At 38.8% G+C, this 124,161-nt stretch overlaps 1 protein-coding gene across 3 annotated transcripts; it reads right to left on the bottom strand.

Moving 5' to 3' along the window:
• Positions 1 to 46,442: 46,442 nt before the first annotated feature.
• On the bottom strand, positions 46,443 to 105,108 carry GPRIN3 (GPRIN family member 3). 3 transcript variants are annotated; one of them, XM_045473019.1, is made up of 2 exons: positions 104,702 to 105,108; positions 46,443 to 48,986 (listed from the first exon to the last, which is right to left on the bottom strand). In XM_045473019.1, exon 2 carries the CDS (start codon positions 48,870 to 48,872, stop codon positions 46,548 to 46,550), a length of 2,325 nt encoding a protein of 774 aa, XP_045328975.1. In that variant the 5' UTR covers positions 48,873 to 48,986; positions 104,702 to 105,108; the 3' UTR covers positions 46,443 to 46,547. The 3 variants fall into 3 exon arrangements, with proteins under 3 accessions (XP_045328975.1, XP_045328984.1, XP_045328994.1); XM_045473028.1 differs by lacking the exon at positions 104,702 to 105,108 and adding an exon at positions 104,450 to 104,686; XM_045473038.1 differs by lacking the exon at positions 104,702 to 105,108 and adding an exon at positions 54,826 to 54,942.
• Between the last annotated feature and the right edge of the window lie 19,053 nt (positions 105,109 to 124,161).

The following is a 124,161-nucleotide window of genomic DNA, read 5'->3' as shown; positions in this document are numbered from 1 at the left end:
AAATACAGCAACGTTTCTTGATAAAAACCTCAAGAAAGTAGGGATAGAAGGAGCATAACTCGAGATCATAAAAGCCATATATGAACTACCCAACGCTAATATCATCCTCAATGGGGAACAACTGAGAGCTTTCCCCCTAAGGTCAGGAACAAGACAGGGATGTCCACTCTCACCACTCTTATTCAACATAGTATTGGAAGTCTTAGCCTCTGCAATCAGACAACACAAAGAAATAAAAAGCATCCAAATTGTCCAGGAATAGGTCAAACTTTTACTCTTCGCAGATGACATGATACTCTATATGGAAAACCAAAAAGATTCCATCAAAAAACTGCTAGAACTGATCCATGAATTCAGCAAAGTTGCAGGATATAAAATCAATGCACAGAAATCGGTTGCATTCCTATATACCAACAATGAAGCAACAGAAAGAGAAATCAAGGAATTGATCCCATTTACAGTTGCACCAAAAACCATAAAATACCTAGGAATAAGTCTAACCAAAGAGGTGAAAAATCTATACACTGAAAACTATAGAAAGCTTATGAAAGAAATTGAAGAAGACATAAAGAAATGAAAAAGATTCCATACTCCTGGATAGGAAGAACAAATATTGTTAAAATGTCGATACTACCCAAAGCAATCTACATACTCAATGCAATCCCTATCAAAGTAACACCAGCATTCTTCACAGAGCTAGAACAAATAATCCTAAAATTTGTATGGAATCAGAAATGACCCCGAATAGCCAAAGCAATCTTGAAAAAGAAAACCGAAGCAGGAGGCATCACAATCCCAGACTTCAAGCTATACTATAAAGCTGTAATCATCAAGAGTGTATGGTACTGGCACAAGAACAGGCACTCAGATCCATGGAACAGAATAGAGAACCCACAAATGAACCCACAAACGTGTGGCCAACGAGTCTTGACAAAGCAGGAAAGAATATCCAATGACATAAAGACAGTCTCTTCAGCAAGTGGTGCTGGGAAAACTGGACAGCAACATGCAGAAGAATGAACCTGGACGACTTTCTTACACCATACACAAAAATAAACTCAAAATGGACGAAAGACCTAAATGTAAGACAGGAAGCCATTAAAATCCTCGAGGAAAAAGCAGGCAAAAACCTCTTTGATCTTGCTTGCAGCAACTTCATACTCAACACATCTCCAGAGGCAAGGGACAGAAAACCAAAAATGAACTACTGGGAACTTATCAAAATAAAAAGCTTCTGCACAGCAAAGGAACAATCAGCAAAACTAAAAGGCAACCGACAGAATGGGAGAAGATATTTGCAAATGACATATCAGATAAAGGGTTAGTATCCAAAATCAATAAAGAACTTATCAAACTCAACACCCAAAAAACAAAGAATCCAGTGAAGAAATGGGGAAAAGACATGAATAGACACTTCTCCAAGGAAGACATCCAGATGGCCAACCAACACATGAAAAAATGCTCAACATCACTCATCATCAGGGAAATACAAATCAAAACCACAATGAGATACAACCTTATACCTGTCAGAATGGCTAACATTAATAACCCAGGCAACAACAGATGTATATACATACACAATGGAGTATTACTCAGCAATCAAAAAGAATGAAATCCTGCCATTTGCAACTACGTGGATGGAACTAGAGGGTATTATGCTAAGTGAAATTAGTCAGTGAGAGAAAGACAAAAATCATATGACCTCACTCATATGAGGACTTTAAGAGACAAAACAGATGAACATAAGGGAAGGGAAACAAAAATAATATAAAAACAGGGAGGAGGACAAAACAGAGGAGACTCCTAAATATGGGGAACAAACTGAGGGTTACTGGAGGGGTTGTGGGGGGGGGGGAAGGGCTAAATGGGTAAGGGGCATTAATGAATCTACTCCTAAAATCATTGTTTCATTATATGCTAATTAATTTGGATGTAAATTTTAAAAAATAAAAAAGAAAATAAAAAAAAGTATTTATCATGCAAATGGAAGTGAAAAGAAAGCTGAAGTAGCAATACTTACATCTGACAAAATGGACATTAAAACAAAGACTGACACAAGAGAACAAGAACACTACATTACCAGAGGGGAACAATCCAGAAATAAGATATAACAATTATAAATATTTATGTACCCAAAATGGAAGTACCCAAACACAAAAAACAGCTATTTAACACACATAAAGGAAATAATTGATAATAATACAATAATATTAGGGGACTTTGATACCCACTTAAATCAATGGACAGATAACCCAAACATAACTGCAAAAATGAAATAGGAATACCAACAGCATTTTTTTACAGAACTAGAACAAATAGTACTAAAATTTGTATGTAACCATAAAAAACCCTGAATAGCCAAAGCAATCTTGAAAAAGAACAAAACTGGAGGTATCATAATTTCAGATTTCAAGATATGCTATAAAGCTGTAGTAATCAAAACAGTATGGTACTGGCACAAAAAAGACACTTAGATCAACAGAATAGAGAGCCCAGAAATAAACCCACATTTATATGATCAATTAATTCATGACAAAGAGGAAAGATCATGCACAGGGAAAAAGACAATCTCTTCAACAAACAAATGGAGCCTGTTTCCCTGGTGTTGGGAAAACTGGACAGCAACATACAAAATAGTGAAACTGAATCACTTTCTTACACCATACACAAAAATAAACTCAAATGGATTAAAGACCTAAATGTGAGAACTGAAACCATAAAATCCTAAAAGAGAGCACAGGCAATAATTTTTCTGATATTGGTCATAGCAACATTTTTCTAGATATGTCTCTCAAGGCAAGGTAAACAAAAGCAAAAATAAACTATTGGGACTACATCAAAACATAAAGCTTCTGTACAGCAAAGGAAACAACAAATTATTCTAATAGACAACATACTGAGTGGGAGAAGGTATTTATAAATGACATATATGATAAAGGATTAGTATCCAAAATATATAAAGAACTTATACAACTGAACACACAAAAAACAAATAATCCAATTAAAAAATGGGCAGAAGACATGAATAGATATTTCTCCAAAGAAGACATCCAAATGGTCAACAGACACATGAAAAGATGTTCAATATCACTCATCAGGGAAATTCAAATCAAAGCCACAATGAGATATCACCTCACACCTGTCAGAATGGCTAATATCAATAACACAAGAAACAACAGGTATTGGCGAGGATGTGGAGATTGTGTACTGTTGATATGAATGCATACTGGTACAGCCACTTTGGAAAATAGTATGAAAGTACCTAAAAAATTTGAAAATAAAACAATATGATCCAGCAGTTCCACTTGTATCTGAAGAAAACAAAACCACTAACTACTTCAAAAAGATACAGGTACTCTTGTTTTTTTTATAGAATTATTTATAATACCCATAACAGAAGCTGTCCAAATGTCTGATTGTTACTAGAGGAGGTGGGTAGAGGATGGGTGAAATAGGTGAAGGGAATTAAAAGTACACTAATTTTGGTGAGCGCTGAGTAATGTAAAGAATTGTTGCATTGTAATATTATACACATGAAACTAAGATAATACTGTATATTAAATATACTGGAATTTAAAAATAATAAAAAAGAATGACTTGGCATTTGAGTTTTTTCCCTCCTGCCTTGCTTAGAATTCAATCGTCAGCTCAAGTAATAAATATAGAAATTGAAAAAAAAAAGGCAACCTACTGAATGAAAGAAAATATTTGTAAACCATATATCTGAGAAGGGGTTAATATGCAAAATATGTAAAGAATTCATACAACTGGGGGCACCTGGGTAGCTCAGTCAATGGAGCATACAACTCCTGACTTTGGCTCAGATCATGATGATGCCAGGGTCATGGGTTGAGCCCTGCATCGGGCTTCACATTGACTATGGAACCTGCTTTAGATTATTTCTCTCTTTCCCTCTTTCCTTTGTCCCTCTCCCCTCTTGTGCACTCTCTCTCTCTCTCTCTCAAAACAAAAAACAAAAAAACAAAAAAAAAAAACCCAAAACTCATACAATTCAATAGCAAAGGAATCAAATAATCCAAGTAACAAATGGGCAGAGTATACGAATAAACATTTTTCCAAAGAAGATATACAGATGGCTAATAGGCACATGAAAATGTGCTTAATGATACTAATCATCAGGACAATGTAAATCAAAACCACAATGACATAACTCCACACCTGTTAGAATAGCTATTGTTATAAATATAAGAAATAGTAGGTTTTGACAGGGATGTTGCATAGGGAACCATTGTGCACCATTGGGGAAGTGTTAATTGGTGAAGCCACTATTGAAAACAATATAGAGTTCCACAAAAAATTAAAAATAGAGCCACCATATGATCAGCAATTCCACTTCTGGATATTTATTTGAAGAAAAAAAATCACCACTTCAAAAAGATACAGGAACTCCCGTGTTCACTGCCACATTATTTACAGTAGCCCAGATATAGAAGCAACCAAAATATCCACTGGTGAATAAATGGGTAAAGAGAAAGTGCTACATATATATAATACAAAGCCATAAAAAAGAAAGAATCTTTCCATTTGCACAATATGGATAGACCTTGAGGGCATTATGTTAAGTGAAATAAACCAGAGAAAAAAAAATACCGTATGTTCTCACTTATATGTGGAATCAAACTGCCACCCAGTCCCATACATACATACATACATACATACATACATAGAACTCATAGATAGAACAGACTGGTGTTGCTGGAGACAGGAGTAGCGTGAGGCAGAATGGCCAAGAGAATCAAAAGGTACAAATTTTTAGTTATAAAATCACGGGGTGTAACATACAACATGGTGTAGTTAATAATACTGTTGACTGTATTTGAAAGTTGCTACAAGAGTAGATCTTAAAAGTTCCTTCACAAGAAAAAATTTGTAACTTTGTGTGGTGATGGATATAAACCAGACTTATTGTGGTGACCACTTAACAAGTACAAATACAAATATTGAATCATTTTGTTGTGTATCTGAAACTATTGTAATGTTATAGGTTAGTTTTATCTTAAAAAAAAATAAAAACCCAGAGAGAATTAACATGCTGTCTGGTTTGAGCTGCTTCACATTAGGGCTTCTTTATTATCACAATTTAGCCCATACTCTAATTCACGCTATTCATTTGTATGAATTATTTTTCAAATTATTGTAAAAGTTTTACTTATAAGTAATAGAAAAATACATTGTTCTCTACTCTTTGTTGCAAATTCATTTTGAGGCTATATATTTGTATTCCATTATGATTCTTTTATTTCAGGAACAGAATATATTATATTTAAAAAGGAAAAAAATATAAAAATGAGGCCACCTCTTTGGAAAGAAGAAAAATCTAGTAAGAACAAGGCACAAATTTATAACTTAGTTGTTTGTTTTGCCACTCTTATTTGCATCTACGTCCATCCTGCTTTCCTTTCTTCAGGGTTTAGGTAATTTATTAACCCTGACTTTTATCTTATTTCTTTTTCTCTCTCAGAAAAGCTTGATCAGGAATGATTCTTCTTTGGTCATCCTAGAAACATGCCTAAGTCTCAGCCTATCTAAAAATTGCCCTTCAGCTGCATGTCCCTTTTGGGCATTGTCCACTTCTCATATCAAAACATCCTCAAAGAGTCAGTCTTCACTTCCTTGCATTTGCATTCACTCCTTAATACCAGGTGTCTTCTGACCACAATTCACTGATGGTGCAGTTGCTGAGGTCACTTGTGACTTCCAGTTTCCAATGCCAGTGAAAATATTTTAATCCCGATTTGATTATACTACTTCACTGCAATGGAAATTGTGCATTAGCACTTTTTCTGGAAATTGCCTGTACTGTTTCTACTTATACCCATAATCTTTCTTTGGCCACTTTGCCAGCTTGTCTTCCTCTGGGGACCCTAACATGGTGGTGAGTCGCAGGAATTGGCCAAGAATCATGGCTTTTCTCATTGTACTCACTCTTCCTGGGTGATTTCATCCATCCTCATATATATTTTTTGAAATAGGCAAAAGATGGTTTAAAATTTATATCTAATGTCTTTTAAATTAAAATATCCAAACCTATATGTGGCACATTCCTAGTGCCTTATGATGATATTTGCATATTACTTTAAAATGCTATGTCATAGATACTCTGAAAGCCTAAACATACCAAATATTTTAGAGATCATCAGACTTTCATAAACAGAGCATATGAGTTTAATGAGCCCTATAAACTGTAAACTTTGGGATGGTGTTCTAAGTTTAATCTCTAAAGTATCTCAGGTAGTCCAGATTCTTTGACACCACATATTAAAAAAAATAATAATTAGCCAAAACCTATCTCTGGAATGGTACTTCTCTTGCCTCAGGTGAAGCTATTTATGAAAAGTATTTTTGGAGCAACAAAAAAGACATAGAGCTGACACTTCATTATTCTTAAAGAACAGGTTGCATGACTGTGCTGTGCTGGCTTGCTCATTAGTGGTAGATTGTGTTTTCCATGGAAGACTAAATGACCTCTAATGTGACCTTGTCACTCTCCCGTCTGGTTATAGGAGTTTGTTTCTTCACCCCCTTCAATATGGATAGGCCCAGTGGCAGCACTGGTGGCAGACTATGGCAGAAATGACTGTCAGTTATGACTACAGCCCTTAGTTGCTCTTCTTTTAGACTTCATGGTGTGGGAAGCCCACACCACATAAAGAGGATATGCACAGATGTTCTGGTCCTGGCTGAGCTCCCACCCAAAGCCAGCATTAAAACCAGCCCTGTGAAGAGCCATCTTGGATGTTCAATCTATCTGTCTCCAGAAACCCAGAAGACATGACTCCTGAGAGACTGGAAGAAAAAACCACCCAATTGAGATCATTCATACCTCAGAACAGTGAGAGATTAATAGTAAAATTGTTTTTCAGCCCACTAAGTTTTAGAGACATTATGAGAATTGAGAGACTAAGATTAACGTCTATGTTTACATCAGAATTTTGTCTGAGACTTGTTTTCTTTATAAACTTGTGTTGAAGTAGTGGGGAAACTTAGCCCTTATCCACCTACCTCCAACTATTGTTGGCTATTGAGATATAACAAAAAGAACCTAAGTGTTACATGTGACCAAATAGACTTGGGGAGATAAGGCATTTTCATCAGTGCTAACAGAGCAAGAATTTCAAGGCTCAGAACCTAATTAGGCCTGTGCAATATAATTTGTGGAATAGCAGAATTATAGCTTCAAATGTTACCTTGAGTTATGGGGTGCTGACATGGCTGGGAGTAAAAACGTCAGTAAGCCCAGAGATCTAGAATTCTTCTGTTCTTATGCACAAAGTGTCCACATAGACTAAGACACTGCATTTACATTGCATCTCCTTGAGTTAAAAAGGAGACATTGAGGAATTGTATCAGCCATTTCAATCTTTACTTTTGCATTGCTTATTGGCTCCTTCAAGAGCAAGCCAAAGCAAAAGCAGTCTTGAATGTGTCCAAGTCAATATTCTCATTCATCCTTAAACTTTGACCAGGTGGCCTAGTATAATATCTCCACCTGAACACACCACAGGCATCTCAGACACATTGTGCTCCAAACTGAGCATATCACATTTCCTCCTAAACCTACTGCCATTACTATCTTCTCTGTCTCAGTAGATATTAATCTCCATCCACCTGTTCACCAGATTTCTCCTTCTACCACTCTTGTGACATCCAAACAGTATCTGAGAATGGCTAGTATAACTTTCTTAAGTTTTTAGGAATCTCTTCCTAATGTTTCAAGGTTGTGGTCTTAATAATGTCTCATTTAGATCTCCTGATTTATCTCCCTGCCTCCAGTATTGTCTACTTCAAACACTCCCTCTACTCAGCTAGCAGAGAAAGCTATCCATGATGTAAATCTGACCGTGTCATTTCTTTGTCAAATCTGTTATCCTGATAGCAGCATGGCCTCCTTACTCTCCCCTCTTGCTTCATTTCCCACCACTGCACTCAGAACACTAAAATCATTCTTTCGACACTGCCCTCTCACAAAACAGCAACATGTATCTTACTTACACATCACATACCAAACTCTTTCTTGCCTCAGTGCCTTTGCTTGTGCTGTTCTCTGCTCAACATACCTTGTCTCCATGGCTTTCTCCACCATCTTTGTTTTCATCCTGGTTAATTTCTCCTTATTCTTTAGAACAGTAGCACCTGAAAAAGTCCTAATGCCTAGGCAATACCCCAGACCAATTATAATAGAATTTATGTGATGGCTCCCAGGAATGTATAGTTTTAAAAGTTCCCCAGGTAATTTCTGTGGCAGCTAAGGCTGAGAAAAATGCTTTAGAGTCAGGATGCTTCTGTTTTCCCCAGATTGAAATGCTCTTTTACGATCTCATAATGTTCTGTAACATCTCTATTATTGCACATTTCACAATGCATTATAATGAGCTGTTTACAAGTTTGTCTCCCTAAAGAATATGAGCTCCTTTAGGGTAGGGACTGAATTGTTTTTCAGATTTATATTTTCAGTATTTAGCTTAATGGCTGGTAGGTACTAAACAATCAATCACTCTTTATGAACGAATGAATGAGAAAGCAACTAATGTTAACAAACATTTTCAGAATAATATTCACATTAAAGGGAAAATCTCATCCTATTTTATTCCAGTACTCTCCATTTTTTTTTTTTTTTTTTTTTTTTTTGTTAAATCTCAAAGCACATAGGCATGACTAGGGTTAGAGTTCATAAAATTTGCTTTATAATTTGGAATGAAAGTATTCAGAAACCAATGCGAACACAGCAGATTTTGGGTCCCTTCAAAGAGGTCACTAACAAGCCCAAGAATACACAAGCTAGTTAGGTGGCAGTGAGGTAAAGTTTCTTCAAAGACAGAAATAGAAAAGGGAAACGTTTAAGGTTTACTCAAGAACTTTGTAAGAAAAAAATCCCTTTTCTCCTACTTACTGTAGTTTGATGAGAAACTTCAGTGAGTTGGCTAGATATAATAGACCATAAACGTGTACTTTTGAGAATTGAAAACAAAGAAGACAATAACAATTTAGAAAATAAAATTAATTAAAACCAGAATGACAAATATATCAATCTGAAAAAACACATTCTGAGGCCATTACAATTCACTAACCCATATCTGAGCATCTGCATTTCAAGTTTCTGTGAACTTGAACAAGAAAGTCCCTGATACCAAGAAACTTAGCCTAGTAATAATGGTAATGGGAACAATAGCATATATAGCTATTTTGAGCATTTACTATGTGATAGGTTTTGTCCAAAGATCTTTATTCATATATGGCATCTAATCTATGGTTAACTAATTATTTTCACTCTTTTAGATGAAGAAACTAAGGCTCAGGGAGATTAAGTCATTTGCCCAAGTTTGGTAGAACTAAATTTCTATTTTTGTTATTATTGTTGTTCTAACCCATTCTGCCTTCCTAATAGGGTATACTAAAATGTACATCAGTGATAAAATTTAGAAAGTGGTATGTGCTTTAAGGAAACAAAGGCTACAAGAATATATAGTGTCAAGTTTTACCTCTCACTGTGGGGCAGGGGTTGGGGGCCAAGGAGGGGATAAAAGTAGACACCAGGGGGAAGATATCTGCTTCACTTTCTACATGAGGAGTAGAATTTTGTTGTTGTTTAGTAACTGTACTCAAGTTTTTTTTTTTTTTTTTCTTTTGTGGTTTTATTATGAAATGTATTTGAATTTACAGAAGAGTTACAAAGATAGTACAGAAAGTTCCCCGGTACAATTTACTCAATTTTCTGCCATGTTAACATCTTACAAATCCTTGAAACAATGATCAAAACTAGTAAGTTAATTGTCGTAGACTCTGGGTCTGGAGTTCTCTCTTGTCCAGCAAGAGAGCAGGACATAGGATTAAAATGGGAGAGAGGCTAATGTCCAGGAAGAGACAAGAGCCACAAATAAGTGTCCCTGTTCTGTTTTTATTAAGATCAGAAGTCTTACAAACGTGATGGGCATGCACAAAGAGACAATGAAACCATGAATATTAACTCATGGGTGTGAGGAAAAGGAGTTTTGAAGATATGCTGTGTTAGGGGTTTGGGTTAATACAAAACAAAATCCTGACTGGAAGGAAGGTTGTTTACAACAGGCATGAGGCTCCACATCTGTTTACCTAAACTGGCCCTGGGGACAAGAAAGACAGAGCATGCTTCCTCAGGGTCAACAAGGCACCTTTCTTTTGCTAATTAGCTCCACTCTGGGCAACTTTGCCCTGCTGCTGTCTAAAGTCCTGTTTTCCTGTTTTTGTCCTTCCTTCTTGTGAAAGCAACTTTCTGCTATTGTACTAAGTTGGGGGGTGTTTCTGCCCTGAATATCTAATCTTGTTTACCTCATTTTGATGTTTTTATCCTGAAGCTTTTCTATTCCTGTACATTTGTCCTACACAGGGGGTCTTTGCTGTTTACCTAATCTTGTTTACCCAAACTTGTGTGTGTTCATCCTGTGGCTTTCTAATTCTTTATGCCTTGTTAACCCATGGGTGTAAGCTCAGGGAATTCCTAAGCTTATTCCCCACAGTTAATACTGATACAATACTAATTACAAAACTACATATTTTATTCAGATTTTTCCCACTAATGTCCTCTTTCTGTTCCAGGCTCCAAGGAATAGAATTGTATCCGGAGAAGATGGAAGAGGAAAATATTCCAGGAAAAGAGAAGTCCCAGGAATGATGAAAACTAAGGGTACTTCCTCTAAGATGATCAGTAACATTTATTAAATCTAAATGACTATACTAGGAAGTGGAGAATTCCCCATTGCTGTTTTTCTTCCTGTCCATCAGCTCTGCCTGGCTGAACCTAAAGTGATAAATAAAGAGGAAAATAATTTGTGTTATTCCCTTGCTGCTCTGTTGTATTTTCCTTTTGCATCACCAGTAATAGAAAATTAGGCTGTGCACATTTCAGTGCTAATGCACTCTCAATGGCTTTTCTGTCTCGGTCTGACAGTTCTGGCTTCATCACAACATACCACAGATCTGAGAAAAATATGCCAGTCTATGCTGTGTTTCCCCAAATAACTTTTTCATTTTGCAGAGTAGAAAGAACCTACTCTACAAAAAAGGATAAACAAAGCTATTAAGTTCATCGTAGGTCTTCTAAAAGGCTTTCAAAAACAGGCATATTAAAAAAACAACAACTACAAGCTCCATAGAACAGTAATATCCTGGACATAAATTTAAAGAGTATGTTTCCACTGAAAACAACTATGACAGAAACAGTCACCTAAGTTTCTGGGAATATATGCACGATAGGACCTTTTAACTTTGCCAAGTTCCAGGTGAAGAACCAAAAGAGTACTTTCTCAGAGAAATAGCAAATAGTCTCCACGTTGACTTCCATTTTTCTTAATGGATTTGATGTATTTCAGCCATGTTTACCTATTTTTCCATCTCGCCCTGTAGATGGATCATTGATTTATATAATGAATCAAGAAAATTTTATTTTTTAAATAAAAGGGTACTGTCAACTTCCCTTCTTTGACTTTAAAATGTGTGATATACCTGACATGATCCAATGCAGAGGCAGGGCTGTAAGCTAGATGTGTCCACGTTATCATGGATAATGATTCAAGGTCACCAGACATCCCTACTTTCCGTTCTTGCAAACTGGGACATTTTTAGTGACATTACTCATAACCACACTATGGTTGTTTAAATTGGAAGGAATGATAATGAGAGTAATTTGTGGGTAATTAAGCCTCTCTTTTCCACCTGTCAGTTATGCAAACTACAAGGACATGAACAGCATAGTCATGTATTGCTTCAATTAAAAATTTCATGAAGACTGAATAATGTGGGTAGTCCATTAGAATGTTAAAGAGGAAAGAGTTGAAATCTGTTATGCTTTCAAAAAGAGTTTTATTGAGATATAATTTACATATCATAGAATTCACCCTTTTTAAGTACATAATCCAATGAATATTAGTATGTTTATGGTATTATACAATCATATTCCAGAACTTAAATTTGGAACATTTCCATCACTCTAAAAAAAAACACTTTGTGCTCATTTAGTGACTCCATTTTGCCACCTTCAGCCCTTAGCAAACTACCAGTTTACTTTCTCTATATATTTGCCTTTCTAGGACATTTTATATATATAGAATCATACATATTGATATTCTTGTGTGTCTGGCTTCTATTGCTGAGTGTTTTTTGAGTTTCATGCCTGTTGTAGCACACATCAAAACTTTGTTTCTTTTTATTTCTGAATAGTTTTCCATTCTATGATTTACAGGATTTTGTTTATCTATTCACCAACTTGATGGATATCTGAGCTCTTTCCACTTTTTCTCTATTGTACATCATGCTGTTATGAATATTTATGTACACGTTTTTTTGTGTGGACATGTTTTTATTTCTTTTGGGTAGGCATCTAAGAGTGGATTTGCTAGGTTAGTTAAATGGCAAGTCTAACTTTTTGAGGAACCTATCAAGCTGTTTTCCAAAGTGGCTACCTCGTTTTACATTCTTAGTAGCAATGTGTGAGGATTTTAGTTTCTGTACATCTCTGGCAACACTTCTTGTTGTTTGGGTTTTTTGTTTTTTGTTTTTGTTTTTTAATTTTTTAATGTTTTTATTTATTTTTGAGACAGAGAGAGACAGAGCATGAGCAGGGGAGGAGCAGAGAGAGGGTGACACAGAATCCAAAGCAGGCTCCAGGCTCTGAGCTGTCAGCACAGAGCCCGACGTTGGGCTCGAACTCATGGACTGTGAGATCATGACCTGAGCTGAAGTCAGACGTTCAACCAGCTGAGCTACCCAGGCGCTCCTGTTTGGGTTTTTTGTATACTCATCCTATTGGGTGAGAAATGGTATCTCATTATAGTTTTGATATTCACTTCCCTAATGAGTAATCATGTTGAGCATCTTCTCATGTTCCTATTGGCTTATCAGGTATAGCTTCTTTGGCTCTGTCTATTCAAACCCTTTTTTTATTTTACAGTTGGGTTATTTGCTTATTCCACCTTCCTGTCTCCTTCTGGAGGAAAGCCCTATTTCAAATTTTAGGGCCATTATTTCTTTGCATCTAAAAAATTGTTTTCATAATGTATTGCACTTAAAAAATTGTTTTATTAGGTAATCCTAAACAAAACATTGTTTGGCTTCTTCTTAAGTCTTAAAAAATGGATTTATATTGTGTATAGTCTTCATGAATAGAATCTTGAATATTCTCATAATTCAATTTTCATGTTGGATAAAACCAATTGTTTTCCCAACAGTGGTACTAGAATAGTTAACACAGAAAATTATTCTTAAGTGAAAAAATAGTATGAATGAGAACATGCAGCAGCTGATTCTTGTTTCTAGAAGATTTAACAGAGTTATTATAAGTGAGGTATAAGAGTGACAAAAAGATGCCCCCAGAATTTATGAACATCAACTACTGCACTAATTCTAATTGTTATTAGAATGTAGAGCTAGTTGCTTCTAAATTGTCCTATCCTCCTGGGAACTTTTGAGCTTGTGAGACTAATTTTTTTCTAGTTTTCTTGTCTCTTTTTTTTTCTTGGAATCTGATCATTGCATCTTTCATTTCTCTCACTGCTTTCAACATGCTGTTTCTTATCTAACAGATTTAAAAAACAGATAATCTAGATTTAGATTCAATATTTAGGCTCTGATTAAGAGCCTGGGGGATTCCTTTGAAGATGAGTTAAGAAGCTTTAGTGCATGGATTATGTGAAATATTTTCATTGCTGAGGTCTCTTTTTGTTTCCTTCTTTGTTCTTAGCTTTTTTCTGACAGACTTCAGAGTATAGGTTTGAAGTTGAATTTGGTTTTGAATTCTTGCACTGCCATTATATTGGCCATGAACAAATAACTCTATTTTCTTTATCCTCTAAATGGGGATAAGAATGTGTTTATCATAGAATGACACAAAATAAGAGGGTATCACTGTATGACATAAAAAGATATTTCTCAACACCTAGTATAAGCATCAGTAAATTTGTGGATAGTATCATTTTATAATATTAAAGAAGCTTATCAACAATATCAAGCCCTCAGATTGTTCTTTGGTGACATTGGAGAGTAGGAAAAATAAATACAGTGCAGACTGTACTTCATAGATAGGATATGTAATGCTTGTTAGGACAAGAGAGGGAAGAATTGAGAACAACTATTAGATGGTGGGAGGTGGTGGTGGTAGGAATGGTGATAGGGAAGAAGTATTTCAGGAAAGCCAGATCAGGAAAACTCCCACTTCCTGGTGAGGACAAGTTGATCAGAAGGACTGTACCATCAAGAAGGTCCTGGAAGGGGGCTTAAGCATTATCTAGCTCAGAAATATCAAATTTTATCACCTTACCAAGATTATCTTTTATTGCTTTCCGTCCCCCGCCCCCAGACTCCACTGAGGAAATCTGTTCACCAAGAGATCTGATGTGCTAGTGAATTAACTAATTTGTGTGAGTGAACAGAGTCTAGAGAGAAGAAGGATTTTTTCCCCTTTCTCCTCTCCAGAGAATGAAGAAGGGGTGGGGTAGGGACTCAGACACTACTCAGAGACTACGGAAAGCATGTGGACTCTTCTCTAGATCTCATCTTGGCTAGGGTCCATGGCTCCACCTGAGATTTATTCAGAGAAGCCATTCTTCCTCCTTTTGTACTGAATCTGGCTTAGCCTAGGTACAGTAAAATCTACAGGGCATATGAGCTTGTCAGCAATTCAAGGATCTGTAGCACTGGAATGTCAAGGAGATAACCTCATGGGCTTGGCAGGCATCCCTAGAAGGTGTCTGCAACCAGGGTGGTGGTTTTTGCAATTACAGATGGATTTGCAGACCACAGACACCATACAGTTGACAGGAAGACAAGAATTTCACTCGCTTGTGGGCATTAGGGTAACTCTCCAGGTATTCTCAGAAGTAACTATGGGAGAGATGGTTAAGGAGGTAGCTGATAGCTATACAGATGAGGGTGATGAATCAGATAATTTTTGGCTTAAATGATAATGTAAAATCATTTAAATCCCCAGGGAGATGAAGTTCCAAGATTTTTGAGTCATTTAAATAATAATTCACAAATTAAAACAAAAATAACCAAATGTATTAATCTAGGACAAAATTATTTTAATTATATATTTTTTACTAAAAATTATATAATTATAATTAAAGTCTTTAGAATTATAATGTATTAGTTAGCATATGCATTGTCATTCAGGCATAGGCCCCTGTATTTCATAGATCTTTTAATCACATTCTAGAATCTCTAGGGGTCTAAGGACTTTAAATTGGGAATGGTGATATAGGTCATCTCTTTCTATTCAGATGGATAAATGAGGAAGTGATAAAACTCATATTAGAACTAAGGTTTCTTTTTCTAAGTTAGTGTTTTTTTTTTTTTTTTGTCTTGCACTTTGTTTTTTCTAATCCTTTTTTTAGAAGTTTATTTATTTTGGGAAAAAAAGAGAGCATACATGAGGGAGGGGCAATGAGAGAGAGAGAGACAGAGACAGGGAGAGTGAGGAATCCCAAGCAAGCTCTGCACTGTCAGCACAGATCCTGACTTAGGCCTCTATCTCATAAATTGTGAGACCATGACCTGAGCCAAAACCAAGAGTCCAACACAACTGACTGAGCCACCCAGGTACCCCCTCTTCTAATATTTTAATACCCATAACCCATAGCCATATGTTTCAAGTAAGTAACTCAGCAAATGTATAGAGCAATTAGTGAATTGTACAACAGTCAGATATGCAGGTAGCCCATTTCACTCATCTCAGATGAGTATTTTGTTGCTGTGGATGGATCTAGGGGAGGGAGAGATGTGTCGGCTTATGGCAGAATGTCACCAAGATTAGTAATTGGGTAAAGCAAAAATCCAAGATTTACTTACTTAGTACTACTTAAGAAGCCAAGTACAGATCTTGGGAGAACAAAGAACCAGCACGGTGTTGGAACAGAGAGAGTAGAACCTATAGTAACTAGGCTAGAGAGAATATTTACAGGTTCAGTTGGTTGAGGGAGAGTGGAGGGGAACTGGCATCTGGGTCTACCAGTCTCAGAGGCTGGTCATCCACGCCATTCCAGCAGAGGGCAGTCACAGCTTGGTTTTTCTCAGGCAGTTCCTGGTTTCATTCCTTGGCTTTTACTGCCAACTCTGAGCGAACTCTGGAGTCCTAGCTCACGATGGAGGATAGCTTCCCTTGTCTATAGAGAGGGAAAAAGATTTTTATTGAGGTCTCAAATTCCAGAGAGGACCTGGGTGGAAATGTAGCTACACTGTCTTGTGCAGGGCATAGAACTGAGAGTCAATCCATATAGATTTTCTTTTTGCTTGTCTGCTTCGAGTTTGATCAGCTCTCTATTGGGAATATATCCATTCAGAATACAGTATGTTTTAGACAAAGGCCTGACCAAAGGTATGATTGCTTAACTAAAAGTTTCTTGCAATGGAGAAAAACACAGAGATGTTTGAAGGTGGAAATTTTAAGGTATTTAACAGATTTAAGAAATGTATGGGGTGGGGGGGGGGGGAACCTACCTATTTACAAAAACACCCAGAAGGCATTTATTTAAATAACTATTTTGCTTATTATTCTTGATAATGAAGGGTAGCAGAAAATGCTGTTTCAAAACATGTCACTTTTAGTATATTGGTTATTTTGAGCTGTAGACACTTGAAAAATAACAAATGCAGGGAAAGGCAGTCTCTGCACTCCCCTTATTTGCCTGAAGACAGATCCTCTAAAAGGAACTCAATTATCATACATCACCTCCCCAGGAGTCTCATCACATGAGACAAGGTTAGAAGTCCAAACCATTCCCAAACAAACTTTCTAACAAACTATCAGATCTCCCATCTATTCTTCTAAGGGATCATTCATATTTCCTGTAAGTTATTTATATACTCTCCCCTAAAAAGTCTACTTCTCCCTTTTTCTTTTCTTATTAAGATGATATAAGCCTGAATTTTAGGTCACTTCAGAGAGTTACTCATTTTTTCCTGGGTTTCTCTCATGTACACATGAGGTAGATGTGTTAATAACTTTCTGTTTTTTTTTTCTTGTTGATCTACTGCTAAAGTAGACTAGATCTACTGCTAAAGACTCCTAAAGGAGTCTCAGCTAAGAATTCAGAAACATAGAGGGAATATTATGTTTCCTTCCCTACAATAATTTATTTAAGTCTACACTCTACAACTTTGTTAATTAACTTTGTATTTAAACATAAGAAAATGAAATGTTACACTATTCTTAGCACTAACTGGGTTTTAGGTCATTATGAAGCATAAAATGTTCCAATTACTTCCTTTTTTTTTTTTTTAAATTTGAATTTAGGATTCAGTGTGTATTTTAGCCAAATTATTCAATCTCCTTTTTCTGATTCTAAAGGGAAATTAATTCAGGAGACTCATCTCCCAATAAACTGCCAAGCAGTTTATCATCAAGTCTTAACTATTGCATCTTATTCTTGCCATACTTACATGATGTATATAAAGTTACTAGTTACTGATTTTGCAACATAGTAGAATAACTCTTTGGTTCCAAGTTGTAATATATCTCAAGGGTTGTACATCCAGTTACAATGTGTGTTCTCCAAACCACCAAGCAACAGTGATTCCAGCTGGGTGTTCTGTAACTCAACACAATTCTGATACTATCCACCTGCAGATAGCATCAGATCCCACAGGTTTAGGGGCTCAGCCCTACAAGACTGCTCCCTCACCTTTCAGGCACCAATTGCAAGTCCAGGTTGCCACCTGTGCTTCTGACCAAGTGACTGTACATCAGAGGTTCCAAATACCCTCTCCTTGGGTTTGATTAATTTAGTAGAGTGGCTCACAGAAACATTTTACTTACTATGCCAGTTTATTATAAAAAGATACAATTCAGGAACAACCAGAAGCTAGAGATATATGGGGAAAAGAAAGGGGAAAGGGTGGAGAGATTTCATTCCTTTTCCAAGTGTACATCTCTCCTTAGAACTTCATGTGTTCACCAACCAGAAAGCTCTCTGAAGGGTCCTTTTGGGTTTTTATGAAGGTTTCATTACTTAGGGATGATTGATTAAATCATTGGCCATTGATTGATCCAAATTCCAGACCCCCTTCCTTCTTGAGTGGTCAGGGGGTTGGTCTGAAAATTTCAACCCCCTAATTACATGATTGGTTCCCCTGGTAACCAGGCCCTACCCTAAACTGTTGAGTCCAAAAGTCCTCATTAACATAATAAAAGACACCTTACAGCTCTCATCACTTAGGAAATATTTGAGGGTTTTAGGAGCTCTGTGTCAGAAACAGGATGAGGGAAAAATACAGTTGACCCTGATATAACACTGGGGGTTAGGGGTGTCCATCCCCTGCACAGTTAAAAATCTACATACAACTTTTGACTCCCCAGAAAATTAACTACCAATGACCTACTATTGGCTAGAAGGTTTACTGATAATTTTTGCATGTTATATGTATCATATACTGTATTCTTACAATAAAGTAGGCTGGAGAAAAGAAAATGCTATTAAAATTCATAAAAGAAAATATATTTACAGTACTGTATTTATAGAAAAAAAAATCCATGTATAAGTGGATCCAAGCAGCTCAAACCCATGTTGTTTAAGGCTCAACTGTATATATTCCTTATTATAAATCATAATACCACAATAACCCAATTAGAAATTTGAGTCCACAATCTATGTCCTAACTCTGGCAATTCCTAACATTAACTTTGGTTTAAAGATTCCCATTGATGGATTTATTTGTCAGAAACAAGTTCATATACCTCCAGCTGGATATAAATATACAGTTTCTATTTTTTTTTTTTTTAGAGGAAACATTTTGTTCATTCTTGTAAGAGGATGAATATGATTAAATTTTCTACCCTTGAGTAGGGGAGAAAGGCCATTATACTTCTAGGGACTGGGTCCTCCTTACCTTGGAGGTAGGGTGTGGCAGATTACAGATTATATTCAATCTGAGGCTTTTCTTACAAGGTGATTAACACTCATCTCAATGGGGTTTATGCTCCCTCCCCTTGAATCCAGGCAGGGCTATGATTACCTTGACTAATGGAATATCTCAGAAGGGATGCTATGCGATTTCTAATGCTAAGTATAAAAAGGATGCAGTTTCTTTCTCTCTCTCTCCTGGAGGAATATAGGAGTTGTATGCTCAGGTATAGGTGGTTGAGAGAGGAGTGGTATTGATAGCTAAAAATTCCAACACTTTGAAGTACCAATTTATACTGTAGGTATCATATGGGCTCAAAGAAATTTGATATTAATCCTATTCATATTATGAGGGCAAAAACCCTCTGAAATCTACAGGTTAGTCAAATAGTGAAAGGAGGTTTGCTTCTCCCTGTCCCTTTTAAGTTAAACTGAGAGAGTTTTCACTTAGAAGACTTTCCAATATCCCAAGAGTGGAAGTAGAGACTGAGAAAGAAAACCCAGGCCACAATAACCTTATCTTTCTCAGGGACTAAAACATTTGATACACAGGAGATAAGCTTCATGAGAGAGAATTGCCCAACCATTGACCATTTAGTTCAAGGTCAGAAAACAACTGTGATGTCTCCTAAGAATTTGAAAGGACATGCTAGAGAGGTTTTGATTAACGGCATACTTTTTTATTTATTCCTGTTGCTTCTTGGAAATTCATTTTGAGGGTTATTGACAGGCAAGACACAGAAAATGAGGAGTCCTGTCATCTGAACAGGCTGCTAACATGCACTGGTGTCTTTTATTACATGAGTACAGTCATTAAATTGCTTATGCCTTAAGTCGTCACGTACCAAATTCCTGATGGCTATATGTGGATAGGAGGTATACTGAGGAGGTCCACAATATATTATAATTCCTAGGGGGAATACTGAGCACCTTGGCGTATATTATATTAGAGAATCCTAAAGCTGAGCACAATGAGAAGTAAACATTTCTGTTTCACGCTAATTTTGTGCTGACCCACATGTCTTCTCTGCTCAAGAACATCATGTGATTCATTGTTTTTGTATTAATAACACTGAACACTGGTAATTTTGTAGTTTTGTAATCCTGCACTGACATCTGGCATTCTTTGTTATGCTTATGTTCCAGTGATTACAAACATAATAGGTAAGAGTGAAAGAAAACAATAGGTCCCACATATTTTACACAGTATATATATTATATTATTTTTCTTCTCAGCATTCACACAATGATTTTTTGTGGTACTACCGCTTGAAACTATTATGGCTCACCAATTAATGTACATTAAAATTTACTTAAATGGTGATATTGTATATCTAGTGACAAATAATTTGTGACATGTTAAAACAAGATACTCTAAGTACACAGTAGTGCAAATATACACTCTCACATTCTATACACTGTGTTTTCCTAATTCCATTTTTTATCTTCTTGACTGAACTCTATAAGCAAGGGTCAGCAGTTCATCTTCTGAGCTCCTATAGTAACTGATAATTGCTTGTGTGTGTGTGTGTGTGTGTGTGTGTTTTGATACTGCTGTGTTTTATGGTTTACATATCTGGGAACCTCTGAAAGGTAAGGTCTATGGATCATTCATGTTTCTAACACCTACATGTCACATATGTGCTTGGTGCAGATGCTTAATTTAGGTCTACCAAATGAAAGCATGGTTCTTTAGGTGTCATTATGTTTAAATCTATTTTGGGTTCTTGGATTAAGATTCTGGTTGAGATTTAACCTAGTGTAGAAAACTTCTCCCAATTACAGGCAGAGTTGGTATGTCCTGTAAAGTTCTCAGAAATAGATATACACTGTTTCTACTTTTACAAAATTGAGAATTTATCTGCCAGGTCATCTGTGTCTGTGCTTATTTCTTTAGTATTTCTATTATTTTTCTCAGAGAGGAAGTATTAATACATTGTCTGTGGCTTCCTTTCCTTGTTTATCCACAAACATGTTGACAGTTCCTGTTTTATTACAATATAACTCCTTGGAAGATAAATCTAAAACCTTATTGAAATTAAATGATTATATCATGTGTAAATTCATAATTACTTTAAATATCTCAGTCCATACATTTGGCCATTAGTATGAGGATTAGTGTCTTTAGATGAGCATTTCACCTTAAGGGGGAAAAATGTTATACCAAGCTTTGGTTCTTTCATAAAGGAAGCTATAATTAAAAATGTATACCTTCCAATAATTTTATTAATTATCTTAAAACATGCTCAAGGCTTATTCATATATTTCATAGTTACATTTAGAAAGTTCAAAAAATGTAATAATTATTTATTAAAATACTTTTGAGGGTAGAAAACAATCTCATTTCTACAAATAACTTTTAGGAAGGTGGGTCCAATATGGTGGTATAGAAAGACGGAACTCACCTCCTCCCACAGACACTGAATCTACACCTGCATATACAGCAAATTTTCCTAAAAAAGAACTGAAGGCTGATTCAACAACTTCTGCACAACAAACAACAGAGGGCCCACATAGAAAGGAGGAGAAATGGAGTAATGACTGGAACCCCAACCCTAATGCTATGACCTGTGGCAGGGAGGAATATCACTGGGGGTCTACACACATACTTGTTTTCCCTCAGGAACACTGAAAACACAGCAGCCTAAAGGGCAACTAGATTATAAGTGAAGGAAATCCATTTATTAACTGTACAGTGTCTGCCAAATGGATGGAGAACTGTTGGAATTCTCTCTGGGTTTTGTTCAGTATCATTTTTATATTCTCCCTCCACCATAATAGCACACATGTCCTGGTCTACCCTGCCCATGCTCCCTTCAGCTCCAGTCCTCTTGCCAGGTCACCCCTGGAGTTGCCTTGGGACACTTCCAGTCCACACCTGTTCTGGACCCAGTTGTCTTACTAAGGCAGTGGTGATAGGTTCTAGGACCCCTCCAGACCACATCTTCTTTGACTCCAGCCACTTTGCCAGGGCAGCCCCAGTACAGCATGCCTGGGGGCCCCCTGACCTGTGCCCATTCCAGCTCCAGTTGGCTTGCCAAAGCTGCCAGACACATGCAGGCTACACAAGGCTGCTCCTTCAAGACTGGGAGAAGTAGCTGTTCTGCCTAATTCATGGAAACAAACACAGGAAGTCAACACAATGAGGAGACAAAGAATATGTGCCATGTGAAAGAATAAGATAAAATCCCAGAAAAAACACCATAATGAAATGGAGATAAGTGATTTACTTATCAGAGTAATAGTCATAAGGATGCTCACTGAACTTGGGAGAATAGGGGAGGAATATAGTGAGAACTTCAACAAAGGGATATAAAATATTAAAAAGAACCACTCAGAGCTGAAGAATACAATAAATGAAAAGAAAAATACACTAGAGGGAATCAACAGCACATTAGAGGAATAAAAGAATAAATCCATGATCTGGAGACAGAACAGTAAAAATCACCCAATTAGAACAGCAATGAGAAAATTAATTAATAAAGTGAAGATAGTTTAAAGGACCTCTAGAACAACATTAAGTGCACTAAAATTCTCATTTAGAGGTCCCCAAAAGAGACTAGAGAGAGAAAGAAGAAAAAAACTTATTTGAACAAGTAATAGGCTGAAAACTTCCCTAAGTTGGAGAAGGAAACAGACATCCAGGTCCAGGAAGTACTGAGAGTCCCAAACAAGATGAATCTAAAGAGATCTACATGGAGACATGTCACAATTAAAATAACAAAGTGAAAGAGAGAATCTTAAAGGCAGCAAGGGAAAAATAAATAATCATATATAAGGGAAACTCTATAAAACTATCAGCTATTTTTTTCAACAGAAACTTTGCAGGCCAGAAGAGAGGGACATGATATATTTAAAGTAATGAAAGGGAGAAACTTACAACAAAGAATACTGTACCCAACAAAATTATCATTCAGAATTGGAGAGATAAAGGATTTCCCAGACAAGCAAAAGCTAAAGGAGTTTATCACCACTAAATCAGCTCTATAGGAAATATTAAAGGGACTTCTTTAAGCAGAAAAAGAAAAGGCCTTAACTAGAAATAAGAAAATATATGGAAGAAAAAAATCTCACTGGTAAAGGCAAATACATAGTAAAGGCAATGGGTCGGCCACTTAAGAAGCTAGTATGTAGGTTAAAAGTCAAACAATAATAAAATCAGCTATAATTAACATAAGTACTTAAGGGATACACAAAGTAAAAAAGATGTAAAATATGATGTCCATAACATAAAACATTGGTGGGGGAGTAAAAAGGTACTGCTTTTGGAATTCATTTGACCTTAAGTAACTATAAATATAGTGTTACATATATTATTATATTTATTTATATATATTAAATATTTTATATGTATTTATATAATATATAAGTAAATATATTAAATATATTATATATTTATATATTATATATATTTATATAGTGCTACATATATTATTATCATATTTAAAATATAATACTACATGTATTATTATAATATATAATACCTTATTACATATTATATTGTTATATATTATTTTACTTTATTATACATTATTATATATTATATATTATATATGTTTAATTTCAATATATATATGGATACATATATGAACCTCATGATAGCCACAGCCCCAAACCTACAACAGACACACATAAAATAAAGCAAAAGGAATCCAAATATAACACTAAAGACAATCATCAAACCACAAGGGAAGTGATAGAGAAGAAATGAACAGAGAAGAACTATAAAAGCAACCGGAAACAATGAACAAAATGGCAATAAATACATACCTATAAATACCTACTTTAAGTGTAAATGAACTAAATGACCTATAAATAACTACTTTAAGTGTAAGTGAACTAAATGCTCCAATCAAAAGACATAGGATGACTAAATGGATAAAAAAAAAAAAAAAAACAAAAACAAAAAGCAACAACCCAAGCACACCACAAAACAAGACCAAGAGACTCACTTCAGATCTAAACACACACAGACTGAAAGTGAAGGGATGGGAAAAGACATTCCACGAAAATGGAAATGAAAAGAAAGCTGGAATAGCAATATTCTTATCTGACAAAACAGACTTTAGAACAGAGTCTGTAACAAAAGAGAATGGGCATTACATATTTATAAAGGAGTCAATACAATAAAAAGCTATAACATTTATAAATATTTATGCACCCAACATGAAAACACCTAAATATATACTAAAAAGTTAACAGATATAAAATGAGAAATTGACAGTAACACAATAATAGTAGGGGACTTTACAACCCTACTTATATCAATGGATTGGTCATCCAGACAGATAATCAACAAGAAAATATTGGCCTTAAATGACATATTAGACCAGATGAACTTAAGAGATACATACAGGACATGCTATCCAAAACTGCAGAATACAAATTCTTTTCAAATGCACATAAAACATTCTCCAGGACAGATCACACGTTAGGCCGCAAAACAAGTACCAATAAATTTAAGAAGATGGAGATTATATAAGGCATCTTTTCTGACCATAATGATATGAAACCAGAAATCAATTACCAAAAGAAAACTGGAAAAAAACCCCTCACAAATGTGGAGACTAAACAACATGCCACTAAACAACCAACAGTTCAAAAGTCAAAGAAATCAAAGAGGAAATAAAAAAAATACCATGAGACAAAAACAAAAACACAACTTTTCAAAATCTTTGGGATATAAGAAAAGCAGCTCTAAGAAGGAAGTTGATAGTGATATAGACCTACCTCAAAAATAACAAAAATCTAAAAAAATAATCCAACTTTACACCTAAAGGAACTCGAAGAAGAAGCACAAAGCCCAAAGTTAGTAGAAGGAAGGAAATAATAAAGATCAGGGTCAAAATGAAATGATATAGAGACTAAATGAAATAAGAACTAAAAAAACCCCTAAAAACAAAAAACAAAAACAAAAACAAATAACCCTCAAAACAAAAGATTACTGAATTAAAAGCTAGTTCCTTGAAAAGATAATTGATGATTTAGATAAGAAATTGGTAAACCTTCAGCTAGACACATCAAGAAAATAGAGAGAGGGCCCAAAGAAATAAGATTAGAATGAAAGAGAAGTTATAACTGACATCACAAAAATACAAAGGATGATAAGAGTCTACTACAAACAATTATATGTCAACAAATCAGAAAACCTAGGAGAAATGGAAAAATTGCTAGGAATATACAATCTTCTAAGACTGAATCATGAAGAAGTAGAAAATATGAATATTGATTATAAGTAGTGAAATTAAATCAGTAATTTAAAAACTCATCCCCAAAAAAGTCTAAGAGCAGACAGTTTCACAGTTGAATTATATCAAACATTAAGAGTTAGTATATACCCTTCTCAAATTATTCCCCCCCCCAAAAAAAAAATGATGAGGAAGGAATGCTTCCAAGGTCATTTTAGGACACCAGCACTACCTTGATACCAAAACCAGATGAAGGTACCACCAAAAAAGAAAATTACAGGCCAAAATCCCTAATGAACATACATGCAGAAATTCTCAATAAAATATTATCAAATTCTTTTGAAAAACAAATTAAAAGGATCATTCACCATGACCAAATAGGATTTATTCCAGCGATGCAGGTACAGTTCAACACCTGCAAATCAATCAGTGTGGTACATCACATTAACCAAAGGATAAAGACATGGATCCCACTCTTGCCACTTTTATGCAACATAGTATTGGAAGTCCTGGCCACAGAAATTAGGCAAGAAAAATAAAGTGCATCCAAATTGAAAAGAAACAAGTAAAACTGTTACTATTTGCAAAAACATGATACTATATACAGAAAACTCTAATGACTTCACCAGAAAAGTGTTAAAACTAATAAATGAATTCAGTAAAGTTACAGGATACAAAATTAACAAACAGAAATCTGTTGCATTTCTATACACTAATAAGGAGCATTAAGAGAAGAGAAATCAAGAAAAAAATCCCATTTACAACTGCATCAAAAAGCATAAAATACCTAGGAATAAATTTAACTAAGGAGGTAAAAGACTTGTACTCTGAAAACTATGTTATTGGTGAAAGAAACTGAAATGACACAAATAAATGGAAAGATATACCATGCCCATAGATTGGAAGAATTAATATTGTTAACATGTCCATACTACCCAACGCAACCTACAGGTTCAATGAAATCCCCATGATAATACCAACTCTAGAGAAAAGAATCCTAAAATTTCTATGGGACCACAAAAGACCCTGAATAGCCAAAGCAATCTTGAGAAAACAACAAAGCTAGAGGTATCATGTTCCTTGATTTCAAATTATACTACAAAGCTATAGTAATCAAACTAGTATGGTACTGGTAGCAAAGCAGACACTTGGATGTGGAATGGAATAGAGAGCCTAGAAATAAGCCCATGCATATAATGGTCAATTAATCTGTGACAAAGGAGGCAAGAATATACAGACGGGAGAAGACAGTCTCTTCAACAGATTGTAATGGGAAAACTGGATGCTACATGCAGAAGAATAAAACTGGACATTTAACACCATACACAAAAATAAATTCAAAATGGTTAAGGACTTGAATGTAAGACATGAAACCATAAAGCTTCTGGGAAAATAGGCAGTAAACTCTGACAATATAGCTTTAACAATATTTTTCTGGATCAATCTCCTCAGGCAAGGGCAGGAAAAACAAAGATAAACAAATGGAATTGTATGGGGTTTAAAAGTGAAAAGCTTTTGCCTAGTGATAGAAACATTGATAAAATTAAAAGGCAATCTATTGAATGGGAGAATATATTTGTAAATCATATGTCCAGTAAGGGGTTAATATCCAAAATATATAAAGAACTCATGCAAATTAATGTAAAAAAATCCAAACAACCCTATAAAAATTTAGAAAAAAACAATAAAAAAACAAAATAATAAACAAAGGCTTGAATAGACATTTTCCCAAAGGACACATACAGATGGCCAACAGGTATATGAAAAGGTGCTAAACTTCACTAATCATCTTGAAAATACAAATCAAAGCCACAATGAGATATCACCCCACATTGATCACATTGACTTTTACCCAAAAGACAAAAAATAACAGGTGTTTGCTAGAATGTTAAGAAACATTGTACACTGTTGGTGGAAATGTAAATTGGTGCAACCACGATGGAGGTTCCCCCTCAAATTAAAAATAGAAATACCACATGATCTAGCAATTCCACTTCTGGGTATTTATCTGAAGAAAATGAAAACACTAGTTCAAAGAGATATTTGCACCGTTACGTTCATTGCAGCATTATTTACAGTAGCCAACATGTGGAAGCCAACTAAGGGTCCAATGAGATAAAAGGATAAAGAAGATGTGGTGTACATATACAATAGACCATTATTCAGCCATAAAAAAGAGTGAAATCTTGTCACTTGTGACAACGTGACTGGGCCTACAGGGTATTATGCTAAGTGAAATAGTCAGACGGAGGCAAATGCCGTATGATTTCACTTATATGTGGAATCTAAAAAAACAAAACAAAAAAAGTATAAACAGACTCATAAACAAAAAGAACAAACTGGTATTTGCCAGAGGCCAGAGGGTGGGGGGATGGGCAAAATGGGTAAAGAGTAGTGGGGGGTACAGGCTTCCAGTTATGGAATATAAATTATGGGATAAAAGGTACAGCATAGGGGATATAGTCAATGGTATTGTAATAGTGTTATGAGGAGATGGTAGCTACACTTGTGAGCATAGCATAACATTCACTATGTTGTACACCTGAAACAAATTGTGTGTCGTTGTGTGTCAACTATACATCAAAAAGAAATTAAAGTGATAAAAAAGGACATTGTATTCTGAGAAACTGGAAAATTCATCAAGAAGGTACAGCAATTTGGGGTGCCTGGGTGGCTCATTTGGTTGAGTGCCTAACTTCGGCTCAGGTCATGATCTCACAGTTTGTGAGTTTGAGCCCCGCATTGGGCTCTGTGCTGACAGCACAGAGCCTGGAACCTGCTTCACATTCTGTGTCTCCCTCTCTCTGTCCCTCCCCTGCTCTCACTCTGTCAGTCTCTCTCTCAAAAATAAATAAAAAATATTAAAAAAAAACTCACAAAGATATAGCAATTGTAAATTTTAATTAAAAATTTTTTTAAAAACGTTTATTTTGAGAGATAAAGAGAGAGTGAGGCAGAGCACAAGGGGGGGGGGGCGGGGACGGGGGGCAGAGAAGGAGACACAGAATCTGAAGCAGGCTCCAGGCTCTGAGCTGTCAGCACAGAGCCCAATGTGGGACTTGAATCCACGAACTGTGAGATCACTACCTGAGCTGAAGGTGAACGCTTAACCAACTGAGCCACCCAGGCACCCCACAATTGTAAATTTATATGTGTGTAGTAAAGCAGTCCAAAATATATGAAGAAAAATTATACAATTGATAGACAGTTCCATAATAATATTTAGAAACTTCAATATCCCACTTTCAATAATGAATAGAAAAACTAGAGCAAAGATCAATAAGGAAACATAGGACTCTGTAATAAAGTGGTAATTCTCACTTCCAGATAGGAGTACAGAAGTTTTGAACTTGAGAATATCAATTTCAAGCAAATCACAGGCTCAAAACAAAGCAAGCAATATTCATTGCCTATGACATATAATTCTGTTTATGTGTAAATGTTTCCTCCATATGAATCTCATATTTTTCCTCTGTGAAGTGATTTAATAACTGGTTACAGATATTGACAGATGTAATGGCTAATTTGCAAGGTAGTATCTTTATAACAAACAATAAATTAAGTTAATAAGTATATTATTAATAAAATACTGGAGAAGGATGAAGCATTGCCAAGCATTTTGCAGAATAAAGAATACTGGCCAGCAAAACAAACAAACAAACAAACAAACAAACAAACAAAAAAACTCCCTCCAAACAAGAAATAGCTTTTACTCAATTTGTGCAACACTATTTCAGGTGACACATAAAACAATGTCTTAATACATCAAGATCTTTTTTTTTTCTTTTCCCCTGAAAAGGGCAAGTAATTTTATAGTTTCCATAAGTAGTCTTATTTTTTTGCATCCTTGGCATACAACTAATTGTGGTTATCATGAACATGAGATTTGCATAGAAAATGGATATTTTGATAGCATAACTTGTTTTTTTCTTCCTTCTTCCCATCATACATACTATTTAGAGGAAATATATTTGAGAAAACTTCATTTTCTTCTAGAAGTAATTGTTTCCTTTTTTTTTTTTTTTACTCCACCCTCGATTTGGGAAGATTTGTTACTTTATTTGTGATGCAGCAAAAAATACTCTAGTAGCTGGAGTTAATAAAACTTAGTAAGGGCTAATGGAAGAATGAGTCAGGTCATAATGAGAAAACCATTATGTTTTATTGAAGCAGTATCTGACATCCTGTCATTAGCATTTCATGTGCAGTAAAGCAGCCGGAGTGAACTAGTTAGGTAAGTAGACGATGACAGGCTTGAGTGGGCTTTGGCCATGGTGCCACCTCAACAAGCTATATGTAATTAGCCTTCTGCGTTTCAACTTTCATTTGTAAAATGGGAAGGTTAATAACAATAATGCTTACATCATAGGGTTATTGTAAACAGCAATAGATAATGTATGTAAGAAACTTAGAATAATGACTGGTATTAGTAAACATTCAATATACCTTAGCTATTATTGTTAATAGTAACAGTCTCGAATACTAAGGTATAATCATTTATATATAAGTTTGATTATGAACAAGGGGCAAATAATTTTACTGATCCCATTTTATGAATGGGGAGACTGAGGTATATAATTTCATTAAATGTTTATCCTAAGAGCCTTGAGATAAGAGCTTGTGCCTGGAGACATAACAACCTAGTGCCTATTTCATACGAGAAGGCTTCTCCTTTACCGAAGATGGCACCTGTATCATGTAGTAAAGAAAATCTTATATGCATATCATCTACATTATGTACTCCAGGAAATGTTTTTCAAATTATAGAGCACTGTCCCTAATGGTAGGTGAGAACAGGGGCGCCTGGGTGGCGCAGTCGGTTAAGCGCCCGACTTCAGCCAGGTCACGATCTCGCGGTCCGTGAGTTCGAGCCCCGCATCAGGCTCTGGGCTGATGGCTCGGAGCCTGGAGCCTGTTTCCGATTCTGTGTCTCCCTCTCTCTCTGCCCCTCCCCCGTTCATGCTCTGTCTCTCTCTGTCCCAAAAATAAATAAACGTTGAAAAAAATTAAAAAAAAAAATGGTAGGTGAGAACAATAAACTAATAATACTGGCAGCCAAAGGGGCATAGCTAGAAGAAGCCAGCCAAAAGAGAGAAATTTATCTGAAATCTCGTGTTTTATCATTTAAAAATGGTGAATGTGTCTTTTGATTTTTCTTTCAATTGGATTTTGGTAGGAAACAGCTGGCACTTTCAACCTGGGTAATTGAGAAGAATTTTATAAAGAGATTGTGCGTAAAGGTGCAGGTAGGTTTTAGGGTGACCACAAATTAGGAGTGCAGTACCATGGGATCTAGTGACAGGTTGGGGTCAAGCATATCACTCCTAGGCCTGAGGAGTCCAGGAAAGGAGGAGCAACCAGAACCCAGCCGAATGGAAACATCTGCCTGGTAGGGGCTCTGGCTTTGTTGAACATGACACAGACGACACAAAGCACCCTAAGGGGGGTATCCGGGAAATAAACGTCTTACCCTTCCCCCTCTCTGCCACCCATCTCCAGCCCTCTGCTAGGGCTGAAAGCAGAGGGTAGCAGCATGGCCAGGGGGTCTGTGGGACCTGTCTGTACAAGTCAGCCTGCAAGAGCACAGAGCAAGCTGTGCAACGGTACAGGGTGGATAGACAAGAGCACATGGAAGATTCCAGCACCTCTCTATACATTTATATTTGATATTTGCTTCACTATTAAAGCGACTTAAGTACTTACCCATTAAAACTGCCATCTCATGTTTCAGGAAAAGTGATTCTTCAGGATGAAAAGTTTCGGGTCCTGGTTTGGGGAGCGAGAGCACAGAAATAAGTTCCTGACTGAAAAGTTGATCTTTGGCAATTTCAAACCCCCAACTCAGTGCTGTATTGGTTTTCTTTTGCTGTGTAACTAATGCCCAGAAACTCAGCAAATTTAAGCAGCACATATTTGCTATCTCACAATTTCTGTGGTCAGAATTATGGGTGCAGCATTTCTGGAATCTCCAAAATCCAGGCGTTGGGTCTTGCCTGACAGAAATCAAGGTGTTTTTAAGGGCTGTGGTTCTCACCTGAGTTTGGGGCTCCTCTTTCCGAGCACACTGGTAGTTGGCAGCATTTATTTCCTTGTGTTTGTAGCACCAAGCTGCTGTTTCTCTTCAGGCTGTCAGCTGGAGACTTCTCTCAGCTCCTAGAACGTGTCCACACCTCCTTGCCACGTGCCTTCTCCATTTGCAGTTGACAACATAGATTGTTTTCTTACAGGCCTGCTGGGGTGTATCTCTCTGACATCTGGGACCAGCTGGAGAAAACTCTCCTTTTAATGGGCTCACGGGATTTGGTCTGGTACATGCAGATAATTTTTTTAAAAGTTTATTCATTCATTGTGAGGGAGAGAGAGGGTGCACGAGTGAGCAGGGAAGGGGCAGAGAGAGAGGGAGTGAGAGAATCCCAAGCAGGCTCTGCTCTGTGCTGTCAGTGGCTCGAACTCACAAACAGTGAGATCATGACCTGAGCCGAAAGAGTCTGACCCTTAGCCGACTGAGCCACCCAGGTGCCCCAATCTCTCTATTTTAAGGTCACCTGATTTGGGACCTGAATTACATTTACAAAATCACTTCACGGCAGTGATTGATTGAATGACTGGAGGAAGGTGTGTGTACATCAGAGGCAGAGAATCTTGAGGACAATCCTCGAGTATTGTCTACCACAGTGGGCCTGAATAAACCAAAGTGGAGTCACCTGGGACTCTCCTCCCACAACCTCTGCAAGGTCTAAAATGTATGGTAATCTGGGGTCTATAGACTAGCAAGAGCTGCAAATGTGGATGCATTCAGGGACCAAACAGGTAGCATGACTCAGTCACATGAATTTCCAGTATTTTCTATTCACACGAATCTTCTTGTCAGGTGGCAAGGTCATCATCAATGACATCGTTTATTTCAGTCTGGGGGACACCCCCTCGATTCAGCAGAAACATGCCACTCAAAATTGTAGATGCAATCCCAATTGTGATTTAAAATGTCCAGTCTCATGCAATAATCCTTATTTTGTTTATAATTGAAAGTTCTGTCTTATCAGCTCCACAGACTCACATGAAGAAGAGGGTTGTGATTTGGATTCTTGTTTCTTTCCACCCCTTAGAGATTCCTTGTTTTCCCCCCAAGTTTATTTATTTATTTTGAGAGACAGAGAGCATGAGTGGGGGCAGGGCAGAGAGGGAGGGAGGGAGTGAGAGAGAGAGAATAACAAGCAGACTCTGCACTGTCAGCATGGAGCCCAGTGTGGGTGGGGCTCAAACCCATGAACCACAAGATCACCACCTGAGCTGAAATCAAGGGTCAGGCACTTAACCAACTGAGACACTCAGGTGCCCCTCCACCCCTTTGGGATTCTAATTCTGCCAAATAGTCTGGTTGAAGGCCAGAGAGACAGAGGGAAACAAGATATCTGGAAAGGTTATAATCTTCTAAGTGTTGCATGCCCTGGGTGCTCTGGGCAGGTGTTTACGTCTAAACTGCTCTCATTGGCTTTCTGTAGATTCTTTTCTTTTAAAGTTTATTTATTTATTTTTGAAAGAGAGAGAGAGAGAGAGAGAGAGAGAGAGAGAGAGAGAGAGAGAGAGAGAAGAGAATCCCAAGCAGGCTCTGTGCTGTCAGAGCTGAGCCCAACGAGGGGCTGGGCTTGAACTCAGGAGCCGTGAGATCATGACCTGAGCTAAAACCAGGAGTTGGTTGCTTAACCCACTGATCCACCCAGGTGGTCCTATTTAGATTCTTTACAGAACCTTCCCCCTCCAGTCTTCCCTCCTCCTTTAAATGTGCACGGGTGCTGCTCACAGGTTTGTGTGCAGGTGTTCAAGTGTACACTCTCTCCCTTCCTCCCTCCCTTACACACATCACCAGGGATCTCCAACTTACAGATCTCTTAGTATTGTCCTCCAGCTCTTGGGCATAAAGCTCCTAATTCAGTCCCTGTGAATTTGGAAGGTTTCCTCCAACAGCATTCAGCTGTGGTGGAAAGAGATTAGTGAAGTTGAGCATAATTTTATACATTTATGATGCTTGCTGATAGAGTTTGACAAATTTCTCTGTTGTATTGTTCATCCTTTGTAACTGATTTGTAGATGTTCTTCTGATTTTTCCAAATTCTAATATTTTTTCAGTTACATGACTTCTTTTTTTTTAATAAAAAATTTTTTTAATATTTATTTTTAAGAGAGAGACACAGAGCACAAGCAGGGGAGGGGCAGAGAGAGAGAGAGAGAGAGAGAAAGAGAGAGAGAGTCACAGAATCTGAAGCAGCTCCAGGGTATGAATTGTCAGCATAGAGCCTGATGCAGAACTCAAACCCACAGCCAATGAGATCATGACTTGAGCCAAAGTCAGACGCTCAACCAACTGAGCCACCCAGGTGCCCCACATGACTTCTCTTTAAATCTTAGTTACTGGGGCGCCTGGGTGGCGCAGTCGGTTAAGCGTCCGACTTCAGCCAGGTCACGATCTCGTGGTCCGTGAGTTTGAGCCCCGCGTCGGGCTCTGGAGCCTGTTTCCGATTCTGTGTCTCCCTCTCTCTCTGCCCCTCCCCCGTTCATGCTCTGTCTCTCTCTGTCCCAAAAATAAATAAACGTTGAAAAAAAAAATTAAATCTTAGTTACTTAAGTTTTAAATTGTAGTGTAAAGTTACCGATTGTTTTCCTTTTTTCCTCATTTTTTGAATTGGTAATATTTTTATTAGCATTTAACTTTATATTTTAAAAATCATATCTGGGGCACCTGGGTGGCTCAGTCGGTTGAGCACCCGACTTCAGCTCAGCACATGATCTCGCGGTCTGTGAGTTCGAGCCCCACTGACAGCTCGGAGCCTGGAGTCTGCTTCGTATTCTGTGTCCCCCTCTCTCTCTGCCCCTCCCCACTCATGCTCAGTCTCTCTCTGTCTCAGAAATAAACAAACATTAAAAATTAAAAAAATAAAAGTCATATTTGATATGACAAAGTTAAACTGAATCAAAAATATTTTCCTAATTCTTAAAGGTCTGGCAACTCTGTTTGAACGTATTATCCTCATACTTTAAACAAAAAGGGAAATACGTTTAAAGTCACATAGGTATTTCATAATAATATTTAAAATTATTTTTAGTACTTATCTAGTTTTTAAAAAATGTTTATTAATTTTGGGAGGGGTGAGGGGCAGAGAGAGAGAGAAAGAGAGAGAGAATCTCAAGCAGACTCCATGCTGTCAGTACAGAGCCCTACACAGGGCTTGAACCCACGAATTGTGAAATCATGACCTGAGCTGAAATCAAGAGCTGGATACTCAACTGACAGAGCCACCCAGGCTCCCCACTATTTATCTGGCTTTGTGTGTGTGTGTGTGTGTGTATATATATACATATATATATATACACACACACACACACATATATATATATATACACACACACACATAAATACATATATATATACATAAATACATATATATACACATAAAAGATGTAGGGAAATATATATATATATATATATATACACACACACACACACACACACACACATACATATAAAGTTTGCTAAGTAGAAGAAAATGGCAAAATGCCAGCCTTTTTGTAATTGAGTGATAAAGTTCAAGCAAAGAAGAAAGCAAATCTCAAAGGAGTAGGGGAGATAAATGACATTTTGTTTTGCCTATGTTATTTGATCCACACAATTTTGTAAAGTATGCACTGTTATCCTCGACTCACAGATGAATGTGCTGAGTCTCAAAAAGACTAGATGACTTGGACCAAGGAATTTGGCTTTAAAGCTGAAATTTGAACCCAGTTTTCCTTGGTTCTAAGACTGGGTATTTACTACTATATCCCTTTGAACATCCAATTTATATGTCTCAAGTATCTACCATTGAAAAAAATTGACTGAAAACAGTGTGCATTTATATGCAAAACCTCCCAAGAGTGAAGACATACGTGCAAGTGCCCAGCAGAATGTTTGGCACATAGCTATTATCCTTTGTATTGACTTTGGGCAAAAAGAACATAGGTAACAGGAAAATATTTTCCAGGCCTTTAAGAAATCTTACCTTGCTTCTAAACACCTGTAATATCTTTGACAATGACATTCTGCTTAGTTTTTTTTTTTTTTAATTTTATTTAAAAAAATTTTTAATGCGTATTTATTTTTGAGACAGAGAGAGACAGAGTGTGAACTGGGGAGGGTCAGAGAGAGAGGGAGACACAAAATCTGAAGCAGGCTCCAGGCTCTGAGCTGTCAGCACAGAGCCCGACGTGGGCTTGAACTCACAGACTGTGAAATCATGACCTGAACTGAAGTCAGAAGCTCAACCGACAGATCCACCCAGGCGCCCCTGCTTAGTTTTTTTTTTTTTTTAATGGCAGGCCAAGGTTCCTGTGCTGTTTGATTAAGAGGTGTCAAGTGGGAATTAAAAAAAAAAAAAAAGATGTAGAGAAATAATCATCCTTGAGATGCCAGTACTCCCACCAGAAATCTTTCAAGCACTTTCAGCTTCTATCCTGACAATTTGAATTTCAACTATCTTAGTCCTCTATGCTATATTTAGAAAAACCGGCTGCAGAACATTAACATAGTTCTAAGGGTCTAAAGAGTTTAGAACTCTGTAAATTAGCTGACTGATAGTCTAGGGTGGTGTTGAGGAAAATTAAACAATGTTGGTATTCATGAGTTCATTAAGTATGGGTGGTAGGCTGAACGTGATCTTATGTGGTTTACAAAGAAAGACTTCACAGGAAACAAGAAATATTTTGAGTCCACAATCAGTCCAGTGAAGCCAGATTAAGCTATGAAGGTTGCTCTTGTGTTTACTACTCAGCATTACAGATGTGGATGGGTGAGAACAGTGGCTGGAAATGTCATCTAAGGAGACAAGCGTCTGGTTAGTGGAACAGAAACAGCTACAGGCATAAGACAAACTATCTCAGCCCCCTGAGGACCTTTGTGTGATCTAACTTTCCACAAATAGTATTTATATCTTTGGAAACACATGAAGTTTAACTTTTAATGGCAGCTCTATTTTAGGCCAAAATAGTGTGTACTTATATACACAGTAGTTGGAAGTTTTTTTTATTTAAAAAATTTTTAGTTTATTTATTTTTTGAGAGAGAGAGAGATAGAGAGCAGGGGAGGGGCAGAGAGGGAGAGAGAGAGAGAGTCCCAAGCAGGTTCTGCAGTGTCAGGGTAGAGCATGGTATGGGGCTTGAACTCATGAACTGTTGAGTTCACACCCCGAGCTGAAATCAAGAGTCGGATGCTTGACCAACTGAGCCACCCAGGCACCCTAGAGTAGTTGGAAGTTTTGAAAGAATCACTGTTTAAAGTATATAGAAATTTTACTAAGTTATTTTTGAGAGTTGGGGTTCATAAATCTTACACCTCTCCCACTCTACGTTTCATGATGAAGACAGATTCAAGGAGGCACAAAGAAATCCAATGATAGTGTTAGTTTTATAATGATTAAGCTAGATTGGAGGACATGGCAGGACTTTCCATCTTCTTCTAGGAACTTAGACCGCTGGATCCCAACTTATTTACCCAGGAGTAGGCAGAGAGGCTGAAACTACACAGCATACACCTGGATGGCCCTGGGCAGGAGGCTGCTAAGCCTAGATGTGACATAATATAAGCTTGAATACAGGTGCTCTATGCCACCACAAGAGCTGATGCGCCCTGTACCTCCATGCCCTCCTGTATTTCCCTGAATGTCAAGCTCTTATCACTTTCACCAAGCCAAGAGCAAAAGTATGCACACACGCACACACACACACACACACACACACGCTATATCATCAAGAGCAGGAAAAAAATCACTGCTTCTCATCTGCAGGTGTTGTTGCTTCTATGGGAATTCTATTTTAATCAAAGGAAAAAAAAAACCCCTTTCATTGTAAATACTTTCAGCTCCACTGTAGATTTCTAGCAGAAGTGTGTCACATTGAAAATCAATTGATTCTAATCGTCTAGGGCTAAAATAACACTTTTGACAGCAGTGCAAAAGCAACAACAACAACAACAACAAAAAGAACAAAGTAAATTTTAATCTCTATTATGTTTATTATGGAAAATGAAATGCAAAAATTCATACTTAAAATTTTTTGAGGGTAAAACAAAGTCATCCGTCGAATTTCCTTCCTTCCTTCATTCAAAAGTCAAATTCAAAATGAGAGCAGAAGTGTATATAATTCCAAAATCTTGATCTATCCTTATTTAAATCCTAATATTCCATCTTTTTTTCTAGGAAATAAAATTTTATTGGTAGGTCAATTTCTGGAGGATGGGGACTTTCTTGAATAAACCATTTTATGACTTTCATACATAGACATCATGAAAAGATATAAATTTAGATTCTAATATTGATACATTCATAAATGGAATTTCACTTTGAGTACTACCGTTTTTTTCAGAGATTTAACATTACACTACACTTTTGGTCTTTCTCATCTGAGTATTAACACACACAAATGATTTTCACATTGACAGCTATAATTTTTCTGGGTGGCATTTAAATTAATATACATCGTCCAAAATAATTACATGAATTTATCTTTTAAGCAACAGTAAATATTGACAAACATCAAGATTTCACATATTCTGCTCTTATAAACAAGTATGGTTTTAGTAGTTTAAAAACACAGCCAGCTATAGTTACAGTGTTCTTATAATTGGTTAGCCTTTTATTTTTATCTAAGATACAAAGATGGCACATTAATTCTCCAAAACATAAATACATATTAAATATTATTAACTTTCTACTGAGAAATGGTTATATTTGCACTTTGCCACATGGAGTTCTCTATTAATGGAAACTCTTATATGTCCATTTATATCTTCAACCTAATACCCAGGCAACATAATTTTTAGTGTCAAGGAATCAGGGTCAAATTACATTAGATTTCAGGAACCAGATCAGACTTTTTGATCTCTAATAGAGTATTTCCTTTTAGGAAAAATGAGAGAAACTCAAACATCAGTTCACTGATTAGAATTGTGATAAGTTGAGGGGCGCCTGGGTGGCGCAGTCGGTTAAGCGTCCGACTTCAGCCAGGTCACGATCTCGCGGTCCGTGAGTTCGAGCCCCGCGTCAGGCTCTGGGCTGATGGCTCAGAGCCTGGAGCCTGTTTCCGATTCTGTGTCTCCCTCTCTCTCTGCCCCTCCCCCATTCATGCTCTGTCTCTCTCTGTCCCAAAAATAAATAAACATTGAAAAAAAAAAAATTTTAAGAATTGTGATAAGTTGACAAGTGTTGTCCAGTGTTGACATTTGCTGGCTAATGTCTCTCATCTTGTTATCTAGTCCACACAGTATTACCTGTTATCAATAATAGGAATTTACTTGAGTCCACTTGACGGAACTCCCAAATGCTCATATTCTATTATCCTGCCAACATCATCTGTAATTTAAAAAAAAAAAAAAAACTTTTACTCTTTGACTTCTCTTTGGTGTTGCTAAACATCATTTTGCTCATCTCAAGAGAATGCGTACAATCATTTTCCTCTTCAAAGGATCATATACTGTTTTGAAACCTATGGATAGATCTCTAAAAAAAAGGTAGGGCTTTTATCAGCCTGTGCAAATAAACACACGAATAAATGTACAAATGGAGCCTACAAAACATAATTGATTTTCCCCAGTGTTTGTCATTTCCAGATGTAAAATTAGGTGCTTAAAGAACAGCATTAAACCTTTGAAGGTGCTCAGGTACCAGTCTATGACAATAACTAGATTTTCATAGTGAGGCAGGGCTTTCCTAAGCACCAAATCTGCTACCTGGGAGTATAACACCATTTAACGGGGAGCATTTGATCCCATGTTAATGTGTAGAAAACAGAACAGTCATGGAAAGATGCAGTTTTCAATTGTTTTAATTTGTGATTTATTTAAATATTAACAGTATGAATGAAATGCATTTATGTGTGTATATATATGTGGGTAAGCTATTTACAGTTATGCCATGTATACATTTTTATGTGTAGAAAATGAAAATACTCATTGATTAGCCCTTTTGAGGCTTTTGAACAACTGTTTCGTTTTCCTGCTTTCGTACAACTCTTTGAGGATTTAGGTTAATTCATACAAGGTATGTACACAATCACACCCATAGCATGTACATCCTAGTCACACACTTACCACGGAGAGGATGTGTGAGGAATGTAAATCATGCCGGTGGTCAAAGAACTGACCTTACCTGTGACTAATGGCATGGTTAATTAACCTGGCAGATTTAGTAACATGCCAGTGTATTGCCAATGTATTCAGCCTTTGTGATAATTATGTTACCTACTCTCAGAAATGATAAAACACACACACACACACACACACACACACACACACACACAACAGCCCTTTCTGACCTTCAGAAATGAAAGGACAAATTCTGTTACTGAATACACATGTACACTTCTGTTGGCTTTATTCATTTTCATACATGTGCCTACCCGATGACAGAACTTGGTTTTGAAATGGGACACGGCATGTTTTTTTTCCTACACATAGAAAGAGAAAACCAACCACTCACAGACTATACACACTTACAAAATGTATTGACATACCACAACCGGCTACAGTATTATGCACAACATATTGTTCACATGTTAGTACAGCAGAGATAAATACATTGAGGAATTTAGGAATTATTAGTATATTTCTTTCTTGAGTTTTCAGGTCAGGCCCTGTTGACCTTTCTCAGCCTCAGGAAAGCTATGTCCAGATGTCCTTAAAATAAAAATTAGTCTCTCCTCTCCTCTAGGGATTGAGGAGCATGACTGTAATACTGCAATCTTCTGATTTGCCAACATCAGTTTAAGATGTGATGGAAAACATGAAAAATAATTTACTCAAAGATGTGGCCTAAAAGAAGCGTTAAGGAATCTCAGCTAAAATCATTAAGAGATCCTGATAAACGTGAGTAAGCTCCTTCTACCCATTCAACATAGTTTGCTTTGTACAGTCTTCATGTGATATTAAAGCAATGATATAAAACAGAAAAATCATTTATCCACTTAGAAGTTTTGCTAAAAAATAGGCAATCTAATTTTTTAAAGTAACAAAGAGTAATGCTAGTAGTAACGTTAAAAAGCAAGCCATAATTTTCACCCTGCAAATCAGTGGATGACATCCCCGCATCATAAGAGATCAAGAAAGAAGTTAGCATTTCTCTCCCACTTATTTCTCCTTAACACATGTAAATCACTAGGTTATTTCTCATCATAATTCTCACCATGCAGGTTGATAATTTGTATCATTTTATGAAATGTAAAATAGTGACTTATTTTTTTGCAGCCAATTGATTTTGAGCTTGAACTGAAAAAAGGGCTAGTATTTAGAAACGCCCATCTGGAATATCATTTTCTGTAAGGCATTATTTGAGGCCCTTTTTGATATGAGTACTCATGTTTTAGTTATTTTACATTTGGGAACACATTTTTTTCATAGCTAAGGCTGGTAATCCTCTAGGCAGAATTAACTGAATTGCTTTGCTACATGCAAGTGTCCAGGAAGAGTAATTATTATATATTTAACCCCTCTGTTTCAACAAAGTGTGGTTGGATCTATCTTGAATTTTAAGCTAGCAAGACTTTTTGACTCCTTTTTCGTCTTGGCTAGCATTAAGACAGAGATGTTACCTTATCTCTACTAATGTCCACCGGCGCTGTATCTCTTTATGGAGCTCCTAAACACGTTTTTCTAGCAAGAAAGCAGAAATTATGCCTTTGCTTGTTTTATCCTGTGGGCTATAGTCAGTCTTCACGGAGCAAACCATATTACATAATGGTGTGCTCGTATAGATGCGCTTGCTGGTATAACTGCCTCTTTTTGGCACATTATTGCTTGGCTTTAATTTCATTTTCAACAGTCTTTATTCTCATGATGAGTATCTGAGATTTCTGGGTCTTAAAAAAAATAACAAACTTGTGAATAACATCTTGTTGCACCATTCTGGCCTCCATAGTCATTTCACCAAGGCCCATGGTTATTTAAATGTTCTTTATAATTATCTTCACCTTGACTTAACTAATAGTCAACAGTAATTTTTCAGGATTTTTTGTTGTTTCTATCTACACATATATACAGATGTATCGGATTTACTTTGAGAGGTTATTTGGTTGTGGCAAGTGAGTAGTTTAGCTGGTGAGTGTTCACAGTTAAGAGTAGCTGTAATGACCTCTGGCAGATGTCACTGATTACTTGTGAGACAGAATTTTTCCACCTCAATCCATCTTCATTTATGTCCTTGGTCATCGCAAATAAAGTTTATCTTATTTCTGCAGCCAAGGAGAATTTTTTTTTCCCAAGAGCAGGATAAATTTCATGGAAATGTTTCAGTATTTACAAGACTATTTTTTCCCCCTTTGCAAAAATGTCTAAAATTTTGTAGACATCCTTAAGCCTGTGTGTCTGCAAAGATGACATTTATAATTACTCATCCAGTTGCAGAATTCCATTAAGAAGGCTATAGTTACAAGAATGGACAGGAGATTTAGCGTATCACCTGTTATCTGCCAGGTGGCAGCAGCTGACCCACATTTGGAGAGATTCAACCAAAAGGGCCACACACAGCATCAAAGAACGTTGCTCACAGAAAACAAAATGCTCGAATATCAATATAAAATAGCAAACACTGAAGCAGACCTGGACAAGACTTCTGATTCACTGTGTAGACAAAACAGGGGTGGGGACAAGATGGTCAGCTCAATTATCCAAGATACTGCTGAGTTCACTGTATTATCATCACAAAGGGAAATTCACAGGCTTCATTTCTCAAATACCGTTTAGGACAAAGCAGGAGAGAGTAAACAGTATCATCTCCATGGCAGCATCGTAGCCGATTAGTAAATCAGACAGGAGGAGGCCCACACAAGGCTACAAGTGCCCAAGTGTCAGTAAAAACACATATACATATATGCAAACCTTATCCTAATGTATTGTTTTTCTTTATACTGGTTCTTAAAAAGTAGACAAGAGATGTGGTGAATTATCTGGTACTAGAAATGGACCACTTTTTTAACACTTGCACAATATGTAGGAGGAATAGAAGATAATTTCTCACATTTTGGCAGCAAAACAGTAACAGTGGATACAGCAAAGGCCAAACAATTTACATTAACAGCATACTCATATATATCCTCTGTAAACAAAGTGTAAAGTCACAGGATATTTTATTCTTCATGTGGTATATACAGGTATTCTCAGAATGATGGGAACTCCTAGAAATGAGAGAAATAACATTAGAATAAGCTAGGAACAATAAAACCTCAGTACTCTCAGGATGCAACCAAAAGTCATTTCCTTCTTCTGTTTTCTACTTGAAAATGACAAGCTCCTATTAGAGATTTGGTCCCCAAATTCAGCCTCTAGGGTATATGTTACACATGCATATTCACTACAGTTTGTTTAAATTTTGAGATGTAAGCTATAACGTGAAGAATACTGGTATCCAAAGTACCAATTATCAGACAATTCTGAAGATTAAGAAGTCATCAAAAATCAAATTATATCGACATAGCTGAACTTGTCAAGGTAGGAAAACACACTAATATATTTTATAAATATTTCATTTTGGACGCAAACAAAAAGGATTCTCCGACCTAACAAAATGTTCAACTTATGCCATTGGTCCAAAACATAAACATAGAGCAGTTGGTTTGTGGCACCAAAGCCAGTAATCCAGAAGGACATAATTAGAAAAGCACTGAAGATAAACATATGACAGCTCAAGCGGTGACATTTTTCTTGTGGTCATTAAAATAGAAAAATCGACATTTAAATTAAAAATTCTAGTATTCACTGGGTAAGCCATAAAGCCTCTTAACATTGTAAATATTTCATTATCTTCCAGACACTGTGTTCTAATTCATCTCTCTTATACTACTTGCTTAAGAAATATTTTATATTTCCTCCATATATCTCAATGATTAAAAAACATTTTTTTAATTTTCTTTTTAACGTTGTATTTATTTTTGAGACAGAGAGAGACAGAGCATGAACGGGGGAGGGTCAGAGAGACAGGGAGACACAGAATCTGAAGCAGGCTCCAGGCTCTGAGCTGTCAGCACAGAGCCTGACGCGGGGCTCGAACTCACGGACCTCGAGATCATGACCTGAGCCGAAGTCGGACGCTTAACCGACTGAGCCACCCAGGCGCCCCTGATTAAAAAACATTTAAAAGGAACAGAACATCTAAAAGAAATTAAGGCCAAAAACAATTTTCAACCTGCTTTGTCATGCAGCCAGGCTAAGAAATAGCCCAACAAATTCAAAGAATCTGCTATGAAAGCTGTTTTCCACTTCCATTTTGTTGAACCAACCTAAGGAGTCACGAATGATGTGCTGCATGTCAATGTTGTGTCACAGATCGAAGTGAGGGAAAATTTTCAGGTTAAGGTTTTATGGTGTGAGTACTCGGAGTGTCATAAAGCAAAAGCATGGCTTGTCTTCAGGAGGCTTCATTATTTACCCACTCGGTGGTCTTTTCATTACTGTTTTGAAAAGCTGTTCCTGGGGCGCCTGGGTGGCGCAGTCGGTTAAGCGTCCGACTTCAGCCAGGTCACGATCTCGCGGTCCGTGAGTTCGAGCCCGCGTCAGGCTCTGGGCTGATGGCTCAGAGCCTGGAGCCTGTTTCCGATTCTGTGTCTCCCTCTCTCTCTGACCCTCCCCCGTTCATGCTCTGTCTCTCTCTGTCCCAAAAATAAATAAACGTTGAAAAAAAAATTAAAAAAAAAAAAAAAAAAAAAAAGAAAAGCTGTTCCTTCTTTAAGATTCAATACACAACTAAACGAGAAAAGTTTTATACTGTTTTGTGACAAGCTCTAGAGTGTGACAGAAGTAAAGGTGAAAAGTAAAAAAAAAAAAATAAAGATTAAGAAGGAAAGGCTAGTTCCAGTACCAAAGAAAACTAAAGTTACTAACTCAGATCTTAAGTTTTACTATGAGAGGCACACCGCGACGCTACATTTAGTTTTAAGTAACTTAATGTGATTTTCTTTTAATTTAATGTGCGACAAAGGTCTACAACTCTCTTAGGCCTCTGCCTCATTTTTAACTTGAGCTATTTACAATTTATAAGCTTACATTTATAATTTATAAATGTATAATTATACATTTCTAATTTCAGTATTTCTAATTCACGTGGTTACTCTAACCTCATAAGAATAAATATTACTACCAGATGCGAAATTCTTCCTTTCCCCCTATTTTAATGCAGGAACAGCCTGTTCTGGCCCCTACACAGCCAAGGATTACCTGGGGCCCACCCATCTGGAGCGGGCGCTGCTGACAGCTGCTGCTGTGTACACAGGGTGTTCTCTGTGTGTACACAGCACGTATGCCAATGTGTGAGGGAGACAGGCAGTGAGGAAGGGGTAGGAGGGACACGACACCCTGGCAAAAGCATTTCCAACAGAAGCCACAAGAACACTGCTACAAACAGGTATTCGAGGCCAAAGAGAGAGTTTTAGACTACATCTCTGATCCTTAACAGTAATTTGATTGATAATCTGATGGCAATTTCTACTGTAGGTAGTATTCTTAATAGGGGCCAGTTGGTAAGAAATGGGAAAATGTGCCTAATTAAAAAATTCAAAGGGTGGCTCCAAATGTAACCACTGTGATTTTACCATTCTTAGGCTCTAAGAGTACTGGGGCTGCAGTCCATTTATGCAGTTGTCATCTACAGCCCTATTGCTTTCAAAGAAACCAGGGGCTATTTACTAATTTGGGTTGTGCTCCGTTTAGCATGTGGTGTTAAAGCTCAGGCACAAAAGATTTTTCCCTATATGCTCAGAATCTGCAAAAGAGAATTAACAAAAATAGAAGCCAAAACAGAGGTTTTGAGTTTACTGCACAAACGCCATTTATGCGTCACCAGAGACAGAGAATACATGGATAGACGCTCTTTTCTGGCTCATCGAGGGGAATGAGCTCAGAGAAGGCAACCAGGGAGCACCCCTTCCACGTTTAACAATCTGACTTTCTAAATGCAAGGTGGAGATGAGCAATCTCTCTACATGAATCTAGGAGGGGAAACTTTTCCAGGGCCCTGCCTCATCTCCCTTTTCCACACCCCTCCAACTCTCAAGCCACTACTGGTCATCCCAGCCCAGTGCCCTGCAAGACACTCATGGGTACAAATGAAAACCTCCTCTTCTGGAGGCAGGTGAGCGCCGAGCTCAGACAGGTGCCTATGGTTTCAAAATCTATAGCCCACTAGAAGCTCAAACCAGGTTTTAGTAAGGGCCTCTTTTTTTTTTTTTTTTTTTTTTACTGGATTTGAAGGATGAGACACAATGGTATTTCTGTTAAAATCAGTAAGTTGACAGAGGCTACCTTTTTACTACAGATGAGAAATCTAAGCAATTAGATGATAATAGTCTACCTACACAAACATGAGGAAGTTTGTGTTCTATTTGGTGTTCACTACATTTTCTATTAGAAGCTACTGCACAAGCAAGTCAAAAGGAAAACACAAACTGCATCCTGTTTATAGGAGCTGAAATTAGACCCATTGCTTTTGTTACTTCCTTTTTTTTTTTTTGACACAGAAAAGGTTTCAACACAGAAACCTTAACACTCGCAGCAGAATGTTTTTGGAGAACACCTGTACTACACAAACTTTAGTATACGTAATAATTTGATGACTCTTTCCAAGAATTCAGTTGCATGTACTTCCTCTAAAGAAATAGGAATTTCATCTCGTCAGAATCATAGAGATGCCCCTTGCCTTCAGTGCAGGAAAATCTGTAGATATAAATTCAAGTTTTATGTGGGCAGTATTCATATTCAAAAGCTCAGCTAATTTTCCTAACATAACTTTCTTACATTTATTGACGATATAACAAGGTTTACCAAAACAGTTATCTGCAGATGTTGACAAATATTAATTCATTTGGTATTGTATGCATTTAAATGCTTTTCCTTAATGTCATCTGGCTGAAGAGCAAGTCGAATTTATTTCACAGTTTTACATTATAGTTCTTATCGTCTACTTAAATTCTGTGTGGTAATAGCATTCTTATTGCAATATGACTAGAAAGTATAACAGTATTTTTGCTAGTTTTAATATTAAGCAGGGATTTTAGTGGAAACACCACAGTGTGATATGTCGAGGCAGTAATACAAAGTGACACGTATTTAATGATAGTGCTAGTTCTATAAGTAACATCATATTAAAAAATCCAGTGAATGTTATTTCCTCTTAATTAGGGTCATTAACCTTCAGTGGAGCTTTCTTCTTTTCTTTTGTTCTTTCTTTCAAGTTGAAATGATATTTTTATTTATGGAGCCCCAATCAAAGGACCCAACAATTCTTAATAGCAACTTCCAATAGTTGATTCTTGCTTGTCTTCCTGGTCTCTCCAAAAAAAAAAACAAAAAACAAAAAACAAAAAACAAAAAACAAAAAACAAAAAACAAAAACTAAGTAAGCTTTGACAAATAGAGACACTTAGGAATACCGTAAGTATACACAAGGGTTCCCATACACATTCTCTTTCAGTCTAGCACAGAAGAAGGGGCAGGACGAACACAGCAGTTGGGGCGTCGAAAGTTCTGCAGCATGGACTGTAAAACACTGTGCTGCCTTCCTTTGAGCTTTTTATTTGAAGAAGTATCTGAGGAAATGGATCTCCGGGTCTGGCTGTTTTGAGCTTTGATTAATTTCTCATGTTCCCTGATTTGTCTTTGTAGATGGTTCTGGATTGCGATACCCAGGGACTCTGGGTCCAGGGAGGCACCATACACTTCCCAGGTCATGCCCTGCTCATCCCACACGACATCCCTGACACGCTTGGACTGTTTCAACTGCAGCTTGGAGTCGGCGCCCAGCTGCTTTTTCTTCTCTCCTGGGGTGAGTCCCACCTGGGCGGCAGCCGCGGTCACATTTAACTTTTGCTCCTTGAGGAACTCGCTGACTCGGCTGGCCCGCCGTGGGCTGGCTTTGACCAGGCGAGAAGGGGTCCTCTTGCCAGAACCTGGACTGGAGTCACCCATGGAATCAGATGGGAGGCTCAGGCTGGTGGCTGTCTTGGTCTGTCTATTTTCCTCCAGGGTACCCTCCTGGTTCTTCCTCACTGGGGAGGGCGTAGGACTAGCAGCTGACCCAGTGCCTCCACTTTCTTGAGATTTAGGATTGAGCAGCAGGGTTTTGGCCTCTGCCCTGGCCCTGGCATCAAGGATATCGGTGCCTCTACATTCTTGTTTTACTATCTGAGGAGATGCCGGCTGCTTCTCTCTTGCATCTCCTTTGTCAGTGGGATCCAGGCTCCCGGGCTGGTCGGCTTTGTTGGCAGGACCACAAGAGTCAGAGAGTTGGCAGTCTGGGTTTGTTTCGTGACCATCTGTGGTTTTCACTGCAAACTCAGATGGCTTGGTTTCAACTTTCCTCAATTCATGATTTGTTTCGGTTTGACTTCCCGCACTGAAAGAAATCTGGTCAGTGGGGCTGGCTTTCAGGGACCTGGAATTCACACCTGAAAGCTGTTTAGAGGTGGGCTCTTCCCTTGCTGGGGTCATTCCCGCAGACCCTGTATCTTCCTTACACAGATCCTGAGTATTACTGGATGCCACGGTGATGGATGAGATCTTAAGGACCTCACTCGGTAAGCTCCCCAATTTGCATTCCCCTAGGAGAGCTGTGGAAACAGCGGCAGCTGCCTGGATGTGCACTTCTGGCATGATGCCGGGGCACGGACCTGACCCTTGGGGGGAGTGGATGTTGTCAGATAGCTCCAGCCTGTGGCTCCCACTGCCGCTGCCATTGCAAATGACACGCAGCTGCTCTTGTTCCAAACGCTCAGGAATTGGGGTTTCCTTTAAGAATGCAGCGAGGATGCTGGGGCTGGTGGAGACCGATCTGCTCTCCACACTTGCCACTGCCTGCACCCCAGCATCTTGCCGAGCCCTGTCGGGAGCTTCCGTGACCTCACTTGCAGCTTCGTTGGTCATTGTACTTGCTTCTTTGAACCTTGACACCTGATCTGGAGGACGTGTGGAGACTTTGCTAGTGAGGTGGGGTGGTTGAGGTGTCACAGAAGTCATGGACTGGCTGTCTGAGGTGGTGGCTGAGGGCTGTTTGTTCCCTGAACATCCTTCTTTCACGGGAGAGTCACAGGACCTTGTCTGGGAGTCGCATATGGCTCCTGGCCTTGCCCCTTTGGGTTGGCCTACAGGAGACGAGGGGTGACTGAACACCTTGGCTGCTGTATTTGCAGTCTGCAGCATTCCCTGGATTGTTTTTTGAGAAGAAAAATCACAGGGCACTTGGTCTTTGCTGTTGCTCTGGGTGCTTCCCACAGGGCAATGTGACTTTTCAGGTTTTTCAAGAATCTTCCCATCCGAGGTTCTCTGTGTTTTCAGCAGAGTATCTTCAGGTCCTGATAAGGGGCTGGCATTGAGCTGGTCACTTGGGGTCGCCTGGTGGGTGTGTTGGTTGGCTGGCATTGTAAATGCTTCGTCTATGAGATCCTTTCCTGCTGCAGAACATGGGGCTGGTGCTGTGGGCTCACTGCTTCCTGGCAGCTGGGTATTGTCAGAACTGCATGGAGGAGACACTTTTTCCACCTCATTGAAGACACCAGGAGAAGACATGTCTGGCTGGGTGGTCTCATGCTCAAAGGCCTGCATCAGGACCTCAGCAGCTGCACTGGGGCTGAGGTCTGGCTCTGCAGGAGTGCTGGAAAGGCCATTGGTGTTCTCACACAAGACGGCTGGTAGAGACCGAGGGGAGGCAGCCTGCACTTCTCCTAGATCCTCTTCTTTTCCAGAAGCTGTGATCAAGGAAGTTTTAGCTGATCTCAAAGGGTCAGGTACAGTCCCCATGGAATTCTTCTTCAGGAAATCCTCAGAGCTCTCCCCGGAACAGTGTTCCACCTGGGAAGCAGTTTTAGCTCAGTGTAGGGACGGAGTCAGGGACGATTCCTCTGAAGGATCAATCTGTGAATCAAGGAAATAGTATGATTAACCCGGTACACATTTAGGGGTTGAAAATACAGCAAACTAATTCGTACAAGATCTTATAAGCACACTAAGCCTTTTCCTCGCGTATTCGTTGCTATAAAACATAGATCTTGGGAAGAAAGACTTTGAAAAAAATATTTTAATTATACAAGTATTATTTGGTACATTAGTTTCTGCTTGCATCCCATTTCTGTCTGCAAATAGGTTTTTAATGTATTTACCTAAGCATTTGATAACTACCCAAAAGTCATTTGTGTAGTCTGATTTACCAGATATCCGAAAATCCTATAAAGCTACTGTAATCAAATCAGTAAGTATTGAAATAGGCCTAAACAGATACGTGAAATAGAATATCTAGAAATAGATCCACATATAAATGAAGATTTAATATATGACAAGAGAGGCATTTCAATTTAGTGGCAAAATGATGGATTATTTAATATAAGGAGCTGGAAAACTGTTTATGCATCTGGAAGAAAATAAAGCTAGATCTTTATCTTATACCAACTCCAAAAATAAATCCTAGATGGATTTAGATAGATTAAAGGTTAAAAATGTAAAATAAGTAATTAAATAAATAAAATCCTGTAAGAAAATCTAGGAACCATAAATATAATCTAGGGGCAGAGAGGGTAGGCTTCTCTTGGCAAGGGAGAAAACACACAAACTAAGAAAAACATAAGGGATTGAATAAAACCCAAAAGTTTTGTATGGCAAAAGATACCATAAACAAATACAATAGATTTGAAAAACAAATGTTTAAAATCCTAGAGGACAGGCAAAAATATCTATCATACAGCAGAAGCTCTTAAAAATTTTCAGGGAAAGAAAATAGGTCTTTGGAAAAATGGACGCAGAACATGAAAATGCAGCCTGCAACGTAGGAAACATGACAGTCAACAAGCTTTTGGAAAAATGATCAAATTCATCTGTAGTCAAAGAAAATGCAAATAAAGTAACAACGAGATTTTGGTTTACAATACTTCCACCTGCAAAAACTTTTTTTAAAAAGAGCTGTAACATTATGGCCTGGGGAGACCTAGCGAAAGGAAGTATTTTTATTAATTGTAGGTGCATATTGTGTATTGTTACAGCTTTCTTAGGGAAGCAGTTTAGTTTTTAAAGCTAAAAATACACATGTCCTCGACTCTGTGATCCTAACTCTATCGACAGATGTAAAATACCAGCATATATAGATAGGGATACAAGTATGTTTACTGAAGTACTATTTGTAGGGGCAGAAAAACTGGATGTAAACTGATTTCCATCAAAAGGGGGAGTAGTAGAATAGATCAAGACATATCTCTACTGTAGAGCATAATGCAACCATCAAAATAAACAGTTAATTGGGCTGTAACTTTTCAATTGGGAGGGATTTCTCCAAGGTATGGCTGAGTGAGAAAAGCAAGGTAGAGAAAAGAATATATACATTTTCCTTTTTGTGAAACAGTGACCTAAAACACACAGTGACCTAAACACACAATGACCTAAAACAGACTGTGTATGTGTACAGATATGTTTGTATATCATTATATAAATTCTAAAAATATTTAGACTGAGACATATTAGGTCTTAAATGGAGGGAATGTGAGGAGTAGAAGACAGTAAAAGAGAGATGGAGGTACTGAAAGGTGGGAAAAAACTTACTTTTTTAAATCTGAATTTTATTTACTTATATTTTTATTTGAGAGAGAGAGAGAGAGAGAGAGAGAGCGAGCAAGCATGGGAGGGAGGGGCAAAGGGAGAACAAGAGAATCTTAAGCAGGCTCATGCTCAGTGTGGAGTCTGACACAGGGCTCTACCCCATGACCCCTAGGATCATGACCTGAGCCGAAATCAAGAGATGGATGTTCAACAGACTGAGCCACCCAGGCGCCCCTTCCCATCCTTGGTCTTGACTGTTTTCTGCTAAAACCCTTTGTTCAGGTGTATATTCCATTTCTTCCTTATTGGAGTTTTCTGTCGCAGTCACTTACTGGGCACCAAGCCTGTCTTCCCCTCTGCCCCTTTCTCATCTGCCTTTATTATGCCTTTCCTCCCACTCTCTGCCCTCCTCATCCTCAAAAAGCCTACCCATTCTTCAAGGCTACACTTAAATCTCATTTCCTTTCTGAAGGCCTCTAAAGCTTTCAAGTCATAAAGTCTTTCTCTCTTTTAAAAATCGTACAGCTGTGGTCATCTGGGTCCTTCTCATGTGCTGTTTTTGTACCTTTGTTACTCGTGTAAATGTCTTATTTCTCCAAAAGTACTTCAAGTTCCAGGAGGGAAGGGGACAAGCTTATTGATTCTTTTCTGTTCACTCCACAGGAGACAGTGCAAAGTCTTGTGCATAAAAAGGTGTTAATTGATCCCAACTTCCCTCCCAAATGGCTATTATTAAAGCCTTGCCAAACTTCAAAATAATAGGAAATGTTAACCCATGACATGGAATATTAATCAAAACACACAATTTAAAAGAGTGCTATTTTTAAAAGTAAAAAACAGGTTGTATCTTCTTTATGAAACTTTATCTGTAATTCAGTGATAGGCAATTAAAAACAAGTACATTGGACACCTGCTACAAAAGCGGGAAGGTTTCATAAAGCCAGGAGTATAGAACATCTCCTGTGTTATATAGCTGGAGCCAAGAAACCTGGTTTGCAAAGAGGACTGTGAAATATAAGCAGCTCAAAGTTCAGCAACTGAAGCTGAAAGACTTAGAAAAAGACATTTCATAAAGCTCTCAGCATTTGCTGTGTTTACTTCCATTTTCCACAGATACCTAGTTGATTATACTAGTTTAACTTTAAAAGGTGTTTCCTTTTGTTTACTTTGTTAATAGAGGCAAAATCCATCAATTCAAGAATCAAGAAGAAAGGGGCCCCTGGGAGGCTCAGCAGGTTGAAGTCCGATTCTTGATTTTGCCTCAGGTCATGGTCTCCAGGTTCCTCAGACTGAGCCCCAGTAGGACTCTGTGCTGACAGTGTGGAGTCTGCTTGGGATTCTCTCTCCCTCTTATTTGTGTTTTTTTCCCCTCTCTCTCAAAATAAATACACTTTAAAAAAAAAAAGAATCAAGAAGAAAAAACAGATTCTTGGCTCATACTTGTGATCTGAAACTCTTGATTCATGGATAGATAGGAAATCAAGACCTTTCTCAATCATATCTGCTAAAGTAATCGTTACAGCATCTCCATGTGTCCAGGAATATTTTCCCCTCCTCTCTCCAACTAGAAGCAGAAATCTATAGTCTCCAATAGGTTAGACAGATAGGGTATTTTAAAAGTGTAATTACTTGGTGGTTTAGAGTGGGGAGTGTATGTCTTTAAAATCAAGCTGAGTCCATTATGATAAGATTTAATAACCTCTACAAATGAAATTGCTAACAGGTAGTCCACAGACTGAATGAATCCCTGCAGGTGTGTGTATGTGTGTGTGTGTGTGCGTGTGCGTGTGTGTGTGAGAGAGAGAACTGCATGGTTTCCCCTTCTCTTCTCTCCCTTTCTTCCCCCTCCTCTCTTTCCTCCTTCCCCCTTCCTTTTCCTTTCTTTTTTTCTTTTATGAATTGAAGAGATCTTTCATAAAAAGCCAGATTTCCCTCTTTTTGTTAATTTTTAAAAACTCAGAAGGTATGCATTTCTAGGCAGCAACCACCAGGTAGTGATGATGAGGGCTGGCTACCTTGTTGAGCATGGACTTTCCACATGGCCCATTCCCCACTACCTTGCTTTCTTGGTTTGTTATTACTTACCTGGGCTGTGTGGGCAGTCAAATTTGAGAACTTTGGTCTAAGAATACTGACAGAGTAGGCTTCCCAACCCAATTTTTAGTCCTCTGAGAGCAGTTCAGCATTGTCTTTAAGAACATGGACCCTGGGCCAGAATTCCTGGATTATAGTATCAGTTCCACTAGCTAACTCTAACTCTGTGTGCTTGGGCAAGTTAACTTAACCGCTCAAGGAACCCATTTCATCTATAAATTGAGGATAATAATCATGGTACTGCCTCAGTGGGATGTTGTGAGGAATAGATTTAACATTTGGAACAAACAACATCTTGGCATATATTAAACATCTTATGAGTACTAGCTTCTTTTGAAAACCTTGATATTTAGGCTTTGATCTGTGTTAAAGAAAAAAACTATTCTGACACTTGTGAAAATGGTAAGGAAGACTTTACTTAGGACTATTGGGATACGTGTCAAGACTACTGCATAAAGAGAGAACGATCAAGTTCAACTCCAAATACAATTGCAGTAATAAGTGGGGATTTTTAACTAAAGAGCAGTTAAGGGGGGGCGTCAGTGGATAAAACATTACTAAGAGGAGAAATCAAAGGTACAGGGACTCTAGATGAATGCAGGCCAAGTGATCAGACACCAACTAGGGGATGGTGGGAGAGTGGGAAATTTAATCTGTTATTGAGGATATCAGATATTAAGCGTGGGAGGATTCTCTCTAAACTGGCTTAGCAGGATTCTTGCTAAAACTGGACTCTGCAAGAACAGGCATGGAAGCCCAAGACCGAGTCCTAGTCAGTAAGAGGGCTCAGAGGAGCCTGACTAAGGTTGGTCGAAGAGAGAGTCTTTGTCATATGCACTGGTGAATATGGATTTTCTTATAATACTCTCTGCAGCAATATGAATTCTTTCTGAATTGGCCATAAATTGCACAGGAGCTAATGGTATCTCTGATTTTGTCTTTTAGTTTGATAGGAACTAGATTCTTAGTAGCAGGTGTCTTTGGTCCTTCTGCCCTTAAAATCATGAGCAAGGATTTAAGGCCTTATTGCAGCAATGCAGCAAGCCTGCAAGGTAAATATTATCCACCTTTTACAGGGAAGGAAACTGAGGTCCAGAGGTTAAGTAACCTACTCACGGCTGAATACCTATAATTCCTATTGAACTGAATTTTTATGGGTGCAAATGCCTGGGCTCTTTCTGTGAGCTTCCTTATTATCTGTAACTCTGGAAAGAACATGCAAAGCAAGAGAAATCTGTCTATCTATCTATCTATCTATCTATCTATCTATCCATCTATCTATCTAGAGGAGAGAGAGAGAGACTTCTTTTTGCAAGTGATCTGCAACCCAGGGGCAGCCTGCATGGCATTAACACAGACTACCATGACATTCATAACTGGTCACTTTATGAAAAGCCTGCCTTGCCGAAGGCTGACACTGCCACCATTCATCCTGAAAATTGTGGGTTCCACTACTATGCCACGCTGCCTATTTTCATAACAGACACCCACGCTTAATAAGACAAGCAGCAGGGAACCTCAGCCCTTTGTGATTTGCTCCAGAGCTGCTCTGGTGGGAAGAGCATTAGACAGAAAGAACAGAGAGAGGCTTGGCAGTCCTGGACCGGCAGGATGCTAGTACATTGCAGGTCATGGCGATAATCTTGTGCACAGCAATTACCTTTGCCTACTTCAGAACTGCTGCATTGCTAGAACAAGGACTTCAGGATGTCATCGCATCTCTTTTAGTGACATTCTAGGTAAGTGTTACATGGACCTCAGTGATACCTCTGTCTGCAGATATCTGACAGCAGTTTTTAGCCTTCAGATGGATGATGCAAAGACCCTTGAAGAACAGTGAGGCAAGAGGTAAGAGACGATTAATCCTTAAGAAAAGGATAAAGAAAAAAAATGTCATCTGGCATCCTATTCAACCTGATTTTTTTTTGCTCCCTTTAATCGAGAAACTTTGCCTAGATATTTGCATTCTGAGCCCAGCAGATTGTGCCAGTGCACAGTTTTAAGGAGAGGTGATTCAATCCCAAGAAACACCCACAAGCTAGGAAAAGCAGTTCGTTCTTTCTTTAAAAATTCATACCTTCGCAGTAACAGCTGCCTCAAATGCACTTCAAAGATACTCGCTGAAAAATTGGTTCTTCCCTGCGAACTGCATCTAAAGCAAATCAGAATGGCTGAAGAGACAAGAAGCCTGTTTTGCTCAGTGCCACTGACAGTGCCCGGTAGACTTTTAACCCTAATGGTTACTTTAATAAAGGCACAGGAGAAACAAGCCACATCCTTCTCCCCATTCAAGTCATTTGTTCCACGCTATTCTAGAAAAACAAATGCATGGTTTATTATCTCACTGAATTCCACTGTAAGTAGGGCCAGATAAAAATCTCTTAAGAAGTAAAAAAGGGCTTTAAGAAGCATGAAACCCCAAGCAGATCCCCATCTTTTGTCAAACACAAAATGTGAACAGGCGGCTTCTAAATTCACCACAGATAGAATCACACGGCTCAGCGAGCGCTTACATTTTTACTTTCTGTATTCCAGACACAGTTCTGCAGGTGAACTTAGTTAATCCTCACAATAACTCCATAAGGACGAACCTACTACGAGTTCCACTTTGCAGATCTGGAAGCTGCGGCAAGACCACACAAGCAATCAAGGTTAAAGACCCAATTTGAATCCAGACCCTCTGAGTACAGAGTCCATGTTGTTAATCAGTTTTACACAGGGGAGAAATAGGGCACTTTTCATGGAGGCAAGCTCAATGACCAGTGGAGGAAGCCTCATCAGACAATATAGGAAACAATGGAAAACTCAAAAAAAACCCAAAAAACAAAAAAACCACATAGCCTTAAACCCCTCTCACTGATTCGGATGAACAGAGGTAAACTAGACTACACAAAAATTCCTGTTCTTCATAATGATTAATCCAATTTGGACATTTTAAGGGCCACAGACTTTTCTGGGAAGCTGATGAAAACTAGGGACCTTCTCTCTAGAAACACAAACTTGCACACACATGTGTTTGCAGATAACTTTAGGGGGTTCCTGGCTGGAAACCATTCCCAGACCATCCATTAATATCCTTTTATCTAAGAAAAAAATTTTATGATAGGAAAAGATAGGATTCAGTAGGCAAAGAGGGAAAGGTTAAGACCCGAGGTCCCGGGGTGGGGCAAAACAGGTATTTGGGAACAATGCCGGGAGCTTCTGACCACAGCAAACCCCCTTGGAGTAAGGTTCCTCTTAAGACCATAGCAGACACCACCTACTCCCCCTCAGGTTCCCCTCAGTAATTTGACAAAAGACCTAACTAAAAATTAGTAGACCATAAAAACAAATTCAGTATGGCCATAGACCACCCCTCATACAATGGCATCGAGCCAATGGGGAACGGACAACCCAGCTCCCAGAGTGATCCAGCCAATAAGGGTAGGACCTGAGAAGGAGCAAGGGGGAAAGGAAGGTGGGGGTGATCAGAATTTTGCAGAACAAAGTCCTTTGCCTATTGTCGTGGGCATTCACTTTCTATGTCCCCTCTCTATAAAGAGAGCTTTCATACTATTCTTACTTCTTACATTTTGATCTTATACTCTGATAAACTTTTGCCTGCTGCTCATTTTATTTTGTGTCCACCTCTTTGTTCTTTGAAGTACTAGACAACGAATCCGGGTATTGAGATAAAAACAACAAACAAACCAACCCCTGCAACATCGCCACAAAATTAAATTTACCTGCCTCACATTGTTGTTATAGCATTTAAAGGAAATAAGCTAAATACTTAGCATAGTTTTGGGAAGATAACAGATAATCATGAATTATTATTATTTTAAAAAATTATTTTGGCATCATTTACCCGAGGAGGCATGCATTATGCGATATATTTCAAAATGACTCTGTCTTAAGTGGTCCAGCAGAAATGTTTACTTTTTAAATTCTCCCCAACCCATCTAAAGACTATTATTTGAAGAGGAAACTTTTAGCTAATTCAAAAATTAGCACAAAATGAGGTCTATTCTTTTTAGGTCATGGGTGACACATGAACTTTTGGGTTCTTTCTCAACAAAATCAAGACTCAGGTTTTAATGACCTTGAAAAATTAACCCCTCAAAAGCACCATTTTCCTACCTGTGGAGATAACTCATAGCTAAATATCAACGTTTCTATTTAAAAATGCTTAAAATAAGTTTTTTTTTTTTTTTTAATTTGAATTCTTCTGGGGAAACATGAATAAAATAATTGTTTTGTTACTTCCTCCCTTGTCTAATCAAGCTGGCTCTTCTCATTTACTCTGTTTGCCTGATGGATATTCTGATCTGAATGTTTTCCTCTTCTTTCGCAACTCGGCTCTGAAGGATTTCAATTGCGAGCGTATTTTAGTTGCAAACAGAATGCAACAGGATCTCTGGGCTAACTAATGGTTAAACAACACCCTATTAGCAATAAAATAAGAGCTCTGCATTTGCATTTTAAAATCCTGGGTGAGATATGATCTAAGCTGCCCGCATCCCAATTTTCTCAAGATATATTTAGCGCCACTCAGCCTTACAAACAAGTATTCTTGTCCTTGCTCGGTTCCTCCCTGACCTTGCTGATAGCCGGCCGCCTTTTCCCCTGGCTGCCGCACTTCCCCTCACACGCCAAGTCGAGCTCATTAAAACCAGGCCTCCGCTCCACCTGCTTTCCCTCCGGCAAAGGCGAGTGGGGGCCTAAACGGAGACCCTGGCTGCCCAGCTGCAGGCGGAAAGCTTTTAGTGATTTCTGCTTTTAGCTCACGTCAGACACGGGCCAGGAACCTCTCCTTGCACACTTGCTTCTTTAATCATTTTGAACGATGGGAACGTGCCTGGTGGCAGTACCTGTGGTGAAGGAAACAGGAAAAAAGCCGTACGTGGAGCCGGTCAGTTGGGGCTGTTCTGCTCCTAGAGAGCAGGGAAACCCCGGAGAAGGCAAATTAGGAAGTAGATAGATTCCTCAGGGCCTGGCATCTGGACCTTGTGCACAGTGCTGCCTTTCTGCTGAAGGAATCATACACATTCTTTGGGGGCGCCTGGGTGGCTCAGTCGCTTAAACGACCCCGGGACATCTGCTCAGGTCATGATCTCTAGCTTCCTAGGTTCAGCCCTGCCTGGGCCTCTGTGCTGACAGCTCAGAGCCTGGAGCCTGCTTGGGATTCTGGGTTTCCCTCTCTCTCTGCCCCGCCCCCTGCTGGTAAGCGCAGGCGCAGGCACACACTTTCTCAAAAAAAAAAAAAAAAAAAAAAAAAAAAAAAAAAAAAAAAACCACACACACACACACACAAAAACCACATAAAAAACAAAAAAGAAATAAACAATGGGTCACTCTCCTGCTTTACAGTCTGTAAAACACTGTTTCAGGTATCATGAGGTACTTAAAATTTTAATTTTGGCCTAAGGAGATTTTAATACATTTGAGGAGATAAGGACAATTCTGTCAGAAGTTAAAAATGAGCAAGATACTATATAATTAAGTGACTAATGCTGTGGTAATAAACCATACAGTGCTTCAAATCAGGGGAAAGGCCAATATTTTTTATTCAATTGACATTTCCTGGTAGTTTTTTTTTTTTGTAGGCTAGAAAATATCGCCTGTTAAGTCTAAAGAAAAAAAATGGACATTTAGAAATTAAGAGAAAGGTGAAGCAAGTAAGAATAAAAAAGAATGGTCTTTGATTGAAAAGATAATAATCTCTTAAGTCAGACTGAGATAATTAGGAAGTACTGTTAAATTCATTCACTCATTTAATAAGCTGAGTGCCTTCTTTGTGACAGATATTCAGGATACAAATATAAATAAGATATAGTCATGGTTTTGAGGAGCTTAAGGTTCCTGAAAATCATTAATTTCAATACAATAGATGTAACAGAAACCAAAAATAAAAAACAAATGCATGATGGAAGCACATCATTTTATTTGGCATAGACCTTAGGTTAGAGAGAGTGAAGAATCCTAAGGTTTATAAGACGTATTTAATGTGATCGACAAGAAGTAGATCAGAGTTTCTTACCTTGGCACCACTGACTTTTTTAGATCAGGTAACTTTGTTGGGGAGGGAAAGGGGGGTGGACTGTCTTGTGCACTGTAAGATATTTCACAGCATCTCTGGCCTCTACCCACAAGATGTCAGCAACATCATCACCCTCCATTTGTGACAAACATGTCTCCAGACATTGCCAATGGCTCCTGGGAGGCAAAACTGTTGCCAGGTGAGAACCACTGTTCTAGGAGATGAGCATATTCACCTTTGATAGTAGGGAACATCTTTAGAATGAATACCTGTGAATTGATGGAAGAGACTTTGGACTTACTCCAGCTAGGTAGGAATTAATGATATAGTTTTCTATTCTCCTGTTAGAGATAGTGCTGTTCATATTCTGCCTGTGAAAATGCAAATTGGTACAACGTCTATAGAGAACACTTTGCCAATACTTGTCAAAAATATAAGGTCACATACACCTTGACTCAGCAATTCCATGTTAGGCACTAACCTTATGAGTAAAATAAATAAATGTACTCATTCATATATGTGCAAGGTTATTCACAGCATGAAATAAAAGATTAGAAACAATCTAAATGTCCACTAGAAGGGAGAGGGTCAGTTATAAAACTTATGGTACTTTCATATAATGGTGTACTAAGCACCCATATTTAATAAGGAGAAAACCTTTATGTATTGATATGAAACAATCTCCAAAATATATTAAGTAAAACAACAATTAAACAACAAAAAGTCAGCAATAATTTATAAAGTCTTAAGATACAAAGCAGTATGTTTAATATGCATTTGTATTAAGAGGGGAAAAGCCTTTTGCTTGTATATACATACACTATCTCTGTGACAATAAATAAGAAATTACTATCAGAGGAGGGGAACTGGGTGTTTGGGGGATTGGATGGATGGAAGACTTTTCACTCTATAGCCTTTTTGTACTTTTTGAATTTTAAACTCTGTAAATGTATTATCTATTCACAAGTAATCAAGAAATTAAAAGCTGGTGCTCCTCAACTAGGCAAAACTGAACATTCACATGTGCTGAAGCTTTTCTATCAGTGATGATGGATTTATGCTGATTTATCCTTCTACACTCTTTCCATCTGCTCTTTGCTATGCAAGAGGTTAGCCTGGCCATGAAATTAGATAAAGGAAACCATAATTTCCTTATCCATGTTGGTTATCTACAAGCTCCAAGCTAGGCAATGTAATCATTTTTCAAAGTCAGCAGCTGAAAAATGCTTTCTAAAGTGATGTCTGTTGGGCCACTAAAAAAAAAGTTTACTTAAGTTTCTTTTCCCAGACTCTCTGACTCCTGTTTATCAGCTGATTTCTTTCCCCCTCCCCTTTCCTATTCCTGGTAGCTCTACCAGCTGGTCCTCATATTATATACATCCCTCCAACAATAAATCCAAGGATGGCCAAAGCCAAATCTATGAAACTGGGTCAAACATCGACGAAAATGATTAATTAATTAATTTTGTCTATATGATGAGAATTAGCTAAATGTAAAGATATAAAATTTAGAATACATATTTTAATTGCCAATTATCCAAGCCGCCTCTTCAGGCTTTCCTGAATTAATCGTATTTCACAGCAGTGCATTATCACACTACTGTACCTGCTCTTGATTCATCGATTCCAAAAACTTACCCTCCACTTGCCGCTAATGTTATCTTCCTAAAACAAACATATAGGTATGACACTTCTCTGTGCCAAACAATTTAATGGTTCTCCATTACCTGTAAAATAAGATACACTCTCCTTAGCACAGTTTAAAAAATGTGCTTCATTATCTCATTCGTTTCCCTGTCAAGACTGGTGTCCTGTCTTCATTATCATTTGCTACACCTGTATGTCACTTTTCTTACAAGCCTCAAAGAAGGTTTATCTTCATTTTTACAGATGAGAAAACTGACACTCAGAAAAATGCAGGATGCCCAAGGTTCATATTCAATAAGTGGAAGAGCTAGAATTCAAAACCAAGTGAGTCTGATTCCCAAATTCTACTGCCTCTCAGAGCACGAGAATGGGAGGTACAGATGAACTCATTATGTATGCAGATAAAAGACAGCTAGTGAGTACATCTGAAAAGCATTTTTGAAAGGTAATTCCTCCCTAAGACCGTCCCTGATAACATTAACCAAAAGCCACTGTGCAGTCTCTCATCTCCTGCCCCAGCTTGTTTTTTGTTTTACCGACCTCAGGGCACTTGGAACATTTTGCCTCATTCTTGATTCTCCAGGCAGAGGGCACAGCCCGGGCAAAGGCAGGAGCTTGTGGGGAAGAGTGAAGAGTTCAGCTTCACAGCTGGAGCTGAGTAGGAGGGGAGGTTAGAGAAGTAAGGTGATCACACAGGGCTTCTTGAGGTCTTTGTGCAGGAGTGAGGTCCCTCTAGGTGAGGCTACTGTTAAATTGCAAGTCTTCTGATTTCTACTCTCTGTCACTTCAAATGTTCTATTATGCTTACTTGTTTTTCCATAGCACTAATCACCTTTTAGTGATTAAAAGGTGTTCACCTTTTAGTGATTAAAATACTGCAACATTTACCCACTTATTATGAGTATTAGATATTGATTATCTTCCCCTGCTGGAATGCAGGCTCTAAGAGGGCAGCTTTTATCTACTTTTACTCATTTATATACCCCAAGTGCCTAGTGAAATGAATGGCCTATAAAAAGCTCACAGCAAACATGTGTTGAATGAATGAATGTTGCCTTTTGCATTTTAGCCTACTTTCATCATATGCCATAGTTTCTATGATTTTCATTTAGTTTTTACTGGCATTTGAAGATCGATTTTTCCTTGAGGACATACATATATAGCCAAGGTAACCATATATTCTGGATGTTTTGGGGAGGAGTATATTTTAAAGACACTGAGTTATATTTCCACCATAAATATTCCATACATGCCTCAATTTTCATTTAAGATGTGGTCCTAACAGAAAGGGACACACACACACACACACACACACACACACACACACACGTATATGTCTTTTGTTCTTATTTCCTAATTTAGACAACAAATTCTATTCCTCCAAAGACATCTGCTATGTATGGAGATGGGCAACTTCTAATTCCATCCCTAGAAGGGGTTCATCTTATCCGGCGGCTTGTAAATAACTGATTACAATGTCTCTTTTTGCTTAAAATACTTAGGAGAACTTGTAATATATAAATAAATTTATAGAAAAATACCAAGAATTAAACAAAATTGTTTCAGATATGTCTTTCCAACCTAGGAAATTCTTCTCTCTGCTCTATCTTTTTTGGAACATTTAAAACATTTTAAAACTTTGTGATGAATTCATCAAGGTAATAGTGGCTAGGAACATACACTAACACTAAAATCCCAGATTACTATGATTTGGTACGAGTCTAAACATTAAAATGTTGTTTGATTTCCAGTAACATTTCAGCTGATGTTTATTTACTATACTTTCGTTGAACCAACCTTCCTTCCTTCCTTCCCTTTTTCTCTCCTCTTCTTCCCCCTCCCACCTTTTTTTAGTTGGTATAAGCCTAATATGATTTATTTGCCAATACTTTATAATAAATTGTAAAGCATGAACATAAATTGATACGCTGCTTTTCATTACTTATATTGTAACCATTTTATATACTTTGCAGCTAAAATTATAAGATATGAAAAGTTTTCAGAAGTTTTCCTAGGTGAAGCTGACAAGTCCACAGAGTTGAGAACCACCATATTATATAAAACCATCTTCAGATAAATTAATAAAACACCATATTTGCTTATTTCTGTGGCAGAGATTAAAAATAATGGTCAACATTTGCAAGGGTGGGGTGAGAACGGCATTCTTGGTCATGTTATAGGTGCACAAATTGATGAAGAAAACTACAAATATCTATACCTTTTGAACCAATAATTCTACTTCTGGGAACTGAGCCTAAGAAAGCAAACAAAATAACTGGTAAGGGTTTATGACCAGTGGGTTTCATCATAGGGTTGTAAGCTCTCTACATAACCTCCACCTAGCTGATGAGCTTTCCACTCCCAGTGTAAGATTTACTGATGGAACCCATGACTCATGGAACCTTGGCAGCTGGTAAGTCTGCCTGGTTTGCTCCTGTTACTCACACAGTATGAAAACCAAGAGTCAGTGGCTCCTTCTGAACTTGTTCACGCCAGTTGTCTTTGTTCTTGTCACTGCATAATTTAACTATATTACATAAAAAAAGATGAAACTTGAGTGCAAACGTGTTTTTGTTTCTTTGAAACTAAGTTGAATGCTTTGATAAGCCCTGACGAAGGTGGGTCCCTAAAAAAATGTAGTTATTGAATGAGAAGTGTGTGACACAGCTGTCAAAGAGGAAAATAATTATAAACACTTAATATTCTTATTCTTAATTAGGGATGCTTTGCTTCAGTGTAACAAAAGTGAAGTAGGAAAATATTGAGGGTCCATGATGAATTTATGTAAGAAAGAGGATGCAAAACTTCAACCAGGGGTTCCATTCTCAAAGAAAACAGCTGCCCTGTATCACAAGGCTAGTGAACAATGCAAATTCAAATGTTTTCAGTTGGAAGAAAAATCTTAAGAATATATGTATCATTTTATAATTCCTTGTTTTCTCTAACTTTTTATCAATTGATTCAACAAATTATGATGCTATAGGCTGCAAGAAACATACATCTAACATAGTATGTAGGAAATATATATGTAGAAAAAATATTAGAAGGAAATGTACTAAAATATACAGGGTCGATATATGGTGGGATTATGGGTGATTTTAAAAATTTTATTCTTTATTCTTTTTTGAGTTCTCTTTTGAGTGGTTTTTAGTTTATATGAAGTTTATTGTCAAGTTGGTTTCCATACAACACCCAGTGCTCTTCCCAAAAGGTGCCCTCCTATTCTTTTTTTATTTTTAAAACCTTGTAAACGTAGGCTTATTTTAACAATGTAAAATGTTGCAAAAAAATGTGAGGAAGATTAAGAATGGGGAAACAAGATTCCTACCAAATTGAACCCCAAAGCTCCAAGGTTTCCCATTTTATAATTCACGTTAAATCTCTGCGTTTCCCCATGCTAAGCATATTTGTAGTGCAGAAAGTGGGAAGGGTGTTTCTCTATGAAGCTGCACTTCTAGATTTTGTTTTATCTCAATGCTCTGTCTCAGTTTTCAGATATTACACCAGTTCTTTGCCTAAATCAGCTCTGCACATGAGTCCCAAGTACATGACTAGACTCCACCAGGTATGTGGGAAGAAATCTGGGGTCAAGCTTGCTCAGCTGAGGTAGTCCTATATGGTGCTGCTTTAGAGTACTTAACCAGCTTTAGAAGGTCAACAATCACCCTGACCTAGAAGCACATGATGGCTCTGATTCAAGAGCATTAACATGCCTTTTCTGGGAGTTGCTTATCATTGCTTCTCATTGGTCCTTGACATTCTTTTCTATCTGGGCCCCAGTGAGTCTCTGGCATCTGGTTTAAGCCATTTAAATGCCACAGTTATTTCTTTTCTACTTCTGGCTTTAAGAAGTATTATCTTCTCTTTCTGCTTTTTTAATGTCTATAAGTGCTACAAGCTTTGACCTTGAATGACTGGGAATATTTCAGCTGTACAGGGGGAAGGAATTCAGAGAAACTCACAAAGAGAAAGGTGAAGATATAGGGAGAATATACTATTCACTCAGGGAAGGGTGGGTTGTCCTGGAAGTTTACACATAATGTACTCATAAGCAGGGGTATCACTGAAAATGTTTATCAGCTAGTACACACCTGGATGTGCTTGACTTTATCAGTTTGGATGCTACTTGTAAAACAACTGATTCTGGTATGTAGTTACATAAAAGTGGCTACTGGGAACCAAAAGCTGAGATGGTACACTGGCTGAGAAAGGAAAGTCTTAATGGTGTTAACAAATTTGGGCTTTCTGGTAGGCAGTAGGAAGCTACTACCTGATTTCCAACAAGCCAGTGAAACAATTAGGAAGTTTATAAAGGAAGCAGGTTTTAATCTGTACTGACTAGCAGGGAAGAATCCATAGGTAGGTAGATCAGTTATGAGGCTACTGCTACATAGCAGGTAAGGAGGAATCCATCGATGTTGTCAGTATAAAGAATATAAAGAAAAAAGGGACATGAAAACTATGGCTGAGGTGGTACTGGAGTGTCTAATGTGCTCCAATGTAGGGAGCAAGGCTGGGGGAAACAATCAAGAACGATTCCAAGATTTCAAATCAGAGTGATTTGTTGCGGGGAGGCTGTCAAGATGACTCAAGAACAAGAATGGGAAACAAAGCTGGACTAGATTCCTAGTGGGTGTCTGTGCTGAGGGTGGGGCAATGGCATGGATGAGGAGCTGTAGCTACTCCTGCCACTGCCATCTCTCTCTCTCTGCGTCCAACTCACTCCCAATAAACATATAATCCAATAAAAATAGTGCACTTAATATCCAGCCTCCATTTCTAATTACGTTGGTCCTGCAACTCTCTTTTATATAAAAATTCTGGAACCATTACTAAGGTGTATGAGTAGTGAACGATGGAAATTGTAGGCTTACAGCCAGAGTGTGTGGGAGCTGGCTCACATGGCTGGTTGTGTTCATCTCTTCCCTACTCTGTGATCAGGAACATCATGCAGGTAGCCTGAAATTGGCCATGGTGGTGGGAATATTTACACCACAGAAATAGGCAAACTCTGCAAATATGGATGTTTTTCTCCCAGAGAACCTGTTGTTGAATATTTATACCTCTCTTGAGAAACTGGCTATGAAAATTTTAAAGAAGTGAAATTTTATAAAAGCTCTTGAATGATTATGAAGCAACATTTAACAATACCAGTTGGAAGGAGAAGGAAGAGCAGCACGTACGATTTTAAGGTACACTTGTTACACATGGCTATCAAGATTCACGACAGGTGGGATGGCAAGATTTTTTTCCACCCAGGGGGATCTCTAAACATTTCTAAGTTAGTCGTTGGTTCCTTGAGGGAAAAACTTCTGATTTTTCAAACAGTATGAAATACTGCTTAAAGTACTCTGGCACAAATTGTTTTTCAAAATGACCACTGTGGGTGGTTCCTGCTTTCATGCTCCCTGGTGCAACGGTCCTGCTGGATTTCCTCTACAAATGTGGTTAACAATTCAACTGAGTGATAATAAATTTTTTCATCAGGCTAGCATGCTGAATGTGTGAAACAGTTATTAAAGAGCAAATCCCCTCAATACTGTAGGCCACTAAACTTTTTCAGGGCACCTTTCTGGAACTATGTCTGTGTTCAAATGTCAACTCCACCCCAATACAACCTCATTTGCCGGATCTTCTCCTCCCTTCTCCAAAATGCCACTGTAGTTTGTATTCACTCTTTTTATAATGAATCATTTCTAAGGCTTAATCCCTCAACTGTGAAATTTATTACAGAAATTGTTAACTAGAGCAGGCAGGATACAAGAAATGATTATGCCTGAATGACATTTTGGTTGGATTAAGGTTAAGATACCCATTATTGAGAGATATATTCTCCTATACAGAGCAAAATACATCTCTTCAAGCCTACTCATGTATTGGAAAAAACTATAGATTGTGCAACAGAGATTCCCATGTTATTCTCATGGCAATTATTAGGCTCTACAAAAGAATCCAGTCTCTTGCTATGTGGTTTGAAACATAATTGGTGCTCAAAAATGCTTCTGGAAAGAAAGGAATATTGTTTCGGTAGCAGTAGGGCTCCACTGCAGTAAACTTTAAATAAATATTTGAGGCACTAAAGGAATAAAGGTCCCTTTTGCTTGAAATATTATTTTAGAATTGTCAGATAAATTTAATCAATAGCATGTGAATCTTGAGCATTTATTCATTCTCTTAGTCATCTTGAGTATCTTTATTTCTCACTTGGGGAAAAGTATTTAGCAAGATTTGTTGACTGATTATCATTTTAAAATTACCAAAACAGAACAGACAGTGACATTAAAGAGTATTAAAAAAGTGAAGAAAGGGAGGTGGTCAATTTATTTGGGGCGCCTGGGTGGCGCAGTCAGTTGGGCGTCCGACTTCAGCCAGGTCACGATCTCGCGGTCCGTGAGTTCGAGCCCCGCGTCAGGCTCTGGGCTGATGGCTCAGGGCCTGGAGCCTGTTTCCGATTCTGTGTCTCCCTCTCTCTCTGCCCCTCCCCCGTTCATGCTCTGTCTCTCTCTGTCCCCAAAATAAATAAACGTTGAAAAAAAAAAAAAATTTAAAAAAAAAAAAAAAAGTATTAAAAAAGTGAAGAAAGGGAGGTGGTCAATTTATTCACCATAAAAAAGGGTAAGGGAGTGGGACTGTAACCGGTTAGGGAGGATGATGGAGAAAAAAACGACCTGGAGCCTGGGCCTGAATGTTGGTGGGAAGGCTACAAAAGTGGTTTTTAATGGAAGTTTGCAGGAAGTGGGTGGAAAAGAGAAGGCAGTAAAGTCACAAAATGGCAATTGCTGGTGTTGGGTACTGAGATGGGTCATACTGTACCATACCACAGACATCTTATGTATATGGTGTTCATGATATGAGCTGTTATGGTGGTCATGGTAATGATAGCACTTACTATTTTAAGATTTGTAAGAATGAAATTCTCTTTTCACATTCGCAATTATTTTTGGGGTATTCAACTCAAACTTCCATTTTCTCTGATTTTGTTTGGTACTTTTCTGATGGCATGTTTGTAATTATTTTAAAATAAGTGTGGTTAGTGGGAATTTTGCTTCAATGGAATATTTAGAGTATCACTTTTTTTTTTTTCCTGTAAATATATCAGCTATACCAGTGGATTTCAAGCTTTTCGGACACATTCCGGTGTATAAAAATTACATCACAACTCAGAACATATCCATTCATATCACAACCCATTCATATCCAACTGTTTAGTCTACTAAAATAAAATGTTACTAAAAACAATACTTATCTTTTGATATTTTCTGTTCAATTCCATTACATTTAAAAATGCTAACTAAAACCTACCAAATTGGTACCCATAGTGAGGAACAGACTGAAAAAAAGGGAGATTAACTCAGAGATCCACAGAAAAGATAACCAGGTGGTTAACTTGGGCCTCTGGTACCTAGCACAGAATCTAACATGTAGAGCTTTAGAAATGCTGAAAACAAGAAAGAGGGAGGGAATCACATCTTTTTGGTAGGTCATTTATTTTTCTCAATTTAAAAAAGATTTGGTAAATCCATTACATGGCAATTTTACTCAGTTTATTTCATCTACAAATTTAGTAAATTTGTTCCCGAGTTTTAAATTCAAGTTAATGGATAATCTCAATTTTAACATTAATCCAACAATCACTACACGTTGAGCTTTAAATCTCCAGAAGGTTATGGACAGCATGGGAGTTATAGATGTGGCTATAGGAGCTGTAGCTCTCTGGCAAGCACCATGTCCTGGTGACTGCCACATTTCAGTAAGAGACCAGGCAAACTGTGCGTATGTGTGTTTGTGTGTGCATGGGTGCTCGTACATGCATGTGCACTGTGTGGTGAGCACTCATACTTGGGGCTGTAGGGGCAACTCATCTAAGACTGAAACAGTGCCTTTGTCTAAGAAGAGAGCTTGAATACAAGATAGGGTTGGCCCTCTGATTTGAAATTAGAACAGAAGCTGGATATCTAATTTAAAATTTTTACCAGTGATGTCTACGTTGTACTATTAAAGGTAGTATAATCAATAATAAAATAACATCCTGCTTACAGCCAGCAGCCACTTAATGCTAGATGGAATTAGCACATTCTTTGACCTTTGGTTGTATTTGAGTATCTTGGAATCAGTAGAAAAAAGGAAGCAAAAGAGAGATAAGAGACTAAGGGACAACTTTCCTCTTCCTTCTTCAGAACAGATTCTGTGACAGTTGGAGCAGATTTGCTCTGGCAGTTTTCTGCCCCAGCTAACATGATAATAATTGCCTCCACTTTTGGAGGAGGAGCAAAATGTAGCCCTCCTTCCTCTCCACTCATTTCCTACCAGCTCTGCAAAGAGCTGCAGAAAACATGTGCAAACCCTTCCTTGGTTGTTATTTATTCCTTCCTTAATGAAATAGACCTTTGTTTGCCTCCTTGTCGACGTCACCAGTAATGACGAACTGTAACATCGTCACTCTAATGCAATATGGGATCCTAATCAGACTGGTTAATATTTGCCGATACATTTCATAAAGAAGAAAGAAAAACAAAACCCCGATCTGCCTAACTGATCTTAACAGTGGGCCAGTTTTATGTAGAGCTCTCAGTTCTATAATGAATAATGTCTACAATTAACCTAGGCCAGGCAGACGATTTCAAGGGAAAGTTCTGGCAGCCATACCTGCCTCAACAGAATTGATTCCAGGAAATTCTTGCTTAAATTAGTAGAACAGGATATAAAGTGTGCCCTGTTTTGACGCTTAAAACTATCTTTTCCCTTGGCCACATAGAAAATAATAGAGGATATTTTTTGATACTGTCAATGAATTTTGAAAACACCAACCATTGTTTCACAAACATTTACTGGTCACCTACTATGCACCAGGTATGATCATGTATAATTGTATTTTATACAACTTTTACTCTTATTTATTCTATGAATTGTCTATACTCTGATCTTTAGAACCTTTGGAGTATTTATTTTATTTCTATTATTGTAGCTTTTGCTAATTGTATTCTAATTCATATTTTAATGCAATCTTTCTTAATTATAGGTCCCCTTCATTAATTAGTATTGCACTAGCCACGGTGGCCCATCGGAAGAGGGATAGAAGTGAGTAGACGGATAAGGAGAAATTAATTATTATTTAATTAACTAAACATATAGGGTCCTTTATAGAGCAGTACTCATAAACTTAGTTGAGAAATATGACTAATTCAACCCTCAGCAAAATGAGGGGAAGGTTCGGAGATTTCCCATATACCCCTGCCCCACACATGCACAGCCTCCCCTACTATTTAAAAAAAAAATTTTAAGGCTTATTTGTTTTTCAAAGACAGAGAGAGACAGAGCGTGAGCAGGGAAAGGGCAGAGAGAGAGGGAAACACAGAATCTAAAGCAGGCTCCAGGCTCTGATCTGTCAGCACAGAGCCTGACGTGGGGCCTGAACTCACAGACAGGGAGATCATGACCTGAGCTGAAGTTGGATGCCTAACTGACTGAGCCACCCAGGTGCCCCACAGCCTCCCCCGCTATTAATATTACCCACCAGAGTGGTACATTTGTTACAGCTGATGAACCTAAATTGATGCATCGAAATTACTCAATGACAATAGTTTACATAAGGGTTCATTCTTGGTGTTGTACATTCTATGGGTTTGGACAAATGTATAAAGACATATATCCATCATTATGGCATCATAATACAAATATCAAAATACAGGGTATTTTCACTGCCCTAAAGATCCGTGCTCCATCTCTTCATCTCCCTCTTTACCTCTCCTCTGCCCCACCAACTCCTAGAAAACAACTGATCTTTTTACTTTTTCCATTATTTTGTTTTTCGCAAAATGTCAGATGGTCAAAATCACACAGTAGGTGTCCTCTTGAAATTGGCTTCTTTCACTTAGTAGTATGCATTTAAAATTCATCTGACTTTCATGCGATTTCATTTCTTCTTAGCACTGAATAACACTCTATTGTCTAGATATACCAGGGTTTATTTATCCATCTACCTGTTGAAAAGTGTTTTGGTTTCTTCCAAGTTTTGGTAATCATGAATAAAATTTCTATAAACATCCATGTGCAGGTTTTCGTGTGGATACAAATTTTCAACTCCTTTGGGGAAATACCAAGCAGTGCAACTGCTAGATTGTATGGTAAAAATATGGCAAATTGTCTTTCAAAGTGGCTGTACCATTTTGCGTTACCAACAATGAATAAGGCCTCATTGCTCCATATCCTTGTCAGCATATAGTGTTGTCATTGTTTTGGATTTTAGCCATTCTAATTAGTATACGGTGGTATCTCATTTTTGTTTTAATTTGCATTTTCCTGATGACATACAATGGGGGGCATCTTCTCATAGCTTTTTTGCTCTCTGTATATCTTTGGTGAAGTGTCTGTTCAGCTATTTGGCCAATTTTTTTTTTTTTTTAATCTGGTTGTTTGTTTCCTTATTGTTGAGTTTTTAAGAATTCTTTGTATATTTTGAACAACAGTATTTTATCAAATGCATCTTTCTAAATATATTTTGCCAGTCTGTAGCTTGTCTTCTAGTTCCTTTGACATTGTGTTTTGCATAGCAGAAGTTTTTAATTTTAATGAGGTTCAGCTTATCAATTTTTTCATAGATGATGCCTTTGATGTTGTATCTAAAATGTCATTGTTATACCCAACGTCGCCTAGGTTTTCTTCTAGGAATTTTGTAGCTTTGCATTTAACATTTAGGTCTATGCCCTATTTTAAGTTAATTTTTGTAAAGGGTGAAAGGTCTGTGTATAATTTATTTTCTTTTCTCCTTCTCCTTCCTTTGCACATGGATGTCCAGCTGTTCCAGCATCATTTGTTGAAAAGACTATCTTTGCTCTACTGTATTTCCTTTGTTCTTTTGTCAAAGATCAGCTGACTATAATTATGTGGGCCTATTTCTAGACTCTGACAACATAACAATTTTTCATTGATCTGTCTATTCAGTCACCAATATCAGACTATCTTGATTACTGTAGTAAGTCTTAAATTTGGGTAGAGTTAGTCCTCCAAATTTGTTCTCCCTCAATATTGTGTTGGTTATTCTAGGTCTTTTACCTCTGCATATAAACTTTAGAATCAGTTTGTCAATATCCACACATAACTTGCTGAGATTTTGATTGGGATTACATTGTATCTATAGATCAGATTGAGAACTGACATCTTGACGATGTTAAGTCTTCCTATCCATGAATACGGACTATCTCTCCTTTTATTTAGTTCTTGGATTTTGCTCATCAATTTTTTAGTTTTCTACATATAGATATTCTACATATTTTGTTAGATTTTACTTAAGTATTTCACTAAGTTATTTCACTTATTTGGGGTGCTAATGTAAATGGCAGTTAATTTCTTTTAAAAAGATAGACATCTATAGCCAAATTATAGAAAGAACCCAAATGTCCATAGACTGATGAATGGATAAAGAAGATATATATATATATATATATATATATATATATATATATATATATATACATATATATATACACACATATATATATATACACAATAGAATATTACTTGAAGACCAAAAAGAATGAAATCTTGCCATTTTCAACAACATGGATGGAATTAGAATGTATTATGCTAAGCGAGAGGCCAGTCAGAGAAAGACAAATATTATAGGGCTTTATTCATATGTGGAATTTAAGAAACACAACAGATGAACATAGGGGAAGGGAAGGAAAAATAAGATAAAAACAAAGAGGGAGGCAAACCATAAGAGACTCTGAAATACAAAGAGCAAACTGAGGGTTCCTGGAGGGGAGGTGGGTGGGGTGCTGGGCATTAAGGAGGGCACTTGCTGGGATGAGCACTGGGTGTGATATGTAGTGATGAATCACTAAATTCTATTCCTGAAACCGTTACTACACTATATGTTAACTAACTTGGATTTAAATTAAAAAAAAAAAAAGGCTAGACATCTGTCTTATGTTCCTTTACAGAAATCACACTAATCTGCTATACATGTAGTATATCCTCCCTTCACCCACCCCAAAGCCTCTAAAAATAAAAGCAAAGAAATATAAATGTATTAAAAGACAATGTGAGTGCACTGCAAAGTGTAAAGAAATGAGGAAAAAGTTACAGATTATTATTGTCAGGCATATTGACATCGTGCAGTGTTCCCAGCTTCTTCTCTATTATTTCCATGATGGGAGTTCAAAGGCAGAAGTGTCATTTCTCCTACCCTCATTTGTAAATTGGGCATGTTGGCTGGGCAGCGCTCTGCCTACTGAAAATCCAGAAGATGGGCTCCTGAAGCTCTAAATGGAACTCATAATTAATATTCCCATGGCAGGGAGAATATGGTTATGAAATGACAGCTCATAAGGTTATGTGTCCAATAAGCTTGTTTAGATGGACCTAAATATAAAAATTTTCCATTATAACAATTTTTAATGTCTTTTTTTTTCTGTTCAACAATTCATTCTAATACATGAGTTTCTCACACATCTTGGGATGGACCCTCAGCTCAAACAAAGAATATTTCTCCTAGAGCCATTAAATTTAATGGGAGTATTGGGGCCTCGGGGGCCCCCGGAGGAATTGGTACTGGACTTTCTTGCTTCAGAACCACTGTGCTTTGCTTGTGCTGAGCCAGATGTCACTCCATATGGCTGCCTGCCCATTCTTACTCCTCTCATCAGATCTACAGTTTAGCTTTGCTCCCTTTATCATGAAACCTTGTAGAGTTAGTCAACAATACTGACCTTCAGATTACTTGTCTGCAAGAAGGAGATTGTCATGTCTGTCCTGTCCACCGACTCTGGGGCCACCTGACATGGACATCTGAGTCATTCCAAATGCCTTCTTCCATCATCTGCCCTTGGGTGTCTGAGGCCCTAAGATATATTATCTTGTCACCTGATGCCCATTATTTGACTCATAAGGCCCAGCCTTCATCACTGGATTCCACCCAGTGTCATGCTGTGATCATTGGTAACCTTGATGTGGATAAATCCAAAAGACTTTCTTTCTGCTTTTATCTTAGTTGACTTCTTAGCCATATTCAACACATGCCTGGTTTCTTTTTTGAAATACATGCCTTTCTTGGCTTCCATGACCCACAATCTATTTGTTTTCTTCTGTCTTTCTGCCTTGCCCATCTTGGGTAGTTTTTTGTCCTCAGCTCAGAATGCCAGAGTTGAACAGATTTATTCCCCTGCCTTTTTCAGTACCTCCTTCCCCCCTGGGTGATCATAACTAATCCTACAGCTTTATAGCCCACCTTATCAGTTACCTATTGCTGCAATATTGCTATGTAATTCAGTGTCAGGTAGCAGTGAGTAATTTCAGAGTGAGAAAATTGAGCCTCCATGAAAAAAATTAACTTCTAGATGACATAAGTGACATGAGCCTCTAAACCTGATTCCTAGGTTATTGCATTTTCCACTGTATTAAGAACTTAGAAAGACAGGAACCATTATAGCCACCTCATTTCTATCAGGAGCCATTGCAGAACAATCACGTTTCAAAATAATTTTGAAAAACTCTCCCATATTTTAGTTCTCCAAAATTCTGTACAAATACGTCTTTAATGTCTCTTGTTAATGTTCCTTATTTAATTCTTAAATGAGAACTTTCGTCCATTTGCCACAACTATAATATATTCAAATTCTCCTTCTCTCTTCAAATTATTGTAAATGGCCAATCCCTATGAAATGATTCATTATATCTACATTTTCAAGTTCGGTATAATAAAATGGTACTCATTTGGAATAAAGGAGGTATCCACTAGGATTCCTGGGTGGCACATAGCAACAAATGATCTAGGATAATTTATAGAGAAGAGGACTTTGTTGGAGTAATAATAACAAACACCTATAGCATTTACTCTGATTAGGCACTGTTCTAAGCATTGGGCTAATTAATTCCTGGGAAACCCTATATGTAGGCACTTTACAGACGTAGAAACTGAGGCACAGAGAAATTAAGTAAGTTGTCCCAGATCACACAGTTAGGATGTTGCCAAACCTGGATTTGAATCCAAGCTCTGTGGCTCCAGAGTCTTAGACACTACAGCATAGCTAAGATTATGGGGAAGTCATAAAATGAAAGGGAAGGAAGGCTACAAGGGTAGGTTCAGAAGAGGTTAGAAACCAGGGTATCCCTAATCAGGGATAAATGAACTCTAATCACCCCTCAAACACCTGTCTCAGTTAAAGGCTCCAGATTCAAAGTCCTGGGAGACAGGCCCAATTAGTCCTTACATAGGAGAGGGCAGGGCACCTTAACTGAAGTTCTACTAAGGCTGCATGCAAAGGGAAAAAATCAATTCCCTAAGAGGAAATGGAAGTGTTGTTATAAAAGGAAGGGAATTTGGAAGGAGTGGGCAGCAAAACAATGCCCACTATATGGAGCATGAAGGAAATATTTTTATTCATATTCACAAAATGTTCACAGTGACATTTGTGTGAGAGATCTCTCAACTGCTTTAAGAACATGCACTCAGTAGACAACTTTAGTTGGAAGAGAGATCTGTACCCCTTCCTGCTACTAACTCCACTCCAAGCCCTCTCTGTAGAGTCCATGTTTTCCCACTTGAGTTGGATCACAGCATGCTCAAATATCTATCATCATTGAAACACTCTTCCCTGACCCCATATAGCTATTGATTCCTATCTAATTCTTACACAGCTGTGCTTCCCTCATAGTCTAACTTCTTAAAAAGACAGTCTACAGTCCCTACATCTCCCTTTTTGCACAGTTACTCCCCAATCTCCTATCATCTACTTTCCTCTGTCATTCCTGCATTCTACTAACACTGCCCTTGCTAAAGTCACCAATGACTGGATTTTGCCAAAACAAATAACCGCCCTCCCTTCTTATCTTGACTTCTCTGCATGCAGCATTTTGCATTCTGAGCACTCTGTCCTTCTAGAAGCTCTCTTATCTGTGATATGCTCACTTGGTTTTCCTCTTTTCTCTACAAAAGTCCTTCTTAATACCACTCTTTGGCTCTTTTTTCCTCAGTTCCATTCCTAAATGTTGGCATTTCTAGAAGTTCTGCTCTTCTCACTTTATACATTCAACCTGGGGAACCAATTACTTATATATTCATCAATCTCAAATGCATCCCCAGCCAGAACTGTACCAGTCTCCAAAAGAGCAGCTCTCCTCTTAGAAGTGTTACTGATGCGTCTAATTAGATATGGACCAAAACTCATCCACTCTTACCTCTAAATACATTCCTCCCTCTTAATTATCTCAGCCAGTGTTACCTCCATTTCTCACTTGAGCCAGATACTTCAAAACCACTCTTGCTTCTCTCTTCTCCTTTCTCACATCTCACTAACCAGTGAGATTTGTCTTGTAGACAATTCTTTTTTAATATCTTCTCTGTCTACCACCTCTTCTCTAGTTTCCCTACCGCTGGTATAATGTAGGCACTTACCATTTCTTGCCAGAATTATTTCAAGGACTTCCTATATAATCTCTCTGCTTCCAATCTGTACCTTCTTCAGTTTTCCACACTGCTGCCACAGAGATTTTTCTAAAATGCAAATATGATCATGTAGCTTCCAGAATTAAAATCCTTCAATGACAGCCACACGCTTCATGAGAAAATTCAAATTCCTGAGCTTAGCACACAGGTTCCTTGTGATGAGACTCCTGTTACCTCTTCAGACACATAGCTTGGTAGGATCCCCAGAGTGTTTCAGTCCAGCCATTTAGAAGGATCTGTGGTTACCCAAACATGTCAAGTCTCTTCACCTTCATCCATAGTGCTTTGTGTTTCTTGAATGCCCTTTACACTGGGGTGAATACTTGTCTCCTAAAATTTAGGTCCACCTGGAACCTGTGAATGTGATCTAACCTATAAATAGGGTCATTGTAGATATAATCATGTGAAAGGGAGGTCATACTGGGTTAGGGTGGGCCCTAAATCCAATATACTGGTGTCGTAAAGGAAATCTGGACATAGACATACACACACAGGGGAGAAGGTCCTATGAAGACACAAGCAGAGATTAGAGTGGCACATCTAAAAAAAGGAATACGGAGGATTGCTGAAAACCATCAGAAGCAAGGAGAAGGATGTGGAAGTTTCTTCCCCAAAGCCACTGGAAAAAACCAACCCTGCTGACATGTTGGTTTCGGACTTCCTGTTTTGTGACCCACACAGTTTATGGTATTTTATAATGGTGGCTCTCGGAAACTAATATACCCTTCCTACTCTTTTCCCTTGCTAACGTGAATTCAGCTTAGCATCTCTCTGGCAAGCCTTTCTGGTGCTTCCCCACCCTCCAGCCTTGGATGCCCTTCTTCTGTTTTCCCATTGTATCTGTATGTATCTCTTATTAAAATGCAGTGCTATGCTGTCATCAGTAGATTTCTGTTCTTTGTGTTTTCTTTGTCGGGTGATAAGCTCTAAGACTGTTGAGAGGGTGCCTACCTGACAGTGTCAGGATCCTGCATGTACAGTTAACATTCAGTGAGTGTTAGCATGCCTCAAAAGATGTGTGATTTTATTTCTTTCAAATGGAATATCACAAACCATCAGGTAGAGAGGAGATAAGTAAATGGGAAAAATAAGATCTCACATTAGGCCAACAATGTGTGATGCGCTGACAATGAAACTACTTTAAAATAAAAGAAGAGCTGTTTGGATGACTGAGGTTAATTTTATTCACTAGTGCTGATGAGAATTGTGTGCACGCTGTCCCAAATTATGAATTGTTTGCTTTGCATTTTTTTACTAGAAGTTCTGACTACCAGCTCATAATGAAAAATATATCATATGAGTATCTAAGTAATAGAAATATCCTTCACAAACAATAAAATAAATGGAAGTCAGGGAAGTTTACATTATGCCTGACCATTGGGCAGCTGTGATCTCTCACTCGCTATGGTGGCGTTCATGCTTTATTGGGTAAACTTCCACAGGTTTGTAGGAGCTCATTAGGGAAGGATCAATCCAAAGTGTGTAGGATGTTAGCCTGAAACTCACTTGTCAGAAGTGTTGGCACTTTATTCACTAAAAATAACCTCTTCATGGCCTGAAGTGGCTTAGTGGGCTGTACCCTCTTCATTATTATAGGAATTATAAAACAGTCTCAGTGTTTATGTTAAAGATCTCACCAACATGTGGAAATCTGCCTAATTAAGCTATAAAAAAATGAACTTGTTTCCTTTTAAGAATTCATTAATTGTTTGCCATACATACAATTATATTCCCTTCAGATGGTAACACAGGCCATTGTTTCTAAAAGTGGTAACAATAGTAGCCACATCCACTCAGGCCTCAGAAGACCACCTGTTATTAAAATTAACAAAAGTTGCCAAGGGCTTTAGTATTTTGACTGCAGAAGATCTTGCCTAATTGAAGGCTATGAGAGGAGATTAAAACAGGGCCTTTACAGTGATTATTTTTCTTATTCACTCAACTGTTATGCAGCTAAGCAAAAGGCCTGAAGCACCATGAAACAAACATGTTACACTTTGTGGCTGTGTCAAATTGTTTAACAGGGACAGGTGCTGGGCCTGTGCTAGGTACAAGAGAGCCACAAAGATGAGCAAGACTCAATCCCTGCCTTCAGAGGCTGGCGTCTGCTGAAGACAAAGGCAATTTCAGTGCCAGAAATTTCAACAGTAACGTAAGAGGAGGCTGACTCATTCCATCTTGTGTAGTCAGGGAAGGCTTCCTGGGGAAGCTGTGATCTGCTGCAGTGCTGAGAAGGAAAATTCATCAGAAACAAGGTAAATAATCACACAGATCGTGGGACACACAAGATGGGCTTTGGGAACAGCTCCGAGTTTAATGAAGAGTGAGGAGGGAGGAGAAATAGTAAGGCGTCAGGCCCCAAACGTGGAGATAATATTATCTATATAACTAACTCCTTAATTCACTCATTAAACATTGAGTAGTTGGTATGTTCCAGGCACTGAGGCTATAATGGTCAATATACCAGTCTTCCCCTTCAGGAAGTTCTTTTTTTAGGTTTAATTTTAATTTTGAGAGAGAAACAGAGAGAGAGAGAGAGAGAGAGGGAGAGAGAGAATCCCAAGCAGGCTCTATATTGGCAGCACAGAGCCTCATGCTGGGCTCAAACTCACACACCAGGAGATCATGACCTGAGCCCAAAGCAAGAGTTGGATGCTTAACTGACTGAGTCAACCAGGCGCGCTGCCCTTCCGCACCAGGAAGTTCTTATCCAGTCAGGGAGGCAGAAACCTAAAGGACTGATTGGAAACAAGTTAGTGAGCCTCTTCAAAGAGGGAGGTACAGGTGTCATGAAAGCTCAGTATTAGTGCATCTGACAGAGGAGCCACCCAAGGCCTCTGAGTGTAAGCGACAGCAAAGCGGCCTTGAAAATCCAGCAGGAGTTTGCCAGTGAGGACAGAGCATTTCAGGTGCACATGAACAACAACGTGTGAGCAGCTGTGCAGAAGCAAGAGACAGCCTGTTGGGAGGAGTGGTTGAGGGTGGGGTGGGGTTGGAACAATAAGTGAGCACCGCTAAAGCTCCAGATGCAAGGCTGACAGCATAAAGCGGCCATCTGTCAAGCGATGGGGCTAAGGGCAGCAACTGAGTGGGGCTGTGCCGGGCCGAGTATGTCTTTTCCCCAGGTCATGGGCAGTCACTGAAGGCTTGATGGGGCAGGTGTGTGGAAGCCTGAGAAAGAAGGACCTATGGGAAGGCTACTGCAGGAGGTACTGTGAGAACCAGGGCAGTGATCATAGGAATAGACAGGAAGGGATGAATCTAGAAATACTGAAGAGATCCAATCACCTGTGCACTGTGATTGACTGAACGTAAAGGATGAGACAGAGGGAATATCCAAGGCTTCAAGATGAGGCAGGAAGGTAACAGGATGCTGTGATCAGTGTAACAATAGAGGTATTTACACAGTACCCAACATAAGTCAGTGAGGGAAGGGACCCAGACCACCTTGAGGAGAGTTCTGGAAAGCTGTGCTGAGCAAAATGACCCCTGAGCTGAGATCTGAAGGCTGTAGAGTAATACATCAGAAGGAAAGGGTGGAGGAAAGGAGGCCACCCAAGGCAAGGGAAACAGCACAAACAGAGGCAGGAGACTGAAAACAATACATCAGAGAATGATCAGCAGTGCAGAATTCCTATGTCCCTTACCTTCTGGAAACATTTCTCTGTGTGACAGGCTATATATTGACAGGTGGTTAAAGTGTGCTTCTAGGATCAGATGGTTTGGATTCACACCTGGCTTGCCACTTACCAGCTGCGTGGCCTTGGGGAAATTACTTAACTCCTCAGTGCCCACCGCATGTAACACTTGCAACACAGAGAAGAAAACAGCATCTACTCCATAGGGTTGCTGTAGGCACTCAGAAGAGAGCTTGGCACCCAGTGTTGGCTAGCAGGCAGCGGTAGCATTGGTGATAGTGGTAGGAGAAAACTTGGCTTTTCTTACTAATACAAACTTACTACCAGCTCCACCTTGCAAGTCTACTGCCCCTGCTATACCCCTCTTCTCATCCCATCCATGTCATAGCTATGGAATAATCAAAGGTCCATAACTTGAAATTTTAATTCTGAAAGAAAAAATGTGTTGGAAACCTCGGGCTGCACTGTGAAAATCTCAATTCTCTACTCTGTCATACAATTCACTTCTTTCTATCTTTCTTAAATATAACTATCTCCTTTCTCTATAGACATTCCTAAAACAAGCTATCAAGATTCACCTGTATGCAAACCAAAATTGATGCTGATGGGGAAGAGACAGATGAAGGAAATCAGTGTATCCAAGAAGAACAACAGAGGACTGGGTGTTTGGGCGGAGACCATTATGGACAAGAAGCTTGTTAGAATTTTCACTCTTTACCTAAATCCGTAACTATGCTGTCCCAACCACTTAATTTATTTCCAATGGAAAAAGAAGTAATACACTAGTTTTTCAGGTAAATTCATCATTTTCTGCTTGACTTCATCAGTTGCTCATATTCTCCCTCTCTCCCTTTTTCTTTTTCAGACCATAATTCTCCCCTTAACTTTTAGACTTTTTCCTTTTTCTAGAGGTTGCTCGACTACACTTATTTCTTCTTAGAAGGAATGTTTTCCTTATCCATATAGACATAAAAATTAAGGGAACACAATGCTTGAGAAGTTGTCATATTCTCTGAATGTTTTAGGAGGAAGTAGAAGTTAGGTGAAGCACTAATTTGCAAAATATAGAAGTGTTCACTTCAGAAGCCAACTTGCCTCAACAAAAGTATGGTTTTTGCTGATATTGTTAAAGTTGTACAGATGATAATGTCAGGTGGGTGATGCTCAGTATAACCACTGAATAATAATAATAATCCCCCAAATCTTGTACTCAACTTTTTTATTTCTTATCCTCTGTCTGGGGCCTGCTTCAGAACAGCTGTGATATTTCCCTTTCAGCCAAATTTACCTTTCAGTGTTGCTTTATTATATTCTGTTTTAATCACATCGGATATACCTTGTTTTCATCTGAGAATCCACATTCATATTCAGAAAGCTTACTTTAAAAATGTTATAGTTTTCTCGTCTTTCATCTTTGTGTTTTTAAAATGTGACTCCAATTCAGGAGTGCCTGGCTGGCTCCATTGGGTTAGCATCCAACTTTTGCTTTTGCCTTAGGTCATGATCTCACGGTTTGTGGCATTGAGCCCTGTGTCGGGCTATGTGCTGACAACGCAGAGCCTGCTTGGGATTCTCTTTCTCCCTCTCTCTCTGCCCCTCCCCCAGTGGTGTTTTTTCTCCCACAAAATAAATAACTTAAAAAAATTTTTTTTTAACATTTATTTGTTTTTGAGAGGCAGAGAGAGACAGAGCGTAAGTGGGGGAGGGGCAAAGAGAGAGGGAGACAGAATCCGAAGCGGGCTTCAGGCTCTGAGCTCGAACTCATGAACTATGAGATCACGACCTGAGCCAAAGTCGGACGCTTAACCAATGAGCTACCCAGGCGCCCAAAATAAATAACTTTTAAAAAATGTGATTCCAATTTCAATTTGTCTCTACCCTCTATGTACATCGCTTCTTATACATTAATTTCTTATTTTTCATGTATTTTTTTTGTCATTACTTTTAGAAGCTTCTTGACTTTCAGGATGATTAGAAAACAAAAATCTCAAAGAAGAAAAGTCACTAAGCACTCACAGGAAAACTATGTGCTTTCTCTCATGATATGACATAACATAAATATCTTAAATACAATAAAGACACTTAAACAATTTTTAACTTTACAAGGATTTGGAAGGCAGTAGCACACGAATACTTACAAAGCAAATTATTTTTTTTTAAGTTTATCTTGAGAGAGAGACTGCACATGCAAGTGAGTGGGGAAGGGGAAGGGAGAGAGACAGAGAGACAGAGAGAGAGACAGAGAGAGAGAGAGGAGGGAGAGAGAGTGTCCCAAGCAGGCTCTGTGCTATCATCATAGAGTCTGATGCCGGGCTCAAACCCACAGAACTGTGAGATCATAACCTGAGCCGAAATCAAGGGCTGGACGGTTACCTGACTGAGCCACCCAGGGGTCCCAAAGCAAATTATTTCTAAAATCTACTACTCCAGCCTCAAATTCTTAAAGAATTCAATACTGAATTCAATGGAAAATTGAACTGAATTCAATAAACATGTACTGAGGATTGCCATGTATTGGGCATTGCGCTAAGCTTTGTGGGGCTATGCAAAGATATGTAAAAATTTACAAAAGCTGGCTGATGTGTTTCAAAATTGAACATTTTAGAGAAGATATACCCCTAAAAACAACTTGTACGAATCATGTAGAGGAAAAGTGCTGTGGGAATGCAGGAGAGCAAACATTCAATTACCACTAGGGTGAACTTAAAATAATTTTTGGAGGTGGTAAAGATTTTTTAAAACTATACACATACACTTTTATTTCCTTAAGCCATGGACGTTTGGAGTTTATTATATCATTAGAAGTTAGGCTTCCACTGTGGTTAGTACTGTGCTGTACTGTGGTTACTACATCCAAACTGATCAAATTGGATCACGTACTGTTTCCCAGTTTGGAGTAAAATTTGAGTTGGGTTTTATTTTTTTTTTTTTTAATTTTTTTTTTCAACGTTTATTTATTTTTGGGACAGAGAGAGACAGAGCATGAACGGGGGAGGGGCAGAGAGAGAGGGAGACACAGAATCGGAAACAGGCTCCAGGCTCTGAGCCATCAGCCCAGAGCCTGACGCGGGGCTCGAACTCACGGACCGCGAGATCGTGACCTGGCTGAAGTCGGACGCTTAACCGACTGTGCCACCCAGGCGCCCCTGAGTTGGGTTTTAAAAGCTGAGCATTTGGGGCAGAGGAGGAGAGCCCAGGCAAAGATTCACAGACAGCAACTCATAGACTTACTATTGTCCATCATGGTCCATTGTACCTGGAGCTTAAGAATGTATGAAGGAGGAGAGCTGGGAAGGGGTGTAGATGGGGTTCGGATTGAGATACTTGCTGGAAGATATGGCTCTAGGCCCAAGTCTATTATGAATAGACTTCAATGCCAGGTTAAGAAATTGAATTTTATTTCAGAAATTATTTCCAAGTTCTATGCCTTGAAATGAGTGAAAAATGAATGATTCCATCAGCTAAAATGTGAAATGAAAGAGAAAAAAGAAATGTTTGTGTTTTGAACTGTTTTTGAATTATAGGAAAATCATAATGAAGCCTGAAGGTAAGAAAGATGTGGTAGGCATATTTCATGATAATTTTGGTAATTGCTGCAAACATGGAAGAAAGTTTGCTCTGGTTTCAGTGTTGGGCCAGCAAATATATCAATTGATGACAAGAAAACAGTTTTATCAATTTCCTTGGGAGACCCCACACTTTTGATTAATGATTTGAGCATGCAGAATAAAGGGCCATCGAATTTCAGAGCCACACGGGTCTTTAATGGTCACAGAACCCTGCTCCGTGCCTTGGATGGGTTTCCCCAGAGTAACTGCGGTGGTCCCAGAGCCTTTTCTGCTTTTTCACTGTGTGTCCTTAACTGAATACATTTTCTTTTTTTTTTTTTAATTTTTTTTTTTAACGTTTATTTATTTTTGAGACAGAGAGAGACAGAGCATGAATGGGGAAGGGTCAGAGAGAGGGAGACACAGAATCTGAAACAGGCTCCAGGCTCTGAGCTGTCAGCACAGAGCCCGACGCGGGGCTGGAACTCACGGACCGCGAGATCACGACCTGAGCCGAAGTCGGCCACTTAACCGACTGAGCCACCCAGGCGCCCCAACTGAAGACATTTTCAAGGTGGCTGATTTGAGGTGAGACACAAGGTATGATCCTGGAAGGGAGGTGGGTTTTTTTTTTTCCCCCTTTAAAAAGCCAACTGGTTCTGGGGCACCTGGGTGGCTCAGTCAGTTAAGCATCCGACTCTTGGTTTCAGCTCAGGTCATGATCTCACAATTCCTGAGTTCAAGCCCTGCACTGGGCTCTGCGCTGACAGTGCAGAGCCTGCCTGGGGTTCTCTCTCTCCCTATGTCTCTGTCCCTCCCTGTTGCTCTCTCTGTCTCTGCCAAAATAAATAAATAAACTTAAAAAAAAAAAAAAGCAAACTGGTTCTTATGTGAATCAAAGCATAAATTCTCTCAGCCTCTTAGATAAAAAATTAAAAAATAATCACAATACAAATACGTTTGATAATTGTATAATGTTGTCTTGGGCACCACTTATTCCTAAGATGATGTAAAAGTGTGTATATCAGAGCAGTGCTCTTTCCCCCCTTCCTTAATGATTTTCTGGGTCAATTAAGTTTTCAGTGCCACCCTTAAGACTGAAAGTTAGCATTAATTTCATAAAAATGATATATTCCACATTAGGGCAGAAGGAAGCAGATGAGCAAGTTCTTCTTACTCTGTGTAACCTGGTATTATTCAACATTGGCCTGGAGAGGAGAATTTTGTGTTTCCATGCAGGGCTCCCTAATGAGAGTTACTGAAAAACAATGTGCTCTTGTCAGAACAGTGTGGAGCTCTTCTAAAACTGGGATGGAGCTACATTTTACCCTTTAAAGGTCAGGAGATATTATTATGCAGCAAATTGAGCCTATGATTTATCTTTTAGAAAGGCAGCATCACACACATACAAAACCCACAAGGTTTGGGTTACATTTTAAAAAAATTCTAGAAGATATTGAAAATGAGAATTAATTTCCAATAACAATGCTAATAATAGCTCCAATTTTTAAGCCTAAGATATTAGATTAAGTATTATCTCTTATTTACTCTCCACAACACAACAGCAAGGAAGGTATCATTTTCTCAATTTTAAAATGAGGAAACTCAATTTTATTCCTCATCCCCTTTGAACTCCAGCTTTGTTTTCACCACTGATCCCCTCTGCCTGACACTCTGAGACTTTCCTTTCTACTTTTGGACAGTGTTTTTGTAGTCTTTGATCAAACTTATTCCTTTTCTGACCCCTAAATTTGAGTTTATCAGGAATTTTCCTCCTCTGTCCTCTTCCTTCCTGTCCTTGGAAATCTCTTTCACACTTGGGATATCTAATGGTGCTGATCTAGTAGCTGTAAGTCCTGGCATCAGCCTCTCCCCATGTTCCCATCCTCCTCCACTTTAATACCTGCAGCCAGATATCTGATGTGCATGTCATGGCCGGTACCCCAAACAACGCCCAACCCGGGATTCGACATCATTGTGTCAAAATGAACTTCTCCTTCCGACATCTCTATTTCTTTTAATGGCACCAGTGTTCTCCCAGTCAGGTCTGGCTTAAAATCCTGGAGTCATTTGGACAGCTCCGACTCCCTCACCCCCTATGTTTATGCAGTCCCAATTCTTGTCACATCTCTGGCCAGAAATATTTGCAACTTTCCTTCCAATAACGGGGACTCAAATAACATACCTCTCACCTTCTACAGCTTTTAAAAATACACAGAGACTTATGTGATTTGTCCCACAGTTTCGAAGCGGAGTTAGGACTTGATCCCAGGGTTTCTGACTCCTGTTTTTTCCAAAGGGGGAATATTGCAACAACTGTGTCTCCAGGCCCTGCTTGAGCTGGTCCAGGTGCCTCAGGCATGGTCTCTTTATTTGGTTCCAACACAGTTTATATAAGCACTAATAGTCACTGTCTCATAATCACTGACAAATGACCTCATTTTAAAACACAGGTCTGATCACCTCATGCTCAGCTCAAAATCCTTCAGTGCCTTCCTCTACTGAAAAATGTTCTCATTACTTAACCTGGCACTGTAGACATCCTCCGGTTTGATTTCCACACAATTTTGGAATACTGCTTCCCACAACCCCCTCTATTCTCCAGCCAAATGGAACTACTCTCAGTGTCTCAAACATGCTTGAAGCATTTGCCTGCATTCCTCTGCTCAGGCTATGGCCTCTTGGAATGGGCTCCCTGCCTTTGAAAATGCTGTCTTTTCTTTCTTTCATTCATTAATTCCAAAACATTGATGTATCAACAACAGTGTATCAGGGTCTGTGCTAGACATGGGAGGAAGCTGGTGAATAAGATAGAAAGGATCCATTTCTCAGGGACATTAGGATCTACTGGGTTCTTAAATTTCGGGACAGATGCCACACTCTTTGCAAAATGTCTTTCCTGATACCCGTGGCAGAAAGTGATGACTTCTCCTCCCAACAGTCATAGCACAGGGAGAAAACCTATTGCAGGATTTATCATAATCTGATTGAATTACAGTTATTGAGTCTTATCTCTCACCCTAGGTTGTAAGCTTTATTTTTGATGGAGACTCTAAGTAGCTCAATATTTAGCCCTCATGGCACATAGTACAGAGCTCCACATAGAAGAACTCAATAAATGATATTGGAATAAACAATGTCTCTCAGAGTCTGTGACTACGAGATTGGGCAGGGAGAGCAGCACACTCCATTCACACACAGTCAGGAGAGGACAGTAAGCTAACACTCCTCTCACACACCCCCACCAGATGGTTAACATAACATTATTTTGGTCAACAGAATTGTCAGCTGATATCCAGGGCCCCATGATACTTGCCTTTATCCATTTAAAGAGAGTTTTGAGACCAAAACTAACCCAAGATTTCTGGTCATCAGAGCGCAGATCTGTTCAGTCTGCACATTTTTCTGTGTCAATAAGCAGGAAATAGGATTAGCATCTTCCCCATATGGTCTGTTTTTCCGACTCCAGAACCAGAAGGCTGCTAAACTCTGGACCATGATTCTAGGCTGAATTTGTTTCATGAAAATTAAAAATAATCATGTACAGTTATATTTACTCTTCTGGGGGTACAGTTCTAGGAATTTTACAAATGCATGGTTGTATGACCGCCGCCACAATCAAGATATAGAACAGTCTCATCATCCCCCTAGAGACATACCCCTTGACTATTCCTTTGTAGTCAAACCCTCCTCCGCTCTTAACCACTCATCTGTTCTCCACTCCTGTAGTTTTGCCTTTTCCAGGATGTCCTATAAATATAAAAGTACATAGTTGTTTCGGTCTGGTTTCTTTAATTAGTGTCACATACTTGCAATTCATCTGTGTTGTTGTGTGTTATTAATAGTTTGTTCCTTTTTATGGAAGAGTGGTATTCCATTGCAAAAGTGTGCCACTGTTTATTTATTCACTCCCTGAGGGACATTTCGATTATGTTCTGGTTTTGGCGATTGTGAATAAAGCCACTACAAAATACGTTCTTGGGTTACCATAGGTTTTCGTATCGCTTAGGTAAATGGGAGTGAAATTGCCAGGTCACATGGTAAGTGAATGTTCAATTTTATAAGAAACTGCCAAAATGCTTTCCACAGAATGACTCAGAGGTCTAGGTGCTTCACATCCTTACCAATGCTTGGTTTTCTCAAGACTTGTTTTTTCTTTTTTTTTTTTTTTCTTTGCCCTTCTAGATCTATATAGCGTGAGATAGGATTTTAAGATTTCATCTTTTAGAACCATAATATTTCCACTTCCACACTAAGGCCACACTCAATATGTCCTCCTCCCCCTTCGCTTGGATCTTTGTATTATCCCTCCCACTAGATTAAGGATTCCTTTGTGGGTAAGGAACAAGTCTTAGCCATTTTCGTATATATGATGTGCTGCCAACCCACCCCAAATGTGGGGATTTGCAACAACAGGAAATAACACATGCTACTTAAATAAATGCTCCTATATGATCAGATTTGATCAACACATAATGACACAACTAATGTATCCAAAACATAATATCGTTTGCCCAATTTTATCAATTGTTTTATGCCATAGGAATTTTAATAAAATTGTGCACTTTCCTCCCTTCTCACAGATACTGTATATACCCCCAAACTTTCATTTGTTTTGGAGGATATTTGTCTAAATTATGGATTTCAGTTTTCCTGCTTTATCAAAGGGCAAATTAGAAAATATGGTTAGGATGGTGAGGGGCGCCTGGGTGGCGCAGTCGGTTGAGCGTCCGACTTCAGCCAGGTCACGATCTCGCGGTCCGTGAGTTCGAGCCCCGCGTCGGGCTCTGGGCTGATGGCTCAGAGCCTGGAGCCTGTTTCCGATTCTGTGTCTCCCTCTCTCTCTGCCCCTCCCCTGTTCATGCTCTGTCTCTCTCTGTCCCAAAAATAAATAAATGTTGAAAAAAAATTAAAAAAAAAAAAGAAAATATGGTTAGGATAGTGAAATATTTGAGTAACAGATTTCTTGTGCTAACATGAAAAATGAGATTTTTCTTACTAGTACTTTAGTAAGAGATTATGACCTATTTATTTTACAATTATATCACTTACTTGCATTTTTTTTAAAAAAATGAGCTATAATTGACATATATCATTATAATCATTTCAGATGTACAACATAATGATTCGATATTTTGTATATAATGTGAAAATAATCACAACAGTGTCTAGTTAACGTCCATCGCCATACTGTTACAATTTCTTTCTTGTGATGAGAACTTTTAAGATACTCTTTCACCAACTTTCAAATATTCAACACAGTATTATTCACTATAGTCACCATGCTGTACACTATACCCCTGGAGCCAATTTATTTCATAACTACAAGTGTGTGTGTGTGTGTGTGTGTGTGTGTGTAATCACATTTGCTTTATCCATTCATCCATTAATGACACTTAAGTTTCTTACCTTGACTTTTGCGAATAACGCTGTAGTGACCATGGCAGTGCAAATATCTTTTCAAGTGTTTTCATTTCCTTCAGATAAATACTCAGAAGTGGAATTGCTGGGTCATATGGTACTTCTATTTTTAATTTAAAGTTTTGAGGAAGCTCCATAGTGTTTATCACAGGGACTGCACCAGTTTACATTCTCACCAATGCGGCACAAGGGTTTCCTTTTCTCTACATCCTTACCAGTGTTTGTTATTGCTGGCCTTTTTTGATAATAGCCATTCTAACAGGTGTGAGGTCATCTCATTGTGGTTTGTATTTCCCTAATGATTAGTCATGACTAGCACCTGTCAGGCATCTGTATCTCTTCTTTGGAAAAATGTCTTTTCAGACCCTCTGCCCATTTTTTTTAAAAATGGGTTTTTGTTTTGTCTTTGTTTTTGTCACTTACTTGCACTTCAATGTGCTTTTTAGGTGAGAGGAAAAATTGGAATTACAGGGGGAAACTGTAATCATCATTTATCAAGTGAGTTGGGGGCAAAAAAAAGAGGTTGACAGTCACTGATAAAGACTCAGTTTCAAAAGTGAATGTGTCTTTGAAGTGCCAACCTCCCAGTCATTGACAGAATCCTGACTATAACATCTAGTTGAATAGTTGCACCATTAGAAAGCTCACCGCTTCATATGGCACCAGTGCATACATCCTTGTGTGCAAGAGTCTCAAAACAAAATAAATACAAAACATTGGGAAAGCAGCTTCTTTCTAACCAGCTTCTGTTTTTCTGTAACTTTGTATCATATTAACTTTCCGTAGCACCTACAGAAATCTAAACATGGAGTTTGGAATCTATTGTGGCAGAAAGATGTTCACCTTGCATCATCCAGCCATGAGCAGAGTTAATCTCATTAACTTTTATAATGCAAGATGATTTATATTTTGAAGAGATGAACTCAGTGGCGTAAACGACATGAATCTTGGAACCTGTTTTTATATATCACTCTTTCTGCAACTTTAGTTTTTGAATGGAAGTAAACCAACAACTTACAGTTGTACATAGAGAAGAAAATTTGTATAAGTCTATAGAAGAAAATGTCTTAAGTATAATCTATGCGTAGACTGGACTCTGAGCCCTTTAATGGAAAGCATTCTTGCAGAACTCAAAAACAAGGGGCTTTCTAACCTTAGACATTTCTCTTTCTATTGGCTAGTTTCCGGGGTGGTTTTGTACGAAGCTTAGCTCAGATGGAAATCCATTCCCGGAATTCCCTTCCCTAAATACTTCTTCAGTATAGTTGGCTACAAGGGAAACCTCTGTGGTATTTGGTGGCAGAAGTGGGGCATTAGCATTATTCGGCTTGGAAGAGCCCTGTGGTGCAACAGCGGCTGGGCGGCTGGGCGCTGATCTCCTGGCTCACCTCAGTGACCTCAGGCAGCAGCCAGGCCTCAGGTCCGCACCTCCCACCAGACCCTCTCTCTCAGCCTCTGCCCAAGGTCTGTCAACAGCTCAGCAGTGAGAAGGGTGAGCCCCTTTCACGGTTCTCCCAGGTGGCTGTGGTTGGAGGAGACAGGAGTCCAGCGGGGATTCTGTTTTGTCTTTCTGTGTTCCAGTTTGTCTTGCGGGTTCCAGATTGTCCCTGCTCCACTTCACATCCAGCTTTTCTTTCCCACTGCTGGCTCTGTTAGCCTACGATCACCGCAGGCCCAATATCAGATGCAGATAGACCTTTTTATAAGCTCCCATGATTATGTAAGGTCTAACACTTATGATAAATCCATTATTCTACATCCACCGTACTGTTACTGCTTTCCTAACTGATATCGCTTCCATAAATTGTTTCTATTCAGAATATGCACTTGGTTACAAATGGTCTTTTTGTGCCTGACTTAAAAAAAAAAAAAATTATGATAGAGGCACCTGAGTGGTTCAGTCGGTTAAGCGGTTAAGCGTCTGACTTCGGCTTGGGTCATGATCTCATGATCTCACGGTTCGTGAGTTTGAGCCCCGCGTCGGGCTCTGGGCTGACAGCTCAGAGCCTGGAGCCTGCTTCAGATTCTGTGTCTCCCTCTGTCTGCCCCTCCACTGGTTGCACTCTGTCTCTTGCATTGTCTCAAAAATAAATAAACATTAAAAAAAAATTATGATGGGGCGCCTGGGTGGTTTAGTTGGTTGAGGGTATGACTTGATTTCAGCTCAGATCATGATCCCAGGTTCGTGGGATGGAGCCCCACGTTGGCTCTGCACTGAGCCTGGAGCCTGTTTAAGACTCTCTCTCTCTCTCTCTCTCTCTTTCCCCTTCCGCCCCTCCTCCCGGTTCTCATGCATGGTCTCTCAAAACAACACCACCACCACCAACAAAAAAACCCCCACCTGAGCCAACTAGTTGTTTCTTCAAAATACGTTTTAATGTGACACTTGGAAAGTTGGATCTACTCATAGTAAAACATAAACTACAAATCTGGAAACGATTTCAAGTAATCCATTTTTATCACACTGTATGTGTATTGAGAGCAGATAAATACTGTTCCAAGTGTTTCAAACTCTTTAATATTTCTTAATAGTAAGATTTACGGTCTTTAAAGGTGGAGAAGCCTCTTTTCATCTTTACATCCTTACATATTAGCACATAGATAAGACCTTATTAAACACTGGCTGAACTACGTAAAGAGCAAATTTCAGCTTCCTGTTTTTTTACAAAAAAGAAAAGAGCAGCAGTGTGTGAGCAAGCGACCACAACCAACTGCATCCTCTGATGCTTGTCTCACTATTACATAGAAACTCCAGCAGGAAACCACAGCTATATCCTTTTCATCAGTATAGAAAAATCTTATGAATTGTTGGCAATCATAAAACAGCTCTATTGACATTACATAGATAGTGGTGACAATTTATACTCACCACATCCAGGTGCTTTACAACATTTTCACCATGTTTCTCAAGGACAAATTCCAGAGAAAAGTAGGCATAATAATAGTTATACCTTAACCACTTGCCAGGGGGTAAACTATATAGAAAAACAATAAATGCCGCTGAAACTCAACTCCTCCCTTGAAGTAACTGGTTTTAAAAAAAACTGATAAGTGCTAAAATTTTGCATTTCACTCAAATTTGTAAAAATTTCTAACTGACCAAAGATGCATTAGCCTGTACTCAAAAATCAGTACTGGGGCTCCTGGGTGGCTTAGTTAGTTAAGTGTCATGATCAGCTCAGGTCATGATCTCACGGTTTGGGAGTTCAAGCCCTGTGTTGGTCTCTGGGCTGACAGCTCAGAGCTTGTAGCCTGCATTGGATTCTGTGTCTCCCTCTATCTCTGCCTCTCCCCTGTTCACACTCTCTCTGTCTCTCTCTCTCTTTCTCAAAGATAAACTTTTAAAAAAATTGTGACCGTACTAATTTTTCCCTTTGTATTCAAAATAGCCCAAGAATTGGACCTTTCTAACTATGAAATGTACAAACCCCTTTTGTCCACTCTCATGTATAATCCTATTTAGGATTTGGATAACACATGTTTTAAATTTGTAATACGAGCCTTGACAATGTGTTTTATCAATGAAGGGACTTTCTAACGAAGATCTCTTAATCATTTAGGAAATACAAAGAAAAAAATATGGCATAAGTCCAGGGCTTTCAATGACTTTCATTTTAATGGGAACCACAGACATGTAGACTCGTTTACACAGAAGTCAGAGAGTATAGACCTGTAGCTTTCTTGCGTGTCTACAACAAAACCTACTATGGAAATTCTCCACAGTATGTTTGTTCCATGAATACATGTGTGAACAACTGAATGCATAAATTATTGGTGGCAATGGAGAGGGGGGAGATAAGAAGGGCATCTCCAAGTTCCAGAAAAGGCTGAAGAGACCCCAAATCCAGAAAAAAAAGAGGCCCAAGAGAGAAGAAAAAAATGAAAGACCGTTTTAAAAACCTGGACATTAAAACTAGAATTGTTCTTAGGAATTTCTGGACCAAACTGTTCATTTCTAGAAAGAACCTGAGGTGCCTTGGGCAATGACATGACTTCAAGTACCATTTTCACAGATTGTGACATGTGTGTGTCACTTTCATGATTTTTGCCTTATGGTGCTTCTTATCTAAACTATTTTTTACTTAATGCTTTTTATTCAATTGACTTTAATTGGTGCACTAGCTGAAAATATTAACCTAGTCTTAAGAAATGCTCTCTCTGCAAAGTAACAGTTTTGATGTTCTAGTAATGTATTTTACATATAGCAGCATATGGTGTATTTAGTATATGGTATATTTAAAAAATATTAAATATAAATTTATTTTAAAATAAATTTAAAAATATACCATATGCTAAATACATTATAGGCTATATTTTTAAAATATACTTTAAATTTATTCTTAGTATATTTCAAATTTTTTTTAATGTCTATTTATTTTTGAGAGAGAGAGAGACAGACTGTGAATGAGGAGGGGTAGAGAGAGAGAGGGAAACACAGAATCTGAAGCAGGCTCCAGGCTCCATGCTGTCAGCACAGAGCCCGATGCGGGGCTCAAACCCACAAGCCGCAAGATCATGACCTGAGCCAAAGTCAGATGCTTAACTCACTGAGCCACCCAGGCGCCCCAATACATTTCTGAAATAAAACAAATTCATAACTATTAAAATAAAAAGTAAATCTGTATACCATCTAAGATCATCTTACAGGTCAGTGATCAAAATCTTCTGCATTTTGAAAACTAGTGCACTTTGCCATGCCATCCCCTGGAACAAAGCATTTGGATTCTGAAACAACATGAAGTGTTGTTTGTGGTAAACACATTCCAGATTGATGACAAGAGTCCAGTAATAAGATCAATGCCTGCAGGTGACTTCTGCCTATTTTTTTTTTTAACTAGAAAAAAATCAATTGCTTATTAAGGAACAAAAAAATAAATTAAGGCAGAAGTCATGGCTTTAAAAACAATTAGTGGATTTTCATCTTTAAAATGGATAGAGATAATATATATTCATCTACCTGTCAACTATCATTAATTTATTAGGAATATGGTTTTAAGAAGGAGCTTGTCTCAAATGAACCTTCTGTACATAGACTGTCTTTTTTTCAGCCTTTAATTTGAACTAGAACACTTAGCTGCCAGCTAAAATGAGGAATTGCTCAACTTTCATAAGTAAATGAGTATCTATGATTAAAACATCAATCATGGAAACACTAGTTCTATAAATAGTGTCTAAGTCCAAAGTCCACAGGTAGGGCTAAACACAGACACATGCTTTGTTTTTCTCCTTCTATGTGTGTGTGTGCGCACGTGTGTATGCACGTGACTATCTGATAGGTATTTAGTTTTTCTCTTGAGAAACAAAGAAATGTTGTTTGCTGAACATATGTGTCACCTGGATATTTTGATAAACATTTTTATTTTTCAATTTAACCGCCTATACAATGATTTATAAAGTTTTAACCTAAAATGTTTGTCCTTGAACTCACTCTGTTTGCTTAAAAAAAAAAGTCTTATCTCTGATTTATAAGCTTTCAGTTTGGTTTTTCAGCAACACAAAATGAAATTTGAGATAGGAGAAATCAGGCTATAAAATCCAACCTATTCCTCTGCTTTTGACCCAGTGGTAATAATAATAATGTTAATACATTACAGTGTGGTATAGTAGTGAAGTGAAGCTTGTGACCTTTGAAGTTAGACAACTCTGAATCTACACACCATTGAGTCAGATACTATCTGAGGGACCTTTGGCAAGTTTTTAATCTGTTTCCTCATCTCTAAAATGGGGGAAGTAAAAGTACAAATCTCATAGATTTGTTTAAATGAGAAATGGGTTTAGCAGGATGTCACTAGCAGAAAAGGCTAAAGAATGAAGTTTTGAAAGAATCTGAGTTCATTAACTGGACAGATTTGTAGTCTACTCATCACCCATTTCCTTACAGTGGAAAGCAAATGGATGAAGAGAAATGTACTAGGGTTCTCTTATGCCCTAGAACCAAGATAGCAAAAGTGCCCTGAGTGGTTCCCTTAGGCTCTTGATCCTCATTTGCCTCAACTAAATTCCTCTTCCCCACGTGTTTGGTTGGTTTTTCATTCTTTTTCACTTACCATCCTTAGTTCTGAAATCTAGGTACTGCCTCTTCTCTTATTTCCCCTGTGCTGCTACCTTCTGGGCAGCAAAGCAAGAAAGTTCTCTTCTCGGCAGGAGTGAATACACAAAAATGGAATCACTCACCAGGCAATCCAGAGATGTGATTTACCACTTAAACTCTAGGGTCTTAACCCTGAAGAGGCAGACCAGGGAAGAGTGATAAGCACCATGAAGCACCATGTTAGGAAAAAAGGATAGCATGAAGGCAGGGGGTATTTCACCCAACAACTATGAAAACCCCAAGTGTTTTCAGTACTCCGAAATGGGTATATTACCCAATAATGCTCTGATTCAAGATCATCTTCCAAGGGTGAAGGTGATCCTCGCGAGTCTACTAATCCCAAATGGCAGCCTTTCACTTGTCTTAAAATACACTAGCATATTACAAACCATTTATAAGCAATGGTAAAGTACCAGTGACAGCAAATGATTTATTAAAAGACTAATTTAGAGCAGTTTTCTGTAATGTCAGTTATGTTGATCTCGATGATAAAGTAATTTTTATAATAATGTTACTCTCATTTATCTCACTTGCATTTGTAGATGTTTTCTTGAATAGAAAAAAATGAGGGGCGATGAAGTTACATTGAGGTTCTGGTATTTTCATGGGGAGGAAATTTCCTACAGTATGTAAACTAGCTGCCCACAGAAACCTGGAAGATTTCTTAATCTTACACCTTTCCTATCTTGGTCACATTTGCTCCCCTCTGTTTCTTAGTTGTTTTTAACAAGATGAAGTTGAAAATACATATGTCTACCATTTCATTTTTGACGACATTAAGGAAGCATAGTGTGGGAAAGGCTTCCTCCAGTTTTCAAGCTGGCCTGGCTGGAAGAAAGGAACCCAGGTGTGGTGAGCAGGTGGCGAAGCTCTGAAGGGGAACGGAAATTAAGTGAATTGCTAGGGCCTAGAGGAAGGAAGAGAGAGGTCTGTTTGGGACAGAGAAAGAAGCCTGGTTGTTAGGCTGTAGGGGAATTCCCAAGGAACCTCACCAGGAAAAGAACCCACTCTAATGCTGCTGAGCATATTTATTAATATGTTTATGTAGGCCAGGAGTCTGGGAATTATTTGAGAGTTCAGATTATGTTTTATTCATTTTTGAATCCCTAGCACATAGCACAGGGCCTAACATATATATCAAGTACTCGATACAAATTTATTAAATGATCCAAGCATCTATCTTCCTCAAATCAGAGCTTCAGCCGGTCCCCTTTCACATTCTATACTTCATCTCCTAAATAAAATCCTATTTCCAGTTTGAGGAATGCTTTTATTTCATTTGCAAAGCAGAAGTAGCTGACATATCCCCAATCCATCAAGCTCACATTATTAACTTTTATCATCCCTCTCTGAGAGTTAGACTCACTACTCAAAAGTAGTGAGGGATGATCTTTAAAAACTCATCATTACAATTTTAGACATCCAAATAACCGCCAGGGAAATAGAACAGTTCTTCATAAGAGCATGAAAGTTTTAGTGTAACTAAGTTTATGTTATTTCAAATCACTAAGAAAAAAAATTACCTTGACCCCTAAAGAATTTTAACACCTATGGTCTCTTACATGTTATCAATACATTTTAGGTGTTATGAAGACGCGGACATCATTCTACATGGAAATGCACTCTGTCCAAAGAAAGCCCAGAGTCAATGTAGCCCCGTGTCCTCTGTTGGCTTCCACCGATACTATTCTCAGCCCCGTCTTCTTAGAGTGAAGATGGTGAAACACCGACACTTTGGGATTAATAATTTGATGTGAGGATGTTTTTAGAAGCGAGGTGGGAGGCACAGTGTGGGGGTGGTACGCAGCAAAGTGTGCACGAGGAAGGAAAGTGGCAGCGGTAGTTGAGAAAGAAAGTGATTTCAGAGAACTATTAATTAAGAGCTTTCTCTATTTTCGAGATCTGCCTGAGGTTTTCATCCTATTGTCTCAGAAGGGCATACGTCTTTACTTCTAATGTGAATGATCAACTGTGACACAGTCAGCTTATTGTCAGCCCTAGTAACAGACGAGTTCCACACAATCCAGTGGCCACACTGTGTAGTGATCTCAGGGATGAGTTAAAAGCACAGCCAACTGCCATTGTTAGATGCACATTTCTCAGCTGTACAGACACAGACACAAACTGGGATAAGAGTTGATACTACTTCTGACAGTTGGTTCTCAATTGCCAAGCCTACGAAATAGACCTCACCATTACCTGAAAGACTGAGATATGCTTTGGGCGTTCAGGAGGCTAGGCAAGTTTGGCATATAGCTAAAGAGTCGTATGTAACATAAAGATATGGTGTATTTAAACACACATAAAGCAATCTGATGTAAAATTGTAGTTATTGGTTAAAGAAGAAATGAACTGTTCTACGGACGGTTGATTTTGTTTGCTTGCTGCCAAAAGTGGTACGGTAAAAAATAAGCAAACTGAAAAATTCACTCTTCTCTTACTAACAGACCACGTCAACCCAGTTTGTATTCATTAACCTTTTGCAGCATCTGCATGTTTTGATGATGGAAACTTTTTAGACTCTCGTGATAGTTTACGGGAGTCAACGACATTGACCACAATGATCTCTCTACTTTGTAGAGTCACATCAGTTTCATGAGTACAGTCACAGCACCGGAGGGCCCAGGGATACTTAGAAAACATCACAAACTCAATCCCTATTAACTGAAGTTGTTGAGCACAAGTGGCTTCTATGAAGCCTCAGTGTCAGAGAGACAGTAGGGAGGAGTGGAGACTATAATGAAATAAAGATGTAGCACATACCGTTACTTAGCTTCTACCCAGAGAGTATGTATCAGTGTCTCATTTTTTATAATATATCTCTTAAGTTTTAAATATTGCCTTAATGAAAAATAAATACCTGCGAGTCAAATAAAACATGATCTTCCTGCTGGGCCCACAAACTGTGCCAGTTTTTAATTTCTGACCTGGTATATACATCTTCAAACCTGAGGTCTGGCCACATTAAGTGAAATGTATCGGGTCTCTCAGATGCTCACAGCAAAGGATTCTTCTGCTCTGAGTATCTATACGTGTAGACACAAAATCATCCCCATGTGAAAGGAGATTGCATAGGCATTTTCACTTAATGAGAGCTCAGCCCCTAACCTTGACATTGACAGATTTCTGTTCGGTGACTGCTTTCGGCACATGTTCAACATGAAAACAAGACCAAACCTCCACACTCATTTGTCAGAAGCAATTTCTACTCATTCAAGGATGCAAGGGAAAATGCCTATCCATTTATTAACCTTCGCACTGATTAAAATCCTCATTAGCATTAAAATTCTAGTTGCTTCATTTTTACCTGCATTTTTCAAGGAGAAATAATTTATAGTATTCAAAGAAAGCCGTGCTTAGAAAAAAAATATTACCAAGTGTAAATTAAAAATTCATGCTCTGTATAAGAAAGTAGTTAGAGACAGGGCATAAGAATCATGGAGGGTTTACTGAAATAATTGATCTCTAAACCATGTTTTGAGGGGATTGAGAAGCTAATTTAGGATGAAGGATTGAGCATTCCAAAATGATGTAATGGCAAAGGCAATGACCAAAGTCCAACAAAGTGGACTCCGTGATGAATCAATTATATCTTGCATTTTGAACAATTAAAAAAAATTAATGTTTATTTTTGAGAGAGAGAGTGGGGTAGGGGCAGAGAGAGAGGGGAACAGAGGATCTGAAGCAGGTTCTGTGCTGACAGCAGAGAACCTGATTGTGGGGCTTGAACTCATGAACTGTGAGATCATGACCTGAGCCGAAGTTGGACGCTTAATTGACTGAGCCACCCAGGTGCCCCTTGAACGACAATTTTTGAGAAGTGTATCAGGAGAAAGCAAATTCATATCAGACTAAAAAAGAAGAAAGATGATTAAAAATGTCTATATTATATTCAGCAGCCCTGTCCTACACAGACATAATTTGGAATAAAAATCTGGAGCTGATGCAAAATTCTGAATCCCGATGATATCTGCTATAGTGTACTTATTAAGGCAGACACATAGGCACAGACTATAACATTTTAGAAAAAAAATTGTCAACAAGAATTGAAACAAAAAAAGATGCTCTGATTACTCAGAAAATATAGTGAACACAAATGTTTAGCTCCCTCAAGCATTTAATTTACCCAAAGTTGTACATTATAAAGAAAGAGAAGAGTCTCCCATAGACACAATATGATTGTTTTAATTTTAGACTATTTAGAAATCAATATGCTGAAAAAACAATCAAGAGTCTATCCCCATAAAACATCTTGATTACTCCCCCTGAACTAGATCTTCACTTTGCTGGACCATTTGCAATTCAGGCTTAAAAAAGGATCCTCTGCAACTCCTTTTCTCCAGAAAATTAGTAGATGGAAATGTGATCTTTTAAGGAGCACTGGAGCTCTCTGTCCAGCTGTCTGTTACTGAATTAGCAAGAGTGCTGAGGTCCCTGGAGGTGTCTGTGACTGTGAACTGTTACTCTCTAGCCTTGAGTATTTTCAAGGTTTGCTTGGTTCTGCAAGTGTCACAAGCTGTGACTACTGACTAAAGCAGTAGGGTTGGCTTGGGTATCCACAGGGTTTAAGACCCAAGAATTAACATGTTTAAGTGGAATCTGGTGTGTAAGTAAGTCCAAGAAGGCTCCCTACCTCAGATTGCACAGCTGATGCCCACAATTTTTCTGCCACATCAGACCTCTGGGACAGAGATCACTGCATTGTCACTTAGAAAGGCTCACAGCATTGACTCTCAATTTTGGAGGAAGGGCTGCAGGAATAATTAGATTCCCTTCCCCCCACCACTCTGGAGCCATTCATATCCTCTCTTCAGACCCCATTCCTTCCCCCCTCAGCAGAGAATCGGTAGAGAATTAGAAAGAAGAGGTCTAGGTTTTAGCCCCAGCTCTAACAATCATGAGGACACATTATTCACTCATCTGGGGCTCACCTGTTATCTTTTTTTCTCCCCTGTAAGTAAAGGCAAGACTGAACAGTGGTGTTCAAGCCTGGCTATTGGAATCATTTTAGGACCATCATAAAATATAGATTTCCAAGCCCTACATTTAGATTCGGATTCAGATTCAATAGGTCACAGCATTTAGCCTTCCAGCTAAGGGTCCGTTATTATTACCTGGTAATAATAATTCAGGCCCCCAATTATGCTGCCAGCTTTAAAATAAAGCCGACGATCTAATTATAGACATGAAAAATCAGAAAGCTGTTATTGTGCTGGCAACTCCAATAAGCCCAAATAAAAAGCTGTGAAAATTTTTCTCACTGGCATTCAAGACAGTAAGTAATCTAAATTGTAAGCTCATATACATTTTCCCCCATGAAATTCAATAAAGTCTTTTCAATTCAAATGCAGCCTCTAAGTGTTTTTGTTATTCCGGACTTGACTCTTATGCAACAAAGCTAGCTTATCACTAATCTAAAGATTCTGATGAAGGAAGATGAAAAAGGAGTCCAGGACATCTTTATAGAAAAGTGAATCTCCATATTTGACTGAACTCCAAATCAACTAATTTGGGTACCCGAGTCTCTGTTTTAACTGGCACTGTTCTTCTGGTTGAAGGTATAACTGTTTTCAAAAGGGTATTAATATCATAATGTTGTTCTATTCCATAGGAAAGGTAGCAAGAGCTGAAAGAAGCCCACCAAACATTTTAAAAAACACAAGTGAAGACATTCTCCTCTGATTTTATCTCCTAATAGCTCGGGTTGCAGCAAAACACACTGATGTTAATTTCTCAAAATGCATGCAAACATACTTAGACATTTTACTAAAATGCCGAAGAAGTCATAGAGCAACTGAAAAATAAAATCTGGCAGGTTCTGCCCTTTCTTTTGGGGTTATGAGTACCAAGTGGTCTGATTCATCTTCAAGAAGCTGTTGGTTTCTAACACGGGGGTTTATACCTACGAGGCACACAGGAAAGGAGACTTGTAGGAGAGAATAGAAAGGTTTGCTGGATTTGTGACAGTCACTTGATCACCCTTGCCCTCTGTGCCAATGATGGTACTTGTGTTCTGGGAAACGAAATGCTCGTGCTACAATGTGGTATATCGCGTAATTTCAATAGTTCATTGAATTCAACTGAAACAAGGCCTAGCCAGTAAATTATTGCAAATGAGAGTTTTTTAAAGGCAGGAAATGACAGATTTATGATGTTATGGCCATGCTGACTAGATTTTCTTAATGGAGTAGTATTAGGAAAAGAAATCTTATATACAAACAAACAACTCTTGGCTAATATTTTAGTCTAAACAGAAATCCTGCTGTGATTCTCTCCCCCCACCTCGATACTCATTTTCTTTTCTAAATGTTTCTTAAATAAAGCTCACACTACCCTGCCTCATTCTTTACTTCTTCCTTCTATATCACCACTCCTTCCACACTGCCCACCCAGATCCATTCATCTTTCATAAACTAGCTCACATTCCACCTTCTCCTTGAAGCCTTTCTAGATTAATGCAGTCCCCAAGCATCTCCTTCTCATCTGACTTTAGTGTCATGAATTAATGGTAAGTCATAATATCTTGCCTTTCTCAAGGCAGTTCTGCCTTTCAGAATATTGTGTAAATGCTTGTGTATCAGATTTCCTGTTGACTCTTGGGGTCTGACAAACGGGAAGCATCTCTTCTTTGTGTCACTTAAAGCACTGGCTTTTGGACTTTTTGGAACATGATGCATAATAAGATATACAATCTACATCATAGTCGGATGTGTGTATATACATATAAACATATATTTAATCAAAAAGTTCCATGAACTATACTTACCCTTCTATTCTGTTTTACTCTACTTCATTTTTTGAAAATAAAAATGCCATCAGACCCAGTAAACTGACTTCACAATGGGTTGTGACCAGTTCTAGAAGGGCACTTATTGATTGCCATGGGGTTGCTATATACATTTCCCTCACTTAAGACATAATTTAAGAATTGTGTGAGACCTTTTGGCTCTCTTTAGTACATGTTTCTGAGTTACTTTTTTTTTTTTTTTCATCCACTTTTTCAAACCATCATACTTTTGCCTTTTGGGTCATTGGGGACAATTAATCCCTGGCATATACAGTACTTTCCATCTTTTTGCCCTGAGCACTGTTGTCATAAAAATAAGATCCCCTGCCTCCTATAAAACTCCAATCTCCGTTCTCTCATTCCCTTTTATTCTCACAATAGGCAAAGTAGGGGGTAGACATTTCATGGATGAAGAAATTGAGACGTAGAGGATTATGACTTTTTCAAGGGTACATCTCCTTTTTAATCAGGTTATTACAAATTAGCGAATAGGGGGGCACCTGGGTGGCTCAGTCGGTTAAGCGTCTCACTTCGGCTCAGGTCATGATCTCGTGGTTTGTGAGTTCGAGCCCTGCGTCGGGCTCTGTGCTGACACCTTGGAGCCTGGAACCTGCTTCAGATTCTATGTCCCCCTCTTTCTCTCTGCTCCTCCCCCACTCACGCTCTGTCTCTCAATAATAAATAAACGTTAAAAAAAAAATTAGTGAATAGTGTTTCTAGATATTTGAAGGGTATAACATTGGGTGATGTGAACAACATAGAGCCTCCCTGGATATGCATGTCCCTAACTTACCCAGGTCAAACAGTTTACAGTCATGACCAGATGAGTTAGTGGCCCTGCCGGACTTCAGCGTGAGGGTGGGTCTGCTTCCTTTCACACTCATCTTTCCGTCTCCATCTTCTCTCAGTTTTTCACCCACCCAGAGCTACCTGTTATTCCTGGGCCTCTTCATGTTTTGGCCCCTGTACTAGGACTGCTCCTCTCTCTCCTCTTTACCAAACTAGTTCCTCTTGTTCTTCAGGTCTCTGCACACAGTCCTCATCCTCTCTACCTCCACAACCTGACTTCTGCAGCATGGTCTACAGGCCCTGTCAGAGCACAGAACCAGGTGGTACTCACTCCCTGCCCAGTTCTGCCAGCAGAGGCTGTGTCTCGCTCAGTCTTCTATTCCACAGACGAGGACCATGGTGAGTTCTAGATAAACAAGGTTGATTGCATGAATGAATCAATGAATGAGTGCACAGAGGGCAGAAATTGCTAGCACTGAAAGAACTCACACGTGAGCTGGGCTGGAACTGTGTGTCCTGACTCCCAATCTTTTATGATTTTGGATTCCATGACGGACATTTTAATGCTTTCCCCATAAGTTGTAGGTTTTTTGACTGGGAATTCATACAGTGAAGGAGACCTATATCTCATAAGTATATTTGAGGCACAGTCAAGAAAATGTTGCAGGGACAAATAATTAAGGCAAGTGTATTGAGGCAATTAAAAAATACCCAAATTTCAAAATGGCTTGTTGGACCTCTGAGACTGATCCGATTCAGGTCATGTTTCAGGCCTCCACTTCCCATATGAAGCCATGCTTTTTTTTTTTTTTTTCCCTCATCATTTTCATAAAAGTCTAGTTAATGATTAGGTGAAGCCTCACCACACCACAACACACCGTACGTGGCTCAGCGTGAGTTCCTCTGCTCTGTTTCCAAAATAAATCCCAGTGATATAACATCTAGACTTGCAATGGCGATTACTACTCTTTTTTCCTGTTTGTGAATCAACAACCCATTTCCTCCCCCCCACAACACATAAAAACTTAAAAAGTGCTCTTGGTGATTCTATTTAAAGAACATTCTCTAATACAAACTCCTGTCATTTGCAGATAGCAACAGAGAAGATTTTCTTCTTTATGCTGTGACTCATGTGTCTTTATTCCCAGGCTCAGGGCAGGCCAATGGTGAACACAATGGAAAAGAAAGAATAGTTTATAACTGGAAAATAAGCACATTCAAGAGAAGTACACTCAAAGCATTATCAAAGTAAAATATGCAGCAGCACCAACAAGAGCAAACAAAAGCCCACGCAAGAGATGTGTAAATATTTCATGAGACTAAGCCTTAATCAACTCTCTCCCCAAATCTTGCTGGGGTTGTAAACACTTCAGTTTCTTTCAGTCCCATCATGACCCAGATTCCCCGCAAAAATAAAATGAAGACACGGACTGATGGTTCTTTCACAAATGTGTTGTGAAAAATATTGCGATGGAGCATATCCAGGTTTGCTTTAACAGGAAGATCCCCTTAATAAAAGGTGCTTGCTTCTCGGTGACTCTGAGCTGCTTTCTCCCCTCCTCCAACCCTTGCCTTTTCCCCACCGCCTCTGCTGCTTTCTGGACATTCACATCATCTTAACCTTGAACTGCCTACACGCCAAGCAGAGATTTCTCCCACTGCTTCTCCAGGAGGCCCTTCAAACCCGACGGCTGTCTGCTGCCTTCCCACCACCCAAAATTCACTTCCCAGTGTCCAAGAACCCCTCTTCCCCTGCACCTCCTCTTTTATAGTCCACTGTTGTGTCTGAAATTTTGCATCTATCTTGCCTGGATAGCGTGAAAATCTGTTGTGTGTATATCGGCTGGCAGTGTTCTTCAGATTTTTTCCTAAGATCCATCTCTACAGAACCCTTTATAGCCTCTAGTCTCTACCCTGACTTAATGTGGTTCCAAAGTTCACCTCTACATACTGAACAGGTCTCTACAATGATTTCCCTTTATCAACCTCTGCCTCCCCTCCTTCTCTCTCCACCTCTCTCAAGATAAACTATATATGCAAGTGTGTATGTGGATAAACGCACACATACATGTATATACACACACATATGAAATATATGAAAACTACAGTGTTTTGACTCTAAAGAAAATAGACACGGGAAAACGAGAAAAACACAAGTATAGTATTGCCAAACACACACACACACACACACACACACACACACACACACGCACACACACCCCTATTTGGATATTCACAGTGTGCAGACCTGATGGATTATAATCCCCACGCCTCCCAGCCCAAGAACAAGAACAGCAGGCTTCGTCTCCCATTTACCTTCAAAGCCAGAGCCTAAGGGAGCAATGACCTTGCAGAGAAATTCATCACCTGCGAGAAAGACGGCCCCTCCTGGAGCGCAGGACGGGATGGGGACAAGAGCAACAGGCAAACGATCAGCGGGCAAAATGTGGGACCGAATCCATACCCCCGGCGGTACCGAGCACACCACAAAGCTCCGGTCTCCCGGGCTGGACGCCGGGCAGAGGTGGCGCAGGGGGGCGTCTCCTCCCGTGGCCGCCGGTCGCCTACCTGCTCTCGCTGGGCTCTCCCCGGCGCCGCGGGGCCGCTGCCTGCGCTGTGGCAGGGGTTTCCCGTCGCATATCCCAAGCGGCGGCTCCCGGCGCCACACGGATAGCTGCGGCGGGCTCCGGAGCGGCGGTCCTTTTTCGCCCCGTTCCGGGAGCTAGCTGGGTGCTCGCAGGAACTGAAATTACTATGCAAAGAGCAGAGGCGGCGCGCAGGAGCCGGGCGGAGACCGCGGGGGCCGCCCCCACCGCGGGGCTGCAGCCGCCGCCGCCCGGCACGGAGCCAAATTGGAGGTGGGAGTTCACGTGCCCGACTGCTCCTCCGTCAGGCCCGGGATGCGCCCACCTGTCCACGGAGGGCAGCGCCGCCGGGCCGGAGCATCCGGGGAAGGGGTTGCAGCTTCGCAGGCAGCGGCGGCGGTGGCGGCGGCAGCAGGGCGCCGAGCTCCGCCCCCGCCGCACCCCAGCCCAGCCTTCCAGGTCCCCCGGGAAGGGTTTGCAGCGGCTACTTGCCGCGCGGCAGGGGGGTAGGGGGTGGGTAGCGGGGCAGGGGCTGGAGGGTCAGCGTTCTGCTGCAAGGTGACCAGCGGCAGGTGGAAAGTTAAGGAGACTAAGGTAGAGGACTAGGGCCCAGAGCGACTGGGCAGGAATTCTGGCCCTTGCTCCTTCCCACAGGTCACCAGACTCCATGTATGTGTCTAGACTCTAGCAGACCGTTTCTAATAAAGCCACGTGCAGCGAAAATCTGAGAACAAGGAACTCCCCGACGTTTCACATGTGTTGCAAAACGGACAGTATCCTGCGTATTTGGAGATGGCATTGCGGACGGTTTTCTTGTCCTTCTTCCCTCTCCCCCACCCCCACTGATGGGCGTGGATGGCTTTGAAAATCGTCCCTGCCAAGTGGCTCCAGTAGTACTATATGGATGTGTAGTATGGTTAACAGCTAGAGATGCTGCAAATGATACAAGGAAAATAACTGTTATTAACTGAATATTGTTGGCAGGCACTATGTAAAAGGCCTTATATGTGCCTTCTCTGATTTCCACAGCAACTCGGGGGGGTGGGTATTGTTCTCCACTGTATAGGCAAGAAAACAGGCTTCCGTGATTTAGACACTTTGGTTGAGGCCACACCTTAGTAACCTGCACAACCGGGATTCAACCCACTCCAAAATATGTCCTCTGAACAAGTACACAGGACTCACCCAAGGATCTTGTTGTAATGAAGATTCTGATTATGTAGGTCTTATGTGGGCATTGCTAAGAAGCTCACAGTGATGTGCATGCTGTTGGCCAAGGAACCAAACTTTCTAACCTACTAGACCAGGGATTTGAATTAAATTATTTCACCCTAGCTCTAGTTGGTTGATAACAACTTTTTTTAAATTCTTTTTTTATTTTTGAGACAGAGCACGACAGAGCACAAGCAGGGGAGGGGCAGAGAGAGAGGGAGACCCAGAATCCGAAACAGGCACCAGGCTCTGAGCTGTCAGCACAGACCCCGACGCGGGGCTCAAACCCAAGGACCCTGAAATCATGACCTGAGCTGAAGTCAGATGCCTAACCGACTGAGCCCCCCGGGCGCCCCATAGCAACTCTCTGAAGGTGGGTGAAGAAGGACTCTATGGTTGTGTCTTGGCACCTGGTCAGAGAATACTGTAATCAGTTCATCATGTTCAATTTGGTTGATGGAGAGATGGTTGTGACAATGTGCTGGGTGGCCGTCCCCTTCCAAAACAACAGGGGTGGCTATGGTATTATAATATTGAAGGTGTTGGTGCACCAAGGACAGATATCTTCATTCCAGTTCTCACCCTCATTAAGAAAAGCTTAAAGTTTTACACCTGACGTATGTAACACAAAACACTTTACAAAGTGTGCACATAAATAATTTTATCTGTCTTTATAACAACACTGTAAGGCAAGAATAATTTCATGTTACAGGAAAGAAAACTGAGGTGGACTGAGTTTCCTGAGGTTAACAATTAATATGCAGGCAGTAGTGGCTAGACTGTGACAGATCTCTAATTCAAGGTTGTTTTTACTATACCACATGGGTAGTTCCTACTGATGCTGTAACAAATTACCACAAATTCAGTAGCTTGATATAACACAAATGTATTAGCTTACAGTTCTGGAAATTGAAAGTCTGAAAATAGGTCTTACAGGGCTAAAATCAAAGGACCGGCAGGGCTATGCAGTCCTTCTGGAGTCTCTGAGGGGATAATTTTTTCCTTCCTTATTGGTCCCAGCTTCTGGAGACAGCCTATATTCCCTGGCTTGTGATCATTGTGATTATCTTGGGTACACCCAGATAATCCAGAAGAATCTCTCCATTTCAAGATCCTTAACTTAATCACATCCATGAAGGGCCTTTTGTCATGTAAGGTAACATATTCATAGGTTCCAGAGATTAGGATGTAGATATTTTTGGAGGATTATTATTATGCCTACTGAAACCTTGATTGGTACTTATGTTAACAGTTTCTACCATACCTTATTGGTCTAAATGACACTGAGGTAATCCTTAGGGGAAGTCCTAACCACTGTTAAAGGCCCTCTTTAACAATACAGAATTTTTCAAAATTCTGCTTCTCAAATATCTGCTTCTAGGATAAATAATGCAATTCAAAACTCAGACAAAATCGAGTGTAACTTCAATTCCAAACCAAGTGATGGTTTTTGAAGTGATGAGAAACACTAAACCATTATGTCAAACAAAATCAATAAAAATTATTGAACACCTTTTATGCTCAAGACGTTTATAGAAAAACTCTGATATAGAGAAGTTTATCATTTTATTGGGGCACAGAATTTCTGAAAAGTGAAATAATAAAGGATTTAAACAGAAGAAATAATAGGAGAAGCAACATGAGATGGTATATGGTTAATTGCCAAGTGAATTAGATAAATCTGGAAGTTAGACTTATACTGGAGAGTAGATACAAAACTGGAAAGGTGGGTTGGAAAGGTTGTGTTGCTTAGGATCTTAAATGTCAAACTAAGGAGTTTAGACTTCCCCTGCAATAATAACACTGATAATAACACCTTATGTTCACATAGAATAATTTACCAAGCACTTTTTACATATTTTCAGTCACTTGACTTCCTCCCATAAGCCCCCAGAAAAGCAGGCCTGTGCATGCACATGCAACACACAAGGAAGGAAATGCAAGTCTCTTATCAAAGTGGTGTTCTTGACCATTCTATGTAAAATTGCAGCTCCCCTTCCCACTTACGTGCTGCCATTCTTTTATCTTCCTTACCCCTGCTCTATGTTTTTCCATTGGGCCCACTACTGCATCTTGATAGAGTATATATTTGTTTATTGATATCTACTGTTTATGAGGGCAGGGACTTCATCTCTAGTTCACTGCTATATCCTTATCGCCTAAAATAGTGTCCAACACTTATTAAGTGCTCAGGAAATATTGTCGGATGGATCATTATCTCCAATTTAGAAATCAGGAACGAAAATCCCAGATGTTTAAATGACCTTCATGATGTCCAACAGCTAAAAGTGCCTTTACCAAGACTGAAGCCCAATGTCTGGCCCGATGCTTTTTTTTTGTTAGACTATTCCCTTTCTGAGTGAAAGCTGTTAGTCATGTTTAAACAGGGGCAGCAATGTATTTTAAAAAAATAAGAATTTGAGAGTAGAATCCTCTCTAAATGTCACATCTTTCCTAAAAGCTTCATCCTCTAGCTGGATTGGCAAGAAACATTGGCAGGACAGAGTTACCAACAGTGAATTCTGGAGGGCTGCCATCAATTCCATGTTAGTTAGCACTGACTAATACTGTAAGTCGTTTTGTAAGTGTTCTGTTAATTCATGTGCACATGTCTTGACACTCTGGATTATAGGCTTTTGGTCTCAGGGACTATAACTTCTATTTCTTTTATTTATTTATTAGACAATCTTTTTTTAATGTTTATTTTTGATAGAGAGACAGAGCACGTGTGGGGGAGGGAAAGAGAGAGAGGGAGACACAGAATATGAAGTAGGCTCCAGGCTCTGAGCTGTCAGCAAAGAGACCAATGTGGGGCTCAAACCCATGAACCATGAGATCATGACCTGAGCTGAAATCAGACACTTAACCGACTGAGCCACCCAGGCACCCTTATTTCTTTTATATCCCTGCATTCTGCCCAGTACTGGGTTCTAAATAGACTTACCACTGCATGGTTACAAGAAGGCTGCCATCGCTACAAAAATTATTTTATTACAGGGCACCTGGGTGGCTCAGTCTCTTAAGCATCTGACTCTTCATCTTGGCTCAGGTCATGATCTCACAGGTTTGTCGGACTGAGACCCACATCAGGCTCTGTGCTGACAGTGTGGAACCTGCTTGGGATCGATCCTCTGTCTTCCTCTCCCTCTGCCCCTCCCCTGCTCATGCGCATGTATGTACTCTCTCTCTAAAAATAACTAAACTAAAAAAAAAAAAAATTCTATCATTACAAACCACATTCAAAACAATGTAGGGGATCTGAATATGCCACTGCAAAATATGCCATTTTGTCATTAAGGATTGTTTTGAGCTGGAGGCAAATAGGAGTCAACAGATGCATAAGAAAGCCTTCTTGGAGCTTTCCTTATCTGACTAAAAGAAAACTTCTGAGAAACGAGGACTGCTATAAGCCCCTTTCCTGGGAAGTCTTGTGGCCATGAAAAAGATGGAGAGCCAGCCCCAAGATGGGTCTGCGAACCAATCTTACTAAAATAACCCTTGGCTTTCATTAGGTTCCCCTCATACATTTACCTTGCCACAGTTTGCTGCGCCTAAAAGCCTATACCCCCTTTTCCTTTGTCTGGTCATTTCTCTACAAAATGATTGCTCTTTGTTAAGATAAACCCACCCATTTGAGTCATACATCACTGAGTTTCTACTGGATCTATGCACAACGCACAGGTAAATAAATTTGGTTTCTTTTTCCTGTCTTAATTTGTCTTTGTCTGTCTATAGGGCTTCAGCTGGAGAAGTTAGGAGGATAGAAGGAAAAGATTTTTTTTCCCTCTTCTACAACAGGAAGAAAAGAATTCCTGTGGAAAAGGGAACCTCCATTTTTTTTCATGGAAGAAAAACATTTTCCAGAACCCACTCTCCTAGTCCCAAATCCTTGGCCAGAATTCAGTCACCAAATCACCCAGGAAGACTCTGAAAATGAGCCCCTAGCAAGGAGGAATGGACCTGCCTTGATTTTTCTAGGCTCGACATCCTGGTGCCCCAATCAAAATTGAGGTTCTGTTAGTAAGGGAGAAGGAAGATCGGCCCTAGGGTCATCCCTTAGCAATATCTTTCACCGACACTGAAAGTGACTGTGACTCACATTCAGGTCTGTTTGGAGGTTCCCTGCCTGCATCTGGATTTCTGGAAAACCATAGCAAGCTGTATAAGTTAGGTTCCTACTTATTTTCCTCCCTCCGTCCCTCCCTACCCAACTTCCCGTTCCCCCTCTTCTGATGCTAAGTAGCCTTCTGCAGCATCATCTTTTGCCTACTTAGTAGTATTCCACTGTATATTTAATCAATGTCCTATTGCCAAATGTTTAGATTATCTCTATCTGGAATATTCTTAAGCTAGGCTTGTTCAATTGATTGTATAAGAGACACTCGGATCACTGCTTGTCCTACTGACATCATCTCTTGCTGCTCCCTAAACTCACATTTTCTATTTCCGTAATAGTTTTTATCACACTAGTAGATTTTTCTGTGACACCAAGACTTTGCTTTGATTGTGCCCTCCACCCACCCTCCCCTGGAAGTGCCCTTTCCTCATAGCCGCTTATCAAATTCCTATTCACCTATCAAAATTTGAGTTAGCTTTTGCTTCCTTCAGGAACACTTGCCAAAACCACCCATTCTTCTATTTAATTACTTCCTCCTCTGTGATACATCTGTATGAAGTATCCATCCTCATTGTAGTTAATAAAACACTGTACTACAATTCATGTTTTTTCTCCTGAATACACTCAGAGTTTCATGAGAACCAAGTCTTTGTATTATACCATTTTTTATTATCAGACGTAGCACATCACCTGTTGATTGTTAACATTTGTGGAATTTAAGGCCAACAGTTTTTTAAAGAACTGACTCTGCTCCAGCTGTTGTGCTAGGCATTTTGAAAATCAACTACTCTAATTAAAGTGAGAGAAGATGGAGCAATCATTTCATCACAAAAGATTTCTAGCTAACTTTAAGACGAAGGAAGAGTCTTAAATGGCTTCAGTCTCTGAAAACTGGGGTTGTGTCTACACTGTTGTCACGGGTATGCAATGTGGAAGGATTTGGTTCTTCATCTGGCCATTTTAGCCACGTACACTTGCGGATAGCCACCTTCTATTTAAAACCTGCATGTCATACATGTGAAAGTCTATTTCATACAGGACTGTGTTCCAGTGATTATTTTTGCTAGGTGCTTTTGGGCTATAAGGAACAAAAATCATGCTCAGTTCACCTCAGCTACTGAAAACTTGTTTAAAGTGCACCAGGAAATAAGGATGCAGGGAACCATCTATGCAAGACACCTGCTGTTTCCGTCTTCTTGACTTCCATTCACCCCTTGCTAATGACTACATCTCAATTTTCCATTGAAGAGCTACATAACTCAGTCCATGTGACTAGGTGGGGCTGACCCTGACCAAGGGGTAAATAGTATGTCTCACTTAGAGCAGTAGGAGAACCACCTGTTCCTGGTCACAGTAATTGGTTCATGGGTGGGTACAAGACCCAAACTATTACTAGAACTCTTGGGAAAGATGGGTCTCCTGACTAGGTATAATGTAAAACTGGAACTGTTAATGGAGGCCATTTGTGGACAGTTTGTATGAGGGAGACATGAAGACAAAGGAAAGGAAAGGAAAGCAGAGCTGGGAGATGGAGAGAAAGTGAGGAGTTCTTTTTCTGGTGATATAATTTAAACCATTACATTCAGCCATGCTTGAATTCAAGCTCCACCACTGAATTTTACATTGGTTAATTATTTTCAAGTTGGGATTGCCTCCCACAACTGAAGAGTTCTTATAGGCTCTTGTAATAGCTGCATGGAAAATGGTATATATTGCTCAGGATACAGCAGCAGACCCTGTGATCAACAGTGATGCTTCTGGTCCAGTGTGAAGCTCTCTGGTTACTTGGTCACATTGTCCCTTTAGAAGCAGCCATCTGCTCTTGCTTCTCCTTCTGAAGACTCTGAAGAACTTTCTAAATGCTTCTTTTCTGCTTCTCTGCCTACACAACTATTATCTGAACCCTTTTTTTTTTTCCTCTGCACAAATTGCATTCAAACTTCCCAGGAAAGAGAATTTGATTGACTGCTTGATACATTCCACTGACTGCTTGATATAGTCCCTTAAATGTAAGGAGTGCTTTCTTACAAGTTGTTCCCTCTGGCATGATTTACTGCCCCATATCTACCTCCTTCATTTGGCTAATACTTAATTAATTTTCATGTCTCCGGTAAAGCCACTTCTCCTGGAAAGGTTATTTGAGTCCCCAGGATTGAGTTAAGTACTTCTACTTTGTGTTCATAAAACACCTTCCTGTTCATCACTTGATATTTCATTGCCTATTTACTTGTGTGCCTCTCCACTTACCACTCTTAGACTGTAATTTCTTTCTGAACAGGAATTTTTTCTTGGTTTATGTTGAGCACCTGGCACAGTTCCTAGCACATGGTAGATACAAAAAACAATATTGGCTAAGTATTGAAAAAATATTTGCCATTGAGATTATGGTCTATCTTAAGTCTCTATTAAAAATCTCATTGACCAGGGGCGCCTGGGTGGCGCAGTCGGTTAAGCGTCCGACTTCAGCCAGGTCACGATCTCGCGGTCCGTGAGTTCGAGCCCCGCGTCGGGCTCTGGGCTGATGCCTCAGAGCCTGGAGCCTGTTTCCGATTCTGTGTCTCCCTCTCTCTCTGCCCCTCTCCCGTTCATGCTCTGTCTCTCTCTGTCCCAAAAATAAATAAACGTTGAAAAAAAAAATTAAAAAAAAAAAAATCTTATTGACCAAACTAGCAATGGGTCTCCAGAGTTGGTTCTCTTAGCTTATCTAGGGTGTAACATAAGGAAAAGGAATTGGAATATAACTAATGAAACGAAAGCAGTAGAGTGCCAACAGTTCACATGTACATTTAATTTACATCAACATAAATACATAGTATTGGGGAGAGGTAGTGAGAGAAATACAGAAATAACAATGCATATAGTATGCATTTGGCATGACATTTCACCATTTTGCATTTGACCTGGGAGCCAAAAACCTGCTGTTCCCTCATGACAGCTCTCATAGCAGGGTCATTATCACCGGGGATGATTCTGGTGTTTGAAGGTACTTTTTTTCATATGACCGCTAAACACAATGATGCCTAAACATCAATTAACCATTTCATTTGGTATTAGACCAAAGGCTCAGAAATCTGTTCTAATGCTGCAAGTAAGGAACCAAAGGAGGAGTTAGTACTTTCTTCTAATGGAAAAAAAAAAAAGATTATTGATAGACAGATAAGCTAGTGTCGAATATATATTTTGACTGGAGAGGTTTGAAGTCTTTGCCTTTTCTTGCTCCATGTTGCCACAGAACTCAGGCTTTTCACTACATACCCTCCAGCTCTCTAGTCCTGAAGCCAGCTCTGACCAAGACAGGCAATAGACTCACATCCTGTAGCTGGTGACATGTGGAAATAATCTCATTGAATTTCCATATTTGACATGGAATGACTAAGGTGGACCATGAGCCACCATATCTGCAATGATGATCAACTTCCTCTCTGTTCTCTATCATGTTCTCTTCGTTCATATGGTCCTACTTCTGCCTGGTTTTTTAGTAAAGCTGCATTCGCTGGCACTCCAGGATGCTTGTTTGAGACCCTGACCCTTCTTAGCTCTTGCCAGCCCTTTTTATCCAATGGCAGTGGGATGATGGTATTTAGGTGCAATTTTTTCTGGTAATTGGGTGGAGTCCAGCTCTAAATTAGATAGATCTCCTGGAAAGAGAATGCAACTAGCATGTAGTTTTAAATATAACCACCATCCTCAGTCAGTTGAGCATCTGACTTTGATTTTGGCCCAGGTCATGATCCCACAGTCATGCAATGGACTCGCACTGAACATGGAGCCTGATTAAGATTTTCTCTCTCTCTCTCTCTCTCTCTCTCTCTCTCTCCCACTCTCCCCCACTCATGCATTCTCTCTCTTTCTCTCTCAAAAAAAAAAAATTCAAATAGAACCACTATCTAGAGACTGCCTTGCCTCATTCACTTCTAAGTCTGTTCTACCTTCCCTCCACCTTAAAGTTGTGAGCTCTATGTAATAAAATTTGCCCATTCTTTCAGACACTATTACTTTTTTTCTGAATCAGGCCCATAAACCAAGGTAGTTTCCCTAGTCCAAATTCCAAGCCTTCTCCATCTGCTGAAATCACCAACATTCTCCATAAAAACACAAAACACAAAAAATTATTTAACAGTGCTCATCAACTGATGAATGGATACATAAAATATGGCATATTGTACAACGTAATATTACTTGTCAATAAAAAAATTATATATGTTCTAGTTAAAAAACAGTCAAAGGATCTGAATAGACATTTCTCCAAAGAAGATATACAAATGGTCAGTAAGCACATGAAAAAATGTTCAATATCATTAGTCAGAAGGAGAATGCAAATCAAAACCACAATGAGATACTACCTCATACCCATTAGGATGTCTACTATCATACAACAGAAAATAAATGCTGGCCAAGATGTGGAGAAATTGGAATGCTCATAACTGCAAAAGGGAATTAGATATGGTACAGCTTCTTTGGGAAACAGTTTGGCAGGTCCCCAAAAGGTTAAGCATGGAGTTACCACATGACCCAGCAATTGTACCCTAAGTATATCCCAAGAGAAATGAAAACATATGCCCACAAAAGAATATGTACACAAATGTTCATAACAGCATTATTCATAGCAGCTAAAAAGTAGATAAACCCAAATATCCATCAACTGTAGTACAAACACCCATAAAATAGAATTTTATTTGGAAATAAAAAAGTATTGATACATGATACAGCATGGAAAAACTCTGAAAACATGTAAAGTGAAAGAAGTCATGAAAGATCACATTTTGTAGGATCCCATTGATAGAAAATGTCCAGAATACAAAAATCTATAGAAATGGAAAGTAATTGCCTAATTAGGGCTGTAAAGCAGGGAAAAGGAGAGAATGTGGAGTGACTGCTAATGGGTATGGGGTTTCTTTTTGGGATGATGAAAATGTTCTAAGATTAGATAGGGGTGATGGTTGCATGACACTGTGAATATATTTAAAAACATTGTACAATTTAAAATAGTGAATTGGGGCGCCTGGGTGGCTTGGTCGGTTAAGCGTCCAACTTTGGCTCAGGTCATGATCTCACGGTCCGTGAGGTCAAGGCCCGCGTCGGGCTCTGTGCTGACAGCTCAGAGCCTGGAGCCTGTTTCAGATTCTGTGTCTCCCTCTCTCTCTGCCCCTCCCCTGTTCATGCTCTGTCTCTCTCTGTCTCAAAAATAAATAAACGTTAAAAAAAAATAAATAAGTAAAATAGTGAATTGTATGCTATGTGAATTTTATCTTTTTTTTTTTTTTTTTTTTTTTTTTTTTTTTTTAGAACTGGAGAGAGAGCAGAGGAGAGGGGCAGAGGGAGAGAGAGAATATTAAGCAGGCTTCGTGCTGAGGCTCAATCTCCTGGCTACAAAATCATGACCTGAGCTGAAATCAAGACTCAGGTATACTTAACAGACTGAGCCACTCAGGCACCCCATTAATTATGTCTTAATAAAGCTGTTTAAAATATTTTAACAGATAGTTTAAGTCCGATTGAATATTTTTTAAAGTTCTCAACTTCTGTTATTCTAAGAATGAGCTCATGAGTAACCTTTTCATGTCTGTTTCCTTAATGCATTATCCTGATCAATGATACTGTCAACCTGTGCAAATATGTCAACCTGTGCAAATAAATTGATACTTTGGTTTGCATATCCATCTCTTGTGAGTCTTTTTTAGCCCAGATAATTTCCCCAGAGTTTGATCACACTTAGGGTGAACAGATAGAATGGATTTTAGCAAACTGCAAAGCTAAACACCTGGCCTGTGTTAGCCTCATACAGGTACTACATCCCCAAGAGACTCTGCCTAAAATAGCCAACCAGACAGCCAGCTAGCTGGCCTCTTGCTCTTTCTTTTTGACAGGTCTAACCTACAATATATGGGATGGAATGTTCTTTTTCAATGAGGAACTGTAAAGATTCCTGATGGAAATGTGCAGTATCATATCACAAAAGAAAAATAGAGCAGAAATAAATTTAAAAAAATAAGATATAGTTCCTGATTTTGTTTTCTGCAATGGATATGAAGCCATTGCAAAAATAAACAGTGATTTGGCATTTTGCATCACCACTGCATCAGTCATTAATAAGGACTGAATTAATGAATGAATAAACTCACGTTATCATATTGTTTGTGGATTGATGAATATATTCAGTTTTCCCAGACTGGTTAAGTTGATGTAGTTATGAAATTGCACAACTCAAGGAATAAAATTGTATTCTATGTAAATGGTGTCTTCTGGATTTGTGCAAAACAGAAAATCTGATTTATCTAACAGCTCTTCCAGAATGGTAGTGAAACCTGGAAAATCAAAGGAAAAATGGGTCTTCCTATCCTATCTTTCCCCTTACCTCACCTAAAGGTAGAATTGTACTAGGTGTCCCACTTTACTTCCTGAAACTTGAAGCTACCAAAGCACTCCTTATTGTCAAGTCAATCAGTTTGATGCCTATTAAGATCCCAGAGAAATTTAGGTTATATTTAGTTCTTATGGATTTATAGACTCATATTCATTGATAATTATATTAACACTATAATATTCAGTTGGCTTGATTTTCTATGGCTGATATTCACCATGATGTGGTAGATTAGATATTACTGATTTTGAGGTAAGGATCCAAATAGAAACGGGTGAAATGCATTTTACGGATTTACATCCTGTTTGGCTGCTATATCTTATATCCTAAATTGACTCTTTTGCATGGGTGAAGACAGAACCAAACATCTAATTAGTCCATAAAGTGCAAATAATATGGTGGAACAGAATTTCTAAAAGACATGATTCCCTTTCCTGGGAGACATGGTTATTGACCATGGTAAACATATGCATACATGTACATATACATACATATACATAAATATGTAAATGTATACATACATATACATGTACATGTATACATACACATACATGTACACATATATGTACATGTATACATGTATACATATATATGCATATGTACATATATATGCACATATACATATATACATACACATATATACACACATACATATATATATACACACACATACATATATATAAACACAGTGTTATATATTTATATATAATGTGTGTCTAAATATGAATATATGTGTGTATATATCAGAAAATATATGAATTTACAGAGGGGATCCATAAAGCCTAGATATATCAATAGTATGTTTTAATTTTTTATAGATTGAAAGCACCTCTGATGAGATAATATTCTTCTAAGTATTATCAGATTTCCTGGAAACAATTTTTTTTATTTTAGAGAGAGAGAGAGAGAGAAGGGGCAGAGAGAGAGGAGGAGAGAGAATCTTAAGCAGTCTCCATGCTCAGTGCAAAGCCCTAGGCGGGGCTTGATCCCACCACCCTGAGATCATGACCTGAGCCAAAATCGAGTCAGATGCTCAACCGAATGAGCCATCCAGGCACTGGTGGAAACTTTTTATACATAAGAAATACGAATGCAAAAAGACTTCTTTAGTTAAGAAGACTATTAGATTTTCCTAATCACCAAATGGGTTATTGCTTCTATTTGTAATTTCCAGGATGACTTATCTCCCTAATTATTCATTTACTATAAGGAATCTCTATGTTTCTCTCTATATAAGACAGTTCTAGAAGTTATGTCAGAAAGCATATTGGGGCACTTGGGTGGCTCAGTCAGTTAAGCGTCTGACTTCGGCTCAGGTCATGATCTCATGCTTTGTGGATTTGAGCCCCGTATTGGGCTCTGCACTGACAGTGTGGAGCCTGCTTGGGATTCTCTCTCTCTGCCCCTTCCTAACTTATGCTCTCTCTCTCTCTCTCTCTCTCTCTCAAAATAAATAAATAAACAACAAAAAAAGCATACTAGGGGGTGCCTGGGTGGCTCAAGCTCAGGTCATGATCTCAGGAACCATGGAATTGAGCCCAAAGTTGGGCTCTGTGCAGACAGCACAGAGCCTTCTTGGGAGTCTCTCTCTCCCTCCCTCACTGCCCCTCCCCCACTCTCTCTCTTTCTTTTTCTCAAAATAAATAAATAGGCGTTAAAAAAAAAAGAAAGCGTATTAGTATGAAATGGATCTTTTTCCCTATAGCAGTAATGCTACCATTAGGTCTGATTTTTCTGGTCATGAATTCAGCAACAAAATGATTCAGAGTTAAAAACAAACAAATACTAAAATCTCTACAATCATTTAAAATAAGATTATGTTCTAAATTCTATAAAATTACATAAATAGGATACGTACATTATTCAGGAGATCTCAATGTACTACCATGTACATATATAGCAACATATTATAACTATATTAGATTACTGTATCATAATGACACTGAAAACAAGCCAGCTCTAATAACCATTGCACTAATTATACATGATTCAAGGAATAGTTTTGCTTGCATTCTTACAATTTAGAAGGAGTTGGGAGGAATAATGTTTCGCCAAATTCTTACTAGCACTGCTTAGGGAAGTTTGAGTGGATTTTTTTTTTTTTTCTCTTGAAAAGTTTTCCTGAAGCAAGAAGTCTTCAAAATCATTAAACTGTTCTGACAAGCAGATATTTGTTAAGATTCTACCATATGCCAGACACTATGCTAAGCAATGAGGACACACAGTTGAATAATACACAGCCCTGCCCAGGAGGAATTCATAGTTCTGGGAGGGAGACAGATGCATAAGTAGTTGATTTCCATATAGGCACGAGCGACACATGAGACACTATGAAACACGGGGAAACTGCAGTTTTGAGAAAGAGTTCTTTGTAATGAGTCTTAAATTCAAGATGGAAAGGAGGTAGTGGGATGATGAAGAGGGATGTATAAGAGACATTTAAGAGTATCCTGTGCTGTGCTCCAAACAGGTCACTAGAAAACAGTCACTGTGGTATTTACCTATTTGAAGTGCTTATTAAGAAACATAGTTCAGTCAATAAAATGCTTACTTAGTGTTATATTATGTATTGGGCAATGTTCTAGATGCTCCAAATACAGGGATGAATAAAACAGACAAATGTCTCTGACTTCAGGAGCTTACGCTCTACTGAGGGAAACAGATAAAAACTGAATAAACAAATACATGTTATGTCAGATAGTGATGAATGTCATAAAGGGGAAGAGAAGAGTTAAGAGACTGGAGTGACAGGGTGCTATTTTAGATGGGTGGAGGTGATCAGAGAAATCCTCTCAAGAGGTGGTTTTGAGCAGAGTGAAGTTAGGGGGCAAGCTGTGTGTGTCTGGTGAATAGCGAGATAGCTTTTCAGATAATAAAGGCTCTGAGGCAGGACCTTGACTTGGTATATTTAAAGGTCAGCAAGAAGACTAAAATGGCTGGAATACATGAAATGAGGGAAAGAAGAACAGGAAATGAGGTGGTGGGAGTGGCCAGAGGCCAGCTTACGTAGAGCCTTTATTCTTACCAAATCTGTTTTTTCTACTTCCTAGTTCCATAGCTCCTGTATGATTTTCTCTCTTCTATTGATCTTATGGAGGACTACAAGGCCCTGGGAAGTCCTGGATCTCTGACTAACCACACAGAGGACTAACCACCGATTAGGAACATTTACTTTGGATTTTTTTTTTTTTTTTTATGTAAGCACAAGATTCAGTAAACTACGCTAAACCACCAAGATTTGGGAATTTCTTACAGTAATCATTGACTCTCACTAATAAAGCTTTGTGGTTGGTGGGGTTTGAAAAAAAGGCATCTAGTGAATTTGATATTTGAGTTCATTTTCTTTTCTTTATTCTTTACCTTACATCCACCACCCCTCAAGTTAGGAAAACTTTAAAGAAGCAAAGTGGCCATAGAAGATCAGTGTGAAGGCTTTTCTTTTTAAGACAGGTGGAATAGTCACCCTTCCTTGTCATAGTGATGTTGAGGGATGTAGACATGAACTTCAAGGCTTGTAGGAATCATCAGTTTTAGCCTCCTCCCTGAAACAGCGGGGATTTCCAAATTCTTTCCCTGCCCAGTTCCAAGAGGAATAGCCGGAACAATCAGAAGTATAGAGAAAAACATTTATTAAATAGAATTGAAGTTTAGACCACCTCATTTATAAAAGAACAATAGGTTACATGAGAAAAGGAATGTATATTGGAGAATTTGGCTCAATAATTTACCTTAAAATTTAGATGATTCTTCTGCATCTGCATCTTTTAGGTATAAACATGTGGCTAAGACACAGTTATTTTTATAGTTCCCAACAGCATATTTTAGATACTTTTTTTTTCCTCTCTATAGGAACATTCCTCTAGGTTTTAAACTCTCCTATATTTCTGAAGTATCATGGTACCACTATGGTATTCATTGTTTCACTGTTTTATAATTGAGCATATACTCTGCTTCTGGCACTATTCTAAGTGTTAGGAATATAAAACTTTTGCTCTCATGGAGCTCGGGAAAAAAATGAAATTTGACTGCAGTATAACTTAGTTTGGTTTTACTTCTTGTATTAGTTTCTATAGTTGCTATATTAAGAAATTACCACAAATTTAGTAGCTGAAAACTGCACGAATTTAATCTTACGTTCTGGAGGTTAGAAGTCTAAAAGGAGACTAATGGGGCTAAAATCAAGGTATTGGCAAGGCCAGTTCCTCTGGGGGCCCTAGGGGAGAATCTATTCCTTGTCTCTTCCAGTCTCTAGAGCTTGCTGCCATTCCTTGCCTGGCAGCCAAATCACCCTAATTTCTATTTCTATCATCATAGTAACTTCTCTGTCTGACCTCTCCAAGTCCCTTTTATTTATTAAAAAATAAATAAATAGGGGCGCCTGGGTGGCGCAGTCGGTTAAGCGTCCGACTTCAGCCAGGTCACGATCTCGCGGTCCGTGAGTTCGAGCCCCATGTCAGGCTCTGGGCTGATGGCTCAGAGCCTGGAGCCTGTTTCCGATTCTGTGTCTCCCTCTCTCTCTGCCCCTCCCCCATTCATGCTCTGTCTCTCTCTGTCCCAAAAATAAATAAACATTGAAAAAAAAAATTAAAAAAAAAAAAATAAATAAATAAATAAAGTTTATTTTTTGAAAGAGAGGGAGAGACAGAGTGTGAGCAGGGAAGGGCAGAGAGAGAGGGAGACACAGAATCCGAAGCAGGCTCCAGGCTCTGAGCTGTCAGCACAGAGCCTGACATGGGGCTCAAACCCACAAGCTGTGAGATCATGACCTGAGCTGAAGTCAGACGCTTAACTGACTGAACCACCCAGGTGCCCCTCCCCAAATCCCTTTTAGAAGGATCCTTGTGATTTTATTTGGCCTACCAGGATAATCTCACTGTCACAGATCATTAATTTAATCACATCAGCATAGTCCCTTTGCCACGCAAGGTAACATATTCACAGGTTTCTAGGGATTAGGATGTGGATATCTGCAGGAGGGGGCACACTTTTGAGCGTACCATACTTTTCAGTATCTAAAACCGAAGAACTTATTTCCTTTGTCAAGGTGAGCTTGGAACTTTTTCTGCTTGTCCTTCTCAGTCCAGCTCACTGAATCATGAGTGTGTTCTGTGAACTAATAGGATTCGAATGAGGCACTTTATTGAGCCTGGGTACATGGCTTGCTTAATTCAGGACATAGTACTTCCCTAAAGCTGTGACTTCATGGCATGCTTTTATCCGTTGTATGATAGACTGTGAACTCCTTGAGAGCAGAGCTCATATTTTATCCATTTCCTTATCTGTTTTACCCAGTATCACACCTCAGACACAGTAAGTGCTTAGGAAATACTTGTTGTATTAAATTAAATAGTTTTGAATGCCAAACTCATTGTCTTGTCCCATGAAACCCACATCTTCTTCTATTTCTTTTTCTATTAATTATATCACCCTCTAAACATACTTCCAAGTTTGAAACTGTGATCATTTATATCAGGGGTCAACAAACTATGACCCTTAGGCCAAACCCAGCTACCACCTGGGTCTGAAATTCAACTGGAACATTGCAGAGTTGAGTAGTTGTGACAGAGACTGTATGGACCGCAAAGGCTAAATTATTTACTATTTTGCCCTTTACAAAAAAATGTTCTCTAACTGTTGACTTAGGTGAAAATGCCCAACAAGTTACCTTCTGGGATGGGGAAGATTTCTATCCACATTACTTCCTTAAATACGACTCCTTCTCACTGATTCTTCCCCAGCTCATCCTTAATCCCCACTTATACCAACTGCCACCTTATTGTTGAACTCTTCATAAGGCAGGAATAATAGATGTGACCTCTGGGGGGCAGGAATCATAGCTGGCTTGCTTCCTTAACTGTACTCAGTAACTGTTGCTTTGTGAAGGGTGTTCTTCTCCAAGCATCTGACCAAAGTTTATTGTTTGTGATCTTTTCTAGGCCTTCTTCTGGGTATTCCATGTAGATACTGAAGTTATTCAGAAGATACCTAACTTGCGTCTTACTGCGGCTTCTGCACAAGTAGATGCTTCAGGGCTCATTAAAGGAGAGTCTTCATAATGGGCAAAATGCCCAGAAAATGGCATTGTGGAAAACAGAAAATTATGCCAAGGGGTAAGGATAAAATACTTACGGATTTTCTATTGTGCTTTTAGTTATTTTAAAAGTGTATTGCCTGGCAGCAAATAATCAATAATGAGAGAAGGAAAATCTGTGTAGCATGGAGTGGTACCTTATGTTTCATCCTTTATCTAAAATATATATAAACCGCTAAGATGAAAGTGAGTACAGCACAACCTTGCTGGGTAATGGTCAGAAAGAGATGTCTTAGTTTGGACTGGTTGAGCACATTACTAACCACAGAGGTTAAGATGGATGAGAACTAAGGGTTTATGATGTTTCTCTTTTTGGTGCCTCCCTGGATTCTAGCTGGAAGAGTCTCCTCATCCTCTATTTTGTCATTGGATGAAGACATAAATCTGACGAACCTATTTCCTTAGATATTCTACTGTCCTGGTGACAGAGAAACCTAAGCTTTCACAGGACTTTCTTGAGGGGAAAGACATCTCTTTGATGTTAAATTTCAGACCTTTATTCATGCATGTAAACCTTGGGCCATGTGGGACACATTTCTGTTACCCGATGGCCAGGAAATAGCATTAAAAACTCAGGTGCATCAAGAAAAAGGAATTCCTCCTAAACCTGAGCTGATTACCACACAAAGAGGTGAGTAGACAACAGAAGTTACTTCAGACTAGGAATGGGCTGTAGGTTTGACCCTTGGAAGGAGGTATTCGTTTTCCCCTTTTTATTGGTATTTTTTTTTTTCTGATTGCAGCAACATAGATTAATTTTGTCATTTATGAGATATTTCGATGCCAAAATACCCAAAGACCACAAATAGTCACATATGAGCCTAGTAATGCGTATTTAAAAATTCTGAAGTCTAGAAATTTTTCAGTTAACAAAAATTCGATCAAAATAGAGTACACATGCATCACACAGAGATACTTACAGACATGCATGTGTCTGCCTGCATCTATCTATCTATCTATCTATCTATCTATCTATCTATCTATCTATGTTTTGGTCATCTACCTATCTACTTATGTATTGTTCTATAGAAAATGGCAATTTTTCAGAATATTTGTTGCTGAAAATGCATGTTTTTAAAATATAATTACAATAGTAATGAGGTCTGTAAAGGATAAGGTGAATAGCAATGATATTTCCTCCTTTATATGTTGCTTCACAGTTGAGTCCTGGGTAATAGCAATAATACGTTTTTTACTTACAGGTCACAATGTATATACTCATCAGCTTTTTTCCATTATGGTCCATTATACCCTTTGAGAATAAATATGCCACTCCCACCAGGGTAAAGATGAGAGTTTAATTCATCATAATAGGAAAAAGATACTGGATTCAGAATACTATTCTCACACAACTTTAATACATAAGACAACTCAGAACAAACCTGGACAAGATTTACCTTCCATGTTTTAACATTAAGGGTGGGTCAGTTTTTATTGCTGGAATCAACCACAAAGAGTCAACATAATTATGTAATATTTTACAAAAGTTAAGAAATAGTAACAAATCTCTGATGTGCTGAGTCTCTGTCTATACCTTGTTCTAACCTAGAAATGATTCCTCTGACAGCTCATGTTTAAATCTTATTAGGTATACACTTAAAATTATGCCAAAACTCCACCCCTGCCAACCACACTATCACCCTCATCACCTCCTACATTCTT

This window comes from Leopardus geoffroyi, chromosome B1 (assembly GCF_018350155.1).
Source record: "Leopardus geoffroyi isolate Oge1 chromosome B1, O.geoffroyi_Oge1_pat1.0, whole genome shotgun sequence".
Lineage (NCBI taxonomy): Eukaryota > Metazoa > Chordata > Mammalia > Carnivora > Felidae > Leopardus > Leopardus geoffroyi.
Note: the sequence above shows the minus strand (reverse complement) of the source record. Positions and strands in the feature narration are given on the sequence as shown.

Bases quoted from the DNA above. Each gene is read 5' to 3' on its own strand.
- GPRIN3 (XM_045473019.1), bottom strand. From the start codon at position 48,872: ATGGGGACTGTACCTGACCCTTTGAGATCAGCTAAAACTTCCTTGATC.